Source organism: Larus michahellis, chromosome 4 (assembly GCF_964199755.1).
Source record: "Larus michahellis chromosome 4, bLarMic1.1, whole genome shotgun sequence".
NCBI lineage: Eukaryota > Metazoa > Chordata > Aves > Charadriiformes > Laridae > Larus > Larus michahellis.
In genome coordinates this window covers 38892933-38995937 of record NC_133899.1, presented here as the reverse complement: position 1 = coordinate 38995937, position 103005 = coordinate 38892933, and the positions used below count along the sequence as shown (strand labels likewise).

Genomic DNA, 103005 nt, shown 5'->3' with positions numbered 1-103005 from the left:
AGCAGGCCGGATGATAAACTGAACTGTAAGAACAGTATATAATTCAGCACAACTGTTTTTGTAACCTTTCCCATGGCTTGCCTTTATAATGCCAATTTCTATGCATTACTAAGTTACTAAATCTTTACCTTTATAAATAATTAAAATTCATTCTGCCTGGTGACTAGAATAAAAGTTTAGATTCTTCCTCTAAAATGAAATGTAACTTTTTGGGTAGGTGGGGAAACAATGCACTTTATGAATTTGCACTGTTTACTGAGGTCTTCCCTGCTAAAAAATGAACATCGTTTCTGGATGTGAAAACAAATTAATAAATAAAATTAATATATAATATTTTCTATATGATAATATAAATATCTAATATATAAATTATATATTGTAATGGCAATAGTGAATAAATAAATCAAATAAGAACAAAATGGTGATCTCTTCTGAACTGAGATGTTTGAGATATTTTCTCAGGAAGAAAAGGACAAACCCACAGATTAACAGATTATATAGAGGAAGCCTGTCCATTTATTTCAAAAGCAGAGATTTTATAAAAGAAAGTGGAACTATTTGCTAGTAAATACTATTCTTATTACAGCATAACAGTTTCTAAAAACGTTTCCTTTTCTAGTGTACCAACTATACACAATATATTTCTTTCTCACAAAAAATAAGTTTTGAGCAAGTGCAAACATTCAATACAAACCACTGATTGAAAGCATTCAGAAGAAATCTATTTGAAAATACACAAAAATGCATCCCCTTCAGTATATCTTTTGATACCATTCAAATCCTCCCAGAATTTGTTCTCATTTAAATAAGCAATATTCCTCACCACTTGCCAAAGAGAAACATGTGTTTTAAATATTACATTCCTTACTTACAAATTATTTCTTCAGTTTCCAAGTCCCTCATTAACTTTTTAGCAAACTAGCACTTTACAGATTACATTTTAAACTGGAGAACTTTTAACAAGAGGGCTGAAACAGTTTCTTCAGCTTTTTACACAGAAGAATACAATAGCACAAAGTGCTGTGCCGACTAAAATATGTTTTGTTTAAGACAAAAGCGGAAGTTGAAATTTTTTTATTACAATAAAATAGAACTTATTTGACTTGTGTAAGTTATTTGGCATTAAAAAATGACTGCATTATTTCACTCAAAAAATAAGCAGCATATAATTTGAAAGTTATGTGATTTAAACCAGACCAGTCATTTCTAACTAAACACTGGTGATTTTATGTTACAGTCTAATAACGGCTGTGGATCGAGACCCCCCTGTACAAATCGGTCTGTGGACACAGAGCAAATCTATTCTGTCACTCAAAAAGATTCCAGGAAGGCCCAGTGAAAGTCATGAAACTGCCTTCAGAATAAAATGTTACCTGACCTGAGCACAGCAGTGAAGGCCAGGATCCAGCCTTTTTGGAATGGTAGGTTTTAGTATTTTTCACCAAGGTAAAACTAATTATTGTTATTGTCCCTTCTAACCTTTTCATGAAGAAAGAAGTACGTTAATCACCCAGGGGCCAATTTTATGTTCCAGAGACATAAACGTAGACATTCCCCTCATGGTGAGAAAAGAACACAGGTCTCGTTTCCCAATACCAGCAGTAGCAGCTGCCTGGAAGGGAGTCATCAAAAGTGCCACTGAGGTGGAAGGAAGTTTTCCATGTCTCACATTTAGAGGAGGAAAGAAATACTTTGATGTTCCACAATTTCAGTTAAGATAACCCTGAAAGGGACTTGAAAATAAAAATGTTAATTTTTCACCCTTTGTGAGCTCTAGAGTTGTGTCAAGCAGTGGACAGAGTAAGCAAGTCACCCCATTCAGATTATGACTTTTTCCATATCATTTAGTGTGTGTATACCTCCCATCCTCCTGCATGAATGTCTTCACCATCTTGGGGCAGCACAGGTGGGAACAAGCCATACTGCAAGGTCCTCTTTAGATATAAACCTGGAACGTGAACAGTCGTAAGTTGGGCAGCTGTAAATTAGTGTTATCGGTGGTATGTCAAGGGGAAGAATTTGATGTTATTTACCTGACAAAATACTGCACAATGTGGAAATACAAAAACTTAAGGATTTTTTGCCCCCATTCGGATCCACTACCAATTAGCTCAATGGAAAACAGCAGGCAACCTGTAGCCGTTTGGGAACTTCCATGGCCACATTCCAGCCTGTAACCTCACTCTGATCTTCCAGCCATTCGTTCCCCCACTGCTCTTCTCTTAATCAAAAACGGACATGGATGTCAACTTCCCAGAAGGAAGAAGGGATTGATCCTGCAGAATTTAGGCAAACAAATACTATGCGCACAGAGGGGTTAACTGAAGTCAGTGGGATTGTTTGTGTATGTTGGATTTGAGGGGATCCAGCCGAAGGGCAATGCATAAGCTTCGGCTACTTCCTGGCCTATGTGATTAATGTTGATTTAAGTCCCCTCGGGGCCAGATCCTATAGCGTGTGCTTAGCACACAAATGCATTGCACTGACTTCCACAGAAGTCGAGGAACTGAACACATCACTGGATGCATTCAAGTTTGCGCTTGGCAAGAAGGGACTCCAAGTACTTAAAGCTAACATAAGTGATAATGCACTAGTATAACTATTATCTTGTTAGATGGCCAAAACAATCTTCTGAAGCTCTGATTCTGTGGGGGTTGGTGCAGAAAACCCTAAAAAAACCTCTGGGCATCATGGTACCCCTGTAAACTGTATGGACCACTACTTGGATAAAGAAGTTACAGTCATCCCGAGCTGGAGTCAACTGACAGTCTCCAGAAGATGTAAAGGATTTAAGTGTGTTTAGACACCAAATATCAACATGTAGAAATTTCAGCCTCAGGAAATTTTAATGGAAGAAAGTAGCTTAATCACTCTGTATATTTTGCAACTTTAGCTGAAAGTTTAACATCACAAAATGACATATTGCTATGCAGCTTTAAGAATCCCACAATTGTATTCAATCATTTCCCATGTTTTCCAAGTCTGCTGTTCATTAAAAACTCTTCTCCTGTTTGCAGTTTCCAGTTTTCAAATAGATGACACAACTGATGCATAGCTTAACGTTCATTCTCATGAGTCATAATTAATAAATAATCATATCACATACATAGAATTTTACAGGTACTCTTAAAATGGTTTTGCAGTTCTATTAAATATATAGATAAAATAATCACTGCTATATAAAAAAATCATTTTAAAACAGCTGAACTCTCAAGCTTTGCATAAAATTCTGTAGACACATTCATTACAATCTAGAAACTCAATAAAAATACATTTTAGAGCTCAGTCCATCAAAAATATTCATGGCATTGAAAAGTGATTGTCATTTTTTTACTGTAATCTGTGCTTGCCCTATCTTTGCACTTATCATTTCCTACACTTTGGCAAAGGCTATATTCAATTCAGTTTGTAGATTATGTGACTCTTTAACTCTTTTCTTCAGCTCTAAGACATCTGCCCCGTAAATGTTTAGCGGGGTTCTGTCTTTAATGGCGTATCTTTCCTTGCACTTTCTATAAAATCACAATGAGACACTTTGCAGTTCAGTTACATGACTACAATAACATTGAACCATCCTATTACAGTTGTCTCTCAGTCTTTACTGGTGCTTCTTTGAACACCAAACACCCTTTGTCCAGTGATCCTCAAGCACCTCCTGCCACTTACACTTCACAATACTCTGCTACCCACACGTTTGCTCAGCAAAAAACGGGTGTTAAAAAACGGTCTTAACAGATCGGTGTACCTGAATTCTGCTGCTTAAATCGAAATACCAAATGCGATCAGTCCAAGCTTAGCATTTTTTCACAAACTCAGGCAAAAATTCAGGAAAAAATTCCTTCTTCAGACAGCGCGCATATCTGTTGGAAAACAGATAGATGACAGATTGCCCACCAGCCTTTAAAACCTTTGCTGCATCAAGCCAGTCCTCTAGCCACCAGGTTAAAAGGAGCTTCGCCATAGTGAGTGCTTCACAAACAGCCTGTCAGACTGTGAGCTGGGAATAGGACACAAAGTCTAACAACAAGCAGTGTTTTCAGAACAGGGCACTTGTGTTGAGGGATTGGATCTTGCGCTGTGGAAGAAGAGATGCAGGCTTACAAGTCAATTTAAGTTGAGGGAGCTGCTGCTTATGCAGATGTCATTTTTTGTGGTTCCAAGTTAACGGCAAAACTCTGAAGACTTCACCCTGTTTTCAGGCACAGTTGACCATACCAGTTTTATTACTCTTAACTCTTTACCCTGGATCTTCTGAGCCATGGCATGGCTGAGTAAGGTAGACTGAGACTGTAAAAAAAAAAAACGATAGCCAAACCAACCCAAATATGGAAAGCAACTTAATGCCAAGTATCATGGACTAATTTAGTGATTTTTTACCTATTTTGCATGGACGAAACAATCTCCATCTCTTAGTTGGATAGGCTGGAAAGCGTATATCAGTTTAAGCATTGGGTGAGGTGATCAAGACAACTGCTGGATGCTGTTTGACATTTCAACTGCTCATTTCACTGTTTCAGTCACCGTTTGTCAGTGGGAGGCAAGAAAGAAAACCCTGGGTTTTCTCCCTCTTGGAAGAAAATACCATGTAATAAAGTTGCCAGCATCAGTGCATTTCCATTCACTTTTCCATTCTTTAGGGATGTCAGTTGTTCAGATGAGACATCCAACGACCTCCTCATTCTGATTTATTGTCTTGGGAGGAAGGAAAGAAGACAAGAACGGAGCTTATTTTATTTGATAGAACTTCGATAGCTGTAAAGTTCTATGAAGAGACTGTAATCCAACTCCAGATAATCTCTGCTGAAGACTAAGAAACGTGGAAGAACCAGAGAATAAGATACAAAGGCTCAGAAAAAGTTGTCATAAAACAAAGCCTACGAAGAGTGGCACATAATGAAGAGCTGTCAGCACTTTTGCTCCAAACTACTGTACATTGCTATTTGCTGCTATTAAATAGCTGCCATGGTATTCACTGGTTTTCAGGATGAGGATATAAAGTTTCTTGTATTAAGTTTTATTTTTTTAGGGAAAAAGCAGAAAGCCCTTCAATGTTATATTTTAGCCTACTTCAAGAAAGCATCTTCAAAAATTCTAACATAGATTTTCTTTTGGAAGAAAGGATCACTGTCTTCATCAACAAGCACAAACAGGTTCATGCATCACAAAACCAGGTGATTCAAAATGCTGAACATTTTCATCAGCAAGATGAAAAACTATTTTGTTTACTTATTTTGATTTACACTGAATTAAGTTGGGAAGTTTGGATCTGTTCCTCACCAAGCATCTTATTTTAAAGTTCATAGGGTGAATCCAGCTCTAGTCAACGGTGACAGGACAGAACAGAAAAGATTTCAGCTTTCTGTTGACTGCAAGAGGTTCAGATTTTTACCTTCAATGTTTAAGATCTCCTGCCATGCACTGCTGCTACTGAATTCTAACTGCAGCTCCTAAGAAAAATCCCAGGGAAACATAAAGCTATATTATAAAGAAGAATGAAGTGATGGACAGTTAGGGTTACCCCAGCAGATGACACGACTACAAATAGGTTTTAAATACCTGCAAATAAACTGGTATATATTCTGATGTGTCCTGACCTCAGGTACTATTACATCAGCTGAAAACTATGCCAGATCAGACATACACCTTATGCTAAAACAAAATATATAAGACATATAGTCACATGTTGTAACTTTCACTCAATGCAAATCATTAAAGCCCTCATTTTATGAAGCACATTGCAGTCAGCCTTTGGAATTTCCAAGTGGAAGCAGCAACATGATGAAGTCTCATAAAGCATACTATGAAACTAAAAACGTGCCGATGAAAAATAGTGACTTCACTAAAAATCACACAGAAAAAAGTTACTGCTATTAAACTGAATTTGAAGACTTCTCTTTTGTCCTGTAGTGCATGGGTACACCTCTGGCAAAAATCCTAAATCAAATATCATGTGTCCGCTGATGTGGACAAAAATCACAAGACGCAGAAGCAGCTCAACTGTGTCTACAGACAAGCCACAGAAGTCTCTTCACTTGCACTAGAAAGTCAATACAGGCTGCCAACATTTCTCTGTATTTAGTTTTATATCTGTCATTTCTTTCTCTATTCATTTGGGCACTTAAAGGATATTTCTAATCCTTTTACTATGCACTTGGGCCTTAACAGTAGCCTCAGCAAATTAGGTTGCCTATTATTTTTTTTGTACCTTCAAAAAAGAAATCTTCACACGATCTGGTAAATGAAAGCAGCAGAGAAAAGGGAGCAGATGAGGTACTTTAAAAAAAAATTAACCACAAAACCGTGTTATCTGTTCCTGATAAAATTATTAAGCTTCTTGAACACCTTTGCAAAGATGGCCACCATCAGTAATGTACAAAGTGTATTTATTCGGGTATTCTCTACAGAAGTTTCTGGACTAAGATTTCCCATATGATCCCTCCTGAGAAGCTGCTAGCCTACATGTTCTTCACACTTCTCCACACTCAATTTATTCCTGCAAATTAAACATTAAAAAAGGTGCAGCATAAAAATTAATTTAAATCCTAAAAAAACCCAAACTCCCCTACCCAAATAAACCATCAGCCTGATTTTGTTGGTCTACTGGACTGCCATTAGAATTGTAACCAGTTCCTGGGGTCAGCATGTTCCACCGCCTGCAGCTCTGCTCTGCCTCCAACTCTCTCAAAGAATTCCATGGAAAAAGCCTTTCTAGCCTTGCCCTTGCAGGTGGGCCAGATTTGTAGGCACGTCAACACCACCCCTCTTCCACAGCTGTCAGGCCCTACGTAAGTAATTGAAGCCAGAAGAATAATTTTTGAAGACTAGAGCTCTGAATTGTTCATTTTTCTACTGATAATTATCTGGTTTTATTTAGCATCTTATAAAGCAAGGCACAAATGTACAAAATCGCATCTACTAAGTCAGGTCATTTTTTATATATATTTACACAATTATCATAATATAAAATGTGCTTAGACACTGTCATAGCACAACAGTAGAGGAACCGAGGACAACCTGGTAATAAACACAAATACCAGCTCCTACGTTTCTGTTTGTGCTTCACCTGAAGGAACAGATTCATATGCAGATACGCAAAGCAATCCAGCCATCGTCCTTTATTTTCCCACCCCTCACAGAGATCAAACTTTGTTGCTAAGAAGCTGAGGAAGGAGTAAAAGGCAGTAGACCAGCACCCAGAAGAAAATGATGAAGTAGAATAGCTCTGGCTGCTCAGCAATTGTAATCTCATGACTTGGTGCTGGAGTCTCACTTGCTTCCAAGTCCTTTTTCTTCCTGAAAACGGGAGAGAATTTGATAAGAGGCACGAAAAGGAAGAAAAAAAACTCACTGTTAACATTTACTTTAAAGATCAGGGGGCAGACTAACAGACAGCAGTTTAATGAACCATTTCAATCCAGTCAGTTGGAGTCCAAGCTAGACTACGAGGTGCATAACGGGCTTTAGCAGTGTGTTTCCTTAAGAGTGCATAGCAATTAATCCTCTGAAAACTCTGGACAAACTCTCAGGTAGTTTAAATACGTGCCATTACAGTACAGTCCTGTGATGTAAGGTGATTTCTATCAGTCAAAAAGTTCCCCTTTTATATTCAGAATGGTAAACAGCTCTGGGCAACACATACCACATTCCACAATTTTACTTAGACACTGTATCTGACTCAGTATACTTTCTCTAAATCATCTACTTTCAGAGCTTCTTATGTCAGACACCAGAACATTAAACACAAAAAGCCCAAGACTTCCAGAAACCAATTAGAAGTTGGGGTTTTGTAGGACAACTCCAAAATCCCAGCCTTCCAAAATTCCAGCTTTGGTTCATAAGGGCGAAGCTGAGCTGAGCACTCACGAAGCCAAGAACAGGTCTTATTTAAAAAGGCACAAGATGGTACACTCATTTTATAACTTTGTGATACTATATGAATCACCCTCTGGCAGACTATTTTTTAAATCTACTTTTGGAGGAAACTGGCTTTTGGCCTGTTTTAATGAGTCCTTTTTCTGGCTTGGGGCATCCCGCTTTTTCAGATATTATACTGGATACATATCTTAAGTATTACACAAAACTTGCTCAGTATCAGCAGTCTGCAAACAGGCAGAACTGTGACAACTATTTTTTTTTAACAAACAGAAACGTGCGACTGGGTCACTAGATCCTGATAATATTTTGTGTGTTTTCTGCATTTAAATGCAAACATCATTTTAACTCGAAGTTCTGGGACACGCTACTCAGTATCAATATCAATCAAAAGAGGGAAAACATAAAGCAATCCTTATTTCTCATAGCTATGTAGACCCTAATACCAAAGAGATACACACTCTGAGTTCAGGGTCCATCACAGCACCCTAAGTCTAAACTAAACACATACACAAATTACAGGAACTGACGGGTGCTCTAACAGAGGCCAGAACTCTGTTGAATCATTTTTCCCTAGCACTGACCATGCTAAATATTGCCTTGACAGTCTTCCAAACCTGGAAAGAGTCATTACTGCCAGAGGACCTCATATTTGAAGTCCTCCCACTCTTTTCTTAGTCTGAAATATGCACCATGTGGGGAAAGTGCTCACAGTCTTTCTTGGGCAGCTGAATCTTTCAAGAAGCAGCATTTTAGTCAAGGGGGAGATCTAGCAATGAAGAGGTTTTGTACCTTACACCTATGGGGAATAAGGACTCCGAGCCGCTACACACAATGTCCAGTCAGTCTCTACCATTATAGTTAATCTTCCTTTCCCTTTGTAACATTCTTAGAAGTACCTAGGAGTTACGGATTCCTTGCAAAAGGCTTTGTCTGAATAAGAACCACTCACCCAATGATTAATGGATTTTCACCCATATCGGTCATCTTCTTGTTTTCACCACAGGTTTCCTTAAACAAACCAGGAATAGATTATATGAATAAATAAAATTCAGCATCTTGCAAAGAGGGAAGTTGTTTGTGCATCCTTTGCAGAGTATATCTAATGTGGGCTCATATAAAATGGTAAGTCTGCTTATAAATTTATTCCCTGCCAGTACGCACACAGAAAAGGAAAAAATTTGTGAAAGAAGAATTTTTTGCATTCAGCTGCTTTCATTCAGTTAATCAGGCTCCCCTCATTCATATATATTTCTAGTAGTTCTGACAGCATTGCAAAACCACAGCATCTATGTGAAACCTCTGTTTCATTGAACATTGGTGGCAGCATTTCCATAAAACTCCAAGAAGGTCACAATTTTATTTGGTGCTGAAAAGAGTTAAAAACTAAAAATCCAGAGCTCAGTCGTGTCGTGTGCTCTCAAGAAAACAGTGTGAATTACATCTGCCATTAAGGATGCAGTTTCACATTACAACTAGAATTCTTCTAGGGCTAGCTGCTGCTATTGAGAAATTATAATACACTACGACTGGGAAGGAGAGGGAAGGAGCTCAATCTTTTCTAAAAAGTGCAATTCAAGAGACACTCAGCATATTTACAGGGCCATGACCAGGATGCCGACGTACATACAGAGAATGCAAAAACTAAAAGAAACTGGAGCAGCAAATAAAGGCAGCTTCAAAGAAGCCGAATGTCGCAGCTCTACCGTTACGATGAAGTAAGCATCAAAGTTACAACAGATTTAACTGCAGTATTAGATACTCCTTTGGGGGTTTGTTCAAGGTTCTATGAGGTCCAGTTCCAAATATTTGGGAGAGTTCAATAAAGCTTTTCAGCTCTGCCTGGTTTTGGCAAAAAAAATTATTAGAAGCCACAGGGCTTTTGGATTATCACAGAGTTTATCTACAGAGTAGGACCCTTTTGCAGTATATGAACTTTTGGAGTTTAAGAGAAATAAAGAAACAGTGATAGAAAGGTAAACTTCCACATACTTACCTCAGAAGTATTAGGAGATCTTTTTCGGAGATGGATGTTGGAATCACTGTCGCTGGTTCTGAAACGTGTGTAAAACATACATTTTTTATGAATTTTTTAAATTCATAAAGCTAAGTTTTATTTTGACTTCAAAGAAAACCCTGGCAATTGCACATGCTAGTTTTAAGTTACGCAAAACCACAAATATGCATTGTTGCATGTATTAGAACACAGACTTGAATTTATCAGTAACATTAAAAATATAGCTTTGGGAAAATCTGACCCACAATAAAAAAGTCCATATGCTCAGATTGGAATCTTTTCTGAAAAATTATATCTGATAGGGGTTTTGGACCTTTGACATCATTTATATTTAAGTGAGAGTATACCCCAGGTTCTATGGCTGGCTGTATAAATAAAAAATTGACAGACCTTGCAGGGAACAGAAAGCTTGAAGAAGGCAATGGATTTTTCTAAGCAAATTCTTTCAAATTCATTAGAGTGCTTTTGTGATAAACACCAACAAATTACAGTTCATGTCCCACTCAAACACGTTACCTAAGAACTAAATTAGAACGCAAGAGGAAAGAGAAGTGAATGGAGAACAATTAGCTGAGTGTCCGTCTCTGTACCGGGTCTGGTTGGGGTGCAGATAAGTTCCCCTATGGCAGCCCCTATACTGCTCTGCTCTGTATGTGAAGCTGAACAGTGTTGGTAACACACCAGTGTTTCGGCTATCGCCGAGCAGTGCCCGCACAGCACCAAGGCTCTCCAACCCTCCGCAAAGGCCAGCAGGCTGGGGGTGGGCAAGAGGTTGGAAGGGAACATAGCTGGGACAGCTGACCCAAACTGACCAAAGGGATATTCCATACCATATGAGGTGTGCTCAGCAATAAAAACTAAGAGAAAGGAGGATGCTGGCAGAGGGACACACACACACTCTTGTTATTAAGGCATTTGTCTTCTGAAGAAACCACTACACCTACTGAGGCCCTACTTCCCAGGAAGTGGCTTGATATCATCTGCTGGTGGGAAGTACAGAATAAGTCCTTTTCTTTTTTGTCTCCTTTTGCGTTTCTTCTACACATGGCCTTTGCTTTTTTTTTTCATTAAATTCCTTTTACTTCAACCCATTAATTTTTCATCTTATTTTCTTCCTCCACCCTGCTGAGGATGGGGAGTGAGAGAGTGGCTTGGTGGGCACTTGGTGGCCAGCCAAAGTCAACCTACCACAGGTTCGTTCACTTGTTCATCGACAGAAAGAAAGGCCAACAAATATCTATTGGAATGAAGCAGTGTTACACTTCCACATAGTGTCACAATGCACATGGATTATTTCATTTACATTACAAAACACTCTTTCTATTGGAAAAACAGTTATAACACTGCCATGTTCAAAATGCACTGGGGTTCCAGTTTGGTTTTGTGTAGCCAAGTTTGTATAACAAAATCAAATCAAGTGCCATTGGCACTGAATCACTCATGTTTAAGATAAACACACATGCTTAAGATAAACACAGGAAGAAGCCAATGAGTCCCAGTACACTGCTCCTAAAAGAAGTCTACAAGAAGCATCCAATGGACAGGGCACACTTCAAAAGACCAGGCATTCATACCAGTTAGGTGTATTTAAGACAAAGTTAATGTAAAATACCTGGTAAATTCCTGACAATCGGCAATTTCTTCCAGTTTATCTTGTGACAGAGCAGTAGTGGCAACTTCTGAGATCTGCAAGTCATCTGCTTCGATCATATTTTTCACTTCTTCCTCCCTATTGCTACTTTTTTCGGGTCTCTTTATGGCTATTGATAAATCCTCTAGATGTTCTACTATGGCCTGCTGAAATTAAGAAATATTTTGCATTAGACAACAAGACTGTTTCCCTACCCTTCTAAATATCTTAGTGGTGTAACCTACTCAGAGGATAAATTGCATGTAGCACAAGACTGAAAGTCTCACTAAAGAGAATAAAAAGCAATTAATTTCTTGAAAATCGTATTAGATACACTGAGCTATAAAGTATCATCAGTTCAACATACATACAATTAGTTGTCAGTTCTTTTTATATAAGAAGGCATGGGTCTTTGAAGTAATCTGCTAAGACATTTTTTAATCTATCCCAAATTAGTCTTTGAAGCTAACAGCAAATTAACTTCATTACTCTAGTAAGTATCAGGACCAAAACATGTCCAAGCAACTTGTCTAAGCAACATGCAGAGTAACATTAAAGGGACATGCATTCCTGAAAAACACTGTCTAAAATTACTGTGCTGGAAAACGTGTAAGACAATTCAAAATCAGTGTCTGCAAGAAGAGAGGCAGTAGCAAATTGCCTAAATCCAATACACAGAATAATGACCAAAAACTCCCCCTGCTTTCTCCTCCTCCAGTGTAGACAAGCCTTCATTTTACCAACATAACTTATGCTACTCAAATTGGTTTAAGTTTTTGTAGTCAAACTTGTTTGGATTCTGACAGAAATTACCTTTGCCTGTATCCTTGCTATATTAGCAATACTACTTTCTGTTCATCTCATTACAAATTATTAAAAATACCCTCTATGATAATCTTTTATGTCTACAGATTATATAGGACTTTATAACTCAACTACTAAACTCTTAAACTACTTTAAAACATAATTAAAATCCATATTTTTGCAGTATTATTAGTATTAGGGCTTATTCTCTCTTTTAATGTCAGATCTTCTTAGGGATCTGCAATTCCATTCATTCCAGTAGAGGGCTGTGGCAAACAGCGTTACCAGACAGGAAACAAAGTACCTTTTACATATTTTTCTAAAACATTGCAAAATGAAAGCAAATGAAAACCACTGAGGTCAGATGCTAGTCCTCCATATATGCACAAAGAAATGCTGGTAATAAAAAAATTAAATACCTCAGGATGTTGTGGAATAGTGGAATCTTGGTGGTTGATAGCCTTTTTGCCATCTTTTTCAATTTCTAACTCTTCTCCTACTAGTAATGGCACTTCTTTTTCATCGGAAGAATTTATGTGACTGTTAATGTCCGCTGTTTCCTCCTCACCATTCTCAGTATCCATTTCTGATGGAGGGACACCACCTAGCTTATTGCCTAAGTCTGGCTCTGGAGCATCTTCCTCATAGTTCTGTTCTGGTAGGCCCTTCTCATGTAAAACATCCGTTACTGTTTCAGAAGAAGCTTTGTCATTTCCAGTATCATAACCTTCAATACAAGGTTCAAGGTAAGCGTCCAAAACTGCTGATATGGGAACATTATAATGTGGATAATAAAAGAGATCATGGGGTATTACAGACACTTTCGAAGAACTGGGTAGCACTTCTTCTGAAGACTCAACTTCATCAGAGCTGTCCAGATCTTCTGAGGTTTTAGGTACATCTGAGAGAGAGTCATCAGACGTTTCATGCTGTGTAGATAGTTCTTGGCTTTTGAGATTAGAACCATTCAGTGAACAATGGTTAGTTTCTGTTGTCTCAAAGAGAGGTGATTGCTTTGTATGTTCATTCTGTGGAAGTTTCAGTATTTCCTCATTTAGAAGATGAAGAACGTACTGATGCGTATCTTCTTCTTTTGAGGTATCTTCTGGTAAAAGAATTGAAGTTTGGGGTTTGGTCTCTTCTACTTTATTTATGGATTCATCTGTAAGTATACCTGAAGTCCAGGATAATGGACTCAAAGAAGAAGTGTTGGCTGAAAGGCTCTTAGTTTCGTTATCATATTCCGTAGAGGTCTCTTTAGTTAGTTCTTCAGAGTAGTCTTCAAAAGAGTCAACAGAATTTTTCTGATCTGTCAGAACAGCTGGAGAAAGCTCATCGTTGTGTTTCAGTGGATCATAAGCTGTGCCTCCATCACCTGGCATGAATTTATCACTTAGAACCTCCCAAGAGGAATTGGAATCAAAACTGACAGATCCTGTAATTTTCAGTGAGGTAGGCCTCTGAGGCTCCTCTTCAGACATTTCCTGTGCATCACCTAACACGTGACTCAATTTCCCATTACATTTTTCAGGAACGGTTTCTGATGGAATGCTCTCAGGTGTGTCATGAATATGAACCTTTGGAGGAGCAGGATGACTCCTTTCGTGATTAACAGTATACATGTTTTCTTCACTTTCACTTAAAATCAAAATTTTGCTCTCTTCTTCTGAAGGTGTGTCTTTGATGTGGACATATGTGGACTCAATTGGAAGCTCCTTGTCAGGATCTGTAAAGTCTTCCTGTAAGTGATGATACACCATTGAAAGACAAATCATACCTCAGACACCATTTTACTTTTCCCAAACACTACAGAAAGAGTAACTACCTAGCCCATCACCTCATTACCTTGTGAATGGCCAATGACTCACTTATTTTGAAAGTAGGGAAACCAATTTGGCAAGTCAAGTGAGTTGAACAAAGCTCAGTGTCAAGAAGACACTTGTACAGGATGATTAGAAGGCAGACAAGCCTACTCCTCAGTTGTTAATGTACTCATCTCTCCCTGCTGCACCTGTGGAGACAACTGACTTGGCTTTTTGACGCAATCCCAAACCTTGGGAATAAAATAAATCTAACAAGTCAACTAAATCCACCGTGAAATATATTAATATGCTAGATTATTCCATTCCAACAGACTGTATTTTTTTAAAAAGTAGGCTTTTTCTTTGTCCATTAAAATGCCCACAAGTCTTAATGCCAACAAATCTTAATGCACATCTAATCTAATAATCATAATTAGATTATTATAATTTAATTCCAGTGACTTTAGTAATGCCCACTGATTTTATAAGATAAAAAATACATACCAACTAGAACCTTCAGTCAAGAAATGAGAGGAAATGCCTTTTCTGTAGGAACCATCATTTACGTGCAGGTACTCTGGCAGAAAAACTTACCCAGCTACTCGAGGGACGCTGAGTCCCTTAGGAACCCTTTCAACCCAAGACGACTATGTTGAGCTAGGTTTGTCTGGAAGGACGAACAGCCTCCAGAACAGTTTTTTCAACTTATCTTCTCCAGTTCCTGGGACTTCCCATTTTTCCTAGAGTTTTCTGTCTCCTGTCCTTTAATTGCTCTATAAGTTTATCCTCTGTTTCTCAAAAAAACCTTTGTCAATCCCTGTCGCTGTCAGTCCCTGCTTGCTCCTCAGTTTTTATTTTTGATAAAGTTTGCATTACAATCCTGGTCCTTTAAGCTGTAGTTTATTTCATGCTTACAATAAGTACTTGTGACTGCTGTATTGGCAAGATTCAACCTCTGGTATCTTGCGTCTAATACCATATCTGCTAAATTTGGGTTGATTATGGCTCTCAAACTTGAGAAGATAGAAGTCACAATGAAATTCAAAGTCCAACGAATCACCATAGATGAAGGGATAAACTCCAGCCTTATTCTGAGAGTAATATAGCAGAGTAGTAACCAGTTCTAACCTCTGAGAGTTAGAATCGGATGTAAATGTTTAAAAGCACAGTTCTATCTCAAGCATTTTAGCAATCGCCAATGAAAGCCCCTTTGACTGGATTTAACAAAAATGTGAAAAATTAAAACTGAGTTTGTAGTTTATTTTAAATAGCTTAGAAAGAGACCTAGAAGATAAATACAGCAATATCTGACTTTATTAAGTACGCCAAAGCAAATTAAAGAAATGATGTGATGTAGGAGTAAACACATACCCCTTCCAGCTCCGGGAAGTGTTCCAGAAATTGCGCCACGTATGTCACAATTGACTGCTCGTCGGGTGACTCCACCATGATATCTATGGGGACAGACGCAAGGGGCTTGAGCATACACGGCTATAAAATGCTCTTGCAGAGGCACAGATCATCAGACAGTTACCCAGCCTTTATGATGAGAGAAATAACGGCTACACAGGCTTTTCTTTCTCTGACAGATCAGAGAAGGTAGAATCCTATCCACCCCCAAGGAGCTTACAAATATGACTGGAAGCATACAACTACAAGCCAGTGACCAATTAATTTGTATTTTTCTTATCAATCAGCCCAACACACTGATCACATCAACAGCCTAATCACTGGGAGGTTTTTGGTAGGTATCACAATGCAATACTGATTAATTCATGCTAGTTTGAATGTTACCCAACAAAGCTGATGTAGGCATTTCACCTTCTGGTTCTAGGAGCCGAGGAACACCCAGCTTATTTTGTGCTATGCTGAAAGCATCCTCCAGGTTTTCTCGAGCCGATTTCTCCAGTGCTTGCTTCATGTCTACCAAGGTAGACTCTATTGCTTTTATGATAGCTAAGAAAGCAAGGCCACTCCTCCAGCTGCTGGCAAAGTCCTGAACTGCGACACCGTACCTGAACAGAATTACGTATAGGTTACATGAGTGGTTGTGTTACAAAATCCAAAGTAAAGGCATCATCGTTTTCAAAGACTCCTGAAAGTCAAAAGTAAGGTTCCTGAGTTGCGCTAGTCACGTCTGAGATCTTTTTTGGATTTTGAAATGCACAAAATACATCCATAAAACACCAGGATTCACAAACTGGATCTGTGTGGCTAACAGCTGACATCAACCTGCTTGTAGGAAGTAGTTAGTAAAAACAAAGCCCTCAAGAACTCAGCAACCACATTTAACATTCACAAAACCAAATGTCCCTGTGATTCCTGTTTCTGTTGCTCTCCAGCATTTTAATGCCATAGCTTGGGAAGACTGCCAACACTTAAGTATTTAAAAACATAAGCATAAATGATTCACATTCCTGTGTACTTGGCCTTCTATAGCAGAAAACTGTGTGTTGCCAAATGCAAATGGTGTCAGTATATGTATAAACCACAAGTGTGTTAGATGCCGAAAGTTTTGGAGGAAAAAACAACCATTGAACTTGCAATGAAATACAGCTCCAGAACAGAAAATTCTGCACAGGTCATTGGATAACAGGATTACAATGACGCTATTATGTTTTTAATAGTGCAGCTGCAAGAACAAATTTCTCCTCTTAGATGTTCTCAAATTGTACCCCTTTGACTGGACTGAAAAGTCGGTGGCCTTTACTTTTCTGGTCCTCGCTTTCCTTGTACCCGTTAACGACATTATCAGCATTATTTTGACACTAAAACTGTGCTTCCATTACGGACTGCACTGGCAGCAGTAAACTACAGATCTCAGTGGGAGAAGTTTTATCTACACAACGAGCACCCTTAACTTCACTGGAGATAACCAAGGGATGATGTGGCCCACAGGACCAAGTATTTAGGATATAAATTTTTATCTTCAACACTAGATGCAGAACGTTTGTGTTGATAGGCAGATTTGGACATATAAATCCATAAACAGACAGAAATGCCAAATACTCATCTGTCCAACTTATATAAGTAAGTTTAACCCATGGCCTCTTTAAAACTCTCTGGCAGTCATTGCTTCAGGTAACAGTATATGTAAAATACACTCCAAGCATTAACACATGCACTAGACATCTTACACTAAAGTTTTTTAACCCAAAAGTAACTCTGCCAGGTTAAAGCATTACTAGACAAAATGCTTTGGCGAAAGAACTGCTTTTTTATTACAGAGGACAGAGATGTGTTGAGCAATGGAAATGGACCCAAACATTACAAGTTCATGAGGAGCAACTCAAGATTCACCCCCTTCCTCTCTAAATTTTGAATGATAGGATCATAGAACAGTTTAGATTGGAAGGGACCTTAAAGATCATCTAGTTCCAACCCCCTGCCATGGGCAGGGACACCTCCCACTAGACCAGGTTCCTCAAAGCCCCATCCAGCCTGGCCTTGAACACTTCCAGGGATGGGGCAGCCACAGCTTCTCTGGGCAACCTGCGCCAGTGCCTCAACACCCTCAGAGTGAAAAATTTCTTCCTGATAACTAATCTAAATCTGCCCTCTTTCAGTTTGAAGCCATTACCCCTCATCCTATCACTACATGCCCTTGTAAAAAGTCCCTCTCCAGCTTTCTTGTAGGCACACTTCAGATACTGGAAAGCCGCTATAAGGTCTCCTCGGAGCCTTCTCCAGGCTGAACAACCCCCCTCAGCCTGTCCTCAGAGGAGAGGCGCTCCAGCCCTCTGATCACCTTTGTGGTGAGGAAAGAGGGACTCTAATATGGGCTCTGTCCTTCAAGGCACTCTGCAGCACACAGAGAAGCTCCCTCAGGGCTGCTGCTTAATTCAAAAGGCTGTTGCTAAAGTCTTTCAATATATTTATTTTTTCAGTTCACCCCGTGTTTATGCCTACCCTTTCATTAGCAAAAGGTATCAAATAGACTGCATGAAAGCCAGGGGGCAGGGGGAGGAGGAACAATCCTGTTTTAAATAGCTCCAAGCATATTAGTGCAAGTTAACATTTAACACTCAAATCCTGAGGCCAGCAACGCACATGGCTTCAAGGTCAGATGGCCACTGGAGACACCCAGCTGTAGTGATCTACCCGCCCTGCAGAGACCTTGCGCCTGCAAGAAGCAGCCACAGCACATGGTAACACACACAGAGGGCAGGAGAGAGAACACAGATTTAGCTTCAAAAGGGCAGGTGGCAAAATACATTTTTCCATGAGGCTCTGTTAGCTTACTTTCTGGTTTTCCTCTGAACCCAGATTAAAAGGGCTCTGATGGCTTTCCGCTGGTCCTTCACAGTAATGGACATGTTTCTCTCCACGCTGGGAGTGCTGGGGTGGGACGTGTCTGACTCGGGACCGCTGGGCCCAGAGGAGAGGCTGGAGGAGGAGGAGTTCCGGTTGAGGTTGCCCGTCAGCTCCTTAATCTGCAATAAAAGGTGAAACACCCAGTGCTCTGGTTTAACGCCGGCTGCACGGAGAACTTTAGTGCTTGTTTTCATGCAAACTTGAAAGATAACAGTGCCATAACTGAATTTTAAGAGGTAATTATAGACCTGCCCATTATAACTCTGGACTTGTATTGCACAGGCGTGACAGGCAGCAGCAGCCCAGCTGGTAACCCCGGGAAACAGAAAGGGCAAGGTACCAGTTCAGGCTGAACTGAGCAAATTCATATTAAATGGAAAGCAAAGAAACTTGTCCTTGAAAGAAAAGTTAGTTTAACTGAAATTGTTCTTTCTTTTCCCAGGACTTGCTTGAGTGAAATTTTTTTAGTCAAGAAAGGGTGACCTGCAGCAGCGCTCCTGTCCTGCTCAGTGTTGATATTTGAGTCCAAATCATCCACTCTGCTGCTTTGAGGTTCCCCCTATCCTCCCTCTGCTGCTGGGGCAACAGATGCTGGTCACACCATCTCTGCCTGTGAGTCTGTCTGGCCAAAGCGGTGCTGTGTCCCACTGTTCAGCTCGAGGAGCCCAGCCAGGGAAAGAAATCCCAGTGCAACTTCGAGATTGTTTTTTAAACCACTAGCCATTTTAGAAATGAGTCCAAGAGAATGAAAGAGCCGCACAGTCTTATGAGAGCTGCAGAAACCCTCCCTCCATCTCTCTCTGTTCATTACAATTTGGTATTGTCTAGAAGGACATTTTCAAAATATGTGTAGATTAGGGAGCAGTTTTAATCTAAGCCTGGGGCTAAATCAATTTTCAGGCTCAAATCAGTTTTATCAGTTCCAGGCCCTTCAAGATCTTTCATTTGGCTCTCTACATCAGTTGTGAATTTTTGCCATGTTGAGTAAGTCTCCGGAGATCAGTGATTCTACGTGGAATTTCCCACCACATTGGACCAAATCCAGAAAAGGTTAGTGAAAATAAACTGTGACCTGGAACCAAACCCAAGACGTTGGTTCAGCTCCAGGGAATCTGGAGCAGAACCCTGAGAAGGCACAGGAGAGAAGGAAAAGTAGTAATCTGAAGCTCTAATTCTGGTCCAAGTCAAACAAGGGCTTAAATTATCTCCTATTTACACCAAAATACGTCCAATGAAGTAAAATGAAAGCAGCTGCAGGTATAAAATTAGCGTATATTAGGAGGGAAAAGCTCCGGTTTAGCATGCTTAATTATGTTCTTTAGGATTAAAAATCAATTTAAAAATCAGTATTCAGCTGGAATAGATTGATACTATGAAGATTGTTCACTTATGATTAAAGTATTCAAGTTTTATTACCTGAAAAAACAAGATTATATTCCATATTAGTCCAAGTACCAGAGAGGAATTTCCATCTGCTATTTCTGCTGCATCGATGCTAACAAGCTTTACCTGTAGAAGAGATCATAAATTCAGAGCTGAATTCAAAGAAGCAAAGTGAAAAATGCACTGAGACTACTGAATATGGCCAGAACACTTCTGCCACTGACTGGACAGCCAAAAAGCAAGACTGAAATCTTGTGTTAATGATAATTTGCCCTGATCACAACCACCCTGCTCATGGAACTCTTATCGCAAGCCCCCAGGCCTGGTCTCCAGAACAGAAGTGACCTCAGTTCTGCACCCTCAGGACCACAAACGTGTTTCTCCATACAAAAAAGGAACGAGATGGTGCCCCCTCCAGTGGATCCTATTCTTAAAAAGTAGAGAGTCGATTCTCATACAAAAATTAAAATCCTAATAAGATCTGCTTACTTCTGTTTTGCTATGCATCTCCCTTCTCCTTGCTTATCTCACCTTACACAGCTTGTCAGAGAGTTCTGATTAAATCAGTTAGCAAAGGATAGAGTTGCCTAATCCAAGCAAACCCTAGACTTTCCCACACTGTGGTTTCTTCCACCTGATAACACCAGGATGTTATTCTCTTAGACGACACATGCCTTTGGCAAAGGTCATGGAGGAGGGAGGAAGCAAGGAAGCTGTCAGTACTGCACATGACACCCAGACCCAGTTAAACCTAGCATACAGCCCGTTTCTCACTGAGAAGTCCTGTACACGATGAATCACTTTGCGGCGCTTTACCCTGCTGCCCCAGTTCCACAGAAGTGTACGCTGACGGGTTCCACCCATTGTGGTTTATTATCTAACCCTGAAGCTCTTGGCAGCCAAGGCATTTTGCCAACACTTTCATCACCACCCTTCACTAACCGGTTTGGTTAAACAGGGAAAAGGAAAGCAAAATAACTTTTTATCTAGTGGTTCGCACAACAGTTTTCAATCTTAGCAAGAAGACACCTCTAGCTGTCATATTTCAAAGCTCACATTTCTTGCTAGCTCCAAGGTATTGGGCACGGGAAAACCTTGAAGACCTAGTACATTTGAATAGCAGTTTCTCCAAAATGTGGAGCAAGTGGTATCTACCATTAGACTGCTCCCAGTGTCAGCTCTGTCCTCTTACTGCTGCTTATGTTTGTCACCCAGCCCAGTAGAGATGCCCGGCTGTAACAAAATGGCTGTTTACTCTTAAGAAAACAAGAAATCCATAGAAAAGTAGGTGTTTTAGCACCGCTAATTAAAGGCCGCCTGTCCTCCTGCCCGGTCTTGCTCATCGAAGCTCTGGGTTGTTCCCTACAGAGCTCCTGGCAGCCAGATGTGCTTCAGCTGCAGCTCTGCAATGTGTTGATATCAACAGAGAAAAAAATCTCATCTGCCAGTAGGCCTTAGCTGGATTGGGTAGAAATCATCAACTGGGAAACTGTTAAGAATTCTGAGAACTTGTAAAATATTTCTTAGCAGTTCTATAGCAGGACACGTAGACCCACACATTTAGGGCCAGAGCAGCCCCTACTGGTGGAGCTGCCAAAAGGAGACTGGAACACCTGGAAGTTACCGGATAACTTCTTGACTTTTCACATCATCTCCTGGGGAAAAAGGCCAAGGAGGTTAAACCTCCCACTTCTACCAGGTCATAAGGAATCCACGAAGGCCTCACGGTATGCTCGTTCCTGCGCCGGGGTTGCAGTGACTCTCCTGCGTGACTAGCCCTGCTGCAGGATCTCTGGAGCAAGAGCTAAGCTCATTGCAGGGAAGCAGCAAAGTGGCATCAGTTGCTGCTGTGACATTCCATGCAAGGTAGGGTTTTGCCCCCGTGTACACACCGGATCCCTCCTCACCCATAAAGGTTAAACCCTATAGAGCCCTTGCACCCTGGAGTCAATAGGATCATCAATTACATTTCTTTCCCAGATGGTATAGTGAAGAAGTTGCAAAACTTTATTTCAGATACTAGATAAAAAAATATCTTTCCGTACAGCAAGAATGCTGCCGTCCTTTATAGGAAATAATCCAACATTTCTTCTCTCTTTCTGAAAGATCTAGGTATACCATGTATAGGAGTTGTTACATGGCTGGGACTTCTCTTGACCCCATTACTTCTCAGCATTTTTCGAGAGCAGACAGCCTTAAAGAAACAGGCTACCGCCACAGGGCTTTGGAATAAAGCCCTAATGGGAGAAATTAAAAAAAAAAAAAAAAAAGGCATGAATCATTTCAAGCTGCAGGGTCTGATCTTGCTTGGTCACTTACAACTTTAGGAGGTGATGTTGCAGTAGTGCCACACGGACTACGAGGGAAGTTATATGCTTATAAGGTTTTGATTCCTGGAATTATGCATTTATGTCATGTTGCCAGATTTAATTTTCTCTTGCCTTTGACTCACGATCAGCTGCTGCAGCAGTTTACCAGATAAATACATGATTTGTAATACTGAAAGTATTTCTGATGAAAGAAAGGCATCTACATTCAACGTAACCGAAGTAATGCCACTAAGACCCAGTTCATAAAGATTACTTGCATTTCTTTTTATTTTCTTTTAATATTGGGTTCCTGATCCTTTAATCCTGTTGAACTTTTACATTATAAAATGAACAAATAATCCTTGTTTTAGACTCTGTAGGTGTTCTCTTTGGGCATTTTTATGTGGCTTTTCAGCCTTGCTGCTAAGGTAAGTCACAGTGCCTTTAAGCGGTACATTCCTCTTCCGTACACGCAGCACATCAGACTAGTTACAATTACAACGATTACAATTTGCAATATACATCAAGAGAAGATATTAAGACCAGCCTTTTGAAAATACTCACGTTACTGTCCTCCAAGAACTTAAGTGCTTTGGCTATGTTGTTCAAACGGAAAATGCGATGGGTTGAAGATTTGTACTCGTGCATCTAGAAAAAAATAAGAGCCGCGCTGGTTTTAGAAATGCTGGAATTACTCACCACTACATACAAAGCTTAGAAAACCTACAAACACAGAGGCAAATTAAAGTTAAGGAAATCTACCCATATAAAATTATTGCCATCTTTTCTGATCAGTAAAGTGCTTCAACTACATGATCTGCCCTTGCTGTAGCAAAACAGGGTTGGCAACCAGCGTTCCTGCTCTCCAGATGTTATCACTCTCTTGGACCTGCCACGTTGATTATTTATGTAATCGCTCCCCAACCGTGTTCAGTCACAGGATCAAATTTACCTGAAAATTTGTAATAATAGATTTATTTTTTTGTGTGTTTTGAATTATATTAAATGATCCTAATTAGGAAACGTGAGCAGTTTCTGTAGCAGGCACAGGCAGGTGGGAGGCAGAAACCTTAACTTTGGCAGAGATGAGACAGATTTGTTGCATGCCTGTCTCCCTGCAGTACCACTTTGGCACACTGTTTTTATCACACCTAACTGCCAGCGCAGCAAGTCCGGCCAGCAGACCTTACCTCCTTCCTTGCCCTTCGCCCTGACCTCCCGGGGCACAGCCTCAGGATGTGATCCCCCCTTCAACTCCTTTCCAGCCTGGCTCTCAATACAATCTGTCTGAATGCACACAAGGGACGCTGCTGCTTCTGCTACAGCTCCCCAGAACTGCAAGAATATTAAAAAAATAAGGTGTGACCACAGTGGACATTCACGCTGCAGCATGCAGGTGGTTCAGTCACTGTAGAGCACCACCAGGTGATTGCAAGTGCATCTGCAGCGGTGAGATGGCTACAGAACGGGTCTCTCCTCTTACCCAAGTGTGCCACCACACAACCTTGCTGACACGGTTGATATAGAAAGAAAACATTAAAGTCAACTGCAATTGGCCGTTTGTATTTGCACTGGGTGTTTCCATTTCTGGTATGCGGAACTTTAAACAGCTCTTACAAAGCAAGGAGGGGAGAAAAAGATTCTGATAAGTGAAGCTTTGCCCTTCTGATTGAGACCAAATCAGTAAGTCTAATGAAACCTGAGCCAGGATACCGGAACTAAACTCACAGCTACACCAAGCATCAGCAGACCTAGTGAGTGTCATAATGATCTTAGGCAAAACAGAAACAGAATTCATGAATTAAAAAAAAAATGCAGTAAATATATCTTTTCTTGGTAATGTGACTTTGGTGATCTCCAAATGGAAAATGGGAGCATTAATGTATTAAAGCCTTAAAAAAACTGAGGGGTAGGAACATATACACAGATCGCACACCATTTACACCTCATTGTTATATATTTTCTTTAAATGTAAGCTACAACTCAGGACACCAGCCTGTAACATAAGGAAATCACAACAAAGTTGCTGAAATTCTTATTACTATACCCAAGACACAGGACCAAATGCACCCTTATTCCTTGGATGTCCATACGCTGTTGCAGTAACATAGAGAGCTCTACACCTACAGAGGTTTCTCCCTCTTGTATACATACCAGCTTTTGTCCTGACAGGACTTCCAGTAGCGCCATCAAGATTTTGCCATCTTGTATATCAATAAACAAGTCTTTCACTTTCAGAGGAGGCTTGCACTGTGAAGAAAAGAATCCAGGTAGCTTTTAAAGCAATACTGCTTGGTAAGTCACCACGATTTCAGACAGTAAGGAGGAGAACTTTACAAGACAGAGATACTAGAAATAAATCTTAGCCTGCAGGAAGAAAGGGCTGGCTATTCTTCACATCAGTGGCAATCCTGTGCTAGGAATGTCGGGGCTAAAACTCACGTAACTGAGATCAGACAAGGACTTATTCCAGATTTCCCATAACAGAATCACACCCTAAATACCCTGCCTAGGAAGCAACCACCCAAAGGTTGGGTGCTGATCCCTCAGACTAAGACACGTCCAGCAGAAATGAATCTCCTTTTATGCCCTAAATAAGCCCAAGATACAGCTTGGCCACAATGTCCTGTCTCCTCTGTAAGGTTTCTGGTGGTGCCATTCTATTTCCCAGTATTTTCTAAGTACTTTAAAAAGCAATTTCTTGTCATTGTGTCTCTCTCTTCTCAGCAAGCTCCTCCAAAGGGAACCATCTCCTTGCTTCACCGTGGTGTCTGATGATGCGTGCGCCGTGAGGCACACAGCCAAGTCAGCTCAGCCCTCAGGGGAAGTCTCAGCTGCAGCAATTACGCTCTGTTCAGGTGTCACTCACTCTCTTGTCCCTAAAGAGCCAAGTCTCTTTATCTTTGGTTGGCCAATGCCCTACTGTTCAATTAAGCAGCTTCTGGCAAACTGGGACCATACATTTTTGTTACTAGCCTATAATCTAGTACTCCGTACTTAAAAAAAGAAAGGAAAGTTCATTTCAAAATTAAATAACCTATCTGAAAGCCTCAAACCCAAGCATTTTGTTATTCTTTCAGTACTTTAGACAAGAACCACCAGAACTCAGAAGATGCAGATGACTCCCAACTATCCCATGACCAGCAAGAGCCAGCTCCTCTCAAAAGGTGACCCAAATGGGATGGTCTGCTCCAAAAGGGGTCACACCACAGCATAAGTTTCCTGAACAAGTACAAGACGACTTCACTGCTGCCCTTAAAAAAAAAGAAGCCACTCTGCACAAAGTGCTGCTTTGAGGATAAAGGCAGAAGCCACCTTCCTCAGTTGGTGTCCTCAGGGAATCACCTGTAATTAGAGAGAACTTTAGCAAAGCTCTCATTATTTACATGGATATGTTTATTATGCCACTTCCAGGAAAAACATTAATATAGCAGCAGACTTCTGCCCTCTCTTCAGAAAAGCATTTTTTTGGTTGAATCAGAGAGGAAAAAAAAATAGTATACGCTCCAGAGAAAACATTTCACCTGCCCACAAAGTTTCTAAGGCTTCATATGCTTGGCACAGCAGAATTAACAGCACCCTACAGCCTTTTTCATGATCTAATTCCTTCTGTAAATCAAAGACCTTCTCCACAGTCACATATTTGACAACCTTTTCTGACAACTTCCAAAATTGCAGTTAGTTTAAAGCCCTAGAGCCTGATTCACGAAGGAATCACGTAACACTGTCTTGGTTCTGAGAGACCTTTGGGAGCAACTGCTAGTCAAAACATTTCCAACTAGCCTTATTCTGATTTTCCAGTGAGATTTAAGAGGATCCCTTTATTCCTTCAACACTCACTGTAGAGTAGTGGACTTATGCAACTATATTTGTGATACCTTTCTTCTAAAACTCCTTTGCTTTACTGTGGCTGAAATGCAATCGCTTCCAAGAACTACAGGAGTAGGCTGAGAGCTCGTTCGAAGCCCAAACTTAGTCCCAATCTGTACTTTGCGAAATTTAGCTACATATACTAAAAGCGCTGTGAAGCTCAAACTCCAGTCTGAGTTAGGACTTCGTCTAGATCAGGAAGCTGGTCCACCTTCTTGATCCTGCACTAAGCATTGCTGCTGTCTCAGTAAGAATTTTTTTTTCTTTTCAACCTCAACAGCAGAAAAATCATTCCCTGGATGGCAGACTACTCAGGAGAGTCAATACTTACCTGCTATCACTAAGAACAGTGAATTAGGTTTAACAGCCATATTATGGTGTGGTTAAGAAACAATTACATCTTAAAAATATGAAGTGATGTCAAAAATTAGTTCTCTAATGTAAGTGGATATGTAAAGATCCCATTATTCAATTCCCCCCCCGCCCCAACGTGACTGACAAGGAATTAATGTTTCCCATCTGGAGATCTGGGATGAAGCCAGCTTCTGGAGAACATCAGTCTTTGGCCACGATGCCTCAGATGTTCGAACTTCTAGTCCAGGGAAGAACACAGTCGTCTTCACCTCGGAGCAGCCTCAACCACATTTGATTTTATGTGGGCACATTCTATGGGAAAATTCTGGCCTCCTGGTAACAGTCAGTAGCATTAAAGACTTAAATGCACCTGAGATGAACTAAAGCCAGCCAAGCATTTGTTGCGCTTGAAAAGGAATTTTCATTTACCCCAGAAACATGCTTTCAGCTTCGCCTCATTCTCCTCCAAACGTCCCCATATGCACTGAAGTCAACTTTGTGTCCAAATTTTAACTACTTTAAAAAGAATCAACTGCAATCTGTCTATGATTGTGTCCTTGTATCTCAGTATCAAGACTGTTTGTCAGTCTTACCTTTCCCAAATGTAGGTTTATCCATCTGGTAAAGGTCCTCTTCTGTACATTTTCCCGCTCCACTAGAAATATCAGAAACAAAAAACAGCGCTTAAGTTTCCAGAAGAGGGAAAGCTGGTAAGAAATTTCAAAAACTGATGCACAAAAAAGTCAGAATTCATGAGAGGCCTGTGAATAGAACAAATATATTCCAAATCGGGAATGGTGCTGTGGTGTTTTATTCAATTTCTTTGCCCAGGCATGAGCTCTACACTTGTAGATGCATTCTACAGGACGTAGGAAGAAGTCTCTCTTAGTTTTGCAGTCTTCAGTGTTGCTTTTGAGAGGTGAACACGGATGTGTTGCGCACAGCTCTCCAGTGATGTTAGCCTCTGAGCAGGCAGCTTGACCTTTCTGTGTCAATTTATAGAATTATTGCTCCAACACCCTCATGCAAATTGGGCTGGCGTGGATTCCAATGTACTTACTTGCATGCACAAGGAAACAGGACCGTGTTAGCCAGCACAACAATTTGGTCTTCATTCTTATGAATGAAAAAGCCTCATCGAATCTCATCTTCCCCATCTCCCAACTAGTGCATTTAAAAGCAAAATTCCAAGTCCCTACACTGAAGAATCATTTTATTTGTATTGCAATAAGACGAGGAGTGCTTGTTCCTTGCCAGAAGTGCTGGACGCTAGGTGCTGTACAAGCAGCTCTTGGGCCAGCTGAAGAGTTTTTAATCACATCTGCCATTTCCTGAATCCATTTCCATAGTGAACTACAGCAAAAGTGCAAGGGGAATCATATTACTGACCAACTTTCGTTTACCTTCTAACATAAAAAAGTAAACCATATATATAATATAAATGAAGTAGACTGACAAAGCAATATTTCATTTTAGAGACAATTATTCTCAAGTGGTTCTCAAATTTCACTTGAATTAAGGAAATCTGGCAATTTATGAACAAAAAACATTAAAAGTAGTTATATTCTGTATTTCAATTTACTCATAGAGCATATCAAATATATTTTAAAACCATTTTGTGTTTCTTCAGCCCTACAAAAATAGCTAACCTATCTACTGGGAAATCACGTTCTGTAAAAGTCTGGTTTGTTTTTATTGGTCAGACTAATTATAGGCTAAGTAGTAGCTTCTGTAAATCAAATTTTAATATTGTTCTTTTTGATCATTTTAACTGAAGGGTCAGCAGCCTCTAATCATATGTATAATTGTTTTCCTTATTTTGATGTATTGGAATAGAGCTTTCAGCATGAATTACATGTCACTGACGGCCATTCTGGCCTTTAAAGTCCTCTTATTCCTGTAAAACCTGATTTTATGTAAGATTGGTTAAAAAAAGTCATTACCCCTTAAGTGCTTTAGAAAACATGGAAAATGCCAAACTAATTATTGCTGTTGGCTTTTCTTGTAAAACATCTTAGAAGAATGTGCACAGATTTGAAACAGCTCTCTACAAATGAAACTGTAAATTATATTGGGGTTCCAGAATATCTGTAAAAAACCCACAGCATTTACCACCTACAAATCTCAAAGTCCAATAAACCATGAGACATGTCACATCTTTCTTGGGCCTCACTTGCTTCAGCACCTCGACCCCAGAACTTCTTAGAGAAGAACTTCTCAGCAGAAATGCTATGTGTCACCTCAGGTGTAACTTCCACAATCGATCTGTTAAAATTAACTCTTGAAGGTGGGTGGAGGTTAACGTTAAGCCAGATCTGTTCCTCGAGACACTTCTTTTTGCTTAAATACATGCGTTGGGTGCAAAGGGGAAGGCAGAATGGGCACAGGAGCTAGCGGCAGGCAATGAGGCCACCTCTGCCTTAAGCTCAGGAATGCTTGGATGGGCAGTGCTAGGTTTCAGGGAGACCTTGTCAAATGACCTTCCCATTTGATAATAAGTCCCAATACAGACTTCCAATGTTGACCAAAATCAGAGAGGAAACACAGAAGGGTACACAGAAGCAAAATGAATATTTTCTGATTTCATCAGAGGCTTGGTCTCTTGGTTTCAGGTCTTATTTTTCACCAATCGCTTTGGCAACCTTCATTTTCAGGGTAAATAAGGATGCAAGAGAGCTGTGTTTATTTACGGATCATCCATAAAACTGAGCACGCGTTGGCTCCTAATTTTGCTGCAGAAATTCTGCCATCGATGCAAATAAGAGTTGCACATATGCCTGAAAGGACGGGCGAGCCAAGCTGGTACGACTGCTTCAGGAAGCTCACACACCAAGGAAGAAAAAAAAGGCACACTGAGGAAAGCATTTGCATTTGCATACATACACAGGTTTCTGACACTAATCAGTGAATGCTTCTACAGCAAACAGCCTCTTTCCAATAAGAATGATGACCCCAGAATGGACACTTCGATCCTGTAACAGTCTAAAGCGATAGTAACTGGCCGGGGAAGAGGAAAAGGGAGGGAATGTGTTTATAAAATCCCTAAGGCAGACAAACCCCTAATGCAGTCCATATGCTCGACAGTAGAGTTAATGGGAAAAGGTCCGCGCAGGTATTTACTGATGTGTGCCTTTAACTGTTATTCTTCTCTTTGTGGACCTCCCAGTTTCGGTACAGTCCCTCTTCTCCACAACCTTTTCATTTGAGACAATTGCAGAGACTCTATAAACTTTATACAGTTTCTATAAATTAAATGGAATCTTTTTTTCTTCTTCGCACCTACTATTGTATAAAAGTGAAGAAAATAATTCAAGTCTAAAGTTCCTACGCTTATGTATCTAGTTTACTGAAACTGCACTGGGTTTACTGGTCAGCTAGAGAGCAATAGCACCATTATAAAATTATAATCACACACACCATATGGCTGGCCTGCACACAAATCCTATGCTGGAAAAGATGGATGCCTGCTGTGAGGGTTGGAGTCAAAGATGTAATGCTGGAAGGCAGTGGAAAGTTTGGAATTGCCATTTTGGTTCAGCTCAGCCCAGACCTTGGCATAAGAGAAAAAATATAAAGAGAAGTTTTGACCACCACACGGAAGCTGGGTCTTCCATACTCTTCCAATAAGCTCAGCTGCAACGTGCTTTCACAGTAGGGTCTAAGATGTGGCAGAGGCACAGGATTTATATCAAAATAGACAGGTAAGGCACTGACAGGCATTAGCTGCAATAATTTAGAGGGAAAGAAACCTCTAGAGAAGGAAAAGGTGTCCTGGTAGGGTGATGAGTCTATTGTATAACCCACACAGTTCTCTGCCCCACAGGACAGCAGAATTTGGCAGAATTTGGCTCAGCTAGTGTCTGCACCCTAGTCAGTTTGCAAATAAGTACTCACAAGGATATATATTCTGGTTTGTCAAATCTTATGGCAAAGACAACTAAGTCATCGCAGAACACTAAGCTAGTTCAAAAACCACTTGGGCAAAGTCAAGGTTAAGCTGTTAATGGAGAAGAGAGTTCGGCTGCTGCCCTTTGTGGCACCGTTTCCTTCTTCTCCAGCCTAGAAATTCCTCAGGCATCTACTGCTAATGCCATTTCTTTCTCCTTCAGATCTCCTCAAAGGTCACAACTGTTGCAATACCTACAAGAAGCCAATCCCTTAACAGCCTCTGGGTTCAACAGCAAACTGGAGATAGCAAATATTGATTTGCTTCTAAATACTATTTATTCTGTTGTTGCAGAACCAGTTATGAATAATCCTCTGAGGCACACCACCAGGGGGCTGGGCACATGAAGGAACTATGAAACGTTGGAAGCTGATTTGAGTGGAACACTCATCAGTGTGTAATTATGTAGCTTCAGAAAACTGCTTGATTTGCATGTATGGATATTACTCCCAAAGCAAAGCAGAAGGTCACTTAAATTTGTTTCCAGAGCTATTACCATTTCACCCAGGATATCATCATCAGATGACGTTGAAACCTTCACAACAGGCCAAGCTGGCTTTTAGATCCACTTGCAACTTACCTTTAAGACATCTTGCTAACTACTAGTTTTTATAACATGCACAAAAGCCAGCTTCCTTGTTTCTACCGCAAGTTATAACCTCTATAGATACAAGATATACCTGTAATTAACATTAAGCAAGCGTTCAAGACAGAAATGCAGGTGTTGGCCATCTAACTGTGAAAGAGGATGCTTTGACTGCCCTTGGCTTCAGAGGCAGTAATTTCCCAGGAGAATCGTCCCACATCCACATCATCAGAACCAACTCATAATGTGTTTGGCTCTGGAGGCACCCGAGCATCTGCCAACGTCTTAGATCAGGAGAAAATGGCACTTCTTATTACACAACGAAAATATATGGGCAAATGTATGATATTTAAATACTACAGCCTAACTTCAAAATTATAAACATGTGGTTCAGACACCCTAAGTCTTGGGAAATGCAAATTCCTCTCCTTCCACCTTCCTCACCCCCAAACCCCAGTGCATACAGCAGAGCAATCCATCAGTCTCTAAAAAACACACACTGAATCATCTACTTTTGAATGGCCCAAACTCCAAGCCACTAAATAAAACGAGAGCTGGACTTTAAACCAGGCTTCACGGTGCTCCTACACTGTGACTCAGCCTACATATTTCTGAATACTGGTCATCACGCTATCAAGTCTGAATGCTGTTTTCTCTGCAAACTTAATCATAGAATGGTTTGGGTTGGAAAGGACCTTAAAGATCATGTAGTTCCAACCCCCTGCCCTGGGCAGGGACACCTCCCACTAGACCAGGTTCCTCAAAGCCCCGTCCAGCCTGGCCTTGAACACTTCCAGGGATGGGGCAGCCACAGCTTCTCTGGGCAAGCTGGGCCAGGGGCTCATCACTATCATAGTGAAAAATTTCTTCCTGCCTGACATCTTAGAAAATGTATTTTACCTAAAATTGCTCATTTGCTGCCCACAATGTTCCAAGCTTGTGCTACTATGTCTCGAACGCTGAAGAGTGCGTTTCCAGACATGAAAGCCCATGTTGTTCCTACCCATCACGACAAGGCTGCCAGCAACACCATTAGCTAAAGAGAACTTCTTAGGTTTTTGTTTTAATTAGGTGCTTGTCTCTTTGCATACACCCAGACAAATGGCACTGAGTAGCCAGGTTGAATTTTGGTGTCAAACCGGCCAAAAGAGGATGACGTCCAAGACCTGCCCCAATAAGCTTCTGTATACGGTGCAGCTGGGACACATGAATCCTGTTCTGCCTTTTTTTGCCTATCTATATGCAAGTAATTGCATATGCCATACGGGCAAATAAAGGCCACGCCATTAGCTACAAGAAGCGGTCAGGCATGAGATACAGGATGTTGACGTTCGGTACAGGATATCGACAGCGGTAAGGAAGCGCGGATCCTTGCCCAGGAGACCTTTTACTCTTCAAACACAACACATGGGACAAAGGTCAGATGCAAAGACAAAAGACAGGGCAACACATCCAACATGGGAGGGGTGATGAGAGGCGAGCTGTAACGACGACAGAAAAAAGAGGGGGTGAGAAAGGGAGACTGGGTGGGGGGCAGCAACTGACACCAAAATAAATGGAGAGTTTAAGATGAAATATGTGAAGTAGGGCAGGGAAAAGTGCAATTAAATCTTCTACTTTTGCTTCATCTCAGCACAGGCGTACATTAAACACATTGAACTATGAACCCCTGGAGACTTTATCTCTATTATATATTTTTACAAGAGGCTGAAAAAACAGCTCACGACATAAGACAACATGTAGGAAAACACGTTCCTGGCAACTCTATATGGTGCAGTCCAGCTACGCTGCTCAGTGAGTGTTCACTACTTACAAGAAAATCTCCTTATTTGTAGGAGTGTGAATTTTAATGGCATAATCAAAGTATAAGGAATAATTTTATCCAAATTGCCCACAAAATTCATTTTATAAGCTTCTGAATTCCTGGGAATTGTATATTTTCCTTGTGCTCAAGAAACCCCCAAACAGCTTAGAAGATTAATATAAATTTTCTTTTTGATCTATACAGGGATTGAAGGCTTTGTTGTGTACCATATGCCAATTTGATGTAATTTGGAGCACATGAAATATTAAATCTTAAAAAACTCTGGTTTTCTAAAGGAAACATTAACTACACTATATAACATGAGACTGCTCTCAAGTTACCTCCTATGAAAAAGGGCCTCTAAGCCTTCCAGATGAAGTTGTTAAGTTAATTGTTTGTTGAAACTGACCCATTTATTAGGGTCCTTATTAAATTTCTATGGCAGGTGTTGAAAGCTTGAGGCTTTTACATTCCATCAAAGTTGCAGAGTCTGAGTCTTACTGCTTCAAAATTCTTTAAAACTCCGGCTGGTGCTGCAGAACACAAACACCGCAGGATCACAGGCATTACATTTTCATTAGCTGCAGCTAAACAGGTTTCTTTTGGAGTTCAGTGTCTGGTTGTAGAAAAATATTTACTGCTGCAATTGGTATATTAAGATTATACGCACCAGACAAATATTGCAGGATGAACATGGGATTTCTAAAAAACTTTAAGGGCTTCAATCCTCACAATGTCTGAGACAGATGTTCCCCTTACCAAAGCATTAGGAAGATGAATTTTCTTGTAAATTTGACTGGGCTCTGGAAGAGAAATCCTACATAAAATATTACTGCTAAAGCTGATCAAAATAGCTTCCAAGGAGAGGGATTTATTTTTCCCCCTTGAAAAGTAATTTGGTAGTGGCAGATGGTAAAGATTCCCCTTCCTGTACCCTTCAATCACAAAGCAAACGTCTTTGTTCTCGTGACTTTTTATACACATGGAAAATGTTATTGAACAGATTAACTGAATTTCTCATTTACATACCAGGAATGTTCTTGTGAAACAAAATTTGGCAATTTTGAAAAAGAGAGATACAATTCTGTTCTGAACACTTTGAATGAGATAAACACCAGTGTTTACTGGGAATGTTACTGGACCCAACAAAGTAGTAATTAGGTTAAATTCAATGGCTTTGGAATTGATTTAACAAGTGATTCAAGCGTTGATCCGGCAAGGGGTTTGCAGACTGTGCACACCACCTCTCGTGGTATATTACATGCTGTACAAATCACATAATCCCCCTTCTGTACCTGAAAATCAACAGGGTTTGCTGTCACCAGCAGTGGCCGTTAGCAGCAATGCACTTTCACAACATCTCGACTCAAGAGTTGCTCCGGGGTTCACTGTGTTCCAATGCTTTTTGCTGCACTAGGGTTGGTTTCTACAAATGGTTCACCTCCTGGGACTGACGATGTTTCTTGGGGGTGTTTAGGTCCCCACCTCTGCAGCGGGCAAATCTCCAACCCTTGCCGTGGCCAGAGCGCTGAGCTCTGCTTCGAAAGGAAATGCTTAACTTCAGTTTCAGCCTCTTCTTGCACCTTTTCTACCTACTTGAGTATATCAGGGCTGATTCTCTTCACTTGCTCAAAAATAAAATCAGGAGTGCCCTTCTGAAAATAACAAAATCACAGTCACCGCATTCAGCCAGGTACCAGTTAGCCCCATCTTCTTGTTAGTTAGAGGAACGGCTCTCGAATCAACTTCACACCAACATGGTTTTACCAGCACTAGCACAGCCCTTTCCCTCCCACTGACATGGAGAAGAATGCCCTGTACCTATACCGATATCTGCACCAATACGTATGGATCACTCCTAACTGAAGATCTCTAGCATCTAAGAAGAAAAGAACAACAGCTTCCAGGAGCCATCCTACCTCAACTAAGTAGGGGCTAGTGACAAAGTCCAGTCCGGTTTATCTCCAGTGCTCTGCTTTTACCCTTATTTGTTGTGGCAAACCTAGAAAGCCTAGACTGTGAAACATTCCTTATTGTTTGTGTTTTTTTCCTTCTAGAGAGGGGGGGAAAAAAAAATCCTTTTGGCTGGTTAATTTTGTTGAGACATCAAAAGCTGAAATGCAACAAGATATTCTGCTTTACATCGGTTCTGACAACGGTGCTAAAGCCTGAATAACTTGAGCTGAGCAAAGAAGCCCAACAAAACCCACGCTGTGTGTCAGGGTTATTTCTTGACACTGAGAGTCAGATGAGAACTAGCGTGTGCCCGGATTCCCACTGCTTCCTATATTCCTCAGTTAATGTTAATAGGTTGGCGGTTAACTGTACTTTTGTGCATTTGAAAATGTTGTGACTGAATTTGTGAGTAGAAGGAAGAAAATGCCGGCACAGGAGACCAGCAACGCATCCACTTCCAACAGAAGTCCTGGGCAACTTCTGAGCTCTTTTACAGGAGTTGGTCTTTAACAGAAAATCTGAAAATCTTTAACACAAATCTGCCAGGATGAAAACCCAAGGAAAAGAAATGCGTATATAGGTTCTCTCATTCTGAAGATCCAACACTAAGATAGTACCATTTTATGGCGTTAAACAAATGCCATCAAAAGATGGGAGCCCAATAACCTGTAGGCACTGCATGCGTCTTCAACGCTGACACTGCCATGTCTCCTGACTTTGTCATTAGTTCACCTGTAACCTCCAGGACAACAACCACCTTTCTATTTCTCTATTTTTGGAAATTCTTTTCCAAAATTCAAATGAGAACATGGCAGGAACCCTGAAAACTCACCCGTTATCCTTCATGGCCTTCAGGGAACAGCCACGTGGAAGAAAAAGCAAACATGAAAGAATTTGGACTTAAGCGCCAAGCAAATATTTTTGTTATTTATGGACATTTCCAGACACAAAATTTAGCAGAGGCATTCAGTACAGTATTATTCATAGCAAGACAATCTTCTTTCAGGCAAAACCCCATTACTACATAGCTATGCTCTGTCTTTGCACAGTACCTTCAACCTGATGAGCTCTGTCATCCCCCTTATCAGACTTTCACATCCTTGGGGACAAGACATAGCATTGTCTCCTGTTACAAAGGAGAACATGGGAGCACCAAGAACTTCAGGGACTAATTATCATGCAAGCAACAAGCCCTCCCTTTAAGACACTCAATGGTGCTCCTATGGCATCACAACTTTCCAAAAGGTAAGTCTGAGAAAAAAAAAAGCAGCTAATGGAAAGAACACGTATTTTCTTGCTTTGAACTGTGCTCAACATGCATTAACGATCCCTCCTGAGATGGATTTAAGAGATATACTTCAAAATGGGACGTAAGCCATTTTATTTGCTATGTTAGCTTGTACTCAAAAGAACAGTAATCAGACATTCCAGAGAAAGGCGGACCTTCAAATACATGTCATAGTCCACAGCACAAGAGGAATAAAGGTACTTTGGAAAGAGAGGGAGCTCCTGTCAGAGGGTCTGGTTTCTACAGCCCTTTGAATCAGTTCTCTGCTTTTATTTTTCTTTTAAGGACAATTAAAATGATTTTTCCCCAGCTTCCCGGTGCTCTTGGCCACTCCCCAAGACTATTAGGGAGAAGAAGAGAAGGAACCGTTCAGTCACTGCAGCCTGTTTGGTGGGACTTCAAAGTTGTACCACGCAGAAGGGTAGTTTCATTTACCCTTTAAGCCAGTACAGCTCTGCACCAGCACTATGAGACTTAGCAAACACTTCAGCCGGCACAAGGGAAGGTGTCAAACAGTGTTTTGGCAGCAGAGCTGGCCTACTGTGTACATCAGCCCTTGGCCTGAGAGCGCTTATACCTCTAGACACTATCAGATGAGCTCACTCTTCCCGCCCCACGTTGCTCTTGCATCTCTCGCCTCAAGCCCGAGCGACAGGATTCTGGCTAATGTGTCTTCCTTGCATTTTTTATCCATTTGCCACATCAAACCATGAACGTTGTGCAATGGGAATAACGCAAAGCATGAGGACTGACGGCATTCCTGCTTCTGTGGGAGTCAGAAGAGCTCTCATCAGCCAGCTCCTGTTCTGCCTTTTTTTGTCACTGTCTCAGGCACACCTGCCAGTTTCACCACAGAGGATCACTGGTATGTGCTGGATATGGTTAACAGGTGGTACAACTACCTTCTTTAGGCCTGCAGGTACCTACAGAGCTGGAATGTGCATGCTCTCCAACAGAAAAATCACTGTTCAGCCTCGATTTTTCTTCATCTGTAGAATGTGAGATGGGTGGATGAGCAATGGAAGTGGACAGCAAGGACACTGCTGCTTTCAGGACTACACATCCAGTTCCTTATGGCAACTCAGCTGGACAATCCAGTAAAACAGGAGAAGACACCAGAAGCATCTGGAAGGCTGCCCTGCACGCAGCCTCTGATGTCCGCAACACCTTCTTATCAACAACATTGAGACCAGCCCAGCTAGTACAACCATGGGCGCCAAATTTTAGGTGACAGAGGAATTTTAGGTGACAGAAGATGACAAGACACTCTCTTCGCTAAGGCCATGTCTATGCTTAGACCTAGAGACTTTAAGCTGAGAAGCTTTTGCAGATGGCCAAGGTCCCACTCAGCAATCAGTGCTGTGCCTTGCTCCCACCACTTGGCAACTGCTTCGTTTTGAGAGCCTGGTTTTAAGGTGAGAAGCTTAACTCTTGCGAACATTTTCTACTCTTTACAGCCATATGAAATGACCTAAGGCAAACCAAACCTGACTCATGGGTTTCGAGAGCCGTGTATCCCCAGTGTCTGTCATTTTGGGGTCAGGGAAAGACATTATTAAGGATTCCAAGGACTCTTGGCTTGAAGTGTGCGTGGCAATGAACTTCATCAAAGCACGCACAGCACACAGGGTACAGGCAAAGTCAGACCAGAGGATTGAGTAATCATGACTAAAACACGATCGTACAGTCAGTTCCCCTCAGGATTAGAAACACAATGCAATCTTCATAGAGAAAAAAAATAAATAAAAATCAGGAACGCAACTACCTGATTGCAGCCTCTTGCATGGCAACAGGGAAACAGTAAGTCTTTAAGGCGAAGATGCTACTTTGAAACTGAGGTATCATTAAAAAAAATAAAAGGACTGATGCCAAACAGCATTTAGACTCAGCTACAATATATTGCTAAGAAGGTCGTGGATACCAGAGTATGACCTCTATTAAAAATATTAGGTAGAAGGTGGAGAGGAGGTGGCTCAAAGCCTTAAATGACTGAAGGAATCCCTTTCGGACCTTGGGGAAATTTCCATGATGCCTGTGCTGCTCATTTTTAACAGTGGAATCATTCATGCATTGAAAGGCTCTTGAAATTAAACCCACAGACACTGACTGCAAAGGCAGTCAGATACTTCAGTGACAACTACATTGTCAGGCCCCAACGCGTAGAAAAAAAGCAAGTCATAAGATAATTTTTATGATGCATCTGTCTCACAATAGCACAACTGCTGATCGATAACATCATTTACCCAGCCAAGAAAGGAATGCCAACAGGACTTCATACAGCCATGCCACTCGCGCGCTAGTTTTGTTTGCATCTGTATAAAATTCAGTCCCAGGGCAGGAAAGTTGCAAAGACAGCAACACCTTTCATGTACTAACCCTACGATACTGGAAGTAACCGAGGGCGAAAGATTAGAACTGAACTTCATCAGCAGACCATTCTTCCCTTGCTCACCAACATTACTTTCATATGGAAGTCACCGGAAAAGTCAGGGTGGGAATTTTGTTTGATGTAACTTCCCTTGGAAGCAAAGAGTGAAACCTTTCATTATTATCTTTTAGTTTATTTCTCCATTAATAATAATGACTGCAATTTAGCTGTAAGAACGGCTTTGAAAATATACCTTCTCTATTTCAATTTATTTCTACAGCTGCAGAATTACATTGTTTAACTTTTCCTTCTTAAGTGGATTTCCTTTGGCTTTGGCTCCCATTTAATAAAGTGACGAGTTTACCGAAAACAGCCTTTGCAGTTTCAGTGGATTAGTACGGCAAAGCCTGACTTGATTGAAAAATAACTTCACTCCACATTGCTTCACTGCCAGTCAGCTCACACTATTGACTACAGCTGCGCCTGGCCGCCACACCAGTTATTTCACTTTTTGTTTGTTTTCAAACGGTCAGCAACAGCAATGCCAATAACAAGCACGCTCTTCATTTTCACGTTCTGTGGTGTGCGCAGAGTAGGGGGGAACCATCCCCTGCAGACAGGGTGTCAGAAGAAGGCTTCTCCTGCTTTGCTGGAGATCAGCAGGTGATAAAAGCAAAGAATCACAGAATGGTTTAGGTTGGAAGGGACCTTCAAAGATCATCTAGTCCAACCCCTTGGACTAGACCAGGCTGCTCAAAGCCCCATCCCACCTCCCCTTGAACCTTCCAGTGATGAATTTTGGGCGTCAGTGCAAGGTGATGATGTGCTCTCAGGAGCTGGTGGCCTCTTTAGAGGTGGCAAAGACCAGGCTGGTGGTGGCCAAAGCTCAAGGTTTTGTTTCTTTACAAAGCCTTTCCTGCACAGGGCTGGTTTCCATCCCCAGCAGCCAGACCAGCATGGTAGGTCTTGGGGGTGTCATGGCATTGCCGATGCCCAGCCTTTGCCCATGGTGACATATTGACATCTCGACTGTGTCCCTGTGGTAGGACCTGCTGAAGCACACACCAGAGGACCACCTTGACCACCCAAAGAAAGCAAGTATGGACCAAAGACAGCAATATAATGACTTACAGTTCTAGGACAGATGAAACATGTGGGCAGCAATTCAGTAGGAAAAGCTTGTCAGAAATCCCTAAGCACATAATTTAATCAGGATTTGGTGCTATGACACCACAACACGCTGCACACCTCTAAGGTTTGGAGATCCTTCATCCCCACTCATGGCACACCCTGCAGGGCTCTGGGCACAGCGGTGTCCAACAGAGACTCGTCCTTGGCAGCACCCACAGCTAAAGATAGACGCCAGGATTTGGCTTTTATTTGTCCACTAAAACAAACACATTTAACCCATAGTCCATTTTATTACAACATAAATAATAGTTCCTCTGTTCTTTCAGCACTGAAAAGGTTTAATTTTATAGCTGTGTGACAGACGGTCACATTAAACCTCACACGTGTAAGCAAACAAAGACTCTTGGACATTAACAGAGGAGAAGCAAGGACCATGGGCCTTTCAAACTCCCAAGACAAACTTTATCTGCCCTTGCCTGCCTTGGCCAGAAAACTAAAAACAGAGATAAATGCTGACTTTTGCAAATGCCAGTATTGGCTCACATGGCTCTGCTGGAAAAATAATAACTGACTGATTTACTTCTGTGTCCACTGAGGATTTTAAAGCTTAATTATATAATTTTTTTCACTTATATACTTCTAGACCACTCTCTCCATTTTAAAAAAAAAAAAGATACAATCAAGTATAGAAGTACAATTACACAGCAAAGGATGTATTTTTGTCACAGACAACGTGCAGGGAAGAAAAAACTTTGAGTTTCTGAATAAGTAGATTGCCCTTTACAAAATAATGACAAAAAGTACTTAGACAAGTTCATAGTATTGGCAATTTCAACAGAAACCTCCTTGGTGTAAAGAACAGAAACTCTGCTCGCTAAGCAAGAGCCACCAGTCTTTTAGAGAACTTGCCTGGTATGGAAGAGATGAAACTCTGTCTAGTTTCAGGAGGATGAGCTGGTCAAAGGAAAAACTTTCAGCCTGTATAAACTGGCCCTTTTTCTCTGGATTTCTAGAACTTTAATAAATTGATCCTTGCGATTTGAGGGGCAAAGGTAAGAAGTTATCACTATACTGATTTTACAAACATGTTACAGTTAATTGACTTGTCTGATGTCAAACAAGAAGCCGAGTTACAGCCTGAGCCTTGCTCCTGAGGTCACACTTTGCATGGTATGGAAGGATATGCTTAGAAAGAGCTGGTTTGATTTCAGTTGCTATGCAAGCGACAGATCTTTAAGCTGCAGCTTGTGTGGGCCCTTTTCTTAATGAAATCCACTGAGATACCGGACTCCACAGTTAAAATAGGTTTTGCCATGCAGGTCTGAAAGGGATAAATCTGGAGCAGAATGTACTCACTATAAAAAGTAGGGGGGAGGGGGGGGAAGTCTTCAAACTTATGTTTGTCCCAAGAGTCACATAAAATTTCATGTCTCAGGGTTGTCTTCCAGAGAAACTAATGTTTCCCTGGAAACACGTTTCTAAATACAGTTGCTCTACTCACATCTTGTACTAACAGTTTGCTCTTCAAGTACAGAGATGGGCTAATCCGTGCTGAACCTTGCCTGCTTTAGTCAAATCTCATAATTTCTCAGGGTCCATCTATTTTTAATAACTGAGAGCGCAATAACAGTAGCCTGTGGTTCAAGTTACTTCCAGAAGTCAATGGGTGCAAGTCCTCATGCATTAGGAGGAGCCCTAATGCATTTTTGATCTCTGGCATAAAAAAAAAATAGAGACACACTACTGCTAAATACTCTTCAAATCTGACACTGCTGGCCTTGAGCAGGCACCATGGGCACTCCAGGGAAGGGACTGTGTCCTGACTTCATACCATGCCTGGGACACTGCAGCACCAATCACTTATAGAAGAAGGAGCCAGAGCTGCCCTAGCTGAGCTATGATGAAAGACATCTCTGAGGAGCTCCTGGGAACCAGCGGAGGGAATCTGTGAAGTCACCATGGCACTTGGGTGCAGGAGATGGGTTCTCTCCTTGCCCGGGCACTCCTGTAAGGCATTAGTCTCGGCTTCTTCAAGGATACAGCATAAATGCTGGTGAATAATTCACTGTGACAGTGCAAGAAGAAGAAGGAGTTGCTTATTTCCAGCAGCCCTTCTGGTTACCCGGCATTGAACTTCTTGCCAATATCCACCTACAGCCAGGAGGCAGCGCTGGTCCTGGCATGTTTCTGAACGAGATCTCCAGGTTGCAGTGGGTTTGGCGGAATGTTTGCCGGTTTGTGCCTCTGAAAAGTAGTGGGTGGGTGACACCAGCCTTTGCCCTCTCTTCTTTATGCTTTACCAGAACAGAGGTGCTGGAAGACATCACTCTAATCTCTCGTGACTACCTACCTGGCAGATGGATTTTTTTCATTGACAAACAATTCTTTTATCTTTTGATACAAAAAACGTGGCAAGAGAAAGATTATTTGATCTGAAGAAAGGAAGACTTCAGATTTGACAGAATATTTTTTTTCTCTTTGTGCGAGGTCTGTAACATCATGAGTGGCACTGAGAGAGACTAATTTGTTTTTGTCTCTCCCAGGAAAAGAACTAGGGAACATCAAATGACAACAGCAGAACGCGGGTTTAAAAACAAAATTAAGGGAATTTTCTCTTGCCAAACAACATAGTTGCATTGTGGAAATCCTCACAGCCAGACACTGTGGATTCAACCCACTCAGTGAGGGCTTAAGGGGAGGCACGTTCACAGAAGGGAAATTCACCCAGGTTTATTAACTACAGTGAACTCCCTCCTCGCTCTGGAAGTCCCTGGTTTGCAAACAGTTGCAGACTAGCTGAGGAAATTGTGAAAACTGACTGCCCTGTTCTTATACTAGGAACCCCTTTTGGTCACTGTCGGATAGAGATACTTGGCTAGACAGACCTCTGGTATGACTACATGGCCTCCAGTACATTCTTCTATCAGGTATTATAGTGGAGGAGTCTCAGCTGTGGGCTAAGCCAGAGAGAACCTGGGCTGAAAGCACTCTGTCATAGCCCCAGGCTGAAGCAAAAGATCACTTTGGATAAAAGCCCATGTGAGGTAGAGAAGAAGTGAGAAACCTTTGTAGTTTCATGCTTGTACAGCAATTCATGAGCTCATGGGAAGGCAAGAGGTTTGGCTTTGGTTTTCTTTTATATCGTTGCCCACTCTGACCAATCTGCAGTAGGACTTCCACCCCTGCAGATAAGCAGATGACTGTTACTGTATTTGACATCAATTTACAGTCTTTTTTGCGTGATCTTGGATGATCCCACCCTTAGACAGACAGAAACATTAAAAAAAAAAAAACACAAAAAACAGTGAGAGGGAAGGACCTGGCTAAGACAACCCGTTTGGCTACCTGCTCTGAGAGCTTTTCACTCACTTTTACCGGTAAAAAGTAACACCCCTTGTTAAAGTCCACCACTTTAACAAATGACTTTATTAATTTAAAATGTATTACCCTATTATAAAACAGCTGACCTTGTTAAGCCAGCCAGACTGTTAATAAAACAGCCATGAAAAATCTCTGCGGTGAATGTCTTACAGGGCGTAGCTATCGCTGAGCCCATGACTGGGAGAGAAGTCTTGGCATCCAAAGGTGGACACCCAGAGAAAAACCCCTCCAGTAAGCATAAGAACCAGAGTAAATAAATAGGTCTCCTGTCACAGGCTGAAGGTTGCCACCACCCAGCACTTGCCGAGGAAAGCACATTCCAGATACTGGGCCCTTCCTTGCCGAGACCCGACTGCCGCAATTACTCCCAGAAACCGGTCTAATCCATCAGACTCCAGACCTCTATGGGAAATCAGAAGCCAGAAATAAAGTCAGGAAAGCGATACAAGATTATTCTTAGACAGGTCACCAAAGAGAATATTTTTAGACTAGAAACAGTCTGCTTCACGTGGACGAGAATGCGAAGAGCAGTTACATTCTCTTACCCACACAGCGAGCACTATTTTCACAGACGCCAGCATCCTCGGGAGATATCTCTCTCCACCCCCTTGCAGATCTGTTTAGTTCAGCTTGCCCCTAATTGCACCTCGGAAATCAGAAAATGCCACTTTGCCTTGGGCTGTCCCTGCTTTGCCTCGGGCTGATACGACTGTACGAACACCCCTCTTCTTCCCTTTCCTTCATCAGGAGAGATTCTTGTACCAAAGCGCAGGCTTGCTGAACAGCTAGGGGTATGGAAAACGCTGCTATTAAAGGTTTTGCTAACAATGACATTTCTTAACAGACGTGGTCACCATTGTATTTACTTGCTTTCAAAAAGGAAATATTACAATTCCAACTGAATGCTTTTAAAGAAACCTTCAGCTCCAGGGGTGCCAGCACCTCCTGTCCAATGCACTTGCCTTTGGCCCATATGTGCATCCTGGGACTTTGGAATAAGCTCTGGACAGAGAAGTTACCAGTCAAATATCAAGCTAAGAATTTGACTCTGATAAATTCTGCCAGTGTGGTGCCATACGAGAATGCTCTTTTAATTCAGAGCATCTCATTGCTGCCTCTATTCTTTCCTAAGGGGAAAAAACAAAAGAGAAGAACACCACGGTTATCAAAAAGGACTCTGTGTTCTTACTGAGGAAGCAGTTCAGTCCCCAATCGCTGCAACTTCCCATCTCATGACCTACACATAAGGTGCATATCCAAGCACTTTCTCCACAAAGCCACCTGTGCTGCGCTCCCAAGGACACATCCCCTTCACTGTATCTGCCACGACTTGCAGCTTCTGGGCAGGAACTTCTCACACTGTGGAACTTGAACCTCAAATGATCTGCATCAGTCTGGAGGCACGCATCAGTTTCCTATGGCTTTGAGACTCCATGTCCACTTCAGACGTGGAGCTGAGAAGGTGGAATTGTTTCACACCAAGGAATGCTGCCAGCAGTCCACACAATTTGGAGAAGACATTCCTTTAACAGCTTATAGTTCTTCTGGTTGTAATGTGGATCAATGAGAGGTCAATGGCCAGTATGGCACACCTGAATTTTCACCTTCAGTTTGGAAGCACAACTCAGGCTTTTCTCCTAGATGCCCTTCCAGTTCTTGCTCCAATTTGTACTAAAACATCCATGAAACCAAGATGATGTCCACAGTTTCCTGTACTCAAGAGGTTCATAAGAGGTATCAGGTGTTTCAGCTAGCCCTGCAAATCATACACTACAACCTGGTTTAAAACAGGGAAACCCTCTGCCCTGAATATAGTTGGTGGTATGAGTAGCATCAGGCATATCAGTCTTTGGAAATGGATAATTTCTGTCCTCTACTTGGTCATTTTAGACCAAAAAAGAAGTTTCTTCCTCATTATGAAGTTACAGACCCAATGAGGCCTAGTTCAGCTATCCCCATGTCCTCTGGGTGCCCGCTCATCGACGCATGCCCTTGTGCTCCACATCGCTACGTCAGCGTCCCAGATCACCGTCCCAGATTTGTGCCCTCGTGCCAATTCTTCTCAAAACAGCAGAGAAAACTCCCTCCTAACCCAGTTCTGTCAAAACAATCCCCGTTTGCTAACCCACCTGAGGAACTGCAACGGCCGAGGCTAGACAGGAGGTCCCATGGGCACAGCAATGCCGTGGAGGATCACCATGCCAGCCCAGAGCCCAGTTCCCCAGACCCTGCAGACCACCATCACTGCCCTGTGGTGATTTCTGCCAGCCTGGGACACATGTGGTGCTGTCCTCCTTCCCTCCCTCACCCCAACCAGCAACGAGGAGATTTACTTCATACTTTGCATGCCACTGGCTACAATACGCACAGGGGATAAAGATGCTGCTTTTTCTGCCTTTGTTAATCAATTTGAGCACCATTAATTGCAGCCTGGAAGGTTTTTCCACACTAGTGGCTGGTATTATTTTATCCTTTCCCTAAAGAGTTCAGCTGCCTTTGCTACTTACAGGCATTTCTCTAGGGTTGAATCTGTTCCTCTAAATTTTTCCTGGGATGTAAAGTCACATGTTCCACAGATTATCCCACCATCCACCCCTCCTCTTCTTGCATCAAGTCAGGAAAGAAAAAACAACCTGCATACCTTTTTCTCCCCAAAAAGTACATTCCATCCCATTAAAAACTGATGCAACAAACAGCAGAAACAAATACAGCAGATTCACCAGCTTGTCATCTCTTCCACCATTCTACCACTAGCCAATAAAATGAAGTAAAGCTTTTTAATTTTTTTCCTCCTATGGTCCTCTCAGCACTCAGGCTCTCTTCTTGCTTCCATATGCACGTAAGTGTTTTTTGCCAAGAAGACCATTTCGCCAGGTAGTTTGTGCCGGATGTATAGTCTTTCTCGGTATTGTTACTTTGCTTTCCCTTTCTATTCCTTATTCACTACATTGACGACTTCAACTCTATCACACATACCAAGTACCAAAAAATACCAAGTTTCAGAAAAGATCAGAAAAGGCTGGTTTCAGAAAGACCTGGGCTAATTCCGAGACCTGCTCATGGAAGCTCTGCAAGGATGGCTTGTATCTCATAGACTGTCTTGCTGGTGTCCTCCAAATTCCACCCCTCTGTAACCTGTGTTTCTGCCTCAAAGCTGAATGTAAATTGCTCCATCTTGCTTTTTAGCAGTTCTTGTGGTTCCTCACAGATGTACTGCTTCTCTGGCACTTTCCTCAGCTTTGATTATTTGACCTACAGTAGGAACATCCCTTTACATCACTGTGGCAAAAAAAAAATACCTCCTTTTTATTCAAGGGCAAGGAAAAAATGTGGATGCAAATCATAAGCATTTTATATTTCATTTTTTCTGCAGATATGTGAACAGCAGATCGAAAAGCAAGGACAGCAGAGTGGCACTGTAAATAATTCAGGGACATGAAAGGTTCCCCTACAGAAGCATCCACAGAAGCAGCATTATGTTTTAAACTGCTTTCAGTTTAAATGTTTTCAATGATAAGAAAACAGCCATGCCTGCCACTTCCTTTAAAGAGCATCACTCTCGTCAGTAAGTGCATCATTCCTCAACTGACTAAACGCTATTAAGATTTCCAAAAGGACCACTGACTCTGGTTGTAGAATTTGGGTATGATTCCTTAATAAGATTAATCAGCAGCTCAGAGCCCCCAAATCAGAAAAGTGTGGCAGTGTGATGTATCAAAAGGCCCATGTAATTGCAAAGTGACAGAAAATAACACTTTCCATGCCAAGAGGATTCTGGATGGAAGGAAGGAAGAGAGAAAATGAAGTATTTATGCATATTATTAAGTATATACCCATCTCTAGATTTTCTCTTCGTATCAGTATCAGCATCAGCATCTCAGATATTTTTGTAGCTCCAAAGAAAGAATATCCATACAGCCACAATTTACTGAAACATTAAGTTTCTGTAAGTTTGGGTTAAACTTATATTGCATTTCTGATTTTTGCTAAAAAAAAATAATGCAAAGTGTACCAAGTTCTACTGAATCACAAGGAATGAAGACAGCTGTTGACTTTTTAACTAGTTGATTCTCTCTACCTATCAGAAAGAACTTTATTACAAAACCCCAAACCTAATCCTGCTAGATGCAAAATACCTTTAAACTGTGAATACGCCCTGCAGCCACATTTGCAGACGGACACCATCGACTCCTCTCCTGACATGCAAGTGGGACAAGATTGAGATAAGAAGGTGCCACGGGAAGACTGGTGGTGTTCCTGGGAAAGGACGGATACCCTGGTGCGCCTCTGGAGCCCAAAGCATTATTTGGAGCTTTCAGGTCACCTACATGTTAGGAGCCCAGACAATACACCTGTTGTTTAACAGACTGTTGAAATGACTCACTGGGTATTTCTTTAGTAAGCTGACTGGTTTTTAACAGGATTATTTCCATCATCTTTTATTCCTTTGCCAGCTTAGGTTTTATGCTACACTCTGAAAACAGCTGAAGTATTTGCTTACTGCTTTCAGAAAAGCATACCCCTACCCTTATAAAAGTGTCATTTACTTTAACGTTAATTGATGTTCCCAGACACATGACAAGAAGACAGTGTGATTTCCCCCCCCCCCATATGCATTCAATTTCTCTATTTCCCACAGTAATTTGGGTCCCAAATGTAGGTTTTACAATTTTTCCAGAAAACCATTCAAAAAGATATCCTTAGGGCCGGGTTGAGGCTGGTTTCCGTAGCCATGAGTTTGCCACCTAAAACCTTTGCTAAGCAAAGTCAATTTTGAGTTCATTTTCATTATCTTCAGAGATAAACATAGTAACTTAATAACATAAGCAGCAAAGAACAACACTATAGTTCAACAGTACAGCAAATCCATCCTAAAGCTCGCAGAACCAGATTTTTTTTTTTTTTTTAAAACCCACAACATAGAAAATGCTGAACTAATATAAACTTAACCTAGTAGCTTTATTATTTGAAACAAGTGGCAAGTTAACTCTATACCACCAAGTTTTAGAAGAATCATAGAATGTGTTGGGTGGGAAGGGACCTTTAAAGGCCATCTAGTCCAACCCCCCTGCAGTAAGCAGGGACATCTTCAACTAGATCAGGTTGCTCAGAGCCTCATCCAGCCTGGCCTTGAATGTCTCCAGGGATGGGGCCTCCACCACCTCTCTGGGCAACCTGTTCCAGTGTTTCACCACCCTCATTGTGAAGAGCTTCTTCCTAATGTCTAATCTGAACCTGCCCTGCTCTAGTTTAAAACCACTGACATCAGTTCATAGCTGGTCTCCTGCAGCCGGCACGTAAGCATAGAGCTGCCAAACTCTTCCTTGCACATTGTGGTGACTCCAGCAGAGAAGTGAGCCCACGGGTGACCTGGATCACCTCTGTGATGCTTTATCATACAGCACCAACACATATTCAATATTAACAGCTACGGGCTAGGTAGTGTTCAAATAACCCCCAGTTTTAGTGAGCTAGGGCATTAGGAAACACTTCTTTCATGAGTTAGGCTGGCATCCATTAGCTGGTCCACCATGTCCCAGCATCAAACAGGAGGAAGGCAAAATTTAACGTCAAGTCTGCTCTTAGTTCATCTTGTATTTTAGCCCAGCCAGTTGCCACCCAACCCAGGGCAGCCTCAGGCTTCCTTTTATACCCACGGAGGGTATTCGAATGCAGAGCAAGAGAGCAGATTCTGCCTGTCCCACTTTGCCCTCAATTCCTTGTCAGTGAAGGTCTGGAAGCAAACGAAAGCACTTATACCTGTAAATATACTGCCTGGGGAGAGCCTGGATTTTTTTCCGCAAGGGAAGGGATACTCTCACAGGAGGTAGTGAGAGACAATCTTTAACAGCAAAGAAGTTTTATCTACTACTTTTAGTATGAATATCATATTTGAATATGCTTATAACTCAATCATGTCATTCATTATTACCTGGTCTTGGACACAGCAGTTATAATTAAAACATTAAACTATGCCTCTAACTTAGAAATGTTAATGTAGATGGATTCAAATCTTCATCCTGGGAAGCAATCAAGAGTAGAAATGCAGAAAGGGAGAACTAACTGCCTACAACAGGCTTCATCAGCCACGTAATACGTATCTCATTTCACAACTGCAAGCCTGCAATACCAATCAGGTATCTCATCGGGAAGAAAAGACACAACAGAATGACGACTTGCTTTCGTTTTCGTCCTTTAGTGCTACCTCGCTAAACTCGACGCATAGTGCCACTTCTGGTTTTCCCTGCCTTTATCATGGATTCATGGTTTCCATACCTGACAAGGGCACGCAGAGAGCCCTCGCGCAACGATTGGCTTAATGCTCTCCAGCAGTTCACAAACCCTAATGGCCTGGGCAAAGTGGGAGACAGGGAAGAGCAGTCTAAATCCTTCTGTGACTCTATGGGAAACTAGATGCAGGATTTTATGCCAGCTAAAATTAACCTGGTGGACAAAAGGGTTTATTTTAACTCAGTCACTCGATCCAATTCACTGCACAGTCACACAAACACTGTGCCTGTACGAGCCAAGGGGGAAAAGGGTGTGTTACAGCTCTGCCTGTCTTGGCAGCAGCACTGGCTTATTTCTATTTAAACTGTATGTAAAAGTATGTCTTAATAGCCCTTGAGCCATTTTATTTAGTCTCCTGAGTCACACATACATCACATAGATTTTTGCTGCTGTCCAGACGGGAGACACTTGATAAACAAAGCTTGAGTCCTCAACAGAGGATGGAAAATTATGGTATGTCTAATCAAATATTCAGTGATCCAATGGCTTTATATAATGGGTGTATTTACAGAAATATTTGTAACCTGGTAGTTAGAGCAGAGGATTGCCAAGATAGGCCGCCAACACAAGAAAAGCAAATGAATACGTCTCCACGCCCCAGTGTCACCACCTTTCACAAGCAACGTTGCAAGGTCTCAGGACGAGAGCTCATCTTCTGATTTTGCGTCTCTAAAAAAATAACTGACAAAACCTTCACATTCTTGAGATTCTTAACAGCATTTTAAAATGTAACATAGAGCTGTGATACAAACCAAGTTAAGTGTAATGTATGTTAGCAGGGTGGCTTGCCCAGTCTCCCCTGTGTATTTGCAGGGCTGCTCAGGGGCTATGAGAGAACTCCTTATCTTAAGGGTTCATTCATTTTCTCTCTCCTTTCTGTCCCTAATCCTTACCTCTACCTATCCTGTGATAAGCCACAGAATAAAGTATACATATGGTTGATTTAGAAGAGTTACATCACACATTTTGTTAGCAGCTCATCCCAATCCTACTCCCAATGATGTAAATGGAGGACCTTGTTTTGCACAAGCGGCTGAAGGACAGAAGGATCAAGAACCTCCTCGCCACCATTGCATTTATCATTCCTGCCCCCCTGTTTTGCTACTGCCGATTTCCCCATTCAGGCTTTGATCTTGCCTGTAATCTTGGCACATGGTTATCTGCGCCTCTTCCCTCCTCTGTTCGCTCTTTCCGTCTCACAGTAGATAAGGTGGCACAGATCCTGCAGAGGTAGTTCCCTTCCTTACGAGATAACGCGTTAGAAAACCAGAACTGATGCCGCTCTGAGATAGCTGTGGTTAGAGGAGCGTTACACATACCTAGCCACTCCGGCTATAACATTTCAGGTCAGGACAAAATGAACAGAACGCCCCTCGGGCATCTCTGCATTACGCTGCCCAAAGGCAGCAGCTGATGCACCCCCTCAGGAGGCCCGACAGCAGGATTCGGTCCCTGCTCATGCATTAAATATCAGAATCACAAGGGGCTGCTACCTTTTAAATCCAGCTCACCATAAAAGAAGCCTCTGGATTGGTTATTTCGTATCTGAAGGAACAAATAATTAAAAGGCAGAAGGTATTCTGTACAAGAATTAGATCTTTAGTTGGGGAAGAACTACATCTAGCAGATCAAGGCTTTGATATGTAAGAAAAAACTTCGAAGAGTCACAGATGAGTCGCTCGGAGATGTCTGCGGAGCCCGCTGGCCACCGAGGCCTGACACGCAAAGCGCGCACCCCGCTCTGGGTCAGGCTGGCTCTCGGCTGGGCACCGTGTCCGTCGCGGGGGCATCTCCCTGCCCTGCTCGGGGCTCACACAGCCGTCCTGCTCTCCCCACCCTGGTGAGGAGATTCCCCCCTTTTTTCAGTTTAGTTTTACAAGCTGCCACAGGATGAAACATGCCACAGGGTTAAACAGGAGTGTGGGGTTTGACTCGCGTTAGCTGCAACGTGCCACATCAGTGGAAACGAAACAAACTTATATTGTTCCAGTGACTTAACAGAAGCTGGCTAAATATAGAGCGTGCCTGCAAAATCCCTTTCCATAGGCAAAGCCCACTAAAATCCCTGCTCTCACTGAGGTTCAAAGCTTGCTGCCATCCCTGGCAGCCCCTCCAAAGGGGCTCGGTGCCACCAGCACTGCTGAGGCTCACTGCGATCCCCTGGGCACAGGCAGCGCCATCCACACCTACCCAGGCAGGACCAGAGGCCGAACAACTCCTCCTCTGCTCCAGAAATCTCTCCGTTCCAGCCCAGCGATGGAGGCTGGCTCTGCTGCCTGCAGACACGTGCAAGGTCTGTAGTAAAGCTGGCAGCTGAACCTTCCTCCTCAACAGCCTGGCAGCTTTGAAATGCCAGCGGCACAGTCAGAAGTCCTCTTATCCTTATTAGCGGGAGGAAAAGTACTACGGATATACCCCCAGCTAAGAGGTGGATCTATCATTTGAGGCAAGGAGGTGAAAACAAGAAAAATCAGAGAACAGCTAGACAAAGTCCCTTTGAATCCTCAGCTTACTAAACTGAACTAAAACACCCGGAGACAGATCGTGGAAGAGTCCTCCGTCTGCCTGCACATAGGAATGCGTCCTTGCCACCGTAGGATGAAGCGTTTCAGCGTCAGTGACATCTGAGATTCTCTGAGTCGCAGTTGGCGTTTGCCAGCTGTGGGCTCGGCAGCCCGAGGGCAGCGCGGGGAGCGGGCATCGCGCTCAGCTGCAGCTCTTGGCCTCTAGGAAGAAATTCCTGAGCACTTGCAACACTGCATTTCTTCTAAACACAGCAGGTGGTTCTGTAACATCACTAAGATTAGGTGGCATAAAAACCACTTGTATTTCCTCCTTCGGTTCTTTTTAAAAGCTGGGCTATTTTAGGCAAAGAAAAGCCATTGTTTCAACGATTTGCAATTACCCACTAACATTTTTTCCTGCCTTAGCATATTAATACTTTCTCAGCTCTTCTTTGGAACTGCGAACAGGCAGAGTTCAAAAACAACAGTGTGAAAACACAGACCATGCAAATGCACATCGGGTCACTCCTCGTGCAGTCCCAGGCTTGCTGGATGGAAGGGACCTCTGGGAGCCCATATCCCACAACATCTTTTCCCAGGAGGTGCTCTAGTCATCTTACCATCTTTGTAGTCCTGTACTAGACCTTCTCCACATAGCTCTTGACCTGGGGTGGGGACCCAAAACTAGACGCAGCACTCCAACGGTGGCCTCCCCAGTAACCGAGTAGAGGGGCATTATAACTTCCCACAGTCTGCTGGCCATGACCTCCATGTAGCCAAGGGCTTGCCTTATTCACAATCAGGGTGCACCATTGGGTTGTTTGCAACTTTCATATCTACTGGCATCCTTTTGGCATCACACCACGTCCACACCAGCAGGGCCACAAGTCACTTCCCAGCCTCTACCAGCGCAAGCAGTTGTTCTGGCCACGGTGCAGACCATTTCGCTTTTTCTTACCGAACCCCACGAGCTTCATGTTGGCCTCGTCCCCAGGTTTATCCCTCTGGATTTAGGTTCTCCCATTTGCTACGTCAGTTGCTCCCCCTAATTTAGGGCCACCAGCACACTTGGGGAAGACACACTGTCTTCACCAGCCTGTAGATGAGAATGTTGTGCAACATGGACCCCAGCACCGAGACCTAAGTACTCTGCTCGCTACTTGGATGTCAGCCCTTTGATCTCCTGGAGTCCAGCCAAAGGTGGTCCCATCAGTGTTCAACCCACCTAGACAATCTGTTCCACCAGATTGTGTCTGCACTATCAGAAAGGCCATTTCCCACTGGCAGAATTTGGCAGCTTTGCATCTTTCCTCCACTGGCAAGGATGAAAATACACAGATGGAAAGAGAAGCCATGATATCTCTGAATTGAATTTTTAAAGTCCAAAACAATCTGAGACCTAGGATTGCAGAGGTCAGCGTTGAACTGTACCACGAATTTATCAGCACAAGAACAGCAGTCTGTGTGGCCTTCAGCTTACTGAAAAAGGATGGTGGTGTTCACAGATGAGATAGAAATCCAACAGAAGTTCAGGTCCATTTTAGGCACAACATGCAAGAATTGAGTAATTCCCAGTGTCAACGGCCGCCATTTAAGCTTTACTTCCAAAACCAAAGAACATCTCTTTGGTGTGGCCTCGTTAACAGATAACGAGGTCATCCTTTCAGGAAGATCACAGCACTTGTAGGAAGAGATTCTGTAGCTTTCAGAGAAGCCAGTAAAAAAAAAAAAACCACACAAAAACTTATCATGCAATCCAAACTTGAAGTAAAAAAGTGGTAGCAAAAAACACACCAACTGACTCCAGTGAGAACTGGGTGTTCAGATGAAGAGATTACCATTTTGGGTGTACATACACAAATTAGCAATTAGGGGTAATTGCTTTCAGCTGCATTTTGCTTTTTTTTTTAAAATTAATGACTTGTAATTAACACTAATTTAAGGACAGATGAAAGCCCATGTTAGTGCTGAGAGGAGACAGAAAACAGCTACCTCAAACGCAGTTCCGGTGGTGTCAGCTAGAATATTTCTGCCGTGTTCCCAAACCCAAATTACAACAGCTTTAATCTCTCCGTCTTCTCAGGCACTTCCTACCCCGTAATCTTTCCCTTTGCCCATGGTCACATCCTCAACAAAGGTACAAGAGAGGAAGAAACTTCCTATTACTCCGCACACGTTTCCAGATACCAGACAGACACTCCTACTCCTTGGCATCTATCTACACGTAGCCTCACATGATGGCCACGCTGACAGTAGCTACACCACTGAACTTGGAGCGGAAGGCCGTGAATCACACTGCCCTGCGACACACACTCTTCTACAGCTGCATGAAAACAGATAAACATATCCAGACTCGAGATTAAGATGAGCCTGCTGGCAGATTTCCTGGCCTTTTCACATAATCTGCCCTGACAACACTTCCTGCCTTGAAATAAAAACCGTCCAGCTCCAGGCAGCCCTGGTTGCGTTCCTCCATGTATCCCCATGCAAGGTGAGCCCCAGCACAGCTGCACAATGATCAGTTGACTCTAGCTGAACCTCCAGTTGCATTACCAGTAGGCAAACCAGTGAAGGGCCAGGGCGATGGGGGATGAAGCAGCTCCTTGGCCATTACAGAAGGGTGGCTCTGTGGCTCTCCTGGGGCCAGTGAGGAGGTACGTGGGACAACACTATAGCCAAAGGCACGTCTATCTCACAATACCTTCCCCACAGGTTACAACTCAAAATACAAAGCACTTTGAAGCAATACTGTCAAAAGTTCACCTACTCCAATACTCCACCCCATAAAAGTGCATGTCTGCTACAGGCTTAAACACATCAGGCTTGTAGACTTATTCTAAAGAAACATGCTCCCAGCACCTGGTTAACCAAGCTATAAAGCCCTCATGCAGGGTGGTTTAGTGTGCATTTTTGTGGACAGTGATAAGGTTGGATCAGACCTAAGTGTCCATCTGACCCAGAATCTCATCTGCTGATAGCACGTATTTATCAATACACAGGAAAAAAGGACAAAGAACAACAGGAACCAGTTCTCAGTTGAGCTTCAGATTATCAAACACCAGGCAAGTCAGAAAGACCAAACCCCGAGTGAGTGATGCAGCTGTCCTACATGGCCAAGGCATGCCCATTTCTCTTAACTATATTTCCTCCTGTTGACCACCACTGTACCCCTTCAGGGTTTTTTTTCCCCAGTCTAACCAGCATTTATATTTGGTCAAACAGGCAGCCTCCAGCAAGAGAGAAGCCTGTCCCTGGACCCACAGGAACATTTCTCAAGTTCTCCAGCCCTGCTTCACTGAGCAGGCGCTAAGGTTCCCTGCTGGGACTTGCATTAATTGACCAGTTTCCCAAACCATTCCAGCACACCTCTGGGTTCACCACACATCACCTTCACTAGTGGAGCTGAGCAGATTTAGGCCCCTGAAGTATAACTGCTTGTGTATTGTTCATGTGGCTCCCTTAAAAAAAAGTCTAATAATTGTTATTCTGGAGCCCCAACCAGGCATCCACATTCTTCAGACACTGGAAAAGCTCAGAGATCTCATTTGATCTCTATTTCCTCTAATGCTTATGTTGACAGTCTCAAGTTCAGAAATCTTTTATTAATAAAAGCCTGGACCCTTATAGTCACTCCAACAGACTCCAAACAGAATTCAGTCATTTCTGTCACCAAAACTTCACAGCAAACAGAGGTTTCACTGTAAATGGGATTTGCAATACATTACTTTGGAACAGAGGAAGCCCCCACTTGCGAATGTGATTTTTCAGTTTAGCCCTGGGTAAGACATTTAAACTTTTCACACGCCCTCTAATCTACTGATTTTGCAAAAAACATCCCTTACCTGTTACAAACCATTAACAAAGCTCCCTTTTTGTGCTTCCTCACCCTTCCACACAACATTTGGAAAAACGCTGGAGAGCTGTAGCCACCCTCGGACTCCACTGCCCCAGGTCGCCAGAGCTGGAGATGGCAGAGAGGAGAGTGTCCTCCACCGCAGCTGAGCAGGAAAACAGGAATTTCCCTTTAGGGACCGGCTGGAGAGAATTACCTGGTTGCTTAGAAACATGAGATTAACTACAGCTCAGTTTTCCCCTTCCTTCACACACGCACTTAAGGAGAGGCCGTAAATTGGCTACGTGGGAGACGGAGGACGGGCCATCTGCGGGGTCACCGTGGCAGGGCAGGACGTAGGCAAGGGGGAAGAAGACAAGATTTCTGCTCCCCTTCCTCCTTCATGGACGGCCTGAGCTCCCTTTGGTTTCTCCTGGCCAAGTTTCATCGGCCAGATCGAGAATCAACCATGTAGCTCCGCAGCCCAATGGCCCCTGCCAGGATTTCGGCTCTGATGACAATCAGTTGAGGGAATGCAGCTAGGGCAAAGGAAACAAGCACCCGGCAAGAAAGAGCAGCTGGTATTTAAAGCAGATGAAATTTTAAGTGAAAATTATATTCATTTCTGCACCTCTTAGTAGTGTTTTCTACGTGAGCTGCCAAAGCATCAGTGACTGGTAGCAATAAACATGCTTGCTGCCTGTTTGCATCTCCCATACCTCAAGGAGTCAGAAACAGAGTGATTAGAAATGCAGCGACCCAACTACTGCTTTGCTTACCCACCCTCGCATAACATGGAAGTAGGAAAAAATTATCTAGATAAAACAGATGTGGACATAATCTCGCACAGTTTACGGTCAAACCAGTTTAACGTGAAAAAGCACCATCACTAATGCAAACATGAGAGCATAGCCCACGGTGTGTGCTCAAGAGCTTTAACGAAGCCTCTGCAAGGCAAATGCTCCCCAAGCCTGGCATGACAGGTCAAAGGACAGACGAACTGAGGTCTGCCCATAAAGTAATAGAATTTGGAGAAAGATACTGGAAAGTACCCCTAATTTAGATGATCTCACATTCATTCACGGACATCCGCTTCCAGACACGGAGTGGAAGGGATATGCTGTGTAGTACATACCTAATAACCTTGTGGACAAGAGCCAGCAGTGTGGTTATCATTATGCTGGATAGTCATTACAAGCTGAGGGTTAATTATTAACAGAGCTTAAAATCAAAGAGAGTTTGATCCAGACGGCGTAGCTAAACACACACGCAAAAAACTACCACCCTGAAGCACTTCCAGTCTCTTTCCAGACAAGTTCCACGCAGTTTAGACACACAGAAGGTGGCACACCGTACTGAGGTAGAAGTGACAGGGAGACCATTGTCAGGTGGCTCTTGGAAAGAGTCAGCACATACGTGATGGGTGTTGGGGGGGACTTTCCACTGGGTTGGGTTTTTTTTGGTGTGGTTTTTTTTTTTTTTTTTTTTTTTGCAATACCTCTTCAGTAACATCACTAGAACAAGGTTACACTTTGAGTATTATTTAAGTTCTGCACTTGAAAAGTCTCCCTTTGACCTAGGAAAGATTTCCACCCCCCTCCTCGGTGAGGAAGGCCTAGAGTTGCCTTCTGCTCCACACTCACATGCTTTGCTATGGAAAGCAAGGAGCTGGGCAAGGACAGGTTTGCAACCATCAGACCTTTGGTTTTCAGTAGAAGTTATTTAGTGGTATTTGCTTATTCTAGGCTGGTGGGATGGGGAACAGGAGGACAAGGGAATGAAGTAAGAACATGGAAAAAAGAGACCAAAAACTGAAATCAACTTTAACTTTTTTTTTTAGCTTAACAGAAACTCAGATTTGGTAGTCATCTGTTCTTTTCCACAGCAAAATGCTCTTTGGGCGGGAATGGATCTCTGCCAAGTAAGTCAGAGCACCCTGCCTTGCTCCAGAGATGAACATCCCAACCATACCCAAGGGTTTTTTCCATTTAGTTGTCCCGTTCATTCAGCGTTAACCCGATTGACTCAGTTCTAACCAGCACAGTTGTACCTGTGCAGAAGCGCTCCATACTCAATCAGGGAACGGAACAAGGAATGTGGATAAGCAGATAAGGCTGAATTCGGAATATGCAGTGGCAGGGGGGAATCGACTCTTGCTGGTAACATTACGGTCTTCACCCAGGGCAGCGCAGATGTGCAAACCTGGAGGTTTCCAAGGCAGACACAGCGAGCAAGGACCACATGCGATTAATAGATGGACCACATTCCTCTAAGCACCACAGGCAAGTGGAAAAAAAAAAAAAAAGGGGAAAGGAGTTTGCACCAACAAAATGGAATAAAAATGACTAGCCAAGCTGCCTAAACAAGGCGGCGTTTACGTAGGACAGAGCAGGGGGCTCAGCTGAGAACACTCCGCTCTTATTTGCTCTCGTACCATGTGCGGTGAACAAACAGGGGCTGGGGTGACCGAGGGCTCCCCGCAAGTGAGCGGGACAACTTTCCCTTGGCAGAAGAAGGATTAGTGTTTGCTGACTCTGTCAAAAGGAAGCCAGGGCGGCCTCTGCCTCCCCCCCCCCCCCCCCCCCCCCCCGCCCCCGTCTGCTCCTGCCACCCCGGGAGTAGCGGGGCTCACACTGGAGTTTGCGATGTTTGCATTGCCAGCCCCAAATCTTTTCCTGTGTGTGCAGAGTTACAGGGGAGGCAGAAATTGAGCCTAATTCTCTCACAGCAAACGAGTCCTTTCCCAGCCCGGCATTTCACATTCTCACATACTGCAAACAACCCTGAAAAACAGGGAAAAAAAATCACAACTCCAGAGGAATTCCGCATGATTAGCTGAGAGAATCCCAGACAGCTAGGGCTTAAGAGAGAGAAGCGCCACCCATAAAGCCAAAAGTGTAAAGAGAGTCCCAGGGGTCTTACGAGACAGGACAGCTAGGTTCAGGAGTCACATCCAGCCGCTAGGAAGAGCCTCCAACTCAAGGTGTTTGTCATAAAAAGCCACAGCTATGAGAAACATACAGCTTTAATGAGGACTAAGTCAACACAAGGGACCCTCCAGGCACGTAACACCGGTGGTGGCGGCACACAAGAGTAGTCCATATTTTCATCAAGGAAACGTTTGCCAAAATAGTTTCGAAGTGAGCAGCCCACGTAACCTCCCTACTGTTGACACCGACGCTCTCATTAGTAAATTGACTCTTGCTTTAGAAAATTAAAGCATGTTTTCACTTTGCCCTGAGAACCATCCCAAGGACGAAAAAGGTGAATTTAACACTGTGGCTGCTCTGGGGAGCATCCAGCCCTGGAACAACATCGACAGCCTGGCAAGGGCTTGGGAAACACTCTGGTATCTCCCAGCCTTTGCCTGTACCCCATCCCCAGAGCGCTCCTCAAGTCCTTCCCAAGCATAAATAAACTAAGGCAGCACGAACTTCAAATAGACCTCACCCTGCGCAGTCAAATAAGCTAGGGAAAATGCATGTAGGATTTGTAATCTCTACATTTCAAGGAATGAAACTTCTTGTTTTGATACATTATACATGCTGGAATTGCTAACAAGCCCACAAACCGGATAGGTGCAACTTATGCATGGCTTTTTACCATGAAACGCTGCTGGGCAACTTTCCTCAGGGACCAGGCAGACCCCAGCAAACTCAGGTTACGGCAGCATAGGTACACAATGTTCTCCTGCCTACAACTGGAGTTTAATCCGTCCACTTGCTACCTACCAAAGGCCGAAATTTCACACTTTGCAACTGCAGTCAGGCTAGGCCCTGGCTGTGTTTTTTGCTTATTAGTCAGTCTCAGTCAGTCACTGCGGTGATCTGATTTATTTGTAGTCAGGCTATTGAAGCAATGGTGTATTTTCAAGAGATTACTCTGTATAAATCAAAGAACATTTTTTTTTTCCCCCTCAGTGGTCACAAATCAGAGAACAAAAGCGACATAAGCAAGGCAGTAAATAATCTGGATTTACACAAGTTAACCTTGAATTTGTTTGTTTTGTAGTTTCCAGTCTGGAAACATGACCACTTGCACTAGCCTTAACTCCACTGATTTCTATGACTCAGATAAGCACACCACAGGAAAAAAAAAAAAAGTCTGAGGTGAGGTAGTAGCTTTTATTAGGCCAACAAACAGGAGTTGGAAAAACAACAAAGCAGTTTATCAACCAGCCTAATAAAAGACATTACCTCTCCCTACAAACCCTGCCTTGCTTGTATCATGGCAGCAGCTTCACTACCCAAGTATTTCTCATCCTAACAATTAAATTTTCCATTTGCTGGAAGTCGGAGACTTCCCGCCACAGTTTATAGTTGATTTTTGTAACTAAACAAGATTTTCAGTGCAGAAGGGCAAAGAAAGCACGGGAACACTGGTACGGGAAACAAAGCTTGTATCATTTTGCCAGCGTGGGCATTGGATCCTCAAGTTCCTTTACCCCCACGTGCTGCAATCCTGGCATCCACGGAGAATCCCCAGCAGCACAACGATGGGCCTTGGGACCAAATTACCTCCCAGCTGACACTGCCCGGAATTACCATTGCTAGAGTGGGTGGGCCTGTATCCCAAATAACCGCTCCGAGGGACAAGCTGGCTCCCTCACAGGCGTGTGGGATTCCTCGGGGACTCCTGAAAGACAGCAGCAACGAGCTCCTGAAGCGGCTGAAAGCTGGTTTTTTTCCTTCCACAGTCACGGCACTGAATTAGGAGAGAGCATTTTCTGCAAGGATGGAGGAATAATTGTATCCCACAGATCAGCAGATGAACAGGTAATGATGTATAGCCATGGGGCAGTGTAGGGATACCCAGGAGAGTTTAGGGAAGCAGAATTTGCCCTGGAGCATCCCAAAGTCTGGAGAAGACTAATAAACCACTTCCAGGAGCCAAGCACATTAAGGTATATAACCCTGCCTTGTCAGCTGCGCAATAAACATATCCCCTACACACAGACATATGGCCCTTTTTCAGCATCTTTGTTACTAAAAGGAGCTCGGGCATCCCCAGTGAGCGTCTTGTTGGGACAGAAATGCAGGGAAATCCTCATGAATTCCTCTCATAGCCTGTTTTTGTTTGGAGTAGCCACACAGCTCCTCCTCACTGCCTTAAGGCGAGGACAAAAGGGAAAGCCGGAATTACACATAAAATAGCCTCAGCCCCACCGCTCCGGCAGGACGGGGGGCTCTGCGTTCAGCCTTTCCAGTTCAACCGCTCCTCTGCCCGCCTCTCCTGGTGCCGGCAGCCGTGACGGAGCCCAGCTCCACATCTATTGATCCTGCTACAAAGGACACTCTCAGCCCCCACGGTCTGAACTCGGAGGTCCGGGTCCTCTCCTCTGCCACCCTCACCGCTTGCTCCGCATCCACCGTGGCTGTGGTCGGCCTCCAACAGGCAGCAACGGACCTTAGCAGAGGGGGGAAAAAAAGCATCCTTAATTCCATTTACGTTTAAACAGCTAAGGTAGAGCCACCTTCCTTCTGCAGAGGAACCATGGTGCCAGCATCCAGAGTGGTTTTGGTAATCGACTCTCTGGAAAGTTGTCTGGGATTACCTTTTGAGTGCACTCATGTAGACCCACTCTTACGTTATTCCTTAGCTACACCATATCAGAGTGGCAGTGGGCAGGTTCATTGCTCCGTGGTACTGTAAATAAATGCTAAATCTGTGTTTTAATGGTAGCAGGCAGGCAGCAGCTGTTGCTGCTGAATGCCCAGCAGATTGCTATTGCTCTCAGGACTCTCATCGGGGAAGGTACTGAATAGCCTAAAGATATTATTGTCTGCCAACAAGCATTTTCTTTCATAAACACCACCTGAAAGAAAAAAAAGTTGTATGTTGCAAAGAGATGACAAAAAGGCTTTCCTATTCCCCTGCTCTGGGCACCAGGCTGTCAAATTTTTATGTGAGGGGAAAATAAGACATTACACAATCTTCTGAAAGAGCGCGTTAGAGAAATGGGAGGCAGGATCCAGAATTAAATGCATAATTCATGGCCTGCAAGAGCCTTGAGGCAAGACCTTTCGGACTTGCTAATTGCTTTGCTGAGAAGTAGGCCAGAAGCCGTAATAATGCCTCCTACACCTAGGCAAATACACGCATAAAGCTGTTGTAACATCCACCCGGGGGCTTCCGCATCACCCCTGTTGCGCAGATGTGCTGCTGGCCCGCCTGACAGCATGCCAACCAAGGACAAGTACAGGGGATATCCAGATGATCCAGGGATCTGGATCTAATTCTGGGATGCATACTCCGGTTTTTTGGACTGCAGGCGAAGATGTTTATACAAACCGCCTGCAGCCGTACTGTGGCCCTTGGAGGACCCTCCCCACATCCCTAACTCACAAAGCATCAAACTATCTTTTAGCTTCCTATGCCATAACCACCTCCTCCTCCATCTCCCTGGTGAACACCTTTGGATTTTGTCATCCCAGCAGGCAAAATGCTAAGCTTTATCTATCTATGCGTTCAAGTCTCTCCTATTCACGTTCTCTCATTTCAGAAGACACTATTCCGGACAAATCTCTGATAATACCCTGCCGATCGCCACCAGACACTGCTGCTTCTACTTTGTTAGACCCCACCAGAAGTTAGCCTCCAGGAGCCAAGAAAGGCTTCGCTATCGCTGTTTCCAATTTATTAGAGAATCCAGTTACAGTCATTCCCTGTGTCTGAGGAGAGACGGACTTGCCCCTAAAGCACGGGGATCAATCAGTTGTCTTCCTGCCCCACCAGCTCCTCCATCCCCAGCCTCTCCAGAGTGGTCTTCCCTTGCTGCCCTGTTGTAACCATCCTGCCCTGCAGCATCCTTAGAGAAGCCCGACCCCGCGGCTGATACTCTTGTCACAACACATCAGAAAATCTCTTTTTAAGCCCTTTCCTTCCCCTTTGGCGTTATTTACTGATGTATCAAAATTACCTTAAAAGCTCATTAATAAAATGCAGATCAATATCTTTCATAAAGCAGCTTATCTCCATGAGGTTGCAGAAGTAAAACTACTGAAAGCACAAGAAAACAGAATCTGTCCCTTAACTGTACTGCACTAAGTCATACTACATGGATGAATTTCCTGAAGCAGATCAAGTTTTTACTGCTAATTTACTCACCCACTTACTTAAAGATGTTCTGTCTGTTTCTCAGGGTCAAGAATATGAAAAAGCAGGAGGAGCCAGGAGATGTGAGAAAAAAATAAGATGGTTAAAGATCCCTGGGTTTGATGGGTTTCATCTGGAAACAGTCAGTACTGGCTTGCAAAAACACTAGCATGAATGAAGCTGCCAATTATACGATAGCAAAATAAAGTTTCAGAGCAAGTAAAAAAAAAAAAACTTTCTTGCAATACTTCAACTCACATGACAGTGAAGAGAGACTGCTTTGCAACATCTTCTGTATCAGAACCTTAACTATTAATCTGTAAACATAGAAGGCCTCACAATGAAGGCAGAAGAATTGAAAGAGCAGTTCAAAAGTCAGTGGAGAAGTGCAATGAAGCTGAGGATGCCCCGACTTAGACCAGACTCAAAATGCCAATTCCTAGCTCTGAAGGTAAATAACCTCTAAGCTACTTCACAATTCAGGAGCACCGCAACTCAGACCAAGCTGCAACCCACTCCATGGGCAACTCTCAGCTATACCATTTTATATCAACCTATACCATTTTAACCCTAGCAATGTTACCGTTCTTCACACACTCTCCGGTTCAGGCTTTGACATCTACGAGGGATATACAAGGAATTCACAGTTTCCCCAAGACCAGGGGGCTTACAGCCCAAAAAAAGCAAATTAAAGCCAAAGCACAGGAAAGGGAAAGTGAGAACAACAGAAAAGCGTCACTTAACCTTCCGAGTTCCACCTTTAATAAATTTTGATAGCTCCCACATTGGAAGTAAGGTAAATAACCATTAGCAGTAAGTACTGTTTGGCGTAGTTTTATTTTGTTCTGTGACCTACCCATTTGCTCCAAGAGAGAGAAGTCATTAAAAGCAGAACGGGTCCATTGCAATCGCAACACAAAGGGCAGTCTTTCACTTCATACAAAGAATACTAGCACAGATGGCGAACCAACATTTTGCAGGAAAATCCATGTGCTTCCACATTAATGAGACACGGGATAGAAGAACACAGTATTATATACTGTCGTCATTATGTCAGAAGTGATTTGTTGTCCAAGCGTAGGTATCCAGATGGTGCCAAAAATACTCTAAACTTTCTATAAGCACAAAAGCTTTCACTATAATTAAAAAATGGTTTTAGAAAATACACTGGTTTCCCTGAGTATTCCTGGTTCACTTTTAACTGCTGAACATGCCCTGTATTTTGCTCACGGTGGTTTAAGAAGGAGGATGTACGTGTGCTAGAAAAGCCTCAAAAGACAGAGCTGGGGAGCGACAGCACGGGAGAGGGGAGCTGTACAGGACCATGACATTCCCAAAGCAGGAAGAAGAAGAAATTGTGAAGCCAAGAGCCGTATGGTGCTTCCCTGGTGGGTACACCAGCAAGGTCTTCAGAAGAGACATGTCTTCATGAGTCTTCAGAAGGCACGTCCACGGACCCGCATGCCGGATGGCACCTAAGCAGAACCACGGAACTACGTGAGCCACGTTCATAACGTTAAAAATAGCTCGGAGTAGGAGCGGTGGCTGCTTCTGATTCAGATCAGGTTTGACCCCCTCCCTCCATCACGGGGTTTATCTGTATCGGAGCCAAAGCAATTGGACTTTATAACTAAGTCCCATTATTAACACACTTTCATTTCTGGTAGGAGCCTCAGAAATTTTAATAAAAAGCTCACAGTGAAATAATTGCTTTCTTTTCACTTCACCCTAGCAGACTCCCACAGGTTTGACTGTATTTTTTCCTCTTCAAAGCAAACTGTACAGCCTCTCTTAACAGGCTCACTTTTAAAAAGCAGCCTAGAAAATACCAGGCAAAATTTGACATGTTTTTCCCCTATGTTTCAAAGCCAGGGAAGAGTTTCTCTGGAAGAAGATGACACCTTTTCTACCCAAGTAGATTGAAAATCTGCTGCAGAAAAAAAAATGGGAGAAAATAAAAAGAAGAAAAGGAGGAAGGAAAGGACTAAACTGCTGGGAGAGTACGTGGGTGGCAGGGTTCAGTCTTTAATCTGACAAGTGTATGTCAGCACTCCTCCATAAACGTATCTATAAGGGAGCTAATTGTTTCCTTCTTTGCATCGCTATAGGCTTGTACTGTTCCCTAATGACACCCCTAATTTTTAGCTTAGCTTCCTGCCCGTCTCTTTGCCCGATGTCCAAAAAGCTAACAAGTTAGCAAAGCAAGAAAGGCTGACACCTTTCTTCATCGATACGTTTGCCTTCCTAAGTGCCTCAAATAAATTCATCTTGAAATTAAAAATCATATCGTCAACCATGCAACAGAGAACAGGGTCCAAAGAGAGATTCGCAGGCTGGTAACTAGGGAGCAGGCAGAGGAGGCGGCTGCTCAGCTGATGGATATAAATAGTAAAAATCCTAGTCAACAGGATATTATTGTTCTTTGGGGTTCCCAAAGAAGCCTTAAGCAATGGATCAGCTCCTACGCACATGCTGATCACAAGTCATTGCCCGTGTGCGGCGGGGAGGCCCTGCCCAGGGAAGACTCCAGGCTATTTCAGGAGTTACCAGGTCTCAGCGCTTCCCGTGCTCCGGTGGGAGGAAAGACTGAGAAAGTGGGGGGAAAGGGCTCAGCAAAATACCCGTCATCTGTTCATTCCTTTACCTATTGATAACTCATCTCTATGAATCTTGAGACTAAATAGCAATGCTCTCCTCTGCTCCTGCCAGGAAGCCAAGCCTAGATGGAGATCACCAGACAAATACCAAAGAGCTCAAGAAACCAGGAGAAGGAAACAAAGACAAAAAGGAGTCTTCCAGGAGCAGGTCAGAATGGCTTATTTATCAGTCTGTAACTCCACAAGACACCGGCTGCAACTGGCTTCGAGTCAAAGCAGCTTACGCTCTCAGGTATTGTGGAGCTTCCATTATATACCGCGTTTCAAGGTGAGGCAATTAAATGCCTCATTCCTTTATGACCTTTGCAGAAAGGAAAAACAGAATCTGATTACTCTCCTATTTCTAATTTTGTTCCTGTTAACTCTCTAACTTCCTTCTCTTGCAGAACATATCTTTATAGCCATCCAGGGCAGCCAGACATCTTTAGGTAGATATCTCTCTACATTCAGGCAGGGTTAGTGTGACTCATCCATGCCCTAAGCAAGCTCTCCCTTAGTCTTCCTCTCTACCCCACCAAGCTCTTTCAGACCCACGCAGAAGGGAGAGACGGTTTCAGGACAGCGGATGTAGCACTGCTCTCCGTAAAAATAACATTTGGGTGACTCCAAGAACTGCACAGTAGAGTATGATTTGACAGCAAGTTCAGCCTGGGATAAAATTTAATCTGATTCATTTATGCATGCAAACGGAAAGCTTTTATTAGCATACATTCCTCAAAGAAAACAAATCCTAGTTCCTGGAGATGCTCATCATGAATTACCCTCTTCCAGCTTCTAGTAGCAAGTTCTCTGCATTCCCCAGCTCCACTTTATCCCCTTTCTAGCAACACATACTCAAACCAAAGCAAACAAAACTCCTGGAACAACCTCAGTGAACTGAAAGCATTAGTAATAAGAGGCAGAGGGAGCACAGCTCATTTGCATCTTGACTGAGATAATTACAAAGCACTTGGAGAAAAAAGGTTTTACCTGAAGATGATAAGATAGTAACTCATAAAGATGACCAACATGAGGCTTCAAAAAAATACATCTTCACAAATAGGGAGAAGTAGAAAAAAGCAGCTTGACTCCATTCCACAAACATTTTGTTCTTCTTGCATTAAAAAACCCCTAAGCCAAGCCAAAATGAAATCTGATTGCACTCAGTTAGCCTTCACACCAACTGGTGTGCACTGGAGAGAACACCAACAAGCACCAGCAAACCCAGAAGGAAACCACCTGCCACCAAACATGGGAACACCACATGATGGGAAGAAAGATGAGTTGGTAGCTTCATGTGAATTAGCAAGTTGTAAAAATTTACAATAGCCAAGGCAGTATATGTGTATCACAGTTCATGTGAGTTGATAGATGACATCATTAGCTTTTGTTGTCAGATGGTGAGGGAGAGAAATAGAAGGTGGGAAGAGTGGACTTTGGTCAGGTAGTTACAATGGTCACCTTCAAAAGAGAATACCAAGGTTCAAGGCCTGCTCCACCAAAACTTTTCATGTTCACGTACAGAAAAGTATGTCATTAGGCTGTCTGGATAACTTTGAAATAAATCCTCTGGCTTTCATGTGGCTTTGATCCCCAACCCCAACATAAGGGTGTCACCTAGGGAAATGCATCAAAACCATGAGACACTCAAATACTAAAGAAATAGAAATAAACTCCTGCTAGAATGTATTAAGAGCACATTTCAATTTTACTCGAGACAAACACAAGGCCTACACACATCAGTATTATCTGAGTACCAGAACTCAAGCTTGGACCCTCTGTAGAGCCACAGTTATTAAATGCTACTTCCACACCCAGAGCAGCCCCATCCTTCTAGAAGGATGCAGCGTGCAAGAACATACACGTGTAGCAGGACCGGCAAGCCAAAATGCAGCCCATGCCAATCTTTTTGTCACATGGACATCAGGTTAGCACGTTAAGCTGTGTTTTCCACGCAGCTCTTGAGAAGCAGCTTGTGTTCAGGCTCCAAAACTGATCATTAGTGTGATAAATGAAGTGAGCGGAAACTTTGGCTCATAGAGCCTGAACCACAGCAGCTCTGCAGTCAGTCACTCTTTGTCAGTTTTGGTTCATTAGTGAAATGAGAATATGAGAGGTCAAGTGAACATTCGGTCCATAATTAAGTGCCTGAATGACAAAGCTGTCTACCGGCCTGAGCGACGCAACATAGGGGGCTCATCTGAGCTCGCTGTAGGCATCCAGACCACCTCTGCAACTGGCTTCCGTCATGAGTCTCAGCATAAAAGTGAAGGACTCAACATGCATGAAAAAAATTTGCTCTAACACCAGCTGTGGGATGGATAATGAAAAAATGCTTAGACACCCACCCCCAAATTAAAGGGCATCAAGTATTTGAAAGATACCCAAGATCTGACAAGCTGAAACAGAAACTGAATATAGAATCATAGAATGGTTTGGGTTGGAAGGGACCTTTAAAGCCCACCTAGTCCAACCCCCCTGCAATGAGCAGGGGCATCTTCAACTAGATCAGGCTGCTCAGCCCCATCCAACCTGGCCTGGAATGTTTCCAGGGATGGGGCATCTCCCACCTCTCTGGGCAACCCAGGCCAGTGTTTCACCATCCTCATCATAAAAAATTTCTTCCTTATTTCTAGTCTAAATCTACCCACTTTTAGTTTAAAACCATTACCCCTTGTCCTATTGCAACAGGCCCTGATAAAAAGTTTGTCCACATCTTTCCTGTGGCCCCCTTTAAGTACTGAAAGGTCACTATAAGGTCTCCCTGGAGCCTTCTCTTCTCCAGGCTGAACAACCCCACTGTCTCACCCTGTCCTCATAGGAGAGGTGCTCCAGCCCTTGGATCATCTTCATAGCCTTCCTCTGGACCCGCTCCAACAGTTCCATGTCCTTCTTGTGCTGAGACTCCAGAGTTGAACGCAATACTCCAGGTGGGGTCTCGCCAGAGCGGAGTAGAATCACCTCCCTCTTCCTGCTGGCCACACTTCTTTTGATACAGCCCAGGATGCAGTTGGCCTTCTGAACTGCAAGCACACATTGCCAGCTCACGTCCAGCTTTTCACCCCACAGCCCCACCAAGTCCTTCTCAGCAGGATTGCTCTTAGTCCCTTGATTGATTGATTGATTGATTGGTAGATTGATACCAGGAGTTGCCCCAACCCAGATGCAGGACCCAGGCTGTGTCAATTAGTTATTAATTATAACAGGCTGTGTTAATTAACTGCAAACGAGTCTTCAGAGACAGATGGGTGTCAGCTTTCCAGACCTCTGCAGCTACACCTGGATCTCTCAGCACCTGAGGATGGGCTCTCTCGGTGACGCCTGGGACTGGATGGGAAGCATATGCTGTCCTTCTCCTGCAGGCATGGGCTACCGTCACCAGGGTCACTACCACTTCCTGACTTCAGAGTAGTCACCCTGGTGCGACCTCCAAGTTCTTAAATTAAAATAAACTCATGACGAGTGATGCTGTCAACTGCAGCATTACAGATGAAGGATTTTATAGCGTCCCATAGCTGTGTTAGCAACCAAAACATGGTGTTTCCTCTTGATACACACAGTTTTTGAAGACAATTAAATCTCTTATCTTCTTTGATCCTTCTGATAAACACAGAATCTTTTAAAGTTTTGAAAGGCCAACACTGAATACATCAAAAAGACCATCTACCTTCAAACGGAGAAATGCAGCTTAGCCAGCAAAAATTTCGTACTCTGTTTTCTTTCGGCCAAGGTCAATAATTGTATTAACTTCTGGAAGAAGGCTGGGCACAAGTTCTTTTTAATTAACATTAGGTCCCTCAAAAACTTTTTTCTTTGCAACAGGCAGAAATGGAAAAACTCATGCAAGACTCCCTGTAACTTCAAATCACTCCTTGCCCTGTATCCAGGGAGATCTTTAAAAAAAAAATAAAGGTCAAAAAAACCCAATTGAGAGTAACAGGAACTAAATGCTGCTCAGTGGTATTAATCACCAGGGCCAGGAAGTCCCCTACCAGCGTGGAATCTGAGAACAAGGACAGGGACCAAACTCTTCCCAGCTACTCTGAACAGTAACTGCTGGAATCACTCAGGATTTGTAATAGAAAAAGGCCTACCAAGCGCCTCATCCAAAAGGGAGAATCAATGGGAATTTTGTCTCTGAAAGCTTGCCTTCTCATTTGGGCAGGATTTTCATGATTGACCGATTTTAAGCATCACACGGCAGTGCTGGCCGCGGCCCCTCTTGCCCTATCACGAGGTTTCTGAGGACCTGGGATCGGGTGCTCCGCTTTTCCGTGGCTCTTCCCCATTTGCCCACTTCTGTTTGCCTGGTTACTCTCCCTGGGCAAACAGCCCAGACAGGTTTGTGTTTCTATTTCTATTATTTCTATTATATTTCTTACCTATATCCCAGGCAATAAGTCTGAATAAGCCCAACATTTCATGCTATGTTATTTATAAATGCTATATCTTTATTAAGTTATAACTGCAGTTCACGTTTATCACGAACATCAGTAAGAGACAGAAAGCTTTAATCACGTGTCTGGACGCAGCCGTACGAAGGATCATTTTTTAACAGTTATCTTCGTTGGCATGGCTCTCATTTGTCCTGCTGCCAGGATTCTCTTGCCCTTCCCATTTTTCACTGAGCCAAGAGAAGCATAATCAGCCCTTAGCTGTGAACTACTCTGACTGCATATGCAAAACACCTATTGATATATATTGGGGGGTGGATCTTTGCAAAGACTAAAGCAAAACGGCAAATTACTTCTGACCATTAATGCACGCAGCCAGTCCCTGTGCTTTGGCAAAAATTCAGACTTTCAGCCGGAGTCCTGTGAAATGGATGGTTCAGGCTGTGATTACGGCCCTCAACATAGGAATAACACATGGCCGCCTGATCTGATTGAGTTAAAGATGTCCCTGCTTGCTGTAGGGAGGTTGGACTAGATGACCTTTAAAGGTCCCTTCCAACCCAAACACATTCTATGATTGTATGATCACTGAGGGGTTTATTGTACTGTTATTTGGATTTCTTTAAGAAAACATAGGAAAAACAAGCTGGAAGAATAAAAAGTGTAGCTTACTATAAGCAGTTGAGAGTTACGAGGCACTAGCGAGATCAGTGCACATCGGAGACCTGTCACAGGTTTCAGAAGTACTTACAAATGAGTTAGCCTGAGGGACAGGTCCAAAACAGTAAGAGGTGCCAAGTTACCATTGACCGCGGTGGTAAGCTGGGTGAGGAGGCAAAAAACGCATGTAGACACTGTATTTGAAGTTCATTTTCTCCCCTGTAAATACCTTCTTCCTGGTGCCACACACAAAATGCTTTCTTTTAAGGGCTCTTTGTTAACCTGGAGCCTGCAACTGCTGTGCCACTGTGGCCAACCACTGCTTCAGAGAGTTTCAGTCCCTCTGAGGGACAATCCCAGGTGCGAGACCTAAATCTGAGCATCCACATAAGTCTGGCTAAAAAGCGGAGAACCTGCCCTGGGGGTCTCAGTATAAGAACAAGAGCACCATGGCACCCACAGGGATGAAGGTTAATTAGACACTCGAGACTTGTTTCACAACCAGGTAACTACAAGAGTCTCCAACCCAACTCAAACACCGAACAGAAAACTGAGAAGTCCAGTTGCCCAAAAGGTCACAAACCCACCAGTATAGACAAGTAGAATACGACTGACTGCCTTCAGACAAGATTTAGTCTTCTACTTTAAATACCTGTGCATGTGAAGGCACTGGTGTTGCAACCCGATCTAGCTGGGCCATTTGGTGGGTTGGGTAGAGCATCCCTGACATAGAATCATAGAATCGTCTAGGTTGGAAGGGACCTTTGAGATCATCGAGTCCAACCATCAACCTAACACTGACAAAACCACCACTAAACCACGTCCCTGAGCGCCACGCCTACATGTCTTTTAAATACCTCCGGGGATGGTGACTCAACCACTTCCCTGGGCAGCCTGTTCCAATGCTTGAGAACCCTTTCAGTGAAGAAATTTTTCCTAATATCCATCCTCAACCTCCCCTGGCACAACTTGAGGCCATTTACTCTTTTCCTATCTCCTGTTACTTGGGATGCCACTAAACTACACAACAGCAGAGGCTTCTTTGCCCAGCTTGGGACACCCCAAAACACACTCATCATGTCTTAATTAGGATAGGATGAAGATCCAAGGGGATATATACATTAAAGACAACAAGGACTGGAATATAAATGTTTCCATTTGAAATGACTCCTGTGGCACACATTTAGTGAGCATTTATTTCGTAAACAGCTAGAATTATGCTACCAAAAGAGAAAACCATAAAAATCTCCATAACGAAGCAAATCAACAGTACTGGTCTAGAAGGACCTCATTTCTGACTACAAACAGTGAAAGATGCTAACATAACAAGTATAAAAAACAGGGTAACTTGTTCATAGCTTCACTGGGTTTTAATTACACCGATATATATCAGGAATAAGTTTCAAGATACTACAGCATAAAATATGGTTTTACATACATCTGAATTAGTGGAAAATAATTAACACAATCCCTCAAAGTATTACACTATTTTAACAAGTATACCTTGAATCACACCGTCAAATTAAGCAGTGGGCATAGAGATTAGAGTTATTTTTTAGGTGGTTTTGGTATCATCTTTTCAGATTTAGTGGGATTTCTGGTCTTAGAAATAAATCCTCCATGCTTGCAGGTTACATGCTCACAGTTGTCCACACTATAGACATCCAGGCTGTTGCTATTATGACCCTCCTTAGAAGATGCCGATTTAAACTTGTGTTTGTGGCTATCAAGCCTCAAACTGCAGCTAACACACAGCTCAGCTGTTTGCAGAGAAATAGGCTGCAATTACAACGAAGTAAAATCCATCCTGCAATCCCCACCTACAGTCCCTCTATTTAACTGGTGGGGGAGAGATAAAAATAGAAGGGCAGGTAAAGAGACAAGCAGAAAAAGGCACTCATTTCTTAAAAGGTGCTGTGATGCCCTTCACCACGCCGGCACTGACACAGACGTGACTGCTCATCTGGCAATTTCTTCTCCTGAATACGTAATCTGAAGAATCTTTTTGACTTCTCCGTGAAGAGACAGATAACATTTGGTTCTTCCCCTTTAGACATATCCCCTTAACAATCACTCCGCAATAACAGTAAGTTGGAACAGCGTAGGACATAAACAACAGCGTTTAAATGGACACTGACAAGCCAAAATGCCCAAGGTTGCTTCTTCTAGTCCAATGGAAAGCTGTCTTAAACAGAAAGACGAAACAAAGTCATCCCTTTGTAGTATTTTCAAAGTAAAGGCTACAAATACTTCAGGATGTGAGTGACATAACCTTGAAATTGTCTTTAGGAGAAAGACATTTGTTTGAGTTTCTGTCCAAGCTGAGTGGACAAACCAAAAAACGAGCAGGAGAAACTGAGGAGCGCATTATATTTCTATATCGGCACCGGTTTTAACACAGTGTTTTGAAGACTGTCATTTTTAAACTAACGCCATTCCACTTTGGGCAAGGGATACGGACTGAGGTGTCACGGGCTCTGCTGACGCTGGGGGCGGCCACTGCTTGAGCAACAGCCAAGGGAAGACAGAGAAGGTGACGTTGGCAAGCAACATCGCACCAACCCCATACCTCGAGTCAGGTCCGTGCTTCCATGCCGAAGACAAACAGTCTCTCTTAGGATGAAGCGTTAATGCACGGGTGTACGACTTCATTTGACTGCGGAGCTACCGGGCATGATTTGAATTTGGTGTAATTTCATCCACGCAATGGGACAGAGAGCCCAGACTTCTAATTTGTTAGAGAAATTAGGCACTGACCTTGTTAAAACTGCATGCTGAAACATGCAGTGTGTGCTCTGCCTTACCTTTTACTGCTCCTTTATTTCACTGCCAGGGTTTCCTACACCCGGAGCAGGTAAGTCTGCCTCCCACTGTGACAAACACTGCCGGCTACAAGAGTGCCCTTATGGAGACCATCTCCACCTCATGTTTCCAGCATCGCCTTTGGTTTCTGACGCCCGAATCTAAATCTTTATTTCGGTGCTTCGCATTGATAACTCTCAGGCCTATTTAACTTCACTTTTACATAGAACAGGATCACTTTGTGGTTCTACAGCGCTTTGTCTAAGGTTCTCCAGGCAACTTGATCTTTCCAAACGCCGCCTTAATCTACAAAGAGCTCCACTGAAACAAGCATGTCTAAAGGCAGAACGAAATCCTGCCGCATGTGGCGACCAGTTACGGAAGAGTTAAAGTAATGAAGAGTTACAGCACCTTACTTTTGCCAGAATGAATGGGTACATTAAAGAAATGTTCCCTTCCATTTATAAAATTTCCATGTGTTTGAAAGGCATGTCAAGCTGTAGCAAACAGGTTGAATGCTGCTGTATCTTGTAATTAGAAAAGAAAAGATTGCTCGCGGTAGTTAAGTGCAACAGTCGTAAGAATTATGCTGCATGCAGAAATGGATAAACAAAAATACAGAAACATTTTCAAGAGTTCCTGACTGACTGTGAGCACCTGCCTTTGGCTGTCCATCAGAGATGCCTCATCCCCCCAAAGTAAAGATATGTAGATACTTTTACTGAAAGAGTTAATTATTATGAGTTAAGCACCCTTATTACCTCTTAAGACACAGGTTTTCAGCCCTGTTATCTCAAAGGAAGCTGCGGTTCATATCAGTAACAACTACAGTAATACTGTTCAAAGCTTGTAAAAGTTTGTATCTTGAGGATCCAAAGGGGAAGACAAACAAATTCAGAGAGTGCTGGGAGTTTATGACTGATTCACCCAAAGGTACCAACTAGGGCAAGGATGGGGTGCAACCCTCAGCAGAGCAAGCCTGAGACTCAGGAAAATATTTAAATCTACTGAAATCAAGGAATATAAGCCTGTGGATTTCTTTGGGTTCTGGATCAAACCCGGAGTCAGCAGCAAAATGGTGAGTAGCAGGACTTTGGGCTCCTTGTCTAGTCCCCTGATAGAAGAACGGTAGAGTTCTACCATCCCAGCCCGTGGGCCTTATCATAGATACATGAAATGAACATTCAAACCTTAATTATTTTTAAATTGTGGTAACAGCACTTGTTTGCCAGATAAAAACCATCTGACCGCACAAGGATTTGTCTCCACACATTTCATTCCAAGGAATGTGAGGAAGGATACCTACTACTAAATATACATTTGGGCTATTGCGAAGCACTGAATTCAGGACCAAAATATCATCTAAGAGAGAGTAATTCCTGCTGAGGATGTCGCCTCTTTCTAGTGAGTGAGCGCAATTCACCACATAAGGGAGTATATTTTTGATGATCCTAAATCAAGCTTCCAGTAGGGAAGATTTTAAAATATTCTTGTGTTGTAACAAAATCTTCCCGCCGGTGTTGTAATGAAAGAAAGAAAGAGAGAGAGAAAGAGAGAGAGAGAGAAAGAGAGAGAGAGAGAAAGAGAGAGAGAAAGAGAGAAAGAGAGAAAGAGAGAAAGAGAGAAAGAAAGAAAGAAAAAGAAAGAAAGAAAGAAAAAGAAAGAAAGAAAAAGAAAGAAAGAAAGAAAGAAAGAAAGAAAGAAAGAAAGAAAGAAAGAAAGAGAAAGAAAGAAAGAAAGAAAAAGAAAGAAAGAAAAAGAAAGAAAGAAAAAGAAAGAAAGAAAAAGAAAGAAAGAAAAAGAAAGAAAGAAAAAGAAAGAAAGAAAAACCACCACATCTCCTGGCAGGAAATTAATTATTGAGCATTCCACTGCTTGACAATGCGCTCCTACTTTCTGCGCAGGCTTTCCATTTTTCTCTTTCAGTATGAGGAGAAATTCACTACGGAGAATATACAAACAGAACAAAGAGCACAAGAATATCAGTTTATTAAACGCATTTAGAAACTGAACAGACCTGGAGCGAGGAACTTGGTTTGTGCATCACCACCCCGGGCGCTTATTCCCTCTTTACATCCCCCTCTCCCCTTCTCCATCAGACTGTCACTTTCACTTCTGTTCCCTGAAATTACCGCTGTCGAGAACGGAAGCGGCGCGCCTGGCTTTTAGCATCACTTACCTGCAACAGCTTTGAAAACTATCGCTTCCTTCATTTAAGGAAATAAAATGGAAAATCTCAGATCTTGATGGAAAGGGAAAATAAAAACCCATCATCCTACGCCTAAGTATCCAGCTGCGATTCCATTTTTAAAACCATCTTTTTTTCCTCCCTGTGTCCAGTCAGTTTAGCAAATTTCAGCCCTGGCTGTCACTTTTGGTGTCTCTGTGAAAAAGCTGAAAACCCCGCACATGCCGTGATTTCCCCCATCAGTTACATGATGGGATATACAGCTCCTGAGGCTACTTCCGCACCCAGCACATGCACCTGGAACAACTCCTGAATGTGGAGAGATCATACCACTGCAAAACCCTCCCTGTGACAGCAGACGCTTCCCAGGAACCAGCATCCTGGATCCTCCCTGGATGCAGAACTACCAAACCAGAGGGGGAAGATGCAGCAGGCTGAAACAGCATATGCCATCTTCAAATAGTATTTTACGTCAGCGGTGCTCTATAGCGTAGCTAAGACATACCGAAGAACTTTTCAAGAGAAATGAATAATTTTAGCTTTCAAAAAAGGAGGCAAAAAGGGTATGGAAAACTGCTACAGCAGATGGCTGTGTGATGCCTGCAGAAACTTTAAGACCAGCGAAGCTGCTCAGGTACCGTTTCTCATGGCCATCACCACTTGGGCTCATCTCGGGCTCTTCCATCTGGGTAGGATGGCTGGACACAGCCTGACAGCAATCCTCTACCTGCCTTCCAGACCTGAAAGAGCTCATATTTGGCTGGCTCCGTGCATCAGCAGAAGCAGGTGGTCAGTCTCCCGCTTTGCACACTGACATGCCAGTGTTTCCAGAGGCTGTTCATATCTGCAAACATTTAGCTGCCGCCTCCCATCCTCTCCTTACAACATACTCCCTGTGCATCGCAGACACCACTCGACTCTAAATGCATCTCATGGGGCCGCCCGAGACTGGGAAGCACCCTCACATATACAAAATGTCCCACTGAAAGGAAGCATTCTGCAATAAGGCAAACCACCAACTTCATAGCACCTACCCTAAACTCGGCTGGTCTTGCAAGAGAGCAGGAGGCACAGCAGCAGATGGGGACCTTCGCCACCGGAGGTCCTTCACATGGCCCTCAGCGTGGCCCTGCGGGAGCTCTGCTGGCGCTGCTGGGAACTCTGCATCGCCCTCGGCTAGTTTTCCATCTTATGCTCACGACCTTCTAGCGCATCAAAACTGTTACTGATTCTGCAACTGATAGACAATGATACCCGTGGTGATTCAGCCTGCATTGTTTTGAGGGAATGAATTTTGACTTATAAAGCAGGAGCAAGTTTAATTACTACATACGAACATAGAGCATATGCTGCCATTTTGCAAGAGCGGATCCTGAGAAGAAGCACCATGCTTTGCCACTGAGCTCCCGAGTGACAAAAATCACACTCTCCCGAGTATCAGACTCACCATCTGTAAAATGTTTTTCACCTCCAGAAGATAATGTGAGAACTATGTGTTACAAATCATATGTACTGTAAGTGATAGATATTATCACTTGCTTTGGAGCAGCACCTTAGAAGAAATGCCTGTTCTCCCCTATGATGGCCCACACGGGGCGTAAAACTTCTTTAAACCCTATTTAGCAGTATAAGCAAGGTGACAACTAATTTATCTCTCAAATTTCCTCTTGTATGGTAAGGGAACAGGAGGGCTTTTTCATGAACATAATGTTATTCAGAGGAATTTGCCCTGTAGGATGAGATTCTCCTACAGGCCTATAGGAATTTTAGAGAAGGCTGTGTGCATCTGTATAAATGCATTTTAAGTTCCAGAAAGGGAAATGAGTTTAACTCCTTCTTACACAAATGACGGCGAGGCAAAGCCGAAAACATGTTGGATTTTTTTTAAAGAACAGATTTCTTTTCTATTCCTTCTCAAAAAAAAATGCACATGAATTAAGGACTAAACCTGGTTTAATCGCTACAGTTTTGAGCAACAAGAAATCAGAGGCAGGCCATCCGTGCTAACACACAGAATCGAAAGAGACAGAGCCAGGAGTCAGAAATGTAGAATTACACTGTAATGAGAGACTGTCAAAACCCAAGGGGAGTTCAACCTGGAATCAACAGCCCTGGCTATACTCAAAATCCGAATTTCAGAGGTTATGGTGATGCAGGCCAGGATGTTGCGGAGTGACCCCATCAGCAGATCACTGCATTAATACAACATCAGAACTGAAAGAATGGCTAATTTGGGTGTCTTTTCTGATAAATTACACATCTTCTATAATCAAGCCAAACCAAAACTAATTTCCAGCAACTGCACTGCCTGCGCCAGTAGACAGTGCTTTAATATCATTATGCATAAACAGGAAGAGATAATGACCTATAATTCAAGTCTATTATTTTTACGGAACACGAAGATACATTGCTGTATAATGCAAGCTGTTGATTAAGACTGGTGTGTTACATTAAACGAACTGTTCTCCCATAAACCACTGCTGCCGTTTCTTCTTTCTTGCCGTCCTTGCCCACCTCGAAGCATTAGCTGGTGAGGGGCAAACAGAACTTTGGAGGGACTACTAGATGGATGCCGAACTACATTCAAACCTCGGTATTTGCATCCTTTCCGCCAGCACAGCCTGTGGCAGGAGAGGAGAGCATCTCGTAGGTGATTTTATCCAAAAAAGCTCTGTCCATGTTTATTCAACAGCAGCCTGTGAGGAGGCACACTGAGTTGAGCGCTGGGGTAGCCACCGGCATCCCTCCACATCGCGCTGACACGGACCTGGAGCCCGACGACCCCGACGACCCGCCACGACCCGCGGGCTCCTGCCCCCCACCCAGCCCCCGGGACGCGTTGCCCAGGCTCCGGGGGGAAGGAAAGGCGAAGCCCCCCCACACACACACCCCCCTTTCCCCGTTAGCGCCGAGGCACCGCCCGCTCCGCACCGCCCAGCCGGCGAGGTGCCCCCGACGGGCCGCCGGAGCCTGCAGCCCCCTCCCCGACGGCCCTCAGCAAGGGGCTGGGGGTGGCAGAGAGCGTGTGTGTGTGCGCGTGTGTCCCCTTTCCCGGGGCGGGGACACCGGCTGTGCCGGCGCAGCATCCCCCGCGCCCCCGCGGAGCCCCCGCGCCCAGTCCATCCCGCTGCGGGGGGCGGAATTTTGGCTCCTACGCCCCCGCTTCGGGGAGCCCGGGGAGTGGTGGGGGGGAGGCCCGGGGAGCCCCGCGGAGCCCCGCGGCAGGGCGCGGGGAGAGGCGGGGGAGGAAGGAGCGGCGGCGGGAGAAGGAGAGGAAGGGGAGCGGGGCGGCGCGGGGGGCGGAGGGAGGGGTCTCTTGCGGGGGTGTTGGTTTACCTTGGAGGTTCTGCACTCGGATGTCGCTGATGTGCCCGATGAGCTCCTCGCGTTGGAACCAGTCCCACTCCTGCCCGGCCATGGGGACGCGGGGGCCGCCCGCTGCGGGGGTCGGGGCCGCGGTGAGGGGCGGGGGAGAGGGGGGGGGGGAAGGTGGCGGCGGGAGCCGGTGGCACCGCCACCGCCGCCTTCACCGGCACCGACGGCGGGCGCGGAGCTGGGGGGGTGGCCCCTCTCCGCTCCGCCCCGCCATCCTCCCCTCCCCTCCCCTCCCCTCCCCTCCCGCCCGCCTCCCTCCCTCCCTACCTCCGCCCGGCCGGGGGCGGTGGAGCGGGGCGGAGCGGGGCGCGGGTCTGGTCGTGTCCCCCCCTCCGGCCGCCCGCAGCTCTTCGCCTTTTTCCCCTCCCTTTTCCCTCCCCTCACCGGCGGCGGGGGGGCTCCCGCGTCCCCTCCCCGGGGAGCGGGGCGGGCGGCAGCGCGACCCCCCTTCTCCGGCCGCCCCCTCGGGCGCGGCGGGTCCGGCCCCGGCGCTGCGGAGCCCCGAAGGGAGCATCGTCCCCGCCGCCCCTCGCCCCGTCCCGCCGGGGAGCGGCCCTGCGGGCACCGGCAAGAAATAACGTGGGGTTTTTTCTTGCCGAAGCAGTTGAGGGGGGGCTGCAAGCAATACCGAGCTGTTGCCCGCTTTCCCTTCGCTATGGCCGGGGGCGGGAGGAGTGTCCTGCCCTGGCGTAAATGTCACCCAACCCCGGCGGCAGAAGGGGAAGGGGAAAGTATGAAGGGCAGAGGGGTTCTCCTCCTGGAGGTGAAATGAGCGCCACTCTAAATTAAAACACTAATCAGCCGTTTGCATACTCACTTAGCCTGTTCTTGCTAGGCTGTTTAGGCTGTCAGATTTCCTTTGTGGCGAATTTTCACTTCGAACATCTGCATTTACACCATTTTTCATCAAAATTGGGCAGTAATTTTTATCAAGGGCTCTTCAGTATCACTGAGATCTGCGCTCTACAAACGTGGTGAACAGCATGAGCGTTTCCTTTACATACGAGGCATTTCATTACAATATACCACTATTTGTACTCTTGTGCCTGTTTTCTTTTTAAGCCATGAAGACTCCATAATGTAAACAGAAAATTTTGACACAACCCAGTCAGACTAGTATAGCATCATTAGTTAGACTAGCAAAACACACAAGCCGAGATCTACAAAGTTAAATATAAACAAACAGGGATGGAGAGATTGTGGCTCTTTCATGTTGGAAGTGTTTATGTGATCCCAAGTAAACGCTTACTCCACACAACCAGTTGTTTCACCCAACTCAGGAATGCAGCGCTCTTCCCACAGCCTGCTCCAGTGATTTCCCTGTTACGGCTCAAAATCAGATGGAGATGGTGAGAAGTCAAAGTCATCCATAAAGCATCTAATAGGTGAAGTATTCGTCACCGCTATAATACGCACCAGACAGCTATCCCACAATCCAGTCTCCAAGAGTCTGGGGCTTTATTAATATATTATATCTATATTATATTAAAAAACAGCTTTATTGCTGTTTATATGTCAAGGCCTAAAAGTTTTGCACAAATGCAAAGGCAGATAAATGCCATGCCAAAGAGTTTATAAGCCTGAATTCAAGCATCAGAAGAAACAGCTCATAAAAAGGAAAATGCATCTGAAATCAGCCAGATCTGCACAAACGGCAATGCCAGGCTTTGACTTCTTTTTGCGCTGGGATGACTTGTTTTTTCCAGGAGGTATCTGAGCGGGCTGAATGCATCAGCACCGTGTTTAGAGGTGGAGCTGGAAAAAGCTGGTGTGGCTGTGGGAAACGCGGGTGAATGGCTTCACAGCGTTGGTGAAATCCTGTCTGGAAGGGATGGCCAGTCCACACTACTGCTCCAAGAAGGACTACTGCCAATGCCGGGTGGGGACAGCTGAGGCTTTGTCTCATCATGCGTGGGCACGCTCCAGGAGCTGGGGTTTGGTGAGGGCTCTAGATAGCCTGTCCCAGGCTGCACTGGCCTGCTCGTGAGACCTCCCAGTGACCGCTTGCTGTGGTCAGGGTGCCAGCTGGAGAAAGGGAGTTGGTATGAGGCACAGGTAAATGAAGGAGAAGTGGAACAGTCGGCAACCTTCAGCAGCAGAAGGAGCAAAGGTCAGAGGAAGCAATCCGGTAACTCCTCGCTGCCAGCCCCACCTGACGTGTGATGTTACAGCTGTGATTCATTGCTCTCCGCATATTTTTCTGGGGCTAATTACTGCCTTCAGCCGGCTCCCTGCCCCTGTGCGAGAGCTGCCCAGCTCCATGACCGGGGTGGCTGAGGGTGCAGCCCCGGCGCCTCCGACACCTCCAGTCCTGCCGGGGAACTGCGTTTGACCTGCACAGCCTGGGTCTCGGGGTCAGGTTGGGTTTAAGGTGTTGTAAATGATTAACGCTGTGGGCACAGGGAAGCTAAAACTTCCACGGAGGGGGAGGAGAGAGGCATTTAACCTCTCTTACCGGGGAAAGCATCTGCTCTGTGCACCCCCACAGTCTGAAGGAGACCATCCCGGCAGAACGGCGCTGACTAGTGTGGTCGGGCAGGCAGCACAGGCTGGCACTGGCTCGTCCTGCACAGACGGGAGGCAGGAGCATCAGCATCGCAGCCTGCCCTCCTCCTGCCCGTGAGTCAGGCGGGATCTCAACCCTGGCCTGGGGTCCAGGTCCACCTGTCAGCTTTGGCCTCTCTGGTTTCTGGCCCAGCGCATCAGTAGAAGCTGCATCGACCTCGTCTTACATGAATACGCTGGGCCGTAATGAAAACTCTGGTCCAGTTTCACTTAGCAGGTGTGCAGCTCCGTCCAGGGCGGCAGCAACTGTGTCGCCTGCTTTTGTCCATCCGAGACTTTCAGATAGCTCGTCAGCGCCTTCCCCACACTAACTTTGCGGTTAGCAGAAGACCTCCTAGGTAGAACCTCCTCTGAGCCGGTTGTAAAAAAGATTGCAATATATGCAGAATTAAGTGCTCCAAAATGAAAAGCTAAGCCTCTAAAATTGTAAGGACACAAAAAGATGGTGAGATCAAAAGGGGCATCCTTTATAAACATTCTTCTTTAAGTTTTTACATTCTTCCCTGCAACCGTGAGGTCTATGAATCAGCTCAAGAAGAAAGTATGAAATCTGAGATTCTCACATAAAGCCAGAACTCCAAACGTTATGTTACTTGTCATAAAATCTGTAAATGCTTGTGGGAAATTATATGTGAAAAGACTATATGCCTTCTAAGAAGTAACTGATTATATACAGTGAGGAGTAAAGAACTTCTCTTAAACAAAAAGTGATTGCAGATTTTATTATTAAAGTTCACTTGCCTTTTGATGTTTAAGGACAATTCTATAACTGAAAAAGCAGGTTACATTTAATTAAGTCCCTTGGCTCAGACTTGGTACTCAGGGCAACACCGTAAACACTTGGCAGAGACTCTGAACTATAATAACAGGTTTATTAAAAAAAGATTTTGGTCACATATGAGAAGGCAGGGAGTCTAATAGGAAGTTCATGGGGAACTTACCACTGTTCTACATCACCTTCATCTTTTTTCTTTTTAGTGTGTGCAGAATAGAGATCTTAAAAAGCTTTTCGTTTACCATCCTTTGCATATCTTACCTGTGGGTGATTTAATGAGTTGAATTCTCAGCTTGAGAAGAAAATGTATACTCTAAGATTGTCAGATTGCAGCAATAAAACCCTCAAATCCTACAGCTAGGCTTTGTGCCTGTCCAGATGGAGGGTGCCTTGTGGCTCCTGCTAAAATGGCAAGGGAAGGTGTCTGACACAAAGGAAGCCATTTATGGAATTAAGGAAGGTATTTATGCCATTGTAGCTAAATTGCTTTGGCTTTATAAACAGAGTTCTCCATCTGAACAATCATTCCAGGAATGGATTCTTTTCTGCCTTTGTGTAAACCAGTTCCAGACCAATGGTAACCAGAAAAAGATGTCATTTATCTTGCAATAGGTGCATCCATGTGCATATTCACCCCAGGCCTCACAGAAGCGTAACTTCTTATGCAGACATGCCTTAGCCACCCCTGGCTGCTCTGGTCTACAAAACTGAGAGCTACAAAAACATCTTCACGCTGATTCCTGACAGATCTCCCTCTGCCCACGCTCCCAAAACATCCCAAAACAGGCCTGCAAGGTGCTCCTCCGCCCACCACAAATAGTGCTTCTGGAAAGGTGGTGGGCATTTGGGTCCTGCCCCTGCACTACTGGCGTAGCCCTTGAGTCTTGGCACGCTCTTCTGGCTCCTTGAAAAGGGGCTACAGAGAAGGTGAAGGTCTCACCCAGTTTTTAATCCATTTAGTTTTTCTGAAGTCTTCCTGGAGATGAGTGAAAACGGAGGCTTTTTTTACTCTATAGCTGAATGAGGAAAAGGGAGGGAAGTTGAAGTCTGTAACACAGGAAAGTAATCCAAATTCTTATTTAACTCTCATATTTTACAGCTACAGTACAACCTGACCTGAATGGTGACTCCATTTCTAGGCAGTAATCACACCACCGTAGGTCTCATCAAGGCTTCATTTTCCTCGTTTAGCCCCTATCTGAAGCACCAAGGAGTGCCAACCATGAGAAAAGACTCATTAGCTGTGCCAGATGAATAGCTAAGCGAAGATTTCGTTTCTATTACCCTGTCCGACAGCAGCCACCCCTTAGTCTGGCTCCTCTGCCCACACACATGTAAACCATGGGAGAGGTACCATGTAAAATAGACTTTCAAAGCAAAACATAGGAAAAGTCAGGAGAAAAAAGACAGTCTAATTTAACCAACTGAAATGGAGACATTCAGGAAAAGGTGCAAAAGGAATGAGAGATACTGTAATAAGAGGATTAAGCAACTGGAGGAAGTGAGGTCACGCACAAAAAAAAAAGAATAAGATATGAAATGGAAGTGCTTCATGATTTTTCTTTAAAGGTAAGGGATGGTGCACTAAAATGTGTGTTCTGCTTCTCCAACCAAAGTTCGATAACAAGCAGTGAATTCATTGATAAATTGATACAATCAAAAAAATGGATACCAGCTCAGGAACTGGAGTGCTGCGCCCCACTAAACAGGTCCTCATCTTGGGGCCTTTCAGATGCTAAGAGAAGAAGAGGTGTGGTGGCTGTTGGCCCTGCCTCAACGTACCGCTGAGCATATGTACAAACTCCGGATGTTGACTGGCTTCCCTTCTTCTGCTGTGTTGTGTCTCCTCCTTCTTTGACCCTCAGAAGTCCACCACTGAGGCCACACTGATAAGCCACGACAATTCTTGCTGCGTAATGGCAATAAGTAGACCATGGGGCTTGCTAGAAGGTCTCCATGTGCTGTAAATAAGTTTCACCACACAGTCTCCGAAAAATGCCAGGAGTTCTGGTGGCTTCTGACTGGGATGTGTTCAGCTGAATTTGCTCTATTTGCTTGCTACCAAGGTGGAGTTTGTAGCACGATGCACTTTCCAGTGAGCAGTGGTATTTTGAAGACCGTGTCTTTTTGGGTGATGGTGTCACATCAGGGACAGCTTCCATGTGCAAAGGTGAGGTCCTCCTGATTCTTCACCAGGACAGCTGGTGTTGTGGGAGGAGGATGGTGTGTGTCACTCCCAGTCCTTCTTCTGTTGTTTTTTCATTTACTTAGGTAAGTGTGGTTTATTTTAAGGTGTTATTTATAGAGAGCATGCATGCTTTATTTGACAGAGGCAATGGGAAAGGTCCTTGTCTGGCCTGCAGGCTGGTTTTCTTACATTCAGTTTGGTTTTCTGCCACTCTTTCATGCAGTCTGAAGGTTGGAAGAAAAGGAGGGTAGTTATGTAAAACTCATTTGAATATTATGTACTCGTGGAGCTGATTTGCTTCTGTTGCCATGGGCCTTTAATTCAAAATCTCCCCCTTCACTAGGGGAAAACCTTTCCTTGATTCAGAGAAGACCTGACACAGTACAAACTCTATATAGTTTTTGGAAATTTGCTCATTATTTTTCCCTTTTTTCCCCTTCCTATTTTTCCTCTGTTTCTGATGGATGCAGGATGCAGCCAGTTTCATCCATGTGTCAGTACTGTGTAATTCTGCCCTTTTGAGCCTGCCTTGCTCTCAGTCGTGTGTGACCAACTGAATTCAGGACCTTCGGGTTCCCTTCTGTATGCTCCAGCACACTATGAAGATTTGTTGCCCCAGTAGATGCTAAACAAAGTTTGCAAGCTGTAGCAGTAAGGGGACCGTTTTTCCAGGTGTAGATGCTGCCTGGCACCCTAAAGGCCAGGAAAAAGACCCATAAAGTAAGGCTTTCATCTGAGTGTCTCTTAGGAGCGTCCAACTCTTCCACAACCCACTCTCGCAACATGAGTTTCCATGTTTCATCCTGTCTGATCCCACGAAAAGGTAGAGATGCCAGCCTGGTGCAAGCAGCAGCTGAAACAATGACCCAAGAAGCGGAGGAGCCAGTGCCATGTAGGGGCTTCCTTCATGTAAGGAGGGAGGGACAACACAGCAGTGATTTGGTGTGGTAGATATTTCTGTAGATGGTGATGGCTGCCGGCAGGATCCCGTAGAGCTACGTAAACTGGTGAAGTTGTGCAGGAAGAAGCAATCCAGCCACAGCTGAACGTTGCTCTGGACAGGTGCTGCACCATGTTCAGCTTCAGGTGACCCCATCTGGCCAGGTTACCTCCTTCTGCCTGAATTACCTCCGTTAGAGAAACTTGAGGTGCTTTCACTGTATACACAACACATACAAGTCAAGGCTTCTGCAGTAATATCCACTGGCAAAGACTATTTCTAGATAAAACTACAAATATTTAACACAGTGTAAATTATAAATCAGCTGTCTCCAACTCCAACCAGAAGCAAATGCTTCAAGTAGAAAATGGAGATCGGATGGTCTGGTTTTTTACCCCGCGAGCGCTAGGACTGGAAGCAGGGCAGCAGTTATTACAGTGTTTAAGCACCGCAGTTGCAGATGCTATAAAAATAATAACATTGCTGGCTTTTATACGCAGCTTTCCACCTGCAGATCTCAAATCTATTGTACTTTGCAATTTTCTGTAATTCCCTGGGTTAACCTGCCTGAAACAAAATCTACAAGCCCTGTAAGAATATCTTATATTATAGAAAACAACCTACATATTTTTGCAATAAAATGTTTGTGTAAGAAGAACGAATCATGTGTGATGTATTCTGCATACTTCGTCATAATAACATGAACTAATTTCTTAGAAGCAAGCAAGCAAGAAGGCTCCTTTTGAACTGCCTGACCTCTCTCCCAGCACTGGAGATGTCAAATATTCTCCAAATGCCACATTCGGCTAAACCGCCTGTCAATGCAGCTCCCTTCAGGAGTACTTCAACCTTTCTCTGATTTGTTTGTTTCTATTTGAAGAAGCGGTTTCAATTTTACACCCAACCTCAAGTCAGCTTGACTGTGAAAGAGATTTGAGAAGAGATTCCTTCCCTGGCCATCCCAAAAAACATTACCCTGGCAAATAACAGAAATAACAGAATGTTCCAAATGGAGGAGCAGTTCCCCGTCACTGATAAATGATCATTTTTTTGAGGTAAAAAGTGGATGACTGATACATAACCTGCCAGGCGGAGGCTTTTGCAGTGGGAGATGCACTAATGGTTCCAAGCTCTTTCAGAGCAGGCATTTTTGAACCTTACTTGTGTTTCACTGAATATTTAATGTAACAGTTCTGCCAGAAGCCTCTGAAAATAGGAAGGGAAAAAAAAAAAACCCGGCAGTGATTCCTTAGCAGAAAGAGGCTGATGATTTTGAAAGTTTTTCTTTTCCCCGTTTCAAAGCACGACCTTGAGGAGCGCTACCGATGTCAGACATGGTTTAGAAGTCATGGTCAGTGGTACTTCACCTGACCACAGTTAACTGCAAGCATCTATCAGGGTTTATCAACCTCTAACCAATATGACATTAAAGACCGGTCACTTTAAAAGTCATGTTAGAGAAGGTGAAGTGGAGCCTTTGCTTAAGCAAATGTTGACGTCCCTGCTTTGCTGGGGTCAGCAGGGCCCTCGGTGTTGGGATGGAGAGCAGCACCCCAGTAAGGATGTGTTTCTACTGGGAGGCGGCTGCCCACTTCCTATCACTGTGCGTTTGGTAAAGGGGGATGAGAATAGATGAGAATCAAGCTCTGGCTTTCAAACACATCCTTTAAACCGAAAAATCTGTAGAGAAAACAAACAGTGGTATCTGCCGGGCGTAGAGCACCAAAAAGAACTTTCTGCACTCAGTTTGTAAGTATTTATATGTGCACGAGCAGAGAAATACAGGCTGAAGTGATAACTTGCCAATGGTTCAGCATGGGGGTTTCATTAAAGTTGCTTCTCCCCATGTCCAGCCTCCCCCTGCATCGTCCCGTCACGCCTGGATGGCAGAGATGAGTGTTGAGGGGGTAAAAAACTGAGGGATTTGTATGTATTTATGCAGTTTTCCCTGGTTTAATAACTACTTTGCAAAAATGAACAGCAGTTAAGGAGGAAGACAAGAGTATGAGACATCATCACTTGGCAAATATTCTTAAATCAGCTTTGATGGAAATGTTTGTACGTTGCTTCTGAGGAAGGCTCAGGGATACATCCATTTATGTTATAGCTCCCTTGACTTGCATCGGCAGATGATATCATAGTACAAAATTCAACTGGTGTAATTTGAAAAGAAGGTTTGGGGATGCAAAATACTGTAATTCTCCCCTTGGAACAACCAGTGGGGAAAAAAAAAAAAAAGGACATTTGGTGCAATCTCCTACCTCCCAAAGCCAACACAGTAGTGAGTGACAGGTTTCAATGGAAGTCCCAATAGCAATAACTATTTCCAAGACTGTAGAACTGCCAGTGTAAAAATCTGCCAAATCTCCTAGCTTTTTACCTACTCTTTTGGTAAGGTTGCCCAATTGCCCAGAGCTTGAACATTCAAGGATTATTTTTTTTGTTATATCTCACGTGTTTTTATGCAAGTCTATGGCTTATCCCATTTAATTCAAACAAACTTCTATGGGAGCTCTTTGAGAATCCAGGATGCGGTGAAAGTGTGACCACACGCCGTTGTGCTGGAGAGTTCTGCCTTTGTATTCAGTGATTTCTTTTTATCTGCTTTTACACATCTTGTTACATTTTATTGCACAATTTGATAAAAAAAAAAAAAAAGTATCTGTCCAGGAGCTCTTTCTTTTTGAACGATGATTGCTGAAATACCATTGAAGTCTTTCATGAAGAGGCAAAAGTGTTCAGGGCTCTTCACACATATAGTTAATTTTCTTCTTAAGAAGAAAACACCAGGCATCAAGGGGTTTTTAAATGCACTGGGGACAAGAAAGACAAAAAACAGTGGCCAGAAGCTGAAGCCAAGACGAATCCAAATAAGAAGATTTTAATAGTGAGTCAGTCATCCAGGGAAATGACGATTTGCCAACTCTTACTGTCTTCAGAGAGAGAGCATGCCTTTCTAGAAGATGTGCCATATTCAAACACAGTACAGTTTATTCAAAAGTGGGTTAATTGTGTAAAGTGTAACGGCCTGTAACATAAAAGCCAGATCAGAGGATCTGTCTAATGGTCCTTTGCCTTTAGTTTCGTGAGGTTTATCTTAGAAGGGTATTGTTTTTCTTTTTATTTTTCCAGCTTTTACACAGACTAGGTCAAAGAGTTTTAATTCCATTCCTTACAGATTTCTACCTTGGAAAATGAAGGCATTGAGTAAAGCAAAAGCAGTAACAGCAACTGCGAAGTGATAACAGTTTGCAGTTAGTGCTCAGCCAGTGGGAACTAATTCACTCATTCACAAAGCTACAAAGCTGCCGTCAGATGGCGGGTTTTTTTTGTCACTATCAAACAGATTACGATTAGATCCCTTGACAAAGGTGAATGGTTTGATAATCATAATTTAATCCCTTTCTATCAATTCAGCAAGACAGTCACTAAAACATACGGTCCATTTTTTGCAAGGTTATTCTGCAATTATAGACAAAATCCATTGCCGCAACATCTGAAATCACATGTTGCTTGATAATTGTCATAGCGCCGTTCATACCTGTGTGTGTACGTAGCCTGTATGTCCCCTCAGTGTATAAAATTATCTATGTATATACATTTACATACACATGTATTTGCAATTAATGAATATGGGAGTAAAGAGTGTTGTTGTTGGAACATGAGCACGTGAACGTCTGCGTTCGTTCAGCGCCGTCTCTACCAGTCATACACATCCGTGCGCAAGGAGCTGCTGCCTCATGCAACTTCACAAAGACTCATAACATTCACGTGATATCTGCAGAGAGGCTCAGATAGCCAGTGGGTGCCCTGCTACTGGGTGACGCTTTTTGAGAGCTCCTTTTCCCCGCTTAGGTATGTTCTGAGCATTACAACACCAATAGCACACACCTACAGGAAGATACCATCATCATTCACTGAATTCAGAGCACCTGAATTTGGAAAATCTGGACATTAGTTTGTCTTTGGCTCTGACTTAGGGCACACAGCATCATGTGCAAGTCACTTAACTTCTCTGAAATCATATTTTCTTATTTAGAGGGCTGGATGCTGTTACTTTCCATGCCCTATTTCTCCCAGCTCCTGTGAGCTGGTACGCTCCCGTGTCTTCTCCTGGAGGAAGTTTCAGGAAAGCCGTGTGGTTTCAGTATTACCCATGTACACAGAAAGCAATAGAATCATGGAAGCATAGAATTGCCTAGGTTGGAAGGGACCTTTCAGATCGTCGAGTCCAACCATCAGCCTAACTCTGACAAAAACCATCACTAAACCATACCCCTAAGCACTACTTCTACCCATCTTTTAAATACCTCCAGGGATGGTGCCTCAACCACTTCCCTGGGCAGCCTGTTCCAATGCTTAATAATGTGAAGCAACGGTGATCAGTTTTTATTAATGCACACTTTGAAATATGGTATCAGGTACACCCATGTTCAACTCTTTTTTTACATCCTCTTTTAGAGCAACTCCGTTGGTACCACACGTGCTCATCCCCTCTACCCTCACCAGGAATGGTTCAAAAGGTCCTAACCCAAGGCGATCCGTGCAGGGAAATCGTGTAACCTCCCCAGATGATGGCAGGGGTTGCAAACACAGTACCAGGAATCATTACTGATTTCTTCTCGCTGCTTTTGCAAATGGTATTCACTTAAAAATCCATTTTCCTGCCAGGAAGATAATCTTTTGGGGGGTGAAGTATGTTTTTGGCTTCAGTAGTAGTGCAAGAAACCTAAGAAAACATGCTATAGTTGTATCCTAAAGGTGGAAGGGACAAAATGGGGAGGGTGCAAGAGAAAAAGAAATAAAAAAGTGAGTAGAGCTTACTGTTTTGTGAAATCTTATGATTTCTGAGCTGCTTTCAGTGATCTTTGAGTAGCTGGAAGTACAGGTATCTGCAAGCTCTGCCTTTCCTGCACGGCTGAACAGACATTATCCCAGTTTTAAATCAGCTCTCCTCTGATAGGGAAAGGATTACAATCTGTTTAATAGCACCTTTACCGCAGACAAATAGATATCATTTCTGAAGGAAAAATACTGGGTGCGCAGCTAATTTCCTGAGAGGGAAGGAGCCAGGCCTGCAGCCATCCCTTATATTCAGGAGCACCGTGCTGCGTGTGGGGATTACACCCCACAGCGGTGGCCTTCAGTGCCCAGCCACAGCCGCTGCCAGGTCCCACATAATCCAGTTTACGTTCTCCAGAAGCCTCAGCTTTATCCCTGCCCTGGTCCTCAACTTCTGACAGCTGGGAGAGCTGGAGTAGCAGCACACAATGCACAATATCACCCCCCCACACCCCTCTCTCTCTCTCTGCTGTTTCTTCCCACAAACCAGCCATTGAGCACTGGTCAGGAGCCATTAGCACCCAGTTCAAACACAATGTAAATTCTATGAGAACTCATTGTTTTTATAAAGATCACATGCAATTTGTTGCCAAGCAGCCCACGCAAATATTTAAAGCCTGCCTCTTTTCTCCACAAAAAAAAAAAACAAAAAACAAACAAAAAAAACACCACAAAGCAAAAATAACAAGAGCTTCTACTTTGTGCTATAAAGGCTGAGAGGGAATTAACCTCTTCCTGCACAGGTCCCAGACACAAGGGTGATGGAATTATTGCCATCTGCATGTGTTTCATGGGGAGGATGCTGGAGAAGACTTGACTTGGGGGCTGGCTATGTGTTTATTGGCTTGGTTTAGATTGTCATACGTCTTGTCAATGCCGTGTGGGTCTTCCCAGTCCCCTCTCCTCTTGAGACGTAATCTTTTCTGGCTAACCCTGATGTAATTACCTGATTTCTAATGACCACCTCCTCATCCCAAGGTACCTCCAGGGTCCAGGCCCACCTAGGAAGAATTGCCACATTTGATGGTGTTTTCCCCCCTCCCTCCATCCCTGCCGTCCTTCATATCTAAGCACACGCTTAGCTGCTTTGCTGAATCGTCAGAGAGGAACAATGTCCCCTCTGTTAGCATGAGATAAGAGTGCCAGCTCTAGATTTCTGTCTAGAAACTTGGAAGTAGACACATCTTAAAAAATACTTGTAATTATTTTTACTCCTACCAGACTTCAGTTTCACCAAATATGAGTTATCAGGCTAGGTTTTTCTGTCTGTGGAAACAGTCACCAAGCACGGGGCTCTCTAGTCACCCAAGAATTACTTCCATCAGTATCACACAGGATAGACCTTTCATGAAAAAACACACCAAGTATAAATATGAGCAATGGCTCGAATCCCGGCTGCATTTTTCCATAGGAACAGGCTTCATACACTGTGGACCTTTTTGTGTGCAATCACAGTGCTCAGCAGTCATTTCCCAGCCAAATGAAGGCTTGATGCCCTGGATCAGTGACCCCGGGGTCTGATGGCAAGGAGACATCTATGATCTGTGAGGACCGAGGATTATGGAGGTAACGAGGACAGCGCTAAGAACCGCTTCGAAAATTCACCATTCGTTTCCCATACATTTCTATAGTATAAGAAAAAGACTCTTTTCAGGACGTTTTCTGATCACTTCTCTCTCACATTTTATTTTTTAGATTCATTCTGCTTTTTTGAAACCAAAGTCTCATGCTCAGAGCAGAATCACATAAATACATCATGAGTTCCCTGAGGTTGTAATTTGTGTGATACATCTCATATAGGTTTTTAATCAGTTCCTTCAAATTGATTTCAGAGCTGCCTGGAACCGTACTGCAAATGCCATTTAGGGTGGCCTGACCTATTTTTTGCTAGACCAATTCTAAAACTGGTTGGAAAGTATCCCCATTTTAGCAATGACCTTGTTATTTATAATCAGGTCTTGAGCCCATAATATCTATTAATTATAGTAATTTTCCTCAAAATGTAATTTTTCCACATGTTCATAAGGATGTAATATCTTGCAACTTGCATAACTGAGGTAGAACTGAAAGATCTTATTGTGGCTTCTGGTTCTACAAAAATGCAAATACCCACAGCAAAGGTGCCATGATGGGGTTATCATAGTGGTAACATTAATTATGTGCATAACTGTTTTCTGGATGAAGACATTAGTGTGTAAAAGCATAAACAGTTTTGGAGATTTATCCTACTTTTAACTATATTTACTGGCTGTGTTTTTCTGTATTTCCTTCAGCGAGACTCATAGACGGGGTTTTCTTTCGTTTATCGGTTGCTTCACCTGCTTCCCCATGCATTGCCAATGAGATCTGCAGTCCGCCCAAATTAAAACTATCATTTAAACTCACAAGAAGCAACTGAAAGTAACCAATAAACACCATGGAAAGAAAACATACATGGCAGCTCTTCTTCACTATGGAAAAATGGGAGCACAATGTCAGTCAGACGGGGTCAGCCAAGAGGGGCATCTTGTCCGGTGTCCTCTCCTGGAACCAACTGGCACTGGGAGAATCAAAAGACACAGGAACCTCTTGCTAAGCAGATGTGAATTAGTCTGTCCCCTGTGGTGGAAGCCTTCCTTGTTCCTTAAACAGAGAATGGCACAAAAGCTGACACATGTTTAACGCTGCTTCTGATTTTTTTTGGTCAACGATAACTAATGCAATTCTGGGTATTAGCGTTACCTATGCACAGATCTGATAACAAGTTAAATTGGGCAATGGAGAACTTTTGAATTTGTCCTAGAAGCAGCTTTTGTGCTTGTGTGGTTGTATGAAGGTGAATGACTGATTTGGTTTCACCACCTTCACTTTTCAGGCAAGGCCCCTCTTTTATGATGTTACAAGGTGGGGGAAACCAGCGCTTCTGCACCAGTCCTGATCTGTAGATATCTTTGTTATGTCCGCCCCGTACCCCTTTGGCTCTGAGCCTGGTAGTTTTTCTGGCTAAAGGCCACTTGTCTTCTCCTTCCCTGCTCTGGTGCTCCTGTTCCTGCTCTACGCATGCACATGCATCCCCAGGGTAGGAAAGGCCATGCCAAGCCGGTGGGAGCTCTGTGGGAACCAGAAGAGAGGCAAGAAGAGGAAGACCCCTTTTTCCTAATGCACATCCACCAGGCTCCGTGTTCCAAATGCACTGAAGAGGTCTCCACAGGGACCTGTGCTGTTTGTAGGGATCACGATGCAAAGTTCATTTCAGACGGGAGATTGACGTGTCTCACTGTAAAGGTCTCACCTGGCCTTAAAATCTGTAACTCCTTAAGAAATTTCCTGGACTCCAGCTGGGTGACTGCAAGATGGTTTTCTATATGTCTCCCAAGTAACAGGCAATAGGAGAAGAGGAAATGGCTTCAGGTTGCGCCAGGTGAGCCTTAGGATGGATATCGGGACAAATTTCTTCACGGAATGCATTGTCAAGCATTGGAACAGGCTGCCCAGGGGAGTGGTGGAATCGCCATCCCTGGAGGTATTTAAAAGACGTGTAGATGTGGTGCTGAGGGACATGGTTTAGTGGTGGCTTTGTCAGTGTTAGGTTGGTGGTTGGACTCGATGATCTCAAAGGTCCCTTCCAACCTGTGATGAGTAATGCACCATGTAACCATCAAAGGAAACACTGAACCTCAGCCGAGAAGCAAACTGCTAGTCGCTATGGTTGATGCAGAAAATCACCCTTAATGCCTGCCTGTGTGCACCCCCCTGTCCTGCGGGGGGTGGGATGGCGGTGCCGGTGGCATTGGAGCGCAGGGAGCCGGGCCGGCCGCAGCCCCCCCGCCCCCCGAGCAGCCCAGCCCTGGGCACCGCCGCCCTCTCCTGGCGCCTGCCAGCATCTCGGCTGGCTTCGGGTGGCCCCGGGCACGCTCCTCCATGTGGCCCTCGGGGGTGGGAGTGTTCAACCCGCACCACTGGGGTAACACGGGGCGGAAAAATAAGTGGGGTTTCCCGCTTATAACCCAATTTACTCATTTACAGATCACTAACCGGGAGGGGGGGGGGGGGCGGGGAGGAGTGTTAAAGATAAAGGCTGTGGTAATTCTCAGAAAGAACCCCTAATTTGGGGATTTTAAAAAGCATTTTCCCATTCCTGCAGTTAACCTGAAACCTCTAACACATGCACTGCCAGTCTCGGTGGAAAAGGAATCGTATGTTGGGCGTTGCAATGCGCCACTGAGACCTCAGGGAGAATTTGTCCACCCAGGACCATCGAGATATAGCAGGTCTTTTCCTCATTTCGACCTTGAGCAGTAATTTGTGACAGTGTCAAGAGAGCATGAAGCTCTGCCAGCCCCATTTCCAGCCACTTTGCCTGTACGAGGTGCGGGGGACTCGTGAGCAGAGGGCTGCAGGTCCGTCCCCTCTGCTCATCCTCTGAAGAGCAGGGCTTGGATTTTACACACATCTCTCCGTTTGCTCATCAGTCTCCCTTTCTGGGGAACTCCTGAGCGTGCAAGAACCCTGCACACCTGCAAAACACTCAGCAACTCCTTCCCTCCAGCCAAGCCCATCTTCTGGGGGCCCTACTCTGCCCCGGTCACATTTCCCTTGCAATACAAGGGAATAAAAAACAGAGACGAAAGTCCTTCACACCCTGGGGTGGGACCACAGGGAGAGGAGCAGCCACTGCAATTGGGAGAGATCAGAGGAGAGGGGGAGAAACGTCCCGAGAGCGGCGCACTGCTCTTTGAGAGCATCTCACAGCCCTAACTTGTTGAGTGGTAAAAGAAGTTGTTCTCCGTTCCCTCTATTCTTATTTTCCTCCTCAAGGAACTTCATATAACTGGAGGAGGAAAAGAAAAATAACCTTCTTAGATGTTATTTCAGTACTTTAATTTCTATTTCAAAGAATCCAATTTATTAAGCAGCAGTACCTGAGATTACACTCACCAAGCAAATTCTCAAAGGAAGCCTCACCGTCTAGGTGTATTTTTCATTATACAATAAACCCTGAACTCCACCAAAGGTGTTTTCTCGTAACGTTAAACTCAGTGCCTGACAATTATTGTCCAGCTCCATTTGGTGCCAGAAGTGCATTCAGTGGAGAAGTAATAAATCCTTTCATGCTGTTTAATAAAACAAGAAAATGTGTTGCTCACACTTGGATGCTAGACTTTATTACACAAACACAGCTAAAAAAATAAATGGAGTATTTCCTGTTTAGAAGTGCTTACAAGTCACATGATGTTGATTTTCTCCAGGTGTTGCAATTCTAAATGAAATTTTCACTGAAGTTATTCTTAAAGAAGTGAGTGAGTTATTTCAAAACGCAATAATCAACATGTTGTTAAAGGTGCAAAAACCATTGTAAAAACCCCCAAAACATTCAATGTGCTGTAATGAAATTAGATGTGGAACATGGCGGTTGCCAAATTATACAAGATATTTGTGAGACACTTTGCCATCCACATGAGTGCTTTTCTGAGTTTCTACCAAGGAAAAAAAAGCAAAGAAAAACCCTATGAGGCCTGAGAAACCCTTTCAACTCGTCAGTTGATTTAGTCTCTTTGTAGGGAGCTGAGGTTGTTCTCTACTTTGGTGGCCTGGTCTTGGTTAGAGGTGCCACTGCTATTGTAAAATAAATGGCTGATAAAAATAGATGTCTTCAGTGAGGTGCTCAGCACTAAGTGGAAACACGTCCTTAAGCAGGATTGTCTGTTCCTGCATTCTCACTAACTTAAATGAAGGAAAAAGTCAGCCACACATTGTCTTTTAATAGATAAATCCTACATTTTTGGACCTGTTCTACACTGCTCATACTCGCACGGCCCGTGTGAACCTCATCCAGTGATGCCATGAAGGACTTGATGAATATCTGTCATACATGCTTCATTCCTGCTCACTGTTGACGGGTTTTTACGGGCTGGTGTCTCCCATATGGGGACTCAGTGGGGGCCATTTAGAAGTGCCCAATAGTCTGTATTTCTGTGGGAGGCAAGGGTAAAGAGTGCTCCTAGCATTTGGAGCAAGAAGCACTGAGGGTTCGAGTGGGCCTTACATCTTGCTGGAGTTTCTCCCACAGCTTCTGAACAACCACCACAGTGGAGACTTCTGCCCAGGGCAGCTGTACCTGCACCATAAAACCTCTGTGCACCTGGGAAGAATGGATCTCACCCCAAAACTTTGGAGACACCTAGACGAATTCTGGGCCCCAACCATCTGTTATCTCCATCCATGGTAATTTTTAGATATGTCATCACATGAACTTAGACCACTGGGGTTAATGACTCCTCTTGATGTTTCTTTTAGAAAAAAGTTAGATCTCTGCCATTGGGTGGCTCACACCGTTTCTGCAGAGACTAACTATAGCCCTTATAGCCATAGCAGGCACTGGTGCTGCACCTCTGTGAATCTCAAAGAACATTGTCTCCCTAGATATCCTCCAAAAACGCTCCTCTACCTGAAAGAATGACTCAAAGAGTCATGATGTCACGTGCAATAGAACAGATCAGAAGTGACTGCAAAGACTTTCCAAATGACACAAATTTTGTAACAGGCCCTCAGAGCATATCAGGTTTCCTTATCAGCTTGACCAGCTGAAGACTCTACAACCACCGCAAGAGGTGGGATCACCCCTGTCTCCTTACCCCTCTCTCTCACAGGCCAGTGCCTGCAGTCGGGTGGCCATGCAGTTAGATCCATCGGAGAACACACCCATCTGAAAATTATTGGGTTTTTTGTAGGGTTGTTTTTTGTCCAGTTTGCTGATTCAGTTGGCCAAGCAACCTGGACGCTTGCTGTACTAGGGAAGGATGGCAGGGTGAAGAGGTGGGCCGTGGCTTTTTAATAAAAGCGCAATCATCAGGTGGCTGAAAGTGCTCGCGAAACCATCTCAGAGAGTTTTGCAAGCCTAGCGCCATGTGCATCTCCCTCCGTCCTTTTCTCCCAGATGCCCCAGTTCCACATGCATTTAAATGACTGAAATTCAAGCTCATGAGTAATTCCCAGGGCATTTCATATTTAATTTCAATTTAATTATATTCTTTACTTCGATATAATGATAAGCATAGATTTACTTGCATGTGCAGAGTTAGGTATGCGTTCATGTTCTTTGCTGAACTGAGAGTATTTCTCAGGAGGAATATCACAATTGTGTGTATAGAAAGGAATTGATTTTTCCTAATGGGTGAGTTGGTAAGAATGCAGCTTCCAGTTATGAATTTATTTGTCTCATTACTGGAAAGCTGATTTATTCACTCTTTCTCTTTACTAACAGTAGCTGCTTTTCTTCCAACCAGGTGTAACTCCAGGACTCAGAACTTTCCATTTAACTCCACCTGCAGATTTAGTCAAACTCTCCCTTATCAGAGTTGGTCTTACAAGAGGGTTATTGTTGCTTAGAATTTTCCAAACTCAGCGGGCTCAAATTTAGGCTTTTAAATCTATGTTTGAGCTCCTCAGTACCCTTTGGGGGTTGTGAGCTTCCCAAGTCATTTCCAATGAGAGAAAAAAAGAAAAACTCTGGGTCTCTCATGGTGACTGGGGAGACCAGGAGGGCCAAAATGTTTTTCTCAGCATGTCCTCCTCCCCATTGGCACCAGGGTCGTGGCACAACGTGGAGAGCACCTCCATACCTTCGCAGGGATAGATGAGCACAAGTGAGGCAGGAAGCAGTGATAATAATGGAAAAAGAAAGGTGAAAATACTCAGGATTTAAGAGGGATTTCAAAGAAACTCCAGGAATACTCAATATTGGGTATTACGCAATTAAGTGAAACCTTCTGCTGGTATAAAATTTATATATATAAAAAAATCGGTCTGTCTTGAGTTGAAGTGTGATGCCATGCTGCTTACATTATATATGAATAGTAATTGGAAACAGGACATCTGCAGAAATTAACCATTAACTGTTGAGCACTAAAATCTTTAATTGAGTTTGTAAGCCCTTAATGGCACAGTTAACCTTAAACACAGCTCAGTGCACGCACTACCTGGTTAACACTGGTTAATAACTCTAACAGCTGATAATATTTCACACCCATGAGAGCACCAGATTAGCAAGAGACTTGGTGGAATGAGCTCAGCTCGCCACTTTTTCGGACCACAGACATAATAACAGCTTAACCTTTTTTGCTGTAACTGGTCTTTTCAGGTTTTCCTCCTTCCAGACCTGCGTGTGATGAGAGCACCCCTGCTCGTATGGCTTTGCGAACTGCAGACACCTTTGTGTCCTCGGAGAACTTCATGGCATCGCAGTGGATGGAAACTACTTACTTGGGTATTGCCGGATAAACCTGCACCAGGTGGCCTGACAACTGGAAGAAGTGTCTATAACTTGAGGTGTCCCTGGCAGGGAGTGACACTATGAATGACCTGAGGAGGGCAAAGTCCACCCCAAGGTGTCAATGGGAGCTGGAGAGATCTAGGCAGTGAGGAACAGCCTGCTACCTGCTTGGCTGAACTCAGTGAATCTTAAAAAAAACATCCTCTACCATTAAACCATGCGCCCAGCAAGCCCTAGAACTGTTGCAGCCCAGGAAACCCAGTTCAGGAAGGACAATTTCAGGAGTGTAGGTGGGTTAGAGGGATTGGTGCAAGGAACGAAGGTGACAAACAGGTGGAAGGGGGCTTCTTGAAAAAGCACATGCTGCTTTGCCAGCAATGTAAAGTAAAACTTGACAAGCAGATTCATGGGTCTGACTTAGCATCATCAGTGTTAGGTTTCCTAGTTCAGAGGCTTGTAAACAAAAAAATACTTTGTTACTTCCAACTTCTAACACATTTCTAAGCAAAGTAACTCTGCAGTTGTTCCAAGAGAAGTATATATAGTAAAAAAAAAAAAAAAGGCAAAACCTCTGGGCATGGGTTGAACGAATTGTTGAAGAGATTCAAAAATCCCAACTGCAGAGCTGTGTTATTCGTAGCACGAGTGTGTGCCACAGCTCCTCCAAGGCTGGCATTTATCTGGAGAAATTTATCAGGTGACATCTGCACCTTGGGTTGTCCTGAGGACATCCTTACCCAAACCCAGGCAGAACCGTGACAGGCAGCCCTGGCGCACTGGTGGTAAAACCAGGGGCAGCAATGACAAACGTCTATGGCAGACCCACCTGTATTGAAACATCTCTCCCCAGCAAGGTAGGATAAATTGCCACCAGCCAGGAGGATGTCCTCCTGAGATGCCAGCCTGAACCTGTCCTGTCCATGCACGCTTTCTGTTAGCAAGGCAAGGGTACCCAGGGAGCAGCACACCCCGAAAATGGGGGTCCTTGCCTTGCGACAGGCAACTGGTCTTTTATGGCCATGACCTGCAGTATGCAACTGCAGCCAGGAAATGAAAATCACCTTCTTTCACAATTTACTCTTTTGCCTTAATAAAACGTCTTGCTTATTCCTATGAACCCTTATTTTATGTCATTTTCATTAACAGTACTTAACATGACATTGACATGTCATATTGACTTCACGTGACTTCGACAACAAATAATTGCGCATATTCCTGGCTGCTTTTATGGTGCATGAAAATTCACAATAAGCGGGTACAGATTGAACCTTTTGAGCCAACAGTTTCCTCTGAAACCAATTTTTCCTGTGCACTTGTAAGAGAAATTCTCTAGCATCTTTTTGTGCCTCCAGAAAAGTTTTGCTGACCAAGATAAATAAAACAAAAATTGCAGCTCCATGCGATACGGGGGTTTGCATTTAATGTCAACCTCTCTCCAGAGCAGAGATTTAGCCCCTCCGAGGCCCCTGTTTTGTCACCTTTTACAGGTTTGTCTCCTAGGCACCTTCAGAGTTTACTGCAGCTGACACGGCTTCCTGTGGACCTTCGCCTGCGCGCTGCCTTTAGGTACCTGCCGGAGCCGATCACTTTGCAGCCATTATTCTTTTCCTATTTTCCCATGTGTTTTTACGGCAACTTGTGCTGATTTGCTAGACTAGCTGGGGTATCTGGGGCTTCTTTGTGCCTTTGTTAGATGTTTTGTTTTTCTTTCTTTTTCCCCAATGGCAGCTATTTTATTACATCCCAGCCTGTGTCTCCAGGCCTCGTGCTCTGGGATTCTTGTTTGGTTTTCTCATGGAGCAGCCCTTTTCCCTTACCATTTCCCTGATGCCTTGTATTGCATTTTTATTACAGCAGAGGCTGTGTCTACAGGTCCTTCAGGCTATTTGTTCTGAGACTTTTATTGGATTCTCAATAAATATGTTTGCCATTGGGGGTCCTTAGCTGGTTTCCTTACCTATTTTATTGAAGCTGTGCTTCCAGACAAAATGTTAACCAGCTATTTCAACAGCAATCTGGTTTCTCTTCTGAGCCCTTGCACAGTTTCTTACATGTTTGCATTGGCTGAGCTACATCTCCTGCTTTTTTTTTTTTTTTTTTTTGACGTTTCCCTCGCGTTTGGGGCCTTTTGTCGAGGCAGTCTGGGTGCTTTTCTGCAGCCGTCTCCGTTATGCGTGGCAACACAACTGCACCTTTGTGGCAAGTGGCAGGTGGAATGGAAACGGTTCTCTGCAACACCGAGAAATGCTAGGTTTTGAGTAGACAAAGAAAAGCCAGTCCCATGCCTGCAAAAACTTACTATTTTATCACAATAAAGTGACCTCATGGTTTTTGCTTGGGTAAGCCATGTCCCACTGGGATACATCGGGGTCCATCATCCTCATTGAGAGAGGCGGCTTTGGTGTCTTATGGGTTGGTGGGTTTGTTGTGCTGGGGAAGGTCCTATGGAGAAAGAGTGGTGTACCCTCACAGGCATGTCAGCAAGGTACTGATGATGGAGGCGCCCAGCTACCCCGGGGCCCCGCTGTGAGGATTTTGATCCAAATTTCAACAGAAATTCCCACCTGAGTTTTGGCTTCATCCAATTTCAGTGGTTATTTGTGATATCAAAATATGTAAGTTAGGGGGGAGTGGTGTTCCCTGGAGAGGCTCGTGTAGAAGGGACGATTTGGCAACCCAGCTACGCAGGGCAGGACCGGAAGCTTTTCCTTCCCGAAGGCGACAGTCGGACATGTGTACTAGTCCTTCAGGTAATGAGGTTGTGGCAAAATCCCCTGGTGTTCACGTCGGAGAAACCACTGCTGTGTCCAGTGGGTTACCCTGCACCCCATAGGCACGCCAAGGGCAGACAGCAAGATACTGATGCTGGAGATGAAAAAATGTGTCTCCAGCCCAAGCTTCATCTTCTAAAGTAATTTCTGGGTTTTTCCACTGGTTTTCTCTTTTTAGCTTGGATAAAAAGGCTTATGCGATGACACTCTGTGTTTGTGCATCTCTATCTGACCTTCCTGTAATAACTTTTGAACTCATGGACCAGTTTCAACCAGATTTGGTTGAGGAATAGAGATCACAAAGATAGGATATTCCTGCAATTTCTATGTTAAATAAACAGCTAGGTAGAGGAGTGAGACATCAGAGAACCCACACAGGAAAGAGCCATTCTGAATACTTTAACTGCAGGAAAAGTTTAGATCACGGTTAATGCTTTATTAGACATAAAAATCCACCCATCATTCAAGTTGTCTTTCCCAGATGAAGTACATATCCTGTGTGTAATAAAAGGTAATTCTGATTGAGCTCTTTCCGGTGCTAAGGGTATTCATAAAGTCTTCTCTCACAAGTACATGCTGCAGCTTTAGCCTAACCGAGGTTTAAAAAAATAATCAGCTACAAGATGCAAATTCACTTGAAACCAGGATCTGCTTCTTCTGATGCTGATAGCCGTGGATACTTTCTTAGAGTTAGTTATAAAGCTGTTCTATGGCAATTTTTTTATTAGCAATCTCAAAAATATCCATATATATTTCCATTTAACCTGCCACACATATTAATGTCTTTATTTATGAGAGGAAAAATTTGTATTTCAGGACCAGATCACATAAGAAATCAATGGCAGAGTAATGGAGAGAGTTCATATCAAACAAGTTCGCTGTCCTACCTGGAAGACCATTTGTCCTTCAGCATGAAGCTTTTTTCCAAGGATAGAGAAACTGTCTAATACTACGCTATATTTTATGTTGGAAAGGGAAAACTAGAGCACAGTGAGACTGATGGTTTTGATTTGCCTGGAGTCTACAGGTGATCTGACTGAACCGTTTCCAGGTCATCAGCAAGGCTGGAAGGATCCCAGCCACATCCACCCAGATAAAGTTACTGGGACACTACCAATAGGGAAAAAGCTTATTTAAAAAGAACTTACTGGCCTGTTTTGCAAACAAGAAGAAAAAATTGAACCAGCAGAAATCAGTAGAAATTAAAACAGAAGCTGTAAATACTGATTTTTTATCCACTCTATTTAGAGAACAAAGACAACTTTGTGATGAGCTGTTAGAGATTGCTCGGCCCAATAAATAGGTGGCTTTTGAACATTTTGCCAGAAGCCCCGTGCTTGCAGAAGTTTCCTTCAAGCCAGCCCGAAACCGGGTTCGTTTTTGGGAGCCCTGGGCCCCGGCACAGCTCAGAGGGCAGGAGGATTTGCTGTTCAGCTGCAATCCCAGGCATCTCTCTCCCTAGAGCATGAACTGCACAGCTCCCCAGGGTGACGTTGGCTCAAGAGAGATGCTGGGCTCAGGAAAAGCTCTCCCACACCCAAAACTGTGAAGGACCCAGCACACCAACTTTGTCATCCTGAAGACCTCACACTGCCAGGTAACCCTTGTCCCTCTGTAAGTGGGGACAATGACATGAACCTTGAAGGGGATCTTCTCTCAAGTATTCACTATTATATCCAGGAACATAAACTAGATATGGGTCACTCCAGATCCTGCAAAAGGACTTTGTGGCCCTGTCTCCAATGGGAAGTTAAGAGTAGCTGTAACCACACCAAAGCCAAAGTATTTGCTGCTGAAGTGGACTATTCATCCACATAGAGTTTCATCTGTCTAGCCTGTTGAGCCATGGCTTGGACTTATACTAAAGCATGCTCAGATGTGGCCTCTTTCCATGTGTCAAGAGGGTGGGTGGGAGGTGAGACTGGAGTTGGGAAGAGCCATGAACCCCAGCCTGGTGATGACACTGGACTTCTTGCGCTGAGAAAGCCTGAAATATCTAATGTGTGTGCATGCAGAACAGGGCAACTTTGTCTTGCTTCGTATCAGAATTCGGGGAAACCACAAAATGACAGCAAGAATGT

The 103005-nt window shown here is 43.7% G+C and overlaps 1 protein-coding gene across 1 annotated transcript; it reads right to left on the bottom strand.

Moving 5' to 3' along the window:
* Window positions 1–6201: 6201 nt before the first annotated feature.
* CLMN (calmin) lies at window positions 6202–78761 on the bottom strand. Its single transcript, XM_074584102.1, has 13 exons — window positions 78554–78761; window positions 26949–27010; window positions 24286–24381; window positions 22696–22779; window positions 19856–19948; window positions 18368–18558; window positions 15947–16140; window positions 15497–15579; window positions 12743–14062; window positions 11502–11686; window positions 9869–9926; window positions 8825–8883; window positions 6202–7293 (listed from the first exon to the last, which is right to left on the bottom strand). The coding sequence occupies exons 1-13, from the start codon at window positions 78633–78635 to the stop codon at window positions 7140–7142; spliced, it is 2661 nt and encodes an 886-aa protein (XP_074440203.1). The 5' UTR covers window positions 78636–78761; the 3' UTR covers window positions 6202–7139.
* Window positions 78762–103005: the final 24244 nt, after the last annotated feature.

What these genes read in the sequence shown, in the direction of transcription:
- CLMN (XM_074584102.1), bottom strand. Translation starts at nt 78,635, where the DNA reads ATGGCCGGGCAGGAGTGGGACTGGTTCCAACGCGAGGAGCTCATCGGG. An exon ending in GTTCAGAGGAAAACCAGAAA is followed by an intron (nt 16,141 to 18,367) that starts GTAAGCTAACAG and finishes AATTCTGTTCAG; the next exon opens with GTACGGTGTCGCAGTTCAGG. An exon ending in GATCTCCTAATACTTCTGAG is followed by an intron (nt 8,884 to 9,868) that starts GTAAGTATGTGG and finishes GGTTTGTTTAAG; the next exon opens with GAAACCTGTGGTGAAAACAA.